At 44.6% G+C, this 144,179-nt stretch overlaps 5 protein-coding genes across 6 annotated transcripts; 2 read left to right on the top strand and 3 right to left on the bottom strand.

Annotated features, from left to right (window-relative positions):
- Window positions 1–23,091: 23,091 nt before the first annotated feature.
- On the bottom strand, window positions 23,092–26,034 carry LOC123184602 (increased DNA methylation 1). Its single transcript, XM_044596702.1, has 5 exons — window positions 24,413–26,034; window positions 24,004–24,316; window positions 23,786–23,872; window positions 23,592–23,691; window positions 23,092–23,494 (listed from the first exon to the last, which is right to left on the bottom strand). Exons 1-5 carry the CDS (start codon window positions 25,653–25,655, stop codon window positions 23,303–23,305), a joined length of 1,935 nt encoding a protein of 644 aa, XP_044452637.1. The 5' UTR covers window positions 25,656–26,034; the 3' UTR covers window positions 23,092–23,302.
- Window positions 26,035–50,426: 24,392 nt separating this feature from the next.
- LOC123187332 (uncharacterized) lies at window positions 50,427–60,722 on the top strand. Of its 2 annotated transcripts, none has more exons than XM_044599174.1 (24): window positions 50,427–50,604; window positions 50,759–50,919; window positions 51,258–51,342; window positions 51,801–51,854; window positions 52,750–52,841; window positions 52,948–53,051; window positions 53,515–53,590; window positions 53,932–54,385; window positions 54,991–55,326; window positions 55,411–55,614; window positions 55,694–55,792; window positions 55,894–55,966; window positions 56,714–56,841; window positions 56,947–57,238; window positions 57,321–57,541; window positions 57,619–57,746; window positions 58,292–58,406; window positions 58,947–59,002; window positions 59,126–59,219; window positions 59,295–59,484; window positions 59,562–59,645; window positions 59,728–59,825; window positions 59,908–59,970; window positions 60,120–60,722. In XM_044599174.1, the coding sequence occupies exons 1-24, from the start codon at window positions 50,566–50,568 to the stop codon at window positions 60,225–60,227; spliced, it is 3,354 nt and encodes a 1,117-aa protein (XP_044455109.1). In that variant the 5' UTR covers window positions 50,427–50,565; the 3' UTR covers window positions 60,228–60,722. The 2 variants fall into 2 exon arrangements, with proteins under 2 accessions (XP_044455109.1, XP_044455108.1); XM_044599173.1 differs by having other exon boundaries at window positions 59,725–59,825.
- A 9,512-nt stretch (window positions 60,723–70,234) lies between these two features.
- LOC123187331 (uncharacterized) lies at window positions 70,235–76,662 on the bottom strand. Its single transcript, XM_044599172.1, has 3 exons — window positions 76,490–76,662; window positions 70,529–74,250; window positions 70,235–70,447 (listed from the first exon to the last, which is right to left on the bottom strand). Exon 2 carries the CDS (start codon window positions 74,093–74,095, stop codon window positions 70,613–70,615), a length of 3,483 nt encoding a protein of 1,160 aa, XP_044455107.1. The 5' UTR covers window positions 74,096–74,250; window positions 76,490–76,662; the 3' UTR covers window positions 70,235–70,447; window positions 70,529–70,612.
- Window positions 76,663–123,433: 46,771 nt separating this feature from the next.
- On the top strand, window positions 123,434–126,628 carry LOC123187329 (omega-3 fatty acid desaturase, chloroplastic). The gene is made up of 8 exons (XM_044599171.1): window positions 123,434–123,965; window positions 124,075–124,164; window positions 124,292–124,358; window positions 124,473–124,565; window positions 124,693–124,878; window positions 125,027–125,107; window positions 125,886–126,023; window positions 126,122–126,628. The coding sequence occupies exons 1-8, from the start codon at window positions 123,475–123,477 to the stop codon at window positions 126,308–126,310; spliced, it is 1,335 nt and encodes a 444-aa protein (XP_044455106.1). The 5' UTR covers window positions 123,434–123,474; the 3' UTR covers window positions 126,311–126,628.
- Window positions 126,629–129,511: 2,883 nt separating this feature from the next.
- On the bottom strand, window positions 129,512–130,475 carry LOC123187328 (uncharacterized). Its single transcript, XM_044599170.1, has 2 exons — window positions 130,087–130,475; window positions 129,512–129,963 (listed from the first exon to the last, which is right to left on the bottom strand). The coding sequence occupies exons 1-2, from the start codon at window positions 130,373–130,375 to the stop codon at window positions 129,650–129,652; spliced, it is 603 nt and encodes a 200-aa protein (XP_044455105.1). The 5' UTR covers window positions 130,376–130,475; the 3' UTR covers window positions 129,512–129,649.
- Between the last annotated feature and the right edge of the window lie 13,704 nt (window positions 130,476–144,179).

Raw genomic sequence — 144,179 nt, 5'->3', positions numbered from 1 at the left:
TAGTCCACTAGTTACTAAGGATAACCTTGACCGTTGTCCTGTGATCCATTCCTAGATCACACTTGTACCCCTTGACTGACTCATGGCTTAGCACACTTCAGGTGCGGTACACAACTTTCCATACTTTAGAGCCTACGTCTAAAGCATAGGGGACGACCTTCGTCCTTTCTCTCTATTATGTCGTGGTCAGGTCTTGAGTTTTACTCAATACTCATACCTTATAACACAGCCAAGAACTCCTTCTTTGTTGATCTATTTTTGAACTCCTTCAAAATTTTGTCATGGTATGTGTTCGTTTGAAAGTACTATTAAGCAATTTTGATCTATCCTTATAGATCTTGATGCTCAATGTTTAAATAGCTTAATCCAGGTTTTCCATTGAAAAACACTTTTCAAACAACCCTGCATGCTTTCCAGAAATTCTACGTCATTTCTGATCAACAATATGTGAACAACATATACTCATCAAAAATTCTATAGTGCTCCCACTCACTTCTTTGGAATTACAATTTACAAGTTTCTCATAAACTTTGTATAAACCCAAAATCTTTGATCATCTCATCAAAGCGTACATTCCAACTCCGAGATGCTTACTCCAGTCCTTAGAAGGATTGCTGCAGCTTTCCATACTTGTTAGCATCTTTCAGGATTGACAAAACCTTCTGGTTGTATCACATACAACATTTCCTCAAGAAAAACGTCGAGGAAACAATGTTTTGACATCCTATCTGCAAGATTTCATAAATAATGCAGTAACTGCTAACATAATTCCAACAGACTCTTAGCATCGCTACGAGTGAGAAAGTCTCATCATAGTCAACTCCTTGAACTTGTCGGGAAACATCTTAATGACAAGTCGAGCTTTCTTAATGGTGACACTTACCATCATTGTCTGTCTTCCTTTTAAAATCCATCTGCACCCAACAGCCTTATGACCATCAAGTGGATCTTTCAAAGTCTGTACTTTATTTTATACATGGATCCTCTCTCGGATTTTATGGCCTCGAGCCATTCTTCGAAATCTGGGCCCACCATCGCTTCTCCATAGCTCGTAGGTTCATTGTTGTCTAGCAACATGACTTTCAAGACAGGATTGCGTACCTCTCTGAAGTAGTACGCATCTTTGTCGACCTATGAGGTTTGGTACTGACTTGATCCGAAGTTTCATGATCACTACCATAAGCTTCCACTTCAATTGGTGTAGGTGCCACGGGAACAACTTCCTGTGCCCTGCTACACACTAGCTGAAGTGATGGTTCAATAACCTCATCAAGTCTCCACCATCCTCCCAGTCAATTCTTTCAAGAGAAACTTTTCCTCGAGAAAGGACCCGTTTCTAGAAACAATCACTTTTGCTTCCGGATCTGAAATAGGAGGTATACCCAACTATTTTTGGGTATTCTATGAAGATGCATTTATCCGCTTTGGGTTCGAGCTTATCAGCCTGAAACTTTTTCACATAAGCGTCACAGCCCCAAACTTTTAAGAAATGACAGCTCAGGTTTCTCTAAACCATAGTTCATATGGTGTCGTCTCAACGGAATTGTGTGGTGCCCTATTTAAAGTGAATGCGGTTGTCTCTAATGCCTAACCCATAAACAATAGTGGTAATTCGATAAGAGACATTATGGTATGCACCATATCCAATAGGGTGCAGTTATGATGTTCGGACACACCATCACACTATGGTGTTCCAGGCGGTATTAGTTGTGAAAAATTTCCACAATGTCTTAATTGTGTGCCAAACTCGTAAATCAGATATTCATCTCTATGATCATATCATAGACATTTTATCATCTTGTCACGACGATCTTCAACTTCACTCTGAAATTACTTGAACCTTTCAATAATTCAGACTTGTGTTTCATCAAGTAAATATACTCAGCATCAACTCAAATCATCTGTGAAGTAAGAACATAACGATATCCACTGCGTGCGTCGGCACTCATTGGACTGCACACATCCAAATGTATTACTTCCAACAAGTTGCTTTCTTGTTCCATCTTACTGAAAACGAGGTCTTTCGGTCATCTTGCCCATGTGGTATGATTTGCATGTCTCAAGTGATTCAAAATCAAGTGAGTCCAAACGATCCATCTGTATGGAGTTTCTTCATGCATATCTACCAATAGACATGGTTCGCATGTCTCAATCTTTTCAAAAATGAGTGAGTCCAAAGATCTATCAACGTGGAGCTTCTTCATGCGTTTTACACCAACATGACTCAAATGGTAGTGCCACAAGTATGTGGTACTATCATTACTATCTTATATCTTTTGGCATGAACATGTGTATCACTACGATCGAGATTTAATGAACCATTCATTTTAGGTGCAAGACCATTTAAGGTATTATTCAAATAAACAGAGTAACCATTGTTCTCCTTAAGTGAATAATTGTATTGCGACAAACATAATCCAATCATGTCTATGCTCAACACAAACACCAAATAACAATTATTTAGGTTTAACACCAATCTTGATGGTAGAGGGAGCATGCGATGCTTGATCATATCAACCTTGGAAACACTTCCAACACATATCGCCATCTCACCTTCAGCTAGTCTCCGTTTATTCTGTAGCCTTTTATTTCGAGTTACTAACACTTAGCAACTGAACCGGTATTTTACTACCCTGGTGCTACTAGGAGTACTAGTAAAGTACACATTAATATAACGTATTTCCAAAATACTTCTGTCGACCTTGCCAGCCTTCTCATCTACCAAGTATCTAGGGTAGTTCTGCTTCAGTGACCGTTCCCTCATTACAGAAGCACTTAGTCTCGGGTTTGGTTCAACCTTGGGTTTCTTCACTAGAGCAGCAACTGATTTCCCGTCTCATGAAGTATCCATTCTTTCCCTTGCCCTTCTTGAAACTAGTGGTTTAACCATCAACAATTGATGCTCCTACTTGATTTCTACTTTCGCGGTGTCAAAACATCACGAGTTGCTCAAGGATCATCATGTCTATCCCTGATATGTTATAGTTCATCACGAAGCTCCAATAGCTTGGTGGCAGTGACTATGGAGAATCATCACTATTTCATCTGGAAGATTAACTCCCACTCGATTCAAGCGATTGTAGTACTCAGACAATCTGAGCACATGCTCAACGATTGAGCTTTTCTCCCTTAGTTCGCAGGCTTAAGAAACTTGTCAGAGGTCTCATACCTCTTGATGTGGGCACTAATCTGAAATCCCAATTTCAGTCTTTGGAACATCTCATATGTTCTGCGACGTTTCAAAAAATGTCTTTGGTGCCACAATTCTAAACCGTTAGTATTACGCATTGAACTATCACGTAGTCATCAAAACGTGTATGTCAGATGTTTCCCAACATCTACAGACGACGCTCGAGGTTCAACGCACTGAGCGGTGCATTAAGGACATAGCCCTTCTGTGCAGCAACGAGGACAATCCTCAGTTCATGGACCCAGTCCGCATAATTGCTATTGTAAACTCTCAACTAAATTTTCTCTAGGAACATATCTAAAACAGTAGAACCAAAACGTGAGCTATGACATAATTTGCAAAGACCTTTTGACTATGTTCATGATAATTAAGTTCATCTAATCAAATTATTCAATGAACTCCCACTTAGATAGACATCCCTCTAGTCATCTAAGTGATACATGATCCGAGTCAACTAGGCCGTGTCCGATCATCACGTGAGACAGACTAGTCATCATCGGTGAACATCTTCATGTTGATCGTATCCACTATACGACTCATGTTCGACCTTTCGGTATTCCGTGTTTCGAGGCCATGTCTGTACATGCTAGGCTCGTCAAGTCAACCTAAGTGTTTCACATGTGTAAATCTGGCTTACACCCGTTGTATGCGAACGTTAGAATCTATCACACCCGATCATCACGTGGTGCTTCGAAACAACGAACCTTCGCAACAATGCACATTTAGGGGGAACACTTTTCTTGAAATTTCAGCGAGGGGTCATCTTATTTATGCTACCGTCGTTCTAAGCAAATAAGATGTAAACATGACAAACATCACATGCAAATCATAAAGTGACATGATATGGCCAATATCATCTTGCGCCTTTTGATCTCCATCTTCGAGGCGCGGCAAGATCACCTTCGTCACCGGCATGACACCATGATCTCCATCATCATGATCTCCATCATCGTGTCTTCATGAAGTTGCCTTGCCAACTATTACTTCTACTACTATGGCTAACGGTTAGCAATAAAGTAAAGTAATTACATGGCATTTTCATTGACATGCAAGTCATAAATAAATTAAGACAACTCCTATGGCTCCTGCCGGTTGTCATAATCATCGACATGCAAGTCGTGATTCCTATTACAAGAACATGATCAATCTCATACATCACATATATCATTCATCATATCCTTTTGGCCATATCACATCACATAGCATACCCTACAAAAACAAGTTAGACGTCCTCTAATTGTTGCTGCATGTTTTACGTGGCTGCTATGGGTTTCTAGCAAGAACGTTTCTTATCTACGCAAAACCACAACGGTGATATGCCAATTGTTATTTACCCTTCATAAGGACCCTTTTCATCGAATCCGATCCAACTAAAGTGGGAGAGACAGACACCCGCCAGCCACCTTATGCATCAAGTGCATGTCAGTCGATGGAACCAGTCTCATGTAAGCGTACGTGTAAGGTCGGTCCGGGCCGCTTCATCCCACAATGCCGCTGGATCAAGATAAGACTAGTAACGGTAAGAAAATTGAACAAATCATCGCCCACAACTGCTTTGTGTTCTACTCGTGCATAGAATCTACGCATAGACCTAGCTCATGATGCCACTGTTGGGGATCGTAGCAGAAATTCAAAAAAAATCCTACATGTCACCAAGATCAATCTATGGAGAGACTAGCAACGAGAGAGAGGAGTGCATCTTCATACCCTTGAAGATTGCAATGCGGAAGCGTTACAAGAACGTGGTTGGTGGAGTCATACACGCAGCGATTCAGATCACGGTCGATTCTGATCTAAGCACCGAACAACGGCGCCTCCGCGTTCAACACACGTACAGCCCGGTGACGTCTCCCACGCCTTGATCCAGCAAGGAGAGAGGGAGAGGTTGGGGAAGACTCCGTCCAGCAGCAGCACAACGGCATGGTGATGATGGAGGAGCGCGGTACTCCAGCAGGGCTTCGCCAAGCACTACGAGAGACGAGGAGGGAGAGGGGTAGGGCTGCGCCAAGAGAGAGATCAAATCACATGTGTTGGGCAGCCCCATACCTCAAGTATATATAGGGGAAGGGGAGGGGCTGCGCCCCCTCTAGGGTTCCCTCCCCAAGGGGGGACGGCAGCCCTAGATCCCATCTAGGGTGGCGGGCAGAGGGGAGAGGGAGAGAGGGGGGCGCCCTAGGGTGGGCCTTAAGGCCCATCTGGACCTAGGGTTTGCCCCCTCCCACTCTCCCTGTGCCTTGGGCCTTGGTGGGGGACGCACCAGCCTACCTGGGGCTGGTCCCCTCCCACACTTGGCCCATGCAGCCTTCTGGGGCTGGTGGCCCCACCTGGTGGACCCCCGGGACCCTCCCGGTGGTCCTAGTACATTACCAACAGCACTCGAAACTTTTCCGGTGACCAAAATGGGACTTCCCATATATAAATCTTTACCTACGAACCATTCCGGAACTCCTCATGATGTCCGGATCTCATCCGGGACTCCGAACAACATTTGGTAACCACGTACATACTTTCCCTATAACCCTAGCATCATCGAACCTTAAGTGTGTAGACCCTACGGGTTCGGGAACCATGTAGACATGACCGAGACAACTCTCCGGCCAATAACCAACATTGGGATCTGGATACCCATGTTGGCTCCCACATGTTCCACGATGATCTCATCGGATGAACCACGATGTCAAGGATTCAATCAATCCCGTATACAATTCCCTTTGCCTATCGGTATGATACTTGCCCGAGATTCGATCGTCGGTATCCCGATACCTCGTTCAATCTCGTTACCTGCAAGTCTCTTTACTCATTCCGTAATACATCATCCCGTGATCAACTCCTTGGTCACATTGTGCACATTATGATGATGTCCTACCGAGTGGGCCCAGAGATACCTCTCCGTTACACGGAGTGACAAATCCCAGTCTCGATTTGTGCCAACCCAACAGACACTTTCGGAGATACCCGCAGTGCACCTTTATAGCCACCCAGTTACGTTGTGACGTTTGGTACACCCAAAGCATTCCTACGGTATCCGGGAGTTGCACAATCTCATGGTCTAAGGAAATGATACTTGACATTAGAAAAGCTTTAGCATACAAACTACACGATCTTTTGCTAGGCTTAGGATTGGGTCTTGTCCATCACATCATTCTCCTAATGATGTGATCCCGTCATCAACGACATCCAATGTCCATGGTCAGGAAACCGTAACCATCTATTAATCAACGAGCTAGCCAACTAGAGGCTTACTAGGGACATGGTGTTGTCTATGTATCCACACATGTATCTGAGTTTCCTATCAATACAATTCTAGCATGGATAATAAACGATTATCATGAACAAGGAAATATAATAATAACTAATTTATTATTGCCTCTAGGGCATATTTCCAACACTTACCCTGCCCCTCCATCTCACAAATTACAGGAAAAAATGTAAGCAACTCCATCGAAATTACGAGCAACTGCGTCTTGAGAAGCAAGCAACATAAAAAAACGAACCCTATGCGCCAGTCACTAGGGTTCAGTCACGTGTATCCCCTTACAGCGACTCAATCCCGCCTACCCCCAGCACAAAACCCACTCCCTCAAAATGCTAAATGAATGTGATGTCTACAGAAGAGTGAAAGCAGAACACCAACGACCAGCTGGTCTCCTCCAACCTCTTGCCATTCCAGAATGGAAGTTTGACCATATTGAGATGGACTTCGTGACTGGATTTCCAAAGTCCAAGTGTGGCAATGATGCTATCTTTGTTGTCATCGACAAGCTCACTAAAGTGGCTCATTTTCTTCCTATCAAAGAATCTATCACAATAGCTCAGTTGGCAGAGCTATATACCTCCAGGATTGTCTCTCTGCATGGCATTCCGCAGTTGATATCTTCAGATCGTGGTAGAATCTTCACCTCTAAGTTCTGGGATTCTTTTCAGAAGGCCATGGGCACCAACATCCGCTTCAGCACATCTTTTCATCCTCAAACTAGTGGCCAAGTCGAGCGAGTCAATCAAATTCTTGAAGATATGCTCAGGGCATGTGTCATCTCTTTCGGTATGAAGTGGGAAGATTGTCTTCCATATGCCGAGTTCTCCTACAACAACAGCTTCCAAGTGAGTTCGGGCAAGGCCCCATTTGAGATTCTCTATGGCAGGAAGTGTTGTACTCCTCTTAACTGGTCAGAGACTGGTGAACGCCAACTTCTTGGCAATGACTTGATCACAGAGGCTGAAGAAATGTGCAAAGTCATTCGTGAAAATCTCAAAGCCGCGCAATCGTGCCAGAAGAGTTACTATGATAGCAAGCATCGTGACTTGGCTTTCGAGATCGGAGACCATGTCTACCTCCGCGTCTCTCCAATGAAAGGTACTCGTCGCTTCGGTATCAAAGGGAAGCTTGCCCCTAGATACATGGGTCCTTTCAAGATCATCAACAAAAGAGGCGATCTCGCCTATCAACTTGAGCTTCCATCCAACTTTGCAAACGTGCATGACGTGTTTCACGTGTCTCAACTCCGCAAGTGTTTCAAGACTCCTGACCGCATCGTCAACTTCAAAGAGATTGATCTCCAGGAAGACCTGTCTTATCATGAGCACCCAGTTGCTATTCTTGAAGAAACTGAGCGCAAGACTCGCAACAAGTCTATCAAATTTCTGAAAGTCAAGTGGTCACATCATTCCGACCGTGAAGCCACCTGGGAACGCGAGGACCACCTCCGTTATGAGTACCCAGAGTTTTTCTAGTCCTAGATCTTGGGACGAGATCCTTTCGTAGTGGTGGAGTGTTGTAACACCCCATATGTAACTTGCCATATTTGTATTCCAACTCTTGCCATTTCCGGCACTAAGTTATGATATTTCCTCGTTGTCGGGTTTTTGTCTTTGTGTGCTTTTGTCTTTGTCATGCATCTCATATCATGTCATCATGTGCATTGTATTTGCATACGTGTTTGTCTCATGCATCCAAGCATTTTCCCCGTTGTCCGTGTTGCATTCCGGCGCTCCTACGTCCTCCGGTGTCCCTTTCTACCTATTTTTGTGTGCGGGTATTAAACATTCTCGGATTGGACTGAGACTTGCCAAGCGGCCTTGCTTTACTACCGGTAGACCGCCTGTCAAGTTTCGTGCCATTTGGACTTCGTTTGATACTCCAACGGTTAACCGAGGAACCGAAAAGGCCTCGTGTGTGTTGCAGCCCAACACCTCTCCAAAGTGGCCCAAAACCCACCTAAACCTCCTCCATCATCTAGATCGTTCGATCACAATCGCGTGGCCGAAAACCATGCTCAATTTGGAGCCTCCTAGCTCCCTCTACCTATAAATATAGCCTCCTCCCCGAAATCCCGGGTCATTTCGCACCCTAACCTAGCCCCCTTCCTCTCCGCGCGCCGGTCAGCGTCCGTCCGCGCGCCGGACAAAGCCGCCGCCCAGCCAACCAGGAGGCGCCATGTGCCCTCCCGGTGTCTCCCGCCGCCGCGGCCCGCCGCGGCCCGTGGCCTGCCCTCCCGGCCCGCGACCGCGCCCGAGCGCCCCGCGCCGCCCGTCCTTCCCCACCGCCGCACCAGGCTCCGCCTCCAGCACCGCACCGCCGCCGAAGTGCTCCGGCGCCGCCACCGACCTTCACCGCCTGGCGACTCCGCGCCGCTCCTCGGCTAGCGAGCCTACCTCGACGTCCGGCGTCCCCGACCACCACCGCTACTCCGGCGAGCTTTTCCCCCTCGAGTCCGGCAAGCCCCTCTCCGGCAAACAGTAACTCCGGCTAGTGCCTCAAAGTCCATGCCCGGATCCAGATCTGGAATTCGGAGGTTGACTTTTGCCCTAACCCTAGATATTCTTGGCATTCTTCTTCATGTCATAACTCTGCAACCGTGGCTCCATTTTGGGCATGTAGCATATCAAATTGTTTGTCTCGACGAGTACTTCATTTCATCTCATTGCATCATGTTCATTTGAGCTCATCTTGATGCCCTAAATGCTGTTGGAAGAGTGCTAGTTTCTGTTAGTTTCAGATTCATATCAGTAATTGGACATTTGTCATTTTTGCCATGATTAATGTGTGCCTCCTATGAACTTGAGCCCTACATGAGTTTTGAAGTATGCCATGCCATCTTTACAGGGGTGTATGCCATGTATTTTTGTGATCTTTGTGGTGACTAGCACAAGCATGCAAAGTAGCCCTCGTAATGTTGCTGATTTCAGAGACTTAGAAATATTCTAAGTCTTTGTCCTGTCAATATTTTTTATGCCATGTGTTCTTGTTGCTACAGAGTGATCCATGCCTCTTTTGAGCATGATCAGTAAGGATGTTTTGTAGATGTTGTTGTGCTCTATTCATCCATGTCTTTGTTTGCAATTATGGAGCACCCTAGCTTGAGTCAATCGAGCTCTACTTTTGCTACAAAATGTTCCTGGCAGAATGTTTAAATGTTAAGCATTTTTGCCGAGCTTGTTGTTGTTGTTCTTGCCATGTTTAGCTTCTATGCCATGTCTACTTGCTAGGTGTATGCTTAGTTTTTCATGCAATGCCTTGTGGTGAGTGTATCGAGCTCGTAAACATGCCTACTTGATATCTGTTTTGCCATGTGCCAGTTTTCTGCTAAGTCTGAATCTGTTAACGATAATCGCTATGTTCACATGGTTGCCATTGTATTTTCTGATCCCTTTTCGCTTATGGTCAGTAAGGGACTTTTGTTGTATGCTTTGAGTAGATTCATGCCATGCCTTGCTTTACCATGATATGTTCCTGTAGCATGTAGTTATTGAAGGAAATATGCCCTAGAGGCAATAATAAAGTTATTATTTATTTCCTTATAATCATGATAAATGTTTATTATTCATGCTAGAATTGTATTAACCGGAAACATAATACATGTGTGAATACATAGACAAACAAAGTGTCACTAGTATGCCTCTACTTGACTAGCTCGTTAATCAAAGATGGTTATGTTTCCTAACCATGAACAATGAGTTGTTATTTGATTAACGGGATCACATCATTGAGAGAATGATCTGATTGACATGACCCATTCCATTAGCTTAGCACCCGATCGTTTAGTATGTTGCTATTGCTTTCTTCATGACTTATACATGTTCCTATAACTATGAGATTATGCAACTCCCGTTTACCAGAGGAACACTTTGGGTACTACCAAACGTCACAACGTAACTAGGTGATTATAAAGGAGTACTACAGGTGTCTCCAAAGGTACATGTTGGGTTGGCGTATTTCGAGATTAGGTTTTGTCACTCCAATTGTCGGAGAGGTATCTCTGGGCCCTCTCAGTAATGCACATCACTTAAGCCTTGCAAGCATTGCAACTAAATAAGTTAGTTGCGGGATGATGTATTACAGAACGAGTAAAGAGACTTGCCGGTAACGAGATTGAACTAGGTATTGGAATACCGACGATCGAATCTCGGGCAAGTAACATACCGATGACAAAGGGAACGACGTATGTTGTTATGCGGTCTGACCGATAAAGATCTTCGCAGAATATGTAGGAGCCAATATGGGCATCCAGGTCCTGCTATTGGTTATTAATCGGAGACATGTCTCGGTCATGTCTGCATTGTTCTCGAACCCGTAGGGTCCGCATGCTTAAGGTTACGATGACAGTTATATTATGAGTTTATGCATTTTGATGTACCGAAGGTTGTTCGGAGTCCCGTATGTGATCACGGACATGACAAGGAGTCTCAAAATGGTCGAGACATAAAGATTGATATATTGGAAGCCTATGTTTGGATATCGGAAGTGTTTCGGGTGAAATCGGGATTTTACCGGAGTACCGGGAGGTTACCGGAACCCCCCGGGAGCTAAATGGGCCATGATGGGCCTTAGTGGAAAAGAGAAGAGGCAGCCCTACATGGGCCGCGCGCCCCTCCCCTCCCTTGGTCCGAATTGGACAAGGAGAGGGGGCCGGCCCCTCTCTCTCTTTTCCCCCCTCCACAAGTCCTATTCCAACTAGGATTGGGGGGGAATCCTACTCCCAGAGGGAGTAGGACTCTCCTGGCGCGCCCTATGTGGCCGGCCAGCCTCCCCCCCTTTTTTGGTCCTTTATATACTGAGGCAGAGGCACCCTAGAACACACAAGTTAATCCAGGTGATCTATTCCTTAGCCGTGTGCGGCGCCCCCAGCCACCATAGTCCTCGATAATATTGTAGCGGTGCTTAGGCGAAGCCCTGCAGCAGTAGTACGTCAAGATCGTCACCACACCGTCGTGCTGACGGAACTCTTCCCCGACACTTTGCTGGATCGGAGTCCGGGGATCGTCATCGAGCTGAACGTGTGCTAAAACTCGGAGGTGCCGTAGTTTCGGTGCTTGATCGGTCGGATCGCGAAGACATACGACTACATCAACCAAACGCTTCCGTTGTCGATCTACTAGGTATGTAGATCATACTCCCCCTCTCGTTGCTATGCATCACCATGATCTTGCGTGTGCGTAGGAAAATTTTTGAAATTACTACGAAACCCAACAGTTATCTTGCTCTAAACATTGCTTCCTGATGTTAAATTCCTGACATGTTGTTATTTTCTCTAAGCTGTAACCTGATATCTTTTGCACTTTTGCCATGCTTGTTTGAACCTGTTATTGAGTGAATTAGCCGTAGCTCAGTGTTCTTCTTTTGTCAAGCATCTTGAGTGGATCCTTTCCATGTATTTTGTTGCTATGTTAGAGTGCAGTAGCTTGTTGTTCTTGATGCATTTAGATGGCCTCGTGCTGTTAATCGCAGATCAGTGCCATATTTGTTTTGCTTGCCATTTGCAAACCGTGCATCCGATTCCGGTGATCTTTATATCGATTTCGACCGAAATCAACTCCCTTTTCCGGTGGCACTCTTGGATTTCCAAGTTGAGGCAGGTTCAATCCTTTCCTTTTCGAAGCATGCATATGCATCGCATATCGCATCCCGCATATCCTGCCATGATTTGCATCATGTTGCTTGTGCATTGCACGTGGTTGATTGTGTCTCCCTTTGCTTGTGTTGTTGCTTTGGGTAGAGCCGGGAGACGAGTACGTGATCGAGGAGCCCATTGAGTATGTTTATGAGGATCAAGCTAACGTCAACTCGGAGAACATTGCAGGCAAGATGACCATACCCTCGAAATCACTTCTGTCTTTGCTTGCTAGATGCTCGCTCTTTTGCTATGCCTATGCTACGATACCTACCACTTGCTTATCATGCCTCCCATATTGCCATGTCAAACCTCTAACCCACCTTGTCCTAGCAAACCGTTGTTTGGCTATGTTACCGCTTTGCTCAGCCCCTCTTATAGCGTTGCTAGTTGCAGGTGAAGATCGGAGTTTGTTCCTTGTTGGAACATGTTTATTGTTGGGATATCATTATTATATCTTGTCTATTTTAATGCACCTATATACTTGGTAAAGGGTGGAAGGATCGGCCGTACTGCCTGGTGTTTTGTTCCACTCTTGCCGCCCTAGTTTCCGTCATACTGGTGTTATGTTCCTTGATTTTGTGTTCGTTACACGGTTGGGTTATAATGGGAACCCCTTGACAGTTTGCCTTGAATAAAACTCTTCCAGCAATGCCCAACCTTGGTTTTACCATTCGCCACCTAGCCTTTTTCCCTTGGGTTTCGCGGACTCAAGGGTCATCTTTATTTTAACCCCCCCCCCCCCGGGGCCAGTGCTTCTCTAAGTGTTGGTCCAAACTGAGCGATGTCCAGGGCTACCAGGGGCAACTCTGGGCTGGCCTACCCGACGTTTGGCTCATCTGATGTGCCCGGAGAACGAGATATATGCAGCTCCTATCGGGATTTGTCTGCACATTCGGGCGGCTTTGCTGGTTTAGTTTTACCATTGTCGAGATGTCTTGTAACCGGGATTCCGAGTCTGATCGGATTGTCTTGGGAGAAGGAATATCCTTCGTTGACCTTGAGAGCTTGTGATGGGCTAAGTTGGGACACCCCTGCAGGGTTTTGAACTTTCGAAAGTCGTGCCCGCGGTTATGGGCAGATGGGAATTTGTTAATGTCCGGTTGTACATAACCTTAAACTTAACTTAATTAAAATGAATCAACAGAGTGTGTGCCCGTGATGGTCTCTTTTCGGCGGAGTCCGGGAAGAGAACACGGTCTCGTGTTATGCTTGAACGTAGGTTGTTCTAGGATCACTTCTGAAGGAAATATGCCCTAGAGGCAATAATAAAGTTATTATTTATTTCCTTATATCATGATAAATGTTTATTATTCATGCTATAATTGTATTAACCGGAAACATAATACATGTGTGAATACATAGACAAACAGAGTGTCACTAGTATGCCTCTACTTGACTAGCTCGTTGATCAAAGATGGTTATGTTTCCTAACCATAGACATGAGTTGTCATTTGATTAACGGGATCACATCATTAGGAGAATGATGTGATTGACTTGACCCATTCCGTTAGCATAGCACTTGATCGTTTAGTTTGTTGCTATTGCTTTCTTCATGACTTATACATGTTCCTATGACTATGAGATTATGCAACTCCCGTTTACCAGAGGAACACTTTGTGTGCTACCAAACGTCACAACGTAACTGGGTGATTATAAAGGTGCTCTACAGGTGTCTCCGAAGGTACTTGTTGGGTTGGCGTATTTCGAGATTAGGATTTGTCACTCCGATTGTCGGAGAGGTATCTCTGGGCCCTCTCGGTAATGCACATCACTTAAGCCTTGCAAGCATTGCAACTAATGAGTTAGTTGCGGGATGATGTATTACGGAACGAGTAAAGAGACTTGCCAGTAACGAGATTGAACTAGGTATTGAGATACCGACGATCGAATCTCGGGCAAGTAACATACCGATGACAAAGGGAACAACGTATGTTGTTATGCGGTCTGACCGATAAAGATCTTCGTAGAATATGTGGGAGCCAATATGAGCATCCAGGTTCCGCTATTGGTTATTGACCGGAGATGTGTCTCGGTCATATCTACATAGTTCTCGAACCTGTAGGGTCCGCACGCTTAAAGTTTCGGTGACGATTGTATTATGAGTTTATGTGATTTCATGTACCGAAGGTAGTTCGGAGTCCCGGATGAGATCGGGGACATGACGAGGAGTCTCGAAATGGTCGAGACGTAAAGATCGATATATTGGACGACTATATTCGGACATCGGAAAGGTTCCGAGTGATTCGGGTATTTTCGGGGGTACCGGGGAGTTACGGGAATACGAGGAAGAAGTAATGGGCCTCATGGGCCAAGTGGTGGAAGAGAGGAGGCAGGGCGCGCGGCCCCCCCTAGCCCAAACTGAATTGGACTAGGGGGCCGGCCCCCCTTTCCTCTTTTTCCTCCTTCTCCTTCCTTCTCCTTCTCCTCCTTCCTTTCCTCCTCCTAGTAGGAGTAGGAAAGGGGAGTCCTACTCCTACTAGGAGGAGGACTCCTCCTCCTGGCGCGCCCATAGAGGGCCGGCCGGCCTCCCCCCTTGCTCCTTTATATACATGGGCAGGGGGCACCTCTAAACACACAAGTTGATCAGTTAATCTCTCCCAGCCGTGTGCGGTGCCCCCCTCCACCATATTCCACCTCGGGCATATCGTAGCGGTGCTTAGGCGAAGCCCTGCGTCGGTAGCAACATCATCACCGTCACCACGCCGTCGTGCTGACGGAACTCTCCCGTGAAGCTCTGCTGGATCGGAGTTCATGGGACTTCATCGAGCTAAACGTGTGTTGAACTCGGAGGTGCCATGCGTTCGGTACTTGGATCGGTCGGATCGTGAAGACGTACGACTACATCAACCGCGTTGTGCTAACGCTTCCGCTTTCGGTCTATGAGGGTATGTGGACACACTCTCCCCTCTCGTTGCTATGCATCACCATGATCTTGCGTGTGCGTAGGAAATTTTTGAAATTACTACGTTCCCCGACAGTGGCATCCGAGCCAGGTTTTATGCGTTGATGTTATATGCACGAGTAGAACACAAGTGAGTTGTGGGCGATATAAGTCATACTGCTTACCAGCATGTCATACTTTGGTTCGGCGGTATTGTTGGATGAAGCGGCCCGGACCGACATTACGCGTACGCTTACGCGAGACTGGTTCTACCGACGTGCTTTGCACACAGGTGGCTGGCGGGTGTCAGTTTCTCCAACTTTAGTTGAATCGAGTGTGGCTACGCCCGGTCCTTGTGAAGGTTAAAACAGCACCAACTTGACAAACTATCGTTGTGGTTTTGATGCGTAGGTAAGAACGGTTCTTGCTCAGCCCGTAGCAGCCACGTAAAACCTGCAACAACAAAGTAGAGGACGTCTAACTTGTTTTTGCAGGGCATGTTGTGATGTGATATGGTCAAGGCATGATGCTATATTTTATTGTATGAGATGATTATGTTTTGTAACCGAGTTATCGGCAACTGGCAGGAGCCATATGGTTGTCGCTTTATTGTATGCAATGCAATCGCCCTGTAATGCTTTACTTTATCACTAAGCTATAGCAATAGTCGTAGAAGCATAAGTTGGCAAGACAACAACGATGCTACGATGGAGATCAAGGTGTCGCACCGGTGACAATGGTGATCATGACGGTGCTTCGGAGATGGAGATCACAAGCACAAGATGATGATGGCCATATCATATCACTTATATTGATTGCATGTGATGTTTATCTTTTATGCATCTTATCTTGCTTTGATTGACGGTAGCATTATAAGATGATCCTTCACTAAATTATCAAAGTATAAGTGTTCTCCCTGAGTATGCACCGTTGCGAAAGTTCTTCGTGCTGAGACACCACGTGATGATCGGGTGTGATAGGCTCTACGTTCAAATACAACGGGTGCAAAACAGTTGCACACGCGGAATACTCAGGTTAAACTTGATGAGCCTAGCATATGCAAATATGGCCTTGGAACACTGAGACCGAAAGGTCGGGCGTGAATCATATAGTAGATATGATCAACATATTGATGTTCACCATTGAAAGCTACTCCATTTCACGTGATGATCGATTATGGTTTAGTTGATTTGGATCACGTGATCACTTAGAAGATTAGAGGGATGTCTTTCTAAGTGGGAGTTCTTAAGTAATATGATTAATTGAACTTAAATTTATCATGAACTTAGTCCTGGTAGTATTAGCATATCTATGTTGTAGATCAATAGCTCACATTTAGCTCCCCTGTTTTATTTTTGATATGTTCCTAGAGAAAACTAAGTTGAAAGATGTTAGTAGCAATGATGCGGATTGGATCCGTGATATGAGGTTTATCCTCATTGCTGCACAGAAGAATTATGTCCTTAATGTACCGCGAGGTGATAGACCTATTGCAGGAGCAGATGCAGATGTCATGAGCGTTTGGCTAGCTCAATATGATGACTACTTGATAGTTTAGTGCACCATGCTTAACAGCTTAGAATCGGGACTCCAAAGACGTTTTGAACGTCATGGATCATATGGATGTTCCAGGAGTTGAAGTTAATATTTCAAGCAAATACCCGAGTTGAGAGATATGAAGTCTCCAACAAGTTCTATAGCTAAAAGATGGAGGAGAATAGCTCAAGCAGTGAGCATGTGTCCATATTGTCTGGGTACTACAATCACTTGAATCAAGTGGGAGTTAATCTTCCAGATAAAATAGTGATTGACAGAATTATCTAGTCACCATCACCAAGTTAGTAGAACTTAGTGATGAACTATAGTATGCAAGGGATGATGAAAACGATTCCCGAGCTTTTCATGATGATGAAATCGATGAAGGTAGAAATCAATAAAGAGCATCAAGTGTTGATGATTAACAAGACCACTAGTTTCAAGAAAAGGGCAAAGGGAAAGAAAGGGAACTTCAAGAAGAACGGCAAGCAAGTTGCTGCTCAAGTGAAGAAGCCCAAGTCTGGTCCTAAGCCTGAAACTAAGTGCTTCTACTGCAAAGGGACTGGTCACTGGAAGCGGAACTGCCCCAAGTATTTGGCAGATAAGAAGGATGGCAAAGTGAACAAAGGTATATTTGATATACAGATTATTGATGTGTATTTTACTAGTGTTCGTAGCAACCCCTCGGTATTTGATACTGGTTCAGTTGCTGAGAGTAGTAACTCAAAACGGGAGTTGCAGAATGAACAGAGACTAGTTAAGGGTGAAGTGACGATGTGTGTTGGAAGTGGTTCCAAGATTGATATGATCATCATCGCACACTCTCTATACTTTCGGGATTAGTGTTGAACCTAAATAAGTGTTATTTGGTGTTTGCGTTGAGCATGAATATGATTTGATCGTGTTTATTGCAATATGGTTATCATTTAAGTTAGAGAATAATTGTTGTTCTGTTTACATGAATAAAACCTTCTATGGTCATACACCCAATGAAAATGGTTTGTTGGATCTCGATTGTGGTGATACACATTCTCATAATATTGAAGCCAAAAGATGCAAAGTTAATAATGATAGTGCAACTTATTTGTGGCACTGCCGTTTAGGTCATATTGGTGTAAAGCGCATGAAGAAAATCCATGATGATGGGCTTTTGTAATCACTTGATTATGAATCAGTTGATGCTTGCGAACCGTGCCTCATGGGCAAGATGACTAAGACTCCGTTCTCCGGAACAATGGAGCAAGCAACTGACTTATTGGAAATAATACATACTGATGTATGCAGTCCAATGAATGTTGAGGCTCGCGGCGGGTATCGTTATTTTCTGACCTTCACAGATGATTTGAGCACATGTGGGTATATCTACTTGATGAAACATAAGTCTGAAACATTTGAAAAGTTCAAAAACTTCAGAGTGAAGTGGAAAATCATCGTGACAAGAAAATAAAGTTTCTAGATCTGATCACAGAGACAAATATTTGAGTTACGAGTTTGGTCTTCAATTAAAACAATGTGGAATAGTTTCACAAAATCGTGTCACCTGGAACACCACAGCATAATGGTGTGTCCGAACGTCATAACCGTACTATTATTGGATATAGTGCAATCTATGATGTTTCTTACTGATTAACCACTATAGTTTTGAGGTTATGCATTAGAGACAGCTACATTCACGTTAAATATGGCACCATCTAAATCCGTTGAGACGACACTGTATGAACTATGGTTTGGCAAGAAACCTAAGTTGTCGTTTCTTAAAGTTTGAGGTTGCAATGCTTATGTGAAAAAGTTTCAACCTGATAAGCTCAAACCCAAATCGGAGAAGTGCGTCTTCATAGGATACCCAAAAGAAAATGTTGGGTACACCTTCTATCACAGACCCAAAGGCAAGATATTCATTGCTGAGAATGGATCCTTTCTAGAGAAGGAGTTTCTCTCGAAAGAAGTGAGTGGGAGAAAAGTAGAACTTGATGAGGTAACTGTACCTGCTCCCTTATTGGAAAGTATTTCATCATAGAAATCTGTTCCTGTGACTACTACACCAATTAGTGAGGAAGCTAATGATGATGATCATGTAACTTCAGATCAAGTTACTACCGAACCTCGTAGGTAAACCAGAGTGAGATCCGCAACAGAGTGATACGGTAATCCTATTCTGGAGGTCATGTTAGTTGACCATGACGAACCTACGAACTATGAGGAAGCGATGATGAGCCCAGATTCGGCAAAATGACCTGAGGCCATGAAATCTGAGATGAGATCCATGTATAAGAACAAAGTATGGACTTTGATTGACTTGCCCAAAGATCGGCGAGCCATTGAAATTAAATGGATCTTCAAGAGGAAGACGGACGCTGATAGTAGTGTTACTATCTATAAAGCTAGAATTGTCGCAAAAAAGTTTTCGACAAGTTCAAGGTGTTGACCACGATGAGAATTTCTCACTCATATCTATGCTTAAGTCTGTCCGAATCATGTTAGCTATTGCCGCATTTTATGAAATCTGGCAAATGGATAAACAAAACTGCATTCCTTAATAGGATTTACTAAAGAAGAGTTGTATATGATGCAACCAGAAGGTTTTGTCGATCCTAAAGGTACTACCAAAATATGCAAGCTCCAGCGATCCATCTATGGACTGGTGCAATCATCTCGGAGTTGGAATATACGCTTTGATAAGTTGATCAAAGCATATAGTTTTATACAGACTTGCGGTGAAGCCTGTATTTATAAGAAAGTGAGTGGGAGCACTACAACATTTCTGATAAGTATATGTATGACATATTGTTGATCGAAGATGATGTGGAATTATTCTGCAAAAAGGAATGTTTGAAAGGAGTTTTTTCAAAGAAAGACCTCGGTGAAGCTGCTTACTTATTGAGCATCAAGATCTATAGAGATAGGTCAAGATGCTTGATAAGTTTTTTCAATGAGTACATACCTTGACAAGATTTGAAGTAGTTCAAAATGGAACAGTCAAAGAAGGAGTTATTGCCTGTGTTACAAGGTGTGAAGTTGAGTAAGACTCAAAACCCGACCACGGCGGAAGATAGAGAGAGAATGAAAGTCATTCCTTATGCCTCAGCCATAGGTTCTATAAAGTATGCCATGCTGTGTACCATACCTATTGTATACCCTGCCCTGAGTTTGGCAAAGGAGTACAATAGTGATCTAGGAGTAGATCATTGGACAGCGGTCAAAATTATCCTTAGTGGAATAAGGATATGTTTCTTGATTATGGACGTGACAAAAAGGTTCGTCGTAAAGGGTTACGTCGATGCAAATTTTGACACTGATCTAGATGACTCTAAGTCTCAATCTGGATACATATTGAAAGTGGGAGCAATTAGCTAGAGTATCTCCGTGCAGAACATTGTTGACATAGAAATTTGCAAAATACATACGGATCTGAATGTGGCAGACCCGTTGACTAAACTTCTCTCACAAGCAAAACATGATCACACCTTAGTACTCTTTGGGTGTTAATCACATAGCGATGTGAACTAGATTATTGACTCTAGTAAACCCTTTGGGTGTTGGTCACATGTCGATGTGAACTATGGGTATTAATCACATGGTGATGTGAACTATTGGTATTAAATCACATGGCGATGTGAACTAGATTATTGACTCTAGTGCAAGTGGGAGACTGAAGGAAATATGCCCTAGAGGCAATAATAAAGTTATTATTTATTTCCTTATATCATGATAAATGTTTATTATTCATGCTAGAATTGTATTAACCGGAAACATAATACATGCGTGAATACATAGACAAATAGAGTGTCACTAGTATGCCTCTACTTGACTAGCTCGTTGATCAAAGATGGTTATGTTTCCTAACCATAGACATGAGTTGTCATTTGATTAACGGGATCACATCATTAGGAGAATGATGTGATTGACTTGACCCATTCCGTTAGCATAGCACTTGATCGTTTAGTTTGTTGCTATTGCTTTCTTCATGACTTATACATGTTCCTATGACTATGAGATTATGCAACTCCCGTTTACCAGAGGAACACTTTGTGTGCTACCAAACGTCACAACGTAACTGGGTGATTATAAAGGTGCTCTACAGGTGTCTCCGAAGGTACTTGTTGGGTTGGCATATTTCGAGATTAGGATTTGTCACTCCGATTGTCGGAGAGGTATCTCTGGGCCCTCTCGGTAATGCACATCACTTAAGCCTTGCAAGCATTGCAACTAATGAGTTAGTTGCGGGATGATGTATTAAGGAACGAGTAAAGAGACTTGCCAGTAACGAGATTGAACTAGGTATTGAGATACCGATGATCGAATCTCGGGCAAGTAACATACCGATGACAAAGGGAACAACGTATGTTGTTATGCGGTCTGACCGATAAAAATCTTCATAGAACATGTGGGAGCCAATATGAGCATCCAGGTTCTGCTATTGGTTATTGACCGGAGACATGTCTCGGTCATGTCTACATAGTTCTCGAACCCGTAGGGTCCGCACGCTTAAAGTTTCGCTGACGATTGTATTATGAGTTTATGTGATTTGATGTACCGAAGGTAGTTCGGAGTCCCGTATGAGATCAGGGACACGACGAGGAGTCTCAAAATGGTTGAGACGTAAAGATCGATATATTGGACGACTATATTCGGACATCGGAAAGGTTCCGAGTGATTCGGGTATTTTCGGGGGTACCGGGGAGTTACGGGAATAGGAGGAAGAAGTAATGGGCCTCATGGGCCAAGTGGTGGAAGAGAGGAGGCAGGGCGCGCGGCCCCCCTAGCCCAAACCGAATTGGACTAGGGGGTCGGCCCCCCTTTCCTCTTTTTCCTCCTTCTCCTTCCTTCTCCTTCTCCTCCTTCCTTTCCTCCTCCTAGTAGGAGTAGGAAAGGGGAGTCCTACTCCTACTAGGAGGAGGACTCCTCCTCCTGGCGCGCCCATAGAGGGCCGGCCGGCCTCCCCCCTTGCTCCTTTATATACAGGGGCAGGGGGCACCTCTAAACACACAAGTTGATCAGTTGATCTCTCCCAGCCGTGTGCGGTGCCCCCCTTCACCATATTCCACCTCGGGCATATCGTAGCGGTGCTTAGGCGGAGCCCTGCGTCAGTAGCAATATCATCACCGTCACCACGCCGTCGTGCTGACAGAACTCTCCCGTGAAGCTCTGCTGGATCGGAGTTCGCAGGACGTCATCGAGCTGAACGTGTGCTGAACTCGGAGGTGCCGTGCGTTCGGTACTTGGATCGGTCGGGTCGTGAAGACGTACGACTACATCAACCGCGTTGTGCTAACGCTTCCGCTTTCGGTCTACGTGGGTACGTGGACACACTCTCCCCTCTCGTTGCTATGCATCACCATGATCTTGCGTGTGCGTAGGAAATTTTTGAAATTACTACGTCCCCCAACAACTTCTTGATCGTAGTTTTCTCGACCGTGCCTTTGTCTTCTCTTCTCGCTCTCTTTTGCGTATATTAGCCACCATATATGCTAGTCGCTTGCTGCAGCTCCACCTCATACCTTTCACCCTTCCTATAAGCTTAAATAGTCTTGATCGCGAGGGTGTGAGATTGCTGAGTCCCCGTGACTCACAGATTACTTCAAAACCAGATGCAGGGACCGATGATATCGCTCCAGGAGATTTGACTGGGCTCAAGTGGGAGTTCGATGAGGACTCAGGACGATACTACGTTTCCTTTCCAGACGATCAGTAGTGGTGCCCAGTTGGGGCGATCGGGGACTTTGTCGCATTTGGGGTTGTTCTTTATTTTGGTTCCGTAGTCGGACCTTGAGTGTATCTGGATGAATGTAATGATATTTATGCTATTGTGTGACATGGCGAGTGTAAGTCAACTATGTATCTCTTTTCCCTTATTCATTACATGGGTTGTTGTGAACATTACCTCATTTGTGACATTGCTTACAATGCGGTTATGCCTCTAAGTCGTGCTTCGACACGCCCTTCAAAGCATTCATGACGCGGAGCCCGAGGACGCCATGGACAACCTCGTGCCCGCCCCCTCACCGAAACCCTAACTCCATGGAGCGCAACAGGGGAGCAGAGCGAGAAAATAGGAGGGAATAGGGGTTTACCTGCAGCCGGCGACTCGCGGACGGCCTCCCGCACTGCCGACTCCATGCCGGATTCACCACTGCAGCACCCCCTCGTCGCGCTGTTGTTAGAGGAAAGGGAGAGGAAGAGGAGTTCGAATGAAAACTGCGGGGGAGGGGGGGTGCGGGCGGTCTCGAACAAGACGAGCGGGGGGGGGGGGTGGGGGCGGGGGAGGGGCGGTTTCGCCTGGAATAAAGGGGCCAGGCCCACCACGCACCGCACGCCTCGCGCAATCCGTAACGGGCACCTGGTCGGGACCCATCGCGCGCGGGCCACATCGCATCGGACGGCTGGAGTGCGTGCACTCGCGCGAGCAAACGAGCGCAGCTGCACGAGTCAGTATTTAGGGATAATAATAGGATCACCGCTAGTAATTTCCTTCATAAAAGTCCAAATTACTCCACCAGTCACATGACAGAAAAATGGACTTTTCCTTCTCACTTACATCCTACATCATACATGTGCAGCAGTAGTACCAAACTAATATACAACCAGTCTGTCAATGTATCGATCCTGCCCTGACAAATGAGTAGCTCAATCTTGCCATCCCACTCTGAACTCTTGATTTCTACATAGTAGCAGTAGTACCAAACTAATGTACAGCCAGTATGTCAGTGTATTGATCCTCTCCTGACAAATATGAGTAGCTCAATCTTGCCATCTCACTCTCAACTCTTGATTTCTACTCCTACATAGTAGCAGCATGTTTCATCTTCATGGAGTCGCCGTGCCGACGATGAACTTCTGGCACATCGTGGTTCCCTGAAAGCACATGACGGTGTGCTCTGCAATCTCCATCTTGTCGGAATGACTCATGGATTGGAAACCGAAGGATCCGGTCCATGTCGGTAGAAGCTCGGGCACCGCCGGCAGCACAAGCCTCTCCACCCCCAACTCGCCAAGCAACTGCAAGTTCAGTAAATATGAAATGCTTAGCTCTGACGACCATGGAAGACAATTCCTGGAGAAAGCAATACACTGATCGATCAAACTTTAGACGTACCTTTTCCAGTTGGTTTATGAGGAGGCGGCACATCCCTTGCCGGCGATGCACGAACCGGGTCCCGATGAGCGGCAGCTCCGCAACCTTCTTCCCATACACCCTGCACCAACAAGGAAGATTCATATTCAGCATTTCAAAGGCAAAATGTATTTCAGGCAGTACATGAGAAGAAGATGATCAATTGGTGGGGGTACCTGAGCGTGCCCACGGTTATGAGCTCGCCACCTTTCTCGAGACCTACCACGTAGAATCCCCGGAAATTGAGCCGCCTCAGCTCCGATCTGCACAATCATCCAAGAACTGTCAGCAAGACATTCAGGTTTACTTACTCTCTGTTGAAGACGATGCTGAAAAGACATTCAGATTACAGCAAATGAAATGAGATGTTGACAAGAAAATCAGATTTACTTACTCTCTGTTGAAGACGATGTCGTGGCTGAGGTCGGTCCGCGTCTGCGGCTCGATGAGGGTGATGAAGCACTCGTGGAGCACGTCGAACGCCGCGCACAGCTTCCCGTGCTCCTCGGCCGCCATGCCCTCCTCCTCGGGGAGGTTCGTCGATCTCAACACGGTGAAGGTTACGCCTTCCACTGAGGTTGGCATTGATCTTCCAACCAGCCCTTGCAGACGCTGGAAAATGTTCGAGCAGTCATGGCTGCACAGCCATGGCCCTTCCGGGCAGCACTCGAGCTGGTCGCCTCTGCCCCTGATGCAGCCGGCATGATCTGTAAAATTAACAGAGATGAATAAGTATCTACGTAGTTGATTCAATGTACATTGTAGATTCTCGGAGTAATTTGGGATGTATTGAATGTACTTACACTCTCGTTCGCATTGGTCGCAGTAGATCACCGTCTTGTCGGTGAACTCGCCGTCGTCGGGCTCGAACTCGCTGGAGCCGCAGACGGCGCACCGGCAGGAAGGGCAGAACCACTCCCCCTGCGGGGTGGCGTCGAGGCCGACGCAGCCGTGGTGGAACGTGGAGGGGCAGCAGTCGCAGAGCAGCATGTCGCCGAAGTCGGCGCAGACGGAGCACACCCAGTCGCCGTCCCCCAGCTCGGGCGGGCATCTGCGCTTCAGCCTCGCGCGCGGCGACGGCGAGCCTGTGGGCAGCATGTTGCCGCCGTGGGCGCGCATCAGCTGCACCAGGCACTGCGACAGCGACCTGCCGTCGTTGAGGTACACGCTCGCCGACGGCCGCTCGGCGCCGCACCCTCCCGCGTGCGCCGCGAACTCCGCCACGGTGAAGGCCTTGCCGCCGCAGCCGCACGCGCACCGTATGGTCCCTTGCACAGTGACCGTGCCCTGCTTGGCCGGAGGCCCGTCCCTGGTTCGCTTGTAGGACAGCTTTGCCGTCGGGGGAAGGATTTTCTTGTCCATGAGCACGGCGAGGATCGTCCTCGCGCGGGTCGGCTGGCACGCCGCCGCCGCCGCCGCCTGTGCCTTGTCGCCGTCTTTCGTCCTCGGCCGCAGCACGCGCGACGGCGACGCCGCGGTAGACGCAGGACTCTGGGGAGACGCCGGGGGAGACGCAGGACTCTGGGGAGACGCCGACGCTTTCTTCCTCTTCTTCTTGGCGGCGTACTTCTTGAGGGCGTCGTCGGCGTAGAGCGCGGACACCCTCCTCACCTTCCGGCGCCTCGCGGGGCACTCGCCGGCGAACGGATTGCCGACGGCCGGCCCACACACGTCCTCGCCGCCTCCAAAGCCCCGCTTACGGCCGCCATTTTCCGCACCGATCGGGCTTATCACACGAGCGATCTCCTTCCCCACCCCGGACGAACAATCCGGCGCCGCGCGCTTCTTGCTCGGCTTCCCACGAGCAGTCGTCCTCGGGGGCGCGGTGCTGAAGAGCTGGAACTTCTTGCAGGCGACGATGAGGGAGATGTAGGAGGCGCCGTGGGGCGCGCGGTAGCGGAGCTCCTGGCGGCCGTCGCACTTGGCGAACCTGTAGAAGGTCCACCCGGAGGCGAGCAGGTGGTCCTTGGCCCTCCGCCGCAGCTCCTCGCCCCGCGGGCCCCGGCCGCCGCCGGCCATGAACGCGACGTACTCCGCGATGTCCATGGTCGTCCGTCCTGCGCCGGCGCGAGACACAGATGCGATGCTTCCGGCCGGCGGACGCGGTGATGGGAGGATGAATTTACCAAACTCGAGTTTTTCCGGCGGATCGCGGGTGCTGGCGTCGGTTACGATCGAGCCGGTATATATATCGCGCGCACGAAGCACCTCGTGCGAGTCGGATACGTAAGCCTCGGGGATTCTGGTTTAAGGAAATCTTTTTTGTTAAGAAAAAAATCTCGCGAAAAAAGAGGGGGAAAGATGGCCGGAGTGGGATCGGAGACGGCGGCGACCTGCCGCGAGCTGGACTCGGAGACGTGCGGCTGACCATGGCGACGACGGCGACGACGGCCTGTGGTATGGCCATGATGGGTGCTGGGCCGAACATCGCCACAGTGCCAAATAGTGTCGAAAGTGCTACTAATTAATCCGAGGTACGCAGTCGATTTATCAAGGACCAGACAATCACATAGGCATGACACCGAGATCTAGTAACGAGGTTCATCGAGCTCGGCTATAGCCCGGTACTTGACTATGGACGCTCCAACACCGGCCATCGGGTGCCGGCACATGCCGTCAGCCCCCTTGCGTGTTTGGGTTATTATGACGACGTAGATTATATCGTGGGTCTACCTTTGCATTATATAAGAGGGATAGGATACTAAGTGTTCTATCAGAACACGACTCCACACCCTGTTTTCATACAATTCGAATCCAAGTCCAATTATAACCTACTCCCTTCGATCCTTTTTACTCTTCATATAAGAATTGTCTGAAATCAAAGTCCGAAAATACTTGTCATCAAAATGGACAAAAAGAGATGTATCTAGAACTAAAATACATCTGGATAATCCCCTTTTATTCATTTTGATGACAAGTATTTCCGGACGGAGGGAGTATAATATAAAAACTAAAGTCATCACGCATCTAATATATTGTTGATCTCACATTCTGAATGTTTGGTATTTTTTTAATAAACTTGGTCAAACTTTATGAGGTTTGACTTCCGACAAATCTTGTATGCAAACTAAAAAGGACCAGAGGGAGTACCTTGTCCAAATATTCAATACTGGTCTATCAATCACAACTCAGGGGACATGGGTCCTGTCTAGACCACTGACAACGACGAAGGCGAGGTGGAGACTGAGCATGATGCACCAAGATTGAGCCGACAAACAACATGGTCCACCGCGACGGGCGACAATGCAGGTTTGTCAAGGATGAGCCCTCATCGAAGCCAACGACAATCCCGCTCAACGGGGCGTCGACAAGAGACAAGGAAGAAACTTATATGAGGTATATGTGCGGTGAGGCTCGTGGATGTCAAAAAAGAGGGAATTTAAAGGAATGGCTAGGTTGACGAAAGTAGCAGGAGAGAGGCGCCAGGTGTTGGGGCTAATGCCGACAGGCAGATCGACGCGTGGGTGACGGTGAGAGGCTCGGCCCACGATGTTTTTCCTTTAGGCGTTGCCGTAGTACGGGTCGCTAAGGGGCTCATTCGGCTTGGAGGATTTCTACATGATTTTCATCAATGGAAGTTTATCTACATTTAGCATTCGCTTTTTTAGAAATAGAGGTACCATTAGATGAGACCACATGGCAAAGTTTCTAAGTATCAGAGTATGCAGGCTACCCTAATCCTCTACTTTTCATATTGATGGGATTTAAAAATCCTATAGACCTAATGAACCCCGAAAAGAAAAAAGAACCTGGGTGCGGCTATGTGCCACCTACTGCGAGGCGCATGGTTGCCTCGCCTACAGGGTGTTGGGGAACGTAATAATTTCAAAAAAATTCCTACGCACACGCAAGATCATGGAGATGCATGGCAACGAGAGGGGAGAGTGTTGTCAACGTACCCTCGTAGACCGAAAGCGGAAGCGTTAGCACAACGCGGTTGATGTAGTCGTACGTTTTCACGATCTGACTGATCAAGTACCGAACGCATGGCACCTCCGAGTTCAGCACACGTTCAGCCCGATGACGTCCCTTGAACTCCGATCCAACCGAGTGTTGAGGGAGAGTTTCGTCAGCATGACGGCGTGGTGATGATGATGATGTTCTACCGACGCAGGGCTTCGCCTAAGCACCGCTACAGTATTATCGAAGTGGACTATGGTGGAGGAGGGCACCGCACACGGCTAAAAGATCAAACGATCAATTATTGTGTCTCTAGGGATGCCCCCTGCCCCCGTATATAAAGGAGCAAGGGGGGAGGTGCGGCCGGCCAGGAGGAGTCCTACTCCTACCGGGAGTAGGACTCCCTCCCTTTTCCTTGTTGGATTAGGAGTGGAGGGGGAAAGAGGAGGGAGAGAGGAAGGAAAGGGGGGGCGCCCCCCTCTCCTTGGCCTATTCGGACTAGGGGGGAGGGGCGCGCGGCCCTGCCCTGGCCGCCTCTCCTCTTCTCCACAAAGGCCCACTATGGCCCATTAAGCCCCCGGGGGGTTCCGGTAACCCCTCGGTACTCCGGTAAAATCCAGATTTCATCCGGAACACTTCCGATATTCAAATATAGGCTTTCAATATATCAACCTTCATGTCTCGACCATTTTGAGACTCCTCGTCATGTCCGTGATCATATCCGGGACTCCGAACAACCTTCGGCACATCAAAACATATAAACTCATAATATAACTGTCATCGAAACGTTAAGCGTGCGGACCCTACGGGTTCAAGAACTATGTAGACATGACCGAGACACGTCTGCGGTCAATAACCAATAGCGGAACCTGGATGCTCATATTGGCTCCCACATATTCTATGGAAATCTTTATTGGTCACACCGCATAACAACATACGTTGTTCCATTTGTCATCGGTATGTTACTTGCCCGAGATTTGATCGTCGGTATCTCAATACCTAGTTTAATCTCATTACCGGCAAGTCTCTTTACTTGTTCTGTAATACATCATCCCGCAACTAACTCATTAGTTGCAATGCTTGCAAGGCTTAAGTGATGTGTATTACCGAGAGGGCCCAGAGATACCTCTCCGACAATTGGAGTGACAAATCCTAATCTCGAAATACGCCAACCCAACAAGTACCTTTGGAGACACCTGTAGAGCATCTTTATAATCGCCCAATTACGTTGTGACGTGTGGTAGCACACAAAGTGTTCCTCCGATAAACGAGAGTTGCATAATCTCATAGTCATAGGAACATGTATAAGTCATGAAGAAAGCAATAGCAACATACTAAACGATCAAGTGCTAAGCTAACGGAATGGGTCAAGTCAATCACATCATTCTCCTAATGATGTGATCCCGTTAATCAAATGACAACTCATGTCAAAGGCTAGGAAACATAACCATCTTTGATCAACGAGCTAGTCAAGTAGAGGCATACTAGTGACACTCTGTTTGTCTATGTATTCACACAAGTATTATGTTTCCGGTTAATACAATTCTAGCATGAATAATAAACATTTATCATGATATAAGGAAATAAATAATAACTTTATTATTGCCTCTAGGGCATATTTCCTTCATTCTCCCACTTGCACTAGAGTCAATAATCTAGATTACACAGTAATGATTCTAACACCCATGGAGCCTTGATGCTGATCATGTTTTGCTCGTGGAAGAGGCTTATTCAATGGGTCTGCAACATTCAGATCTGTATGTATCTTGCAAATTTCTATGTCTTCCACCTGGACTAGATCACGGATGGAATTGAAGCATCTCTTGATGTGCTTGGTTCTCTTGTGAAATCTGGATTCCTTCACCAAGGTAATTGCACCAGTATTGTCACAAAAGATTTTCATTGGATCCGATGCACTAGGTATGACACCTAGATCGGATATGAACTCCTTCATCCAGACTCCTTCATTTGTTGCTTCCAAAGCAGCTATGTACTCCGATTCACACGTAGATCCCGCCACGATGCTTTGTTTAGAACTGCACCAACTAACAGCTCCACCGTTCAATGTAAACACGTATCCGGTTTGCGAGTTAGAATCGTCCGGATCGGTGTCAAAGCTTGCATCGACGTAACCATTTACGACTAGCTCTTTGTCACCTCCATAAACGAGAAACATATCCTTAGTCCTTTTCGGGTATTTCAGGATGTTTTTGACCGCTGTCCAGTGATCCACTCCTGGATTATTTTGGTACCTCCCTGCTAGACTTATAGCAAGGCACACATCAGGTCTGGTACACAGCATTGCATACATGATAGAGCCTATGGCTGAAGCATAGGGAACATCTTTCATCTTCTCTCTATCTTCTGTAGTGGTCGGGCATTGAGTCTTACTCAATTTCACACCTTGTAACACAGGCAAGAACCCTTTCTTTGCTTGATCCATTTTGAACATCTTCAAAACTTTGTCAAGGTATGTGCTCTGTGAAAGTCCAATTAAGTGTCTTGATCTATCTCTATAGATCTTGATGCCCAATATATAAGCAGCTTCACCGAGGTCTTTCATTGAAAAACTTTTATTCAAGTATCCCTTTATGCTATCCAGAAATTCTATATTATTTTCAATCAACAATATGTCATCCACATATAATATCAGAAATGCTACAGAGCTCCCACTCACTTTCTTGTAAATACAGGCTTCTCCAAAAGTCTGTACAAAACCAAATGCTTTGATCACACTATCAAAGCGTTTATTCCAACTCCGAGATGCTTGCACCAGTCCATAAATGGATCGCTGGAGCTTGCACACTTTGTTAGCTCCCTTTGGATCGACAAAACCTTCCGGTTGCATCATATACAACTCTTCTTCCAGAAATTTATTCAAGAATGCAATTTTTACATCCATTTGCCAAATTTCGTAATCATAAAATGCGGCAATTGCAAACATGATTCGGACAGACTTAAGCATCGCTATGGGTGAGAAAGTCTCATCGTAGTCAATCCCTTGAACTTGTCAAAAACCTTTTGCAACAAGTCGATCTTTATAGACAGTAACATTACCGTCAGCGTCAGTCTTCTTCTTGAAGATCCATTTATTCTCAATGGCTTGCCGATCAACGGGAAAGTCAACCAAAGTCCACACTTTGTTCTCATGCATGGATCCCATCTCAGATTTCATGGCCTCAAGCCATTTTGCGCAATCTGGGCTCACCATCGCTTCTTCATAGTTCGTAGGTTCGTCATGGTCTAGTAACATAACCTTCAGAACAGGATTACCGTACCACTATGGTGCGGATCTTACTCTGGTTGACCTACGAGATTCAGTAACAACTTGATCTAAAGTTCCATGATCATCATCATTAACTTCCTCACTAATTGGTGTAGGCGTCACATGAACCGGTTTCTGTGATGAACTACTTTACAATAAGGGAGCAGGTACAGTTACCTCATCAAGTTCTACTTTCCTTCCACTCACTTCTTTCGAGAGAAACTCCTTCTCTAGAAAGGATCCATTCTTAGCAACGAATGTCTTGCCTTCGGATCTGTGATGGAAGGTGTACCCAATAGTCTCCTTTGGGTATCCTATGAAGACACATTTCTCTGATTTGGGTTCGAGCTTATTAGGTTGAAGCTTTTTCACATAAGCATCGCAGCCCCAAACTTTAAGAAACGACAACTTTGGTTTCTTGCCAAACCACAGTTCATAAGGCGTCGTCTCAACGGATTTCGATGGTGCCCTATTTAACGTGAATGCAGCCGTCTCTAAAGCATAACCCTAAAACGATAGCGGTAAATCAGTAAGAGACATCATAGATCGCACCATATCTAGTAAAGTACGATTATGACATTCGGACAAACCATTACGCTGTGGTGTTCCGGGTGGCGTGAGTTGCAAAACTATTCCGTATTGTTTCAAATGTAGACCAAACTCATAACTCAAATATTCTCCTCCACGATCAGATCGTAGAAACTTTATTTTCTTGTTACAATGATTTTCAACATCACTTCTGAAATTCTTTGAACTTTTCAAATGTTTCAGACTTATGTTTCATTAAGTAGATATACCCATATCTGCTCAAATCGTCTGTGAAGGTGAGAAAATAACGATATCCGCCGCGAGCCTCAACATTCATCGGACCACATACATCTGTATGTATGATTTCTAACAAATCTGTTGCTCTCTCCATAGTACCGGAGAATGGCGTTTTAGTCATCTTGCCCATGAGGCATGGTTCGCAAGTACCAAGTGATTCTTAATCAAGTGGTTCCAAAAGTCCATCGGTATGGAGTTTCTTCATGCGCTTTACACCGATATGACCAAAACGGCAGTGCCACAAATAAGTTGCACTATCATTATCAACTCTGCATCTTTGGGCTTCAACATTATGAATATGTGTATCACTATTATCGAGATTCATAAAAAATAGACCACTCTTCAAGGGTGCATGACCATAGAAGATATTACTCATATAAATAGAACAACCATTATTCTCTGATTTAAATGAATAACTGTCTTACATCAAACAAGATCCAGATATAATGTTCATGCTCAACGCTGGCACCAAATAACAATTATTTACGTCTAATACTAATCCCGAAGGTAGATGTAGAGGTAGTGTGCCGACGGCGATCACATCAACTTTGGAACCGTTTCCCACGCGCATCGTTACCACATCCTTGGCCAGTGTTCGCTTAATCCGTAGTTCCTGTTTTGAGTTACAAATATTAGCAACAGAACCAGTATCAAATACCCAGGTGCTACTCCGAGCTCTGGTATGGTACACATCAATAACATGTACATCGCATATACCTTTGTTCACCTTGCCATCCTTCTTATCCGCCAAATACTTGAGGCAGTTCCGCTTCCAGTGACCAGTCTGCTTGCAGTAGAAGCACTCGGTCTCAGGCTTAGGTCCATACTTGGGTTTCTTCTCTTGAGCAGCAACTTGCTTGTTGTTCTTCTTGAAGTTCCCCTTCTTCTTTTCTTTGCCCTTTTTCTTGAAACTGGCGGTCTTATTGACCATCAACACTTGATGCTCCTTCTTGATTTCTACCTCCGCAGTCTTTAACATTGCGAAGATCTCGGGAATCATCTTATCCATCCCTTGCATGTTATAGTTCATCACGAAGCTCTTGTAGCTTAGTGGCAGTGATTGAAGAATTCTATCAATGACGCTATCATCTGGAAGATTAACTCCCAGTTGAATCAAGTCTCGGTTCTAAGACGTAAAGCATGGCACACTGTAACACCCCGAGAATCATGCTACAGTAATCTCCCCTAATGGTGGCCATGTCATCATGATTACTATGCAGCTTGCCACTTGTCCAAAAATCAAAGCCTTTTTCAAATTTAAAATAAGACGAATAAATTATTTCTTCGAGCAGTAAAACTAAAATGTTTGAATAATTTCTAAAATCCCCTGATCATCTTCATGTTGAAACCAACTTCATTTGACTCACAAATAAATTTCTAGAAAAATAATAACTGGTCCAGCAGCAAATAGAATAGCATGTTTCAAAATAAACAAATATTAATACAATTCCATTTGACCTCAAACTTTGTGGGGCTCTTCAATATATTGCCTAATATCTATGTGCTAATTTTCTCTTTTAACTAAAGTCACTTAGTGGCAAAACTAAATGCAAAATAGTGGTCGAAAAAGAGAAACAGAAATAAAAGAAAGAAAAGGAAAAGGGCTCGCTGTTGGACTGGGCTCTACATGCTCAATGCACAGCCCAGCCCAACTCCCCCTTCATCTCCTTTCTCTGTTCATGGAGATGGTGTGGCGCCCATCCATGCCTCTGGTGGCGCCGTGTCGGACATCCGCTCCTCCTGGAGATGGATAAGATCCACCCCGAGCGCCGAGACAACCCTAATCCCCATTCCCCATCCTCCTCGCTCGCTGCTCTATTGCTGCTTGCTGCTAGCGCTGCCGCTGCTTGCTCATAGCCACAACCGCTGCTCCCTTTGCTTTTGCCATTGCTGGCCGCTCATGCACTGGCCTCGGTTTTGGCCGTAGCCATGACCGAGTGCCCTGTGCGGTGCCTATGTGTGCACATGCGTGAGGCTTGCTATGCCTCTGGCCGGCCCTGTTAGATTAGGATTAGGATTAGTTCTTATTTAGTTTAATATGTTTATTATGACATTTGGGTCCCACCTTTTCAACTTAAATAAAATCAGTTTAGAAATTATTAGGAAACTGACATGCGGGCCATGCATGCACTATTCACCCTATGGACCAGTCTTTGTTGACTGGGTCAACTGAGCCATCTGACCCACCTATCAGCCTCGGTGGTGCGATGTGGGTGCACTGCACCGGGTGCAACTAGTGTTTCTATTGTGATTTTTGAATTTAAGATAATTCCAGTAATTTTAGAAAATCATTTAAAACTTCAATAAATTAATATAAAATAATTCGTAACTCGGATGAAAATACTTTGTACATGAAAGATGCTCAGAACGACGAGACGAATCCGGTTACGCAGCCCGTTCGTCCGCCACGCATCCCTAGCATAGCGAACATGCAGCTTTCCTACTCCGATTCATCTGTCCGAAAACGCGAAACACTGGGGATATTTTCCCGGATGTTTCCCCCCCTTCGCCAGTATCGCCTAGTACTGCGTTAGGTCACCCCTGGCACCGCGTTTTGCCTTGTTATTTTTTTTGTGATGCTTGTTTGCCCCATATTTACTGTTTCTCCCCTCCCTCTTCTTCTCCGATAGACCCCGAGACCGACGTTGATGCGACTGAGTATGACTACATCCCCGACGACCGCTCCTTGCCAGAGCAACCAGGCAAGCAAACCCCCCTTGAGCATTCCGATATCGCCCATTTCTTTCCCTCTTATGCTTGCATTAGAAACTTTTACTGCTTTATGTATGATCATATTCTGATGCATAGCCTGTTTTTGTTACCTGCTTTCATACGTTACCTGCTTATCCTAAACTGCTTAGGATAGGTTGGTTAGAGATCCATCAGAGACCCCCACCTTGTTCCAGTTGCCCCGCTTTATATTCGATGACTCGATCAACGTGATCGACGTCCAGGCCCCGACACCGCACATCACTTTTCCCTTTTGTTGCTCGACTCTGCAGAGTTACCATCGAGTGCCGAGGGTGGAACCTCATACATCACTCCTGATGAGATCTCTGTAGTGAAGCTATCTGGTCGTGGTCATCGAGGGTGATTTCCTCCTTAACCACTTCCATTACGGCTCTGTCGTGCAACCCATCAAGCGTGAACCTCGAGGGTGGATTCTCTTACGTTCACCTTGATGATAATATCGACTGGAATTTACCAGGGGTGATTCCTCGGGTTTTCCCTTTGGTGTTAGACACATAGTTACTATGGTTACTATGACTTTATACTGAACCATGTTACTAAAGACCGGTCGACCCTGAGGGATACCCGCGCGAGCTTAATTAGCGAGTGATGTGGAGTCGGGTTGACCTGGAAGGTGCCCGCGAGATACTTACGAGGCGTGGCCGGGCATTCTTAGCCCTTGCCGCAAGTACTCGAGACGGGGCGACGGGATCACATCGATCGTGAGTCTCTGCTCGTTACCGCGCGTTCCTAATCCACTACGATTTGGATATTTGATCTGAGGGGCCTCTGGCCTGATAGCACTAACCATCATGTGGGCATAGTATGGGTGTTCTGCATCGTATACATCAGCCAAAGCTTAATAGACGTCAGCGACTGAGCGGCGCGCGCCGGGTTGGACTGGAAAGCACCTACCTTGTTGAAGGAGGTAGCTAGGTCTGCTCACCGGCCGCGTACGCAACGTGTAGGAGTTCCCGGGGAGATGGCCCATGACCCCTGGGGGCATTGGTTTAGTCCGGCGTGTTGGCCTCTCTATTAAGCCTAGGTCGGGTTGTAGCGTATTGTTTGGCCGAGGCCGGGCATGACCCAGGAAAGTGTGTCCGGCCGGAGTTAATCGAGCATGGTGGGTAAGTTGGTGCACCCCTGCAGGGAAGAAAACATCTATCGATAACCTGTCCTACGGTAACGGACACTTGGAGTTGTATCCCGATCGATACAACTAGAACTGGATACTTGTGATGAGAAATGAATTGAGATGAGAAATGGATTGTGATGAGACTTGGATATGAGATGATAACTGGATAGTATGGCTCTGGGATTGCTTTCTCGCAGGGAGTCGAGAAAGGATCTCTGGCCGAGGTTGATAACACTTCTACTACTTCACTTTATGCTACTCTACTCCCTCATGTTGCTGCAAGATGGTGGTTTCCAAAAGATGCTAGTCTTCAATAGGCTAGGCTTTCCCCTTCCTTTCTGGCATTCTGCAGTTTAGTCCACAGATACCACCCATTCCTTTGATACAAATGTATACTTAGTTTAGATCTGATGTAAGTCTTGCGAGTACTTTGGATGAGTACTCATGGTTGCTTTGCTACTTCTTTTCCCCCATACCCGATTGTTGAGACCAGATGACGGATCCCAGGAGCCAGACGTCGCCACTGATGACTACTACTACCTGGAGGATGCCTACTACTACGGGACGACCGCTGACGACTTGGAGTAGTTAGGAGGCTCCCAAGCAGGAGGCCTTGCCTTTTCGATCGATGTTGCTTTTGTGCTAGCCTTCTTAAGGCAAACTTGTCTAACTCGTGTCTGTACTGAGATATTGTTGTTTCCGCTAACTCTTGTGTTTTCAAGCTTATGTATTCGAGCCCTCGAGGCCCCTGGCTTGTAATATAAAGCTTGTATTATTTTAATTTGTGTCTAGAGTTGTGTTGTGATATCTTCTCGTGAGTCCTTGATCTTGATCATACACATTTGCGTGTATGATTAGTGTACGATTGAATCGAGGGCGTCACACACACTGAACTATCAAGTAGTCATCAGCTTTGCTTTGCCAGACGTTCTTAACGTCGTCAGTTGCATCTGCAGCAGGCCTGGCACCCAGCGGTGCTTCCAGGACGTAATTCTTCTGTGCAGCAATGAGGATAATCCTCAAGTTACGGACCCAGTCCGCGTAATTGCTACCATCATCTTTCAACTTTGCTTTCTCAAGGAACGCATTAAAATTCAATGGAACAACAGCACGGGCCATCTATCTACAATCAACATAGACAAGCAAGATACTATCAGGTACTAAGTTCATGATAAATTTAAGTTCAATTAATCATATTACTTAATAACTCCCACTTAGATAGACATCCCTCTAATCCTCTAAGTGATCACGTGATCCAAATCAACTAAACCATAACCGATCATCACGTGAAATGGAGTAGCTTTCAATAGTGAACATCACTATGTTGATCATATCTACTATATGATTCACGCTCGACCTTTCGGTCTCAGTGTTCCAATGCCATATCTGCATATGCTAGGCTCGTCAAGTTTAACTTGAGTATTCTGCGTGTGCAAAACTGGCTTGCACCCGTTGTAGATGGATGTAGAGCTTATCACACCCGATCATCACATGGTGTCTGGCACGATGAACTTTGGCAATGGTGCGTACTCAGGGAGAACACTTTTATCTTGAAATTTAGTGAGAGATCATCTTATAATGCTACCGTCAATCAAAGCAAGATAAGATGCATAAAAGATAAACATCACATGCAATCAATATAAGTGATATGATATGGTCATCATCATCTTGTGCTTGTGATCTCCATCTCCGAAGCACTGTCATGATCACCATCGTCACCGGCGCGACACCTTGATCTCCATCGTAGCATCGTTGTCGTCTCACCAATCTTATGCTTCTACGACTATCGCTACCGCTTAGTGATAAAGTAAAGCATTAGAGTGTGATTGCATTGCATACAATAAAGCGACAACCATATGGCTCCTGCCAGTTGCCGATAACTCGGTTACAAAACATGATTATCTCATACAATAAAATTTAGCATCATGTCTTGACCATATCACATCACAACATGCCCTACAAAAACAAGTTAGACGTCCTCTACTTTGTTGTTGCAAGTTTTACGTGGCTGCTATTGGGCTTAGCAAGAACCGTTCTTACCTACGCATCAAAACCACAACGATAGTTTGTCAAGTTGGTGATGTTTTAACCTTCGCAAGGGTCGGGCGTAGCCACACTCGGTTCAACTAAAGTTGGAGAAACTGACACCCGCCAGCCACCTGTGTGCAAAGCACGTCGGTAGAACCAGTCTCGCGTAAGCGTACGCGTAATGTCGGTCCGGGCCGCTTCATCCAACAATACCGCCGAACCAAAGTATGACATGCTGGTAAGCAGTATGACTTATATCGCCCACAACTCACTTGTGTTCTACTTGTGCATATGACATCTACACATAAAACCTGGCTCTGATGCCACTGTTGGGGAACGTAGTAATTTCAAAAAAATTCCTACGCACACGCAAGATCATGGAGATGCAAAGCAACGAGAGGGGAGAGTGTTGTCCACGTACCCTCGTAGACCGAAAGCCGAAGCGTTAGCACAACACGGTTGATGTAGTCGTACGTTTTCATGATCGGCCGATCAAGTACCGAACGCACGGTACCTCCGAGTTCAGCACACGTTCAGCCCGATGACGTCCCTCGAACTCCGATCCAGCCGAGTGTTAAGGGAGAGTTTCGTCAGCACGATGGCGTGGTGACGATGATGATGTTCTACCGACGCAGGGCTTTGTTGGGTAACGTAGCAGAAATTCAAAATTTTCTTACGTGTCACCAAGATCTATCTATGGAGAGACCAGCAACGAGTAGAAAGAGAGTGCATCTACATACCCTTGTAGATCGCTAAGCGGAAGCGTTCAAGTGAACGGGGTTGATGGAGTCGTACTCGTCGTGATTCAAATCACCGATGATCCTAGTGCCGAACGGACGACACCTCCGCGTTCAACACACGTACAGCCCGGTGACGTCTCCCACGCCTTGATCCAGCAAGGAGAGAGGGAGAGGTTGAGGAAGACTCCATCCAACAGCAGCACAACGGCGTGGTGGTGGTGGAGGAGCGTGGCAATCCAGCAGGGCTTCGCCAAGCACCATGGGAGAGGAGGAGTAGGAAGAGAGGTAGGGCTGTGCCAGAACTTTGTGTATAGCTCCCATGCGCCTCCCCACTATATATAGGGGTGGAGGGGCTGGTTTCTTGCCCTCCAAGTCCATTGGGGCGTTGGCCAAGGTGGGAGGAAAGAAATCTCATTATTTCCTTCCCCACCGATTGTTATACCCCCTTTTTAGGGATCTTGATCTTATCCCTTCGGGATATGATCTTATTCCTTCTAAGGGGGGATCTTGGTGCGCCTTGACCAGGGGTGTGGGGCCTTGCCCCCACTACCCACGTCCATGTGGGTCCCCCCATGCAGGTGGGCCCCACTCCGGAACCTTCTAGAACCTTCCCGGTACAATACCAAAAAATCCCAAACATTTTCCGGTGGCCAAAATAGGACTTCCCATATATAAATCTTTACCTCCGGACCATTCCGGAACTCCTCGTGACGTCCGGGATCTCATCCGGGACTCCGAACAACATTCGGTAACCACATACAAACTTCCTTTATAACCCTAGCGTCATCGAACCTTAAGTGTGTAGACCCTACGGGTTCGGGAGACATGTAGACATAACCGAGACGTTCTCCGGTCAATAACCAACAGCGGGATCTGGATACCCATGATGGCTCCCACATGTTCCACGATGATCTCATCGGATGAACCACGATGTCAAGGACTTAATCAATCCCGTATTCAATTCCCTTTGTCTATCGGTATGTTACTTGCCCGAGATTCGATCGTCGGTATCCAATACCTTGTTCAATCTCGTTACCGGCAAGTCACTTTACTCGTTCCGTAACACATCATCCCGTGATCAACTCCTTGGTCACATTGCGCATATGATGATGTCCTACCGAGTGGGCCCAGAGATACCTCTCCGTTTACACGGAGTGACAAATCCCAGTCTCGATCCGCATAAAACAATAGATACTTTCGGAGATACATGTAGTGCACCTTTATAGTCACCCAGTTACGTTATGACGTTTGATACACCCAAAGCACTCCTACGGTATCCAGGAGTTACACGCTCTCATGGTCGAAGGAAGAGATACTTGACATTGGCAAAGCTCTAGCAAATGAACTACACGATCTTTTGTGCTAGTCTTAGGATTGGGTCTTGTCCATCACATCATTCTCCTAATGATGTGATCGCGTTATCAACGACATCCAATGTTCATAGCCAGGAAACCATGACTATCTGTTGATCACAACGAGCTAGTCAACTAGAGGCTCACTAGGGACATATTGTGGTCTATGTATTCACACGTGTATTACGATTTCCGGATAATACAGTTATAGCATGAATAAAAGACAATTATCATGAACAAGGAAATATAATAATAATACTTTTATTATTGCCTCTAGGGCATATTTCCAACAGTCTCCCACTTGCACTAGAGTCAATAATCTAGTTCACATCGCCATGTGATTAACACTCACAGGTCACATCGCCATGTGACTAATACCCAAGAGTTTACTAGAGTCAGTAGTCTAGTTCACATCACTATGTGATTAACACTCAATGAGTTTTATGTTTGATCATGTTGCTTGTGAGAGAGGTTTTAGTCAACGGGTCTGAACCTTTCAGATCCGTGTGTGCTTTACAAATCTCTATGTCATCTCCTAGATGCAGCTACCACGCTCTATTTGGAGCTATTCCAAACAACTGTTCTACTTGGAGCTATTCTAAATTATTGCTCCATTATATGTATCCGGTCTCTCTACTCAGAGCTATCCGGATAGGTGTCAAGCTTGCATCGTCGTAACCTTTACGATGAACTCTTTTACCACCTCCATAATCGAGAAAATTCCTTAGTCCAATAGTTACTAAGGATAACTTTGACCGCTGTCCTGTGAGCCATTCTTGGATCACTCTTGTACCCCTTGACTGACTCATGGCAAGGCACACTTCAGGTGCGGTACACAGCATAGCATACTGAAGAGCCTACGTCTTAAGCATAGGGGACGACCTTCGTCCTTTCTCTCTATTCTGCCGTGGTCGAGCTTTAAGTCTTAACTTCGTACCTTACAACTCAGGTAAGAACTCCTTCTTTGACTGGTCCATCTTGAACACCTTCAAGATCATGTCAAGGTATGTGCTCATTTGAAAGTATTATTAAGCATTTTGATCTATCCTTATAGATCTTGATGCTCAATGTTCAAGTAGCTTAATCCAGGCTTTCCATTGAAAAACACTTTCAAAATAACCCTATATGCTTTCCAGAAATTCTACGTCATTTCTGATCAACAATATGTCAACAACATATACTCATCAGAAATTCTATAGTGCTCCCACTCACTTCTTTGGAAATACAAGTTTCTCATAAACTTTGTACAAACCCAAAATTTTTGATCATCATCAAAGCATACATTCCAACTCCGAGATGCTCACTCCAGTCCTTAGAAGGATTGCTGGAGCTTTGCATACTTATTAGCATCTTTCGGGATTGACAAAACCTTCCGGTTGTATCACATACAACCTTTCCTCATTAAAATCGTCGAGGAAACAATGTTTTGACATCCTATCTGCAAGATTTCATAAATAATGCAGTAATCGCTAATATAATTCCAACAGACTCTTAGCATCGCTACGAGTGAGAAAATCTCATCGTAGTCAACTCCTTGAACTTGTCGGAAAACATCTTAACGACAAGTCGAGCTTTCTTAATGGTGACATTTACCATCATTGTCCGTCTTCCTTTTGAAATCCATCTGTACTCATTAGCCTTACGACCATCGAGCCGTTCTGCCAAAGTCTACACTTTGTTTTCATACATGGATCCTCTCTCGGATTTTATGGCCTCAAGCCATTTATCGGAATCCGGGCCCACCATCGCTTCTCCATAGCTCGTAGGTTCATTGTTGTCTAGCAACATGACCTTCAAGACAGGATTACGTACCACTCTGAAGTAGTACGCATCCTTGTCATCCTACGAGGTTGGGAGTGACTTGATCCGAAGTTTCATGATCAATATCATAAGCTTCCACTTCAATTGGTGTAGGTGCCACAGGAACAACTCCCTGTGCCCTGTCACACACTAGTTGAAGAGACGGTTCAATAACCTCATCAAGTCTCCACCATCCTCCCACTCAATTCTTTCGAGAGAAACTTTTCCTCGAGAAAGGACCCGATTCTAGAAACAATCCATATTGCTTTCGGATCTGAATTAGGAGGTATACCCAACTGTTTTGGGTTTCCTATGAAGATGCATTTTATCCTCTTTGGGTTCGAGCTTATCAACCTGAAACTTTTTCATATAAGCGTCGCAGCCCCAAACTTTTAAGAAACGACAACTTAGGTTTCTCTAAACCATAATTCATACGGTGTCATCTCATCGGAATTACGTGGTGCCCTATTTAAAGTGAATGTGGTTGTCTCTAATGCCTAACCCATGAACGATAGTGGTAATTCGATAAGAGACATCATGGTACACACCATATCCAATAGGGTGCAACTATGATGTTCGGACACACCATCACATTACGGTGTTCCAGGCGGTATTAATTGCGAAACAATTTCCACAATCTCTTAATTGTGTGCCAAAACTCGTAACTCAGATATTCATCTCTATGATCATATCATAGACATTTTATCCTCTTGTCACAATGATCTGCTACTTCACTCTGAAATTACTTGAACCATTCAATAATTCAGACTTGTGTTTCATCAAGTAAATATACTCAACATTTACTCGAATCATCTGTGAAGTAAGAACATAATGATATTCACTGCATGCCTCAGCACTCATTCGACTGCACACATCAAAATGTGTTACTTCCAACAAGTTGCTATCTTGTTCCATCTTACTGAAAATGAGGCTTTTCAGTCATCTTGCCCATGTGGTATGATTTGCATATCTCAAGTGATTCAAAATCAAGTGAGTCCGAACGATCCATTTGCATGGAGTTTCTTCATGCATATACACCAATAGACATGGTTCGCATGTCTCAAACTTTTCAAAAACGAGTGAGTCCAAAGATCCATCAACATGGAGCTTCTTCATGCGTTTTATACCATTATGACTTACATGGCAGTGCCACAAGTAAGTGGTACTATCATTACTATCTTATATCTTTTGGCATGAAAATGTGTATCACTACGACCGAGATTCAATAAACCATTCCTTTAGGTGCAAGACCATTGAAGGTATTATTCAAAAATAGAGTAACCATTATTCTCCTTAAATGAATAACCGTATTGCGATAGACATAATCCAATCATGTCTATGCTCAACGCAAACACCAATCTCGGTGGTAGAGGGAGCGTGCGATGCTTGATCATATCAACCTTGGAAACACTTCCAACATATATCGTCAGCTCACCTTTAGCTAGTCTCCGTTTATTCCGTAGCTTTTATTTCGAGTTACTAACACTTAGCAACCGAACCGGTATCCAATACCCTGGTGCTACTAGGAGTACTAGTAAAGTACACATTAACATAATGTATATCCAATATACTTCTATCGACCTTGCCAGCCTTCTCATCTACCAAGTATCTAGGGTAATTCTGCTCCAGTGGTTGTTCCCCTTATTACAGAAGCACTTAGTCTCAGGTTTGGGTTCAACCTTGGGTTTCTTCACTAGAGCAGCAGCTGAATTGCCGTTTCATGAAGTATCCCTTTGTTCCCTTGCCCTTCTTGAAACTAGTGGTTTCACCAACCATCAACAATTGATGCTCCTTCTTGATTTCTACTTTCGCGGTGTCAAACATCATGAATATTTCAAGGATCATCATATCTATCCCTGATATGTTATAGTTAATCACGAAGCTCTAGCAGCTTGGTGGCAATGACTTTGGGGAAACATCACTATCTCATCTGGAGGATCAACTCCCACTCGATTCAAGTGATTGTTGTGCTCAGACAATCTGAGCACAAGCTCAACGATTGAGCTTTTCTCCCTTAGTTTGCAGGCTAAGAAAATCGTCGGAGGTCTTATACCTCTTGACGTGGGCACGAGCCTGAAATCCCAATTTCAGCCCTCGAAACATCTCATATGTTCCGCGACGTTTCGAAAACGTCTTTGGTGCCTCTACTTAAACCATTTAATTGAACTATCACGTAGTTATCAAAACGTGTATGTCCGATGTTCGCAACATCGACAAACGACGTTGGGGTTCAGCACACTGAGCGGTGCATTAAGGACATAAGCTTTCTACTGATCGCATAATCGCTACTATCAACTTTCAACTATATTTTCTCTAGGAACATATCTAAACAGTGGAACTAAAGCGCGAGCTTACGACATAATTTGCAAAAGGTCTTTTGACTATGTTCAGGATAATTAAGTTCATCTTATGAACTCCCACTTAGATAGACATCCCTCTGGTCATCTAAGTGATCACATGATCCGAGTCAACTAGGCCGTGTCCGATCATCACGTGAGACGGACTAGTCATCATCGGTGAACATCTTCATGTTGATCGTATCTACCATACGACTCATGCTCGACCTTTCGGTCTCCGTGTTCCGAGGCCATGTCTGCACATGCTAGGCTCGTCAAGTTAACCCTAAGTGTTTTCGCTGTGTAAAACTGTCTTACACCCGTTGTATGTGAACGTAAGAATCCATCACACCCGATCATCACGTGGTGCTTAGAAGCGACGAACTGTAGCAACGGTGCACAGTTAGGGGAGAACACTTCTTGAAATTTTGTAAGGGATCATCTTATTTACTACCGTCGTCCTAAGCAAACAAGATGCATAAACATGATAAACATCACATGCAATCAAATAGTGACATGATATGGCCAATATCATTTTGCTCCTTTTGATCTTCATCTTCGGGGCTCCATGATCATCATCGTCACCGGCACGACACCATGATCTCCATCATCATGATCTCCATCATCGTGTCTTCATGAAGTTGTCACGCCAACGACTACTTCTACTTCTATGACTAACGCGTTTAGCAATAAAGTAAAGTAGTTTACATGGCGTTCTTCAATGACACGCAGGTCATACAATAAATAAAGACAACTCCTATGGCTCCTGCCGGTTGTCATACTCATCGACATGCAAGTCGTGAATCCTATTACAAGAACATGATCAATCTCATACATCACATATCATTCATCACATTCTTCTTGGCCATATCACATCACATAGCATACCCTGCAAAAACAAGTTAGACGTCCTCTAATTGTTGTTGCATGTTTTACGTGGCTGCTATGGGTTTCTAGCAAGAACGTTTCTTACCTACGCAAGACCACAACGTGATATGCCAATTGCTATTTACCCTTCATAAGGACCCTTTTCATCGAATCCGTTCCGACTAAAGTGGGAGAGACTGGCACCCGCTAGCCACCTTATGCACCAAGTGCATGTCAATCGGTGGAACCTGTCTCACGTAAGAGTACGTGTAAGGTCGGTCCGGGCCGCTTCATCCCACAATACCGTCGAAACAAGATTGGACTAGTAACGGTAAGCATATTGAACAACATCAACGCCCACAACTACTTTGTGTTCTACTCGTGCAAAGAATCTACGCAATAGACCTAGCTCATGATGCCACTGTTGGGAACGTAGCAGAAATTCAAAATTTTCCTACGTGTCACCAAGATCTATCTATGGAGAGACCAGCAACGAGTAGAAAGAGAGTGCATCTACATACCCTTGTAGATCGCTAAGCGGAAGCGTTCAAGTGAACGGGGTTGATGGAGTCGTACTCGTCGTGATTCAAATCACCGATGATCCTAGTGCCGAACGGACGGCACCTCCGCGTTCAACACACGTACAGCCCGGTGACGTCTCCCACGCCTTGATCCAGCAAGGAGAGAGGGAGAGGTTGAGGAAGACTCCATCCAACAGCAGCACAACGGCGTGGTGGTGGTGGAGGAGCGTGGCAATCCAGCAGGGCTTCGCCAAGCACCATGGGAGAGGAGGAGTAGGAAGAGAGGTAGGGCTGTGCCAGAACTTCGTGTATAGCTCCCATGCGCCTCCCCACTATATATAGGGGTGGAGGGGCTGGTTTCTTGCCCTCCAAGTCCATTGGGGCGTTGGCCAAGGTGGGAGGAAAGAAATCTCATTATTTCCTTCCCCACCGATTGTTATCCCCCCTTTTTAGGGATCTTGATCTTATCCCTTCGGGATATGATCTTATTCCTTCTAAGGGGGGATCTTGGTGCGCCTTGACCAGGGGTGTGGGGCCTTGCCCCCACTACCCACGTCCATGTGGGTCCCCCCATGCAGGTGGGCCCCACTCCGGAACCTTCTAGAACCTTCCCGGTACAATACCGAAAAATCCCGAACATTTTCCGGTGGCCAAAATAGGACTTCCCATATATAAATCTTTACCTCCGGACCATTCCGGAACTCCTCGTGACGTCCGGGATCTCATCCGGGACTCCGAACAACATTCGGTAACCACATACAAACTTCCTTTATAACCCTAGCGTCATCGAACCTTAAGTGTGTAGACCCTACGGGTTCGGGAGACATGTAGACATGACCGAGACGTTCTCCGGTCAATAACCAACAGCGGGATCTGGATACCCATGATGGCTCCCACATGTTCCACGATGATCTCATCGGATGAACCACGATGTCAAGGACTTAATCAATCCCGTATTCAATTCCCTTTGTCTATCGGTATGTTACTTGCCCGAGATTCGATCGTCGGTATCCAATACCTTGTTCAATCTCGTTACCGGCAAGTCACTTTACTCGTTCCGTAACACATCATCCCGTGATCAACTCCTTGGTCACATTGCGCATATGATGATGTCCTACCGAGTGGGCCCAGAGATACCTCTCCGTTTACACGGAGTGACAAATCCCAGTCTCGATCCGCATAAAACAATAGATACTTTCGGAGATACCTGTAGTGCACCTTTATAGTCACCCAGTTACGTTGTGACGTTTGATACACCCAAAGCACTCCTACGGTATCCAGGAGTTACACGCTCTCATGGTCGAAGGAAGAGATACTTGACATTGGCAAAGCTCTAGCAAATGAACTACACGATCTTTTGTGCTAGTCTTAGGATTGGGTCTTGTCCATCACATCATTCTCCTAATGATGTGATCCCGTTATCAACGACATCCAATGTCCATAGCCAGGAAACCATGACTATCTGTTGATCACAACGAGCTAGTCAACTAGAGGCTCACTAGGGACATATTGTGGTCTATGTATTCACACGTGTATTACGATTTCCGGATAATACAGTTATAGCATGAATAAAAGACAATTATCATGAACAAGGAAATATAATAATAATACTTTTATTATTGCCTCTAGGGCATATTTCCAACAGGCTTCGCCTAAGCACCGCTACAGTATTATCGAGGTGGACTATGGTGGAGGGGGCACCGCACACGGCTAAAAGATCAAACGATCAATTGTTGTGTCTCTAGGGTGCCCCTGCCCCATATATAAAGGAGCAAGGGGAGAGGTGCGGCCGGCCAGGAGGGGGCGCGCCAGGAGGAGTCCTACTCCTACCGGGAGTAGGACTCCCTCCCTTTTCCTTGTTGGATTAGGAGTGGAGGGGGAAAGGAAGGAAAGGGGGGCGCCGCCCCCCTCCTTGTCCTATTCGGACTAGGGGGCAGGGGCACGCGACCCTGCCCTGGCCGCCTCTCCTCTTCTCCACAAAGGCCCACTATGGCCCATTAAGCCCCCGGGGGGTTCCGGTAACCCCTCGGTACTCCGGTAAAATTCGGATTTCACCCGGAACACTTCCGATATCCAAATATAGGCTTCCAATATATCAATCTTCATGTCTCGACCATTTTGAGACTCCTCGTCATGTCCGTGATCATATCCGGGACTCCGAACAACCTTCAGTACATCAAAACATATAAAGTCATAATATAACTGTCATCGAAACGTTAAGCGTGCGGACCCTATGGGTTCGAGAACTATGTAGACATGACCGACACATGTCTCCGGTCAATAACCAATAGCGGAACATGGATGCTCATATTGGCTCCCACATATTCTACGAAGATTTTTATCGGTCAAACCGCATAACAACATACGTTGTTCCCTTTGTCATCGGTATGTTACTTGCCCAAGATTCGATCGCCGGTATCTCTATACCTAGTTCAATCTCGTTACCGGCAAGTATCTTTACTCGTTCTGTAATACATCATCTCACAACTAACTCATTAGTTGCAATGCTTGCAAGGCTTAAGTGATGTGTATTACCGAGAGGGCCTAGAGATACCTCTCCGACAATCGGAGTGACAAATCCTAATCTCGAAATACGCCAACCCAACAAGTATCTTCGGAGACACCTGTAGAGCACCTTTATAATCACTCAGTTACGTTGTGACATTTGGTAGCACACAAAGTATTCCTCCGTTAAACGGGAGTTGCATAATCTCATAGTTATAGGAACATGTATAAGTCATGAAGAAAGCAATAGCAACATACTAAACGATCAAGTGCTAAGCTAACGGAATGGGTCAAGTCAATCACATCATTTTCCTAATAATGTGATCCCGTTAATTAAATGACAACTCATGTCAATGACTAAGAAACATAACCATCTTTGATCAACGAGCTAGTCAAGTAGAGGCATACTAGTGACACTCTGTTTGTCTATGTATTCACACAAGTATTATGTTTCCGGTTAATATAATTCTAGCATGAATAATAGACGTTTATCATGATATAAAAAAATAAATAATAACTTTATTATTGTCTCTAGGGCATATTTTCTTCACAGGGTGCCTGTGGTGGGCCACACCCGTAGAATGTGTTTCGTCCTTCTAATGTCACTCGAGTTTTTTTCTTCTTTTATTTTAAATTAATTGCATATTTTTAAAAACTTAAATTTACTTACGAAATTTGGAAAGATGAAATTTTAAAAATATTGACATAGTATAAAAAAATGTTAGTACAGTTTTAAAATATGTGGATAACTTTCAAAATAAATGTTCGTGTCAATGAAAAAATGTTCCGATGTCCAAATAATTTTTCTGGTTTTTGTTTTAAAATATTTGTATACATTTTTTTATAAATGTTTGGGTAATGTTGACACAAAAAAATAACACCTGTTGCAAATGTTGCAAAGAAAAAAACGTAACATAACCCCTGTTGCAAATGTCTTTCGCAACAAGACCCACTGTTCAAGAATTCACCCGATTAATCAGTTAATAGGCCAGTTAATCGCTACTTATAGCATGGCCGAATCGAATAAGACCTATTCGTTGCGTTAACTTGTCAGGCTGATTAATTAGCCAGTTAGACCGATTAATCAGTTGTCATGCCGATTAATCCCTGCTGGCCCATTAACGGGTGAGCAAACAAAGGCCAAATTTTTGGCCCATAACCCCTTCTGGCACCATGCCGCTCCTTAATAGATAGGATTAATAATTTTACCTCCTCTCTATGCTTTTCATATGTGTATAGCTGCATATTTTGGTATACTACATAGCTGGGAGCATGAGAGTATGGTATAATACATTAAAAAATCTAGACATATGTTGGCAAGTTTCTATTCAATCTATCGATCAATGATCGACCGATTAATCTAGTTAATAGGCCGATTCACCGATTAATCGCTACTCCTAAACCGACCGAGCAACTATCAGTTAACGATTTCTTGAACATTGACAAGACCTTTGCTGCAAAGTAAAGAAAGACGTTTAGCTGATTGATTGTATCAAATCTAATTGCTCGCAATACTGTTGTGGCTCACACTAGGGAGGGCGATTTTTTTTTTTTGCAACACGACTCATGTTGCAAAAAAAAAAACCCACAATACAACCTATGTTGTAAAGAAAAAAACACAACATAACCCCTGTTGAAAATGTTTCCGCAACAAGTCCTTTATTGAAAAACAGAGAAAGACATTTGGCTGATTGATTGTATCAAATCCAATGGCTCTCGAGCCGGTGGATCTTTTTAAAAAATCCGCCGGCGGACGCGTAGCAGTCCCCAAAAGAGAAACAGAGAAACCCAAAATTGGTAAACGAGAGAAGGAAAACGAAAAAGGCACCTACGATGCCTTCGGGGTTGACGAAACATGGGTCACCGCAGGCCCAACTCAGTACATGGTCGGGCCTCTGGCTGGTTTCGGTGTGCCCCACCACCGGCGCGTATCCGTTGCCGTGCCCGCTTACCATAGTTGCTTTCCTTCCATTAACAAAATGTACGTCACATTTGACGGAAATATTCCCAGGATTCAAAAAATGTCCTTTACATTATAAAATATGATATATACAAATGTAAAAAATGTTCGCATAGGTTAAAAAAAGTATTTATTTTCATTATAAAATGTGTCGTAACATTTCAAGAAATATTCATGCGTTTATAGGGAATGTCTGTGAAAATTTCAAAATGTTTATACGATGTAGAAAAATGTTCACTTAGTTTTAGAAAAAAAATTATTGCCATTTAAAAAATGCACCCCGTGTATTTGGAAAATTGTTACCATGGATTCCAAAAAGTGTTGAAAACATCTATTTACAAAAAATGTCCATTATGTATTTTTGAAAATTGTCCAACGTGTATCAGAAAAATATTTAACACGTGCTCTAAAAACGTACATTCTGTTCCGAGAAAAAGTAGACATGTGTTGAAAGAAAACATACCGATAAAATTCAACAAAGAAACAAAAATTAATCAAGGAAAACCAAAAAAGCAACAAGAAAACCAAATGTAGAAAAGCAAGAGAAAGAAAACGAAGAAAACCAATGAGACCAGAATAAAAAAGCCCAAAGAAAACCCTTGAAAAATCTAGGAGAAAAGAAAATGAAAGAAACGAAGAGCACCGGTCGAGCCTTGAACCTACGGCGATTCCTGTTGTATTGGGAAAAAAAGTGCCTCTTTTTTTTTAGACAAAAATCGGAAAGAGTCGAATATGATGCCTTTGGTTTTTTTTAGGAGTACGACGCCTTTGGTTTGGTGGGTTGACCAACCATGGGCTGCCGCGGGCCCAACTCGGCACGTGGTTGGGCGTTGAGCCCGACCCGGCACGTCTCCGTTGCCGTACCCGCTTACCATAGTCGCTCTCGCCCCCTTTCGTCTTCTCCTCACCCGCCCTGCTGCGAACCAGTCACCAGTCCTCGCCGCCGTCGCCGCCGCCGCCGCCGCCGCCGGCATCGAACCGCCCCGTCCCCGATGTTCGCGAAGCGCTTCCTGCAGAAGAAGCTGCACCAGGTCTCGCCCCGTCCCCCTCTCTCGCTCCATCCCGTCAGATTTGGGGGAACCTCTACCAGATCATCTTCGCCGGGGCTGGCCGGCGGAGTTTTCTTTTCTTCTGCCGCTGCCCGTGGCCGTGTTGGTGATTCCGTGTGCTTGGCTGTTGCTGCAGGGAGGAGGGGGAGAAAAAGGAGGAGGCGGTGGAGGAGGAGGAGGGGCGGCCGGCGATGTGGCCCAGCTGGACGCGCAGATCGCGCTCCACTACGGCGTCCCCTACGCCGCCTCCGTCATGGCGTTCGACCCCGTGCAGCGGCTCCTCGCCGTCGGGACGCTGTGAGCCCCCAACCTCCACTCGTCCTAACTTTGCCTACACTGCAAAATAAGTAAAACCGAAGCTGATATCTCTGTCAAGTTGCGTTACCACCCTCTGAGCCCGAGCAACAAACCATTTCTTGTCATGTAACAAGACATCCAAACAAGCATGTAAAGCAGGTCATACATTTGTAGTGTGCCGTCCTGTGTTCAACTCTTAAGCTTGAAGCCTTGTTGCGGTTCGGATCATTGCTCGAGTCGAGCTAATACAAATACGAACAAGCCGTTGAGCACATTTTCTGTGTCCATGTTGTGTTCGCTTCCTGTTGAATTGACGGTGACTGCGTTTCAAACTGCAGGGATGGGAGGATAAAAATCTTTGGAGGTGATAATATCGAAGGCATCCTCATATCGCCAAAGAGTATGCCATACAAGTATCTTCAGGTTTGGCACTTCATCCAATGACTGAATCTTTTCTCCTACCAAGATAGATTTATGTGATTGGCCTGACCATGCCAATTGTTCTCTACTCTCACCATGCACATGTACAACATAAACTCTATGGCAAAAATGTTCAGTTTTTTTTTCCAGTTTCGGTTGGTTTGAAGTGGAGAGTGTTCCTTTTCCAGTGAAGTCGTTTTTATCTTAGATTGAAACTCTTAGCAATACAATCCTTGGAGTCCCTTTAATATAGTTACTTGCCCCAGTAAATTCTAAGTACACTTTCACCGCCTGCCTTAATTATATAGTTCTCTGAAGCAACTGTGTACCACCAGAAGCTACTTTTGCATGTTGCACTAGTGACTAGCTACTTTTTACTTGCTTACCTTTTTCGTAACCTCTAAAACCCTAGATCTGATTGCCAGTTGTAAAAGTGAGTAATGGATTGTTATGTATTGCAGTTTATACAAAACCAGGGGCTACTAATTGCAGTTTCTAATGAGAATGAAATCCAGGTATGGCATTGAGAGATAGCTCTTTCTTGTATTCAATTTTCTTTTCTTTTTCATCCTTCTGCTTTTTTGAGAAAGTTTTTCCCTTTTACTTTGGAGGCTATCACTACTCTTATATGTACCATAAGATGCGCAATGCATTCATGCTCATGGATTGGTCGACACACCAACTTTCCACATTATATGCTGTTTAAATACAACATGTGAAGATTCTAAGCTCACTTCAGCATGTCAGAATGCAGTCTGCTTATTGATGTGGGGCAATTTTTCTCTGTCCACACAAGGTCCTTGCCATCTTTTTATAGTGCCTAAAGTTCAGTTAGATACCGACAGTAATTCTTGTTAGAATGTTAACTCACCAAAAATATAGATAATCGCCAATCTGAATTGTGCAATATTGGGAAAGAGACTCAGAAGGAAATACCTATTTATATGGTGCTGAAGAAGCGCATCCGATACAAAAAATTTGCCAAGTGCTCAGCCTACGCGACTTTGCAAAAATGAAATAAAAAATGCATGCTTTCATATTCCTATCTCACATCTGAAACACAGACATCGTTTAATCCTTGGGTTTCATTCGAAGAAGAGTGTCAACTGTCGCCTAGCACCTGATGCTTACTGTTACAGGCATGCCAAGCCATCTCTTCTTCCTTCGGGCGTGCTTAGTTGACAAATCTACCTTTCTTTTTTGTGTATATTTGATTATTCTTAAGAAGAATATGTCGAGGGTAGTTACTATCATTGCTGGCAACCACTTGCAAATTTTGCCTGTACCTTTGAGGCTTTGACTAAATAGCATGTTCATAACGTTAAAATATTATGATGTTCATACAGTGGTTTACTCCATCTTGTTTTAGAAGTTTGCATGTAATATGCGTGTGTCCTTTTTCTCTTGTAGGTGTGGAATCTTGAATTCAGGCAGCTATTTCATTCTTCCCAGTGGGACACCAATATAACTGCTTTTTCAGTCATAGAGGGGACCTTTCTGATGTGAGCTATGGACAGGAAAATCATTCTTTCACATTCTTAATTTAGTAGCTGTATGGACCACTTTCTAACTTTTTATCTGTATCTCAAATTTGTTCATCACATTCAGGTACCTTGGAGATGAGAATGGTCTGCTTTCTGTATTAAAGTATGATGTATATGATGGGAAGCTTCAAAAGATGCCTTACAATGTTTCTATACATTCCTTAGCTGGTATACTGCTGTTTCATGTGTCTCTATCAACAGATATTAATTAACAAATTTTAATTTTCTTCTGTCTATGTATCCAAGTTCATGTTAATATTATAGCAGTATGAAGTTAAAATTGTAATCCGATACTCTGAAGTTTCAATCTTCCACTGAAATATTGGATATTTTGCACAACTACAGAAGTAAATGGCTTGAGTTAATCTGAAGTCTGAACTTTTTTTACTGGACTTGAGCAATGTTATTTCTATTTAAGGGTATTTCCGGTTCATACTACTCTTTTATTTGGAGCACTGGCAGTTGATATCTTACACACTCCAATTGAGTTCATCTTATCCAATTATCAGTTCCTATGACCTTTTACATCTGAACTTGCAAGTGTTTCAATGAATCAACACATCTTATTTTTTGCTTATCTTATACTGCTTTGAGGCTTAAACATGATATTATTGGTCCAATTTCTTCACAGAAGCAGCTGGTGTTCCGTTGCTTGATACTCAACCTATCGTTGGAATACTGCCTCAACCTAACACCTTGGGCACCAGGTAAGATCATCATGAAATGGAGCTCCTGAATTTTTTGTTATAACCGTTGACTATATAAGTTTTTTTCATTAGTAAATAGTATGCTGGCTGATATTACATCATATTAGGATGGTCAAACATATGAAAAAACACAAAATGATACAAGGAGGCTATAATACTATACTCAGCTACCTTTGTTAACATGGAAACGATTCGTGAATAATCAATGTTTCAAGCAGAAATTTAGAAAGATGAACTGTGCCGTTGTTTTCATCAGATTCCTCTAATATGTGTCACACTTTATCACAATTCAGTTTGCCAATCTGAAACACATGAATGAGCTGCTTTTTTATATGCTTCAGGGTGCTAATTGCATACGAGAAAGGATTCTTAGTTCTTTGGGATGTGTCAGAGGACCATGCAGTTGCTGTTCGCGGCTACGGGGATTTGCATATGAAGGGTCAAATCACTGGCGCTCAAACACATGCCAGTGAAGATCAAATAGATAATGTTGACGAGAATGAGGAAGAGAGAGAAATTTGCTCTCTTTGTTGGGCATCGAGAGGGGGTTCAACTGTTGCTGTTGGCTATATAACTGGAGACATACTTCTATGGGATATGACTGCAGTATCCTCTAGACAAGGCAAACAAACTGATGTTTCGTCTAACGTTGTTAAGCTGCAGCTGGCTTCTGGGAGTCGCAGGCTTCCTGTTATTGTCTTGCACTGGTCTGCTGGGTCAGCAAAAGACACCACTAAAGGTGGGAAACTTTTTGTATACGGTGGCGATGATATGGGGTCTGAAGAAGTTCTGACGGTTTGTGTCTTGTTTCATTCTCATCTATCTTTTCTATTTCATGTAATCTTCTAGGCATGCATGCAACTGATGCATCGCAAAGTGTACTCAAGTATAGCTGTTTGCTCCTTTACCAACTTGCAAAAAACTACTCCCTCCGTTGCAAAAATGTCTTACATTATGGTTTGTTAGCTTGCAAAAACGTCTTACATTATGGGACGGAGGGAGTATTTCTAGCTCATCTGAACTCAATTAGAACACCCACATTTGGCTCATCTGGCTGTTGATATGTTAATGTAGAACCAGTGAACTAATTTGCATTGCTACATGGCGTACACAGGTTAGGGCAAATGTTTCTTATCCAAGATAATTTCCAGCGATAGCAAATATGGACATGAGTGTATGCCTTAGAGGCAACCAATTCGGAGGTCGAAACAACTTGGTAGTTATGTTTTGTTCAGATGCGAGCAATTATGTATCTAGATTTTGCTGTACAAATATATGTGTATCATATATCTAGCGAAGTTACTTTTCTGAGCACAAACAATATGTATGGCGTATTGTTTTTCAGCGGTGGAGTTTGGAAAACTTTACCTTGTTCAATGAAAAATTGTATTCTCTTGTAGGTTCTTAGTCTGGAATCATCTAATGGATTAGAGTCAGTAAGATGTGCGTCGCGGGTGGACCTCAAACTTGATGGATCCTTTGCTGATATGATTCTTATTCCAGATACTGGGGTTCCAGATAAAACACAAACTTCTGCACTTTTTATATTGACAAATCCTGGACAGTTAAATTTCTATGATGGTGGTGCTCTATTTTCTGCACGGAAATCAGAAGAGGAATATGCTCAGCCTGAGGCACAGAAATTTCCAGTCGTAGTTCCAACAATTGATCCCAGCATAACAGTTACGAATATGTATTCACTAACTGGGAGAGAGCATCCAAGTATTTCACTGAAGGTACAGTTTTGTGTGGATTCTTGACATTTCACTCTACTTAACTGCAACCTTTTTACCAGATCATATATTCATGTTTTTTGGTAGAAATTTTGTGCTAGGCAAATTGTCGCACCTCCAATATCAGGGAATATGAAATGGCCTTTGACTGGTGGGGTTCCTAGTGAAATGTCACTGAAGGAAGATCATGCAGTTGAAAGAATATATGTTGCAGGCTATCAAGATGGTTCTGTGAGAATATGGGATGCAACTTTTCCTATTCTGATGCCAATGTTTGTCTTGGATGCAAAGGTCACTTCTACCGTGTTCTTAGTTGTTGACTGATGACTACTAGATCAATGCAAGAATACTAAAACTATTATTACTTCAGGTGCCTGATGTTATTTTGGATGGAGCAAATGCCTCTGTATCATCGCTGGCTTTTTGTTCATTAAACATGACTTTTGCTGTTGGCACAACAAGTGGTCTGGTTAGTCTACTATTAAAATTTATGGGTCAGTCCAAGTTATTGGTTGTCAGCAGCATATTCAATACTGTCTAAGTATCTTGTATATTTTTGTAACGTTGTAGGTCCGCATGTATAAACTTCAAGAGAACAGTGGGGATTCCAGCTTTCACTTTGTGAGTGGATCTAAGCAGGAAGGTAAATACTGCACATGAAGGCATAAGTGCAAATTAAATTATATTTGCACTTCCTCTTTCTTTGTTTGTTTCCTCTCCATCATCCCGTATGTATTAAAAAAATTAGGTCAGTCAATACGAGACAACAGCAAAGTTGCCCTCATGATGTTGCCTTCTGGGCTTCCAGTTTGCTTTGATTGTCACACACTCTTTCTTGATGGTCAGTCTGAGAGATGGCAATATATTTGTAGAGGCAGTGAGGCAGTGAGGCAGGAAACGATCTCAACTGCACCATACTCCCTGTCAAGCTATATGCAGAGAAAAGAAATCTTTTGAGTGCTTAATCATTGTAATGATAATATAGGCCATTATATCCTAGTAATTTTTCTGGTATTCTGGTAAAAAATGTGTTTGGTGCTGCCTGTTTTACTATTCAACATCTGGTTCAGTAGTAATCCATGTATATGTAAAACCCTGATTACAAGATAATGCGTAAGTGCCATCTCGTAAAAGGACATATTTCCAAGTGTTCTTTTTTGTTCAAGATATATTTTCCATGTGCCTTTTTTTTACTGCCAGCTCCTTATGAAAACAAGTCCATGTCAAATTTGCTTTCTTTTGTTATCGTATAGGAGGCATCCGGTCCTGCTCATTTTCGTGTTCACTTTTTTCCGTGCTAGAGAATCTCATCAGGGCATTTATAAAAACCACTTTTGGTGGGTATGTGGTTCATTTCGTTTTTCTTAACCTTCTGGTGTTTTTCTTTCAGTTCATGCTGTTCATCATGGGAGAGGATTCCATTGCCATGTTGCCTTTATGGCATCAAATTCCCCCGTGCGTTCTCTCAGATTTACATCTTCAGGAGAGGCCCTTGCAGTAGGGTATCAAAATGGCCAGGTATATTTCCCTTAAGGTCTCTGAACTTTCACTATTTATTTGAAGGTTGTACGTACCATTTGCAATTAACTAATTTTTATTATGCCTTGGTTTGTCTTCTCAAAGGTGGCAATGTTTGATGCGAGTCAACTGTCCGTGATATTCTCTGTGGATTGTACATCAGGAACAAATTCTCCTGTGGTTTCAGTAAGCATCTACAGTGTAGGTGCATCTGCTGCAAAAGCAGGCCCGTCCCAGAAAGAGATTGCTACAAATGCAAAATTTCCAACAGATGTTGTACTTTCCTTAAGTAAGGATGCACGTCTTACTGTAGTTGACAGCACAAGTGGTCTGATCATAAATTCACTTCTGCTAGATGAGAAGCAATGTTCTGCACTTTTGATGTATGTCCTCATAGGTAAGTGATTTCTATTCACTATGCTAACTTCTACCCCCATCCCCCTGGATCAACTCATAATTTCTGTAAGTTCTGGGTTTAGATGGTGCTTCAGATGAAGAGCAAGCCCAATTACCAGAAGACAAGCTCCCATGTCAAAGTCAGACAGGGAAAGAACATGTTCTCGACCAAAAGCAAGTACAAGGAGCTGAAACTAACAAGAAAAGTGCTTCTCTACATCCACAGAGTGGCGGTTCAGATTCACTTCTTTTGGTCTGCTTCGAGGATGTGGTGCTTTTATTTTCTCTGGCATCATTGATTCAGGTGCATACTTGGCATATGCGAACTACTTTGAAATTTCAAACTTCTAAAGCTTATTGGTTATGTTCTTTTCTCATCAGGGAAGCAACAAGCATCTACATAAAACCAAGCTCACAAAAAAATGCTGCTGGTCAGCAATTTTTAAGAATAAGGATGATAAAGCTTGTGGGTTGATATTATTTTATCAGACAGGCATCATAGAATTGAGGTAGTTACGATTTTGTCATGCTATTTGCTTCATTGCTTGGTATGCTAGAAATTTTAATATGAAGGTGTCTCCCGTGTTGTCCTTACGATTTCATATTGTAATCATGTGGATTAACTAATATGACACTTATTGTCAAAGTATGATGGTGTAGAACGGATTCCCTTTATACATTTATTTGCTCTTACTGCAAGTTTACATGGACTTTTCTTTTCACATGCTTGTCGAAATTTAGATTGCTATAGTTAATAAATCTACAAAGTACAACCTGGTAATACTACCATCATCTTATTTGTTGTTCCCTATGTCTCATGTACATCACCATGAATAATTTTTTGGGAATATGAGTTTGTTATAGATAAAAGATAGTCTTTGATTGTAAATCTTCACAGTATTCTTTCTTTTAGAATATCTTGTGTATATTTTCAAGATTTCAAAAGGGAGACTTTTCAGGTGTCATCATCTGTTTACCTGTAGGTGTGTACATCCATGCAAGGGCCTGGTGAAGTTTTGCCCATACCTTAACTGTTTTTCACTTGTCATGACAGATCTTTGCCAAGCCTAGATATTCTCGCTGAGAGCTCCTTGATGGAATTACTAAGATGGAGTTACAAGACTGGCATGGATAAAACCATGAGCTCCTCAAATGGACAAATTGCTCTGGTAAATTGTTCTGCTTGCCTTTGTGACTTGGTGTTCAACTTTTGACTGTTTGCTAAATTGCCACCGCATTGTATCAAAGTATTATTTTGATTATGCTTTATACTAGTGTTGGCTTTCCACATCACTATCTGGGTAACCTTAGCTTAGTTCTAACCCAGAATAACGGTGCCTAAAATGAGTGAGGGTGCGTTTGGATCCCTTGCTAGTTTACCTCACTAGGCAAAGCTAGCCTTGCCGACGGAGGCTAGCTGATTTGGCTCGCTCGCCCGATAGAAGAAAAAGCTGGAAACCGCTGGTAACAAGGCAATCTAGCTCAGGAACCAAATCCATCGCTCCCTTGCTTGGCCAGGCTAAGCAAGCGCTTGCCGGATAACCAAACGCTCCATGACATGTTTTCTTTGTGGCAAGCAAAGTTGAGGGTGCCCAACTTTGTTTCATCTCTATTAGTTAATCCAGATTCGTTCTTCAGTTATGTTAGCTTCAATATTGACTGTGCTGTAAAATACCCCCCTCAGTTTTCTAGTATGTCTCCCGCCACAGGTTAATGGATCTGAATTTGCAATCATCTCTCTTATAGCCTCAGAGAATGACTTCAGGTACTTAAATTTTTCTTTCTTGATTCCCACATGTCTGGTCCTGTTTCAGTTTGAGTCTATTTAGCTTGATACTTCTTAGACCCGACCCAGTGGTATTTAACTAATGTTTCGTAATCATTTTAGGATTCCAGAATCATTGCCATGCCTTCATGATAAGGTACTTGCAGCAGCAGCTGAAGCAGCTATGAGCATCTCGACAGACCAGAAAGGAAAGCAGGTAGGCAATTGTCTAATCCCCTCAACCTATATGATACCCTGTACAGTTTGACTTAACATGAAACTTCTGGTGCAGAATCCAGCGGCAGGAGTTATTGGTGGCATTATAAAAGGATTAAAAGGCAAAGCGGATGAAAATGCAAACCTGAGAAAAAGTTTCAATTCCCAAACCCCCAGTGAACTATTGGAGTCGATTTTCTTGAAAGGACCATATGTTGAACCATCACTAGCTTATCCTGATGATCCAATAGAAGAACTGTCAATTGGTCTCGCCCCCTCTCCTTGTTTTTGTAAAGCGTTTGCCTGTAGTGCTGCCTATTTATCCAAAAGCGCTTCAATGCAGATGACATAGAAATTGATGATGAAGTGCCCCTATCTCCTCCGCCAGCATCATCCTCTGCTTCCCACATGAATAAGAAAGCAACAGGTTGGGCGTATGTCTTGGTTTTTGGAAACACGCCTTTTGAACTGTTCATGTTTATCAGTTTATGCCTACACTTGTGCAGTAGAGGACGAGAGAGCGAAACTGTTTGAAGGATCAAGTGATGCTGACAAACCAAGAATGAGAAGTACCCAAGAAATTCTCACCAAATATAAGTTTGGCGGGGTAATTCCATCAACATTGCGATTCGTCGTGATCTCTGTCTCCCTCTCTCTCTAAGCTGACTCTTTAAGGTTTCCTTTTGCAGGATGCAACAGCAGCAGCTGCCCATGCGAAGGATAAGCTCATGCAGCGGCAGGAGAAACTCGAGGTAAAATAACGAATTCCGTAACACACTATGCACACCAGGCTGGTACCCCCAGACTGTATATGTTTCTGATTTTCGTTGGTCAACTCGTCTTCTCTTGTAACCATTTCTTGAACAAGAAAAGCCTCATTAGCTAATCGCCTTTGTACCAGAGAATAAGCCAGCGGACCGCAGAGCTTCAAGACGGGGCGGAAAATTTCGCTTCACTTGCCCAGGAGCTCGCGAAAACAATGGAGAACAAGAAGTGGTGGAAACTGTAAACTATTCGGGGTTTTCACATCACTGCATCCTATCCTACGCAAAGTACATCCAGCTCTTGGTACTTGGGAATGCCTTATTTGCGGGTTGTTGTTATTTGTCGTGGCATAGTTCCGCCCATTCGGCCCCGTCTTTGTGCTGTGTATATTTATGTTCATGGACAACAGCAGCTTGTCAAGGTGATTGTCTACCTTGCCACTAGGTTGGCAGACAGACAGCATGGCTTGTTTGGATGCATTAGCTTAGGTTTATGTTGTATATCACCATGTAATCATATGCACCATGAGTGGAAAGCGTGGGGCGGAGCCTACTTACTACATGATTTCTTTTGTGGAATCATTCAGTCGTTGGTTCTGTCTGTAAAGGTAAAAGGAGACAATAAACTGAACGGCTTACATTGAGAAACTTCAAAGAGCCCGTGTGGCATTGTTAGTTGGTGGTATCTGATGTGACACCTTCTGTTGACTAATACTTGAACTGTGGTTGTCAAGTTGCAATGTGTATGTGGTTTTTTTTTTTTTTTGATTCATCGATCGTCACGTGTTGGTGCAGTGCCATATACTCCCTTCGTAAGAAATGTAAGAGCATTTAGATTACTAGAGTAGTGATATAAACACTCTTATATGTCCTTACAGAGGGAGTATATATAAAGAGCTGCATGAACCTAAGGAGGTGGTTGGTTCGTACATTTTCAGTTGTCATTTGATTACAGCGCAACCTTGTACCATTTAACTTTTGTTGGATTCACTTTGAGCGGAAACAAATCCCCTTCAATCGAGTTCCATGGTAAGTCAGTTTCGATACTGGTCGATCCCCTCAGGAAACAGATCACGGTAAGTCAGTTTCGATACCGGTTGATCCCCTCAAGAAACTGATCACATTTCTGCCCGTAAAACAGACTTTATAAATGGTAATTATGTATTTTAAACCATGCTGCTCCATAATTCCGTTATATATTTCAAATAATTCTTCAAAAATCCACACTTCATTTTAAGCTCTGGAAAATTGCTATCTCTTCAGTTGTTATTTTAGGCTCAGAATTTCAACTGTCGGTAATCTCCCTCTCTTTTGTATAACTTGCATTTTAAGAGAGAGATTGCATTAGAATTGCACTATAATATGAAATATAACATTGAAATAAGACAAATTACAGTAGAAATAATGAAGCAAAATGGACGCATAAGCTCCTCCAAGCCTAGACTCCGATTGTCATGAAATTCTTCAGTAGGTTTGCTTCACTACCCCCCCCCCCCACAACTTCTGTATCTTAAAGGGGGAGGTGGAATCCTGCCACGCGCTGCCGAAATCCAGCCAGTCCACGCGTGCGTCGCGATGGCTAATTAATATAGCCCATTCGCAAATACCTGCCTGATTAATTACCGGCTCGGCAAATACGTCGTGTTATACTTATACACAAAGGCAGTGGCCCGGGGCGTCATTTACTATGGTATGAATACGCGACGCACACGGCGACCCGGGCGATGGAATAACTGCTCTCGGGGCTGGGTGGATGTGATTGAGCACGTGCCCCATATTGTTCCTGGTCAGCAATTTCAAACCTTGATATTGTTCCTGGCACTGCAGATTTCTCCCAAGCCATCGACTGCGGAAGAAAATAGTTAGTTTCAAACCTTGATATTGTTCCTGGCACTGCAGATTTCTCCCAAGCCATCGACTGCGGAAGAAAAGAGTTAGTTTCAAACCTTGATGTTGTTCCTGGCACTGCAGATTTCTCCCAAGCCATCGACTGCGGAAGAAAAGAGTTAGTTTCAAACCTTGATATTGTTCCTGGCACTGCAGATTTCTCCCAAGCCATCGACTGCGGAAGAAAAGAGTTAGTTTCAAACCTTGATATTGTTCCTGGCACTGCAGATTTCTCACAAGCCATCGACTGCGGAAGAAAAGAGTTAGTTTCAAACCTTGATATTGTTCCTGGCACTGCAGATTTCTCCCAAGCCATCGACTGCGGAAGAAAAGAGTTAGTTTCAAACCTTGATATTGTTCCTGGCACTGCAGATTTCTCCCAAGCCATCGACCGCGGAAGAAAAGAGTTAGTTTCAAACCTTGATATTGTTCCTGGCACTGCAGATTTCTCCCAAGCCATCGACCGCGGAAGAAAAGAGTTAGTTTCAAACCTTGATATTGTTCCTGGCACTGCAGATTCCTCCCAAGCCATCGACCGCGGAAGAAAAGAGTTAGTTTCAAACCTTGATATTGTTCCTGGCACTGCAGATTCCTCCCAAGCCATCGACCGCGGAAGAAAAGAGTTAGTTTCAAACCTTGATATTGTTCCTGGCACTGCAGATTCCTCCCAAGCCATCGACCGCGGAAGAAAAGAGTTAGTTTCAAACCTTGATATTGTTCCTGGCACTGCAGATTCCTCCCAAGCCATCGACCGCGGAAGAAAAGAGTTAGTTTCAAACCTTGATATTGTTCCTGGCACTGCAGATTTCTCCCAAGCCATCGACCGCGGAAGAAAAGAGTTAGTTTCAAACCTTGATATTGTTCCTGGCACTGCAGATTCCTCCCAAGCCATCGACCGCGGAAGAAAAGAGTTAGTTTCAAACCTTGATATTGTTCCTGGCACTGCAGATTCCTCCCAAGCCATCGACTGCGGAAGAAAAGAGTTAGTTTCAAACCTTGATATTGTTCCTGGCACTGCAGATTCCTCCCAAGCCATCGACTGCGGAAGAAAAGAGTTAGTTTCAAACCTTGATATTGTTCCTGGCACTGCAGATTTCTCCCAAGCCATCGACTGCGGAAGAAAAGAGTTAGTTTCAAACCTTGATATTGTTTCTGGCACTGCAGATTTCTCCCAAGCCATCGACTGCGGAAGAAAAGAGTTAGTTTCAAACCTTGATATTGTTCCTGGCATTGCAGATTTCTCCCAAGCCATCGACTGCGGAAGAAAAGAGTTAGTTCCAAACCTTGATATTGTTCCTGGCACTGCAGATTTCTCCCAAGCCATCGACTGCGGAAGAAAAGAGTTAGTTCCAAACCTTGATATTGTTCCTGGCACTGCAGATTTCTCCCAAGCCATCGACTGCGGAAGAAAAGAGTTAGTTCCAAACCTTGATATTGTTCCTGGCACTGCAGATTTCTCCCAAGCCATCGACTGCGGAAGAAAAGAGTCAGTTCCAAACCTTGATATTGTTCCTGGCACTGCAGATTTCTCCCAAGCCATCGACTGCGGAAGAAAAGAGTTAGTTCCAAACCTTGATATTGTTCCTGGCACTGCAGATTTCTCCCAAGCCATCGACTGCGGAAGAAAAGAGTTAGTTCCAAACCTTGATATTATTCCTGGCACTTCAGATTTCTCCCAAGCCATCGACTGCGGAAGAAAAGAGTTAGTTCCAAACCTTGATATTGTTCCTGGCACTGCAGATTTCTCCCAAGCCATCGACTGCGGAAGAAAAGAGTTAGTTCCAAACCTTGATATTGTTCCTGGCACTGCAGATTTCTCCCAAGCCATCGACTGCGGAAGAAAAGAGTTAGTTTCAAACCTTGATATTGTTCCTGGCACTGCAGATTTCTCCCAAGCCATCGACTGCGGAAGAAAAGAGTTAGTTTCAAACCTTGATATTGTTCCTGGCACTGCAGATTTCTCCCAAGCCATCGACTGCGGAAGAAAAGAGTTAGTTTCAAACCTTGATATTGTTCCTGGCACTGCAGATTTCTCCCAAGCCATCGACTGCGGAAGAAAAGAGTTAGTTTCAAACCTTGATATTGTTCCTGGCACTGCAGATTTCTCCCAAGCCATCGACTGCGGAAGAAAAGAGTTAGTTTCAAACCTTGATATTGTTCCTGGCACTGCAGATTTCTCCCAAGCCATCGACTGCGGAAGAAAAGAGTTAGTTTCAAACCTTGATATTGTTCCTGGCACTGCAGATTTCTCCCAAGCCATCGACTGCGGAAGAAAAGAGTTAGTTTCAAACCTTGATATTGTTCCTGGCACTGCAGATTTCTCACAAGCCATCGACTGCGGAAGAAAAGAGTTAGTTTCAAACCTTGATATTGTTCCTGGCACTGCAGATTTCTCCCAAGCCATCGACTGCGGAAGAAAAGAGTTAGTTTCAAACCTTGATATTGTTCCTGGCACTGCAGATTTCTCCCAAGCCATCGACTGCGGAAGAAAAGAGTTAGTTTCAAACCTTGATATTGTTCCTGGCACTGCAGATTTCTCCCAAGCCATCGACTGCGGAAGAAAAGAGTTAGTTTCAAACCTTGATATTGTTCCTGGCACTGCAGATTTCTCACAAGCCATCGACTGCGGAAGAAAAGAGTTAGTTTCAAACCTTGATATTGTTCCTGGCACTGCAGATTTCTCCCAAGCCATCGACTGCGGAAGAAAAGAGTTAGTTTCAAACCTTGATATTGTTCCTGGCACTGCAGATTTCTCCCAAGCCATCGACCGCGGAAGAAAAGAGTTAGTTTCAAACCTTGATATTGTTCCTGGCACTGCAGATTTCTCCCAAGCCATCGACCGCGGAAGAAAAGAGTTAGTTTCAAACCTTGATATTGTTCCTGGCACTGCAGATTCCTCCCAAGCCATCGACCGCGGAAGAAAAGAGTTAGTTTCAAACCTTGATATTGTTCCTGGCACTGCAGATTCCTCCCAAGCCATCGACCGCGGAAGAAAAGAGTTAGTTTCAAACCTTGATATTGTTCCTGGCACTGCAGATTCCTCCCAAGCCATCGACCGCGGAAGAAAAGAGTTAGTTTCAAACCTTGATATTGTTCCTGGCACTGCAGATTCCTCCCAAGCCATCGACCGCGGAAGAAAAGAGTTAGTTTCAAACCTTGATATTGTTCCTGGCACTGCAGATTTCTCCCAAGCCATCGACCGCGGAAGAAAAGAGTTAGTTTCAAACCTTGATATTGTTCCTGGCACTGCAGATTCCTCCCAAGCCATCGACCGCGGAAGAAAAGAGTTAGTTTCAAACCTTGATATTGTTCCTGGCACTGCAGATTCCTCCCAAGCCATCGACTGCGGAAGAAAAGAGTTAGTTTCAAACCTTGATATTGTTCCTGGCACTGCAGATTCCTCCCAAGCCATCGACTGCGGAAGAAAAGAGTTAGTTTCAAACCTTGATATTGTTCCTGGCACTGCAGATTTCTCCCAAGCCATCGACTGCGGAAGAAAAGAGTTAGTTTCAAACCTTGATATTGTTTCTGGCACTGCAGATTTCTCCCAAGCCATCGACTGCGGAAGAAAAGAGTTAGTTTCAAACCTTGATATTGTTCCTGGCATTGCAGATTTCTCCCAAGCCATCGACTGCGGAAGAAAAGAGTTAGTTCCAAACCTTGATATTGTTCCTGGCACTGCAGATTTCTCCCAAGCCATCGACTGCGGAAGAAAAGAGTTAGTTCCAAACCTTGATATTGTTCCTGGCACTGCAGATTTCTCCCAAGCCATCGACTGCGGAAGAAAAGAGTTAGTTCCAAACCTTGATATTGTTCCTGGCACTGCAGATTTCTCCCAAGCCATCGACTGCGGAAGAAAAGAGTTAGTTCCAAACCTTGATATTGTTCCTGGCACTGCAGATTTCTCCCAAGCCATCGACTGCGGAAGAAAAGAGTTAGTTCCAAACCTTGATATTATTCCTGGCACTTCAGATTTCTCCCAAGCCATCGACTGCGGAAGAAAAGAGTTAGTTCCAAACCTTGATATTGTTCCTGGCACTTCAGATTTCTCCCAAGCCATCGACTGCGGAAGAAAAGAGTTAGTTCCAAACCTTGATATTGTTCCTGGCACTGCAGATTTCTCCCAAGCCATCGACTGCGGAAGAAAAGAGTCAGTTCCAAACCTTGATATTGTTCCTGGCACTGCAGATTTCTCCCAAGCCATCGACTGCGGAAGAAAAGAGTCAGTTCCAAACCTTGATATTGTTCCTGGCACTGCAGATTTCTCCCAAGCCATCGACTGCGGAAGAAAAGAGTCAGTTCCAAACCTTGATATTGTTCCTGGCACTGCAGATTTCTCCCAAGCCATCGACTGCGGAAGAAAAGAGTCAGTTCCAAACCTTGATATTGTTCCTGGCACTGCAGATTTCTCCCAAGCCATCGACTGCGGAAGAAAAGAGTCAGTTCCAAACCTTGATATTGTTCCTGGCACTGCAGATTTCTCCCAAGCCATCGACTGCGGAAGAAAAGAGTCAGTTCCAAACCTTGATATTGTTCCTGGCACTGCAGATTTCTCCCAAGCCATCGACTGCGGAAGAAAAGAGTCAGTTCCAAACCTTGATATTGTTCCTGGCACTGCAGATTTCTCCCAAGCCATCGACTGCGGAAGAAAAGAGTCAGTTCCAAACCATGATATTGTTCCTGGCACTGCAGATTTCTCCCAAGCCATTGACTGCGGAAGAAAAGAGTTAGTTCCAAACCTTGATATTGTTCCTGGCACTGCAGATTTCTCCCAAGCCATCGACTGCGGAAGAAAAGAGTTAGTTCCAAACCTTCATATTGTTCCTGGCACTGCAGATTTCTCCCAAGCCATTGACTGCGGAAGAAAAGAGTTAGTTCCAAACCTTGATATTGTTCCTGGCACTGCAGATTTCTCCCAAGCCATCGACTGCGGAAGAAAAGAGTTAGTTTCAAACCTTGATATTGTTCCTGGCACTGCAGATTTCTCCCAAGCCATCGACTGCGGAAGAAAAGAGTTAGTTTCAAACCTTGATATTGTTCCTGGCACTGCAGATTTCTCCCAAGCCATCGACTGCGGAAGAAAAGAGTTAGTTCCAAACCTTGATATTGTTCCTGGCACTGCAGATTTCTCCCAAGCCATCGACTGCGGAAGAAAAGAGTTAGTTTCAAACCTTGATATTGTTCCTGGCACTGCAGATTCCTCCCAAGCCATCGACTGCGGAAGAAAAGAGTTAGTTTCAAACCTTGATATTGTTCCTGGCACTGCAGATTTCTCCCAAGCCATCGACTGCGGAAGAAAAGAGTTAGTTTCAAACCTTGATATTGTTCCTGGCACTGCAGATTTCTCCCAAGCCATCGACTGTGGAAGAAAAGAGTTAGTTTCAAACCTTGATATTGTTCCTGGCACTGCAGATTTCTCCCAAGCCATCGACTGCGGAAGAAAAGAGTTAGTTTTAAACCTTGATATTGTTCCTGGCACTGCAGATTCCTCCCAAGCCATCGACTATGGAAGAAAAGAGTTAGTTTCAAACCTTGATATTGTTCCTGGCACTGCAGATTTCTCCCAAGCCATCGACCGCGGAAGAAAAGAGTTAGTTTCAAACCTTGATATTGTTCCTGGCACTGCAGATTCCTCCCAAGCCATCGACCGCGGAAGAAAAGAGTTAGTTTCAAACCTTGATATTGTTCCTGGCACTGCAGATTCCTCCCAAGCCATCGACCGCGGAAGAAAAGAGTTAGTTTCAAACCTTGATATTGTTCCTGGCACTGCAGATTCCTCCCAAGCCATCGACCGCGGAAGAAAAGAGTTAGTTCCAAACCTTGATATTGTTCCTGGCACTGCAGATTCCTCCCAAGCCATCGACCGCGGAAGAAAAGAGTTAGTTTCAAACCTTGATATTGTTCCTGGCACTGCAGATTCCTCCCAAGCCATCGACCGCGGAAGAAAAGAGTTAGTTTCAAACCTTGATATTGTTCCTGGCACTGCAGATTCCTCCCAAGCCATCGACCGCGGAAGAAAAGAGTTAGTTTCAAACCTTGATATTGTTCCTGGCACTGCAGATTCCTCCCAAGCCATCGACCGCGGAAGAAAAGAGTTAGTTTCAAACCTTGATATTGTTCCTGGCACTGCAGATTCCTCCCAAGCCATCGACTGCGGAAGAAAAGAGTTAGTTTCAAACCTTGATATTGTTCCTGGCACTGCAGATTCCTCCCAAGCCATCGACTGCGGAAGAAAAGAGTTAGTTTCAAACCTTGATATTGTTCCTGGCACTGCAGATTCCTCCCAAGCCATCGACTGCGGAAGAAAAGAGTTAGTTTCAAACCTTGATATTGTTCCTGGCACTGCAGATTTCTCCCAAGCCATCGACTGCGGAAGAAAAGAGTTAGTTTCAAACCTTGATATTGTTTCTGGCACTGCAGATTTCTCCCAAGCCATCGACTGCGGAAGAAAAGAGTTAGTTTCAAACCTTGATATTGTTCCTGGCATTGCAGATTTCTCCCAAGCCATCGACTGCGGAAGAAAAGAGTTAGGAGTGGAGATGGGTTCTTCACAGAGTGAGATGAGGTTAGTCCGTCAAAACCATTTGCCTGATGCATTGCTTTGTTCTGCCCACGAGGGTACGCGAACACCTGTTTTAATCTCTTGTTTGTCTGGATCCCCAAGCATTACGACATTATTTATTTGCCTTAATGCATGTCGGCTGACCGAGAGATGAATTATTGCCGTTGGGGTGGATGTGGTGCACACGTCGTGCGTGGCCAATGTCATCCCTGTTTCTTGTCATGGTTAAAACAATTTTCCACTGACTCGCGCGACTAATAACGTATCCATCCGTCACTACGTATCGTCTTAATGACCCTTTCATCACAAACTTGTGCATGCAGATCATGGCCATGAGCAGCAGGTTCACGACGCCCAGGATGAAAAGGTTCTTCTGCCATGCTTGATTCTGTTCAAGCAGTGTTACATGCCAACGTACCGACGCATGCGAAATCAGATGACCCCAACGTGCCGATACACCGATGCAGGAGCTAACCTGGGACTTTGATGAACACATGGTGTGTGGCTTCGGCGAGATGAGAGAAATGAAGATAGATAGAATGGTTGGTCGGCATGAGAATTTATAAGCAAGCCAGTTGTTTAAAAAACTCAGCAGGGAGCGTCTCGCAGCTAGCCGTTGGGGCTGGGATGGTAGAGCCCAACTGCTCGGTTCAATGCCAAGCCCTGCCATGTGCTGCGCATGTCAGGTGAGTGATACGCGTCAATACCGCACGTTATACGGCTAGCGCGTATTGGAGTTGCACGAATCACGCGGGGGGCGAGCGGCATGGATACCAACCGCGCGTAGCCGCATGTCCACTCACCATTATTCGTCCAACGACGCAGCTACTCCAGATGAAGAAAAAAACCAACAATGATGCTGCTACTCCCTCCGTAAACTAATATAAGAGCATTTAGATCACTATTTTATTTATCTAAACACTCTTATATTAGTTTACAGAGGGAGTATATGCTAATTATATCAAAATACACCCAACCATGCCATGCCTAATAGCTAACTAGTGGTTGGGGTCCACCATTGCAGGCCGTTTGCGAGCAAGTTATGCGCACCTTACCATCATATCAAAAAAAATTAAAAATATTCTCACATTACGTAGACATCGCATCCATCTTAAAAGGAAAAAAGAAAAAGCCTAGAAAAACTTTTCTCAAAAAAAAGTCTTCCTACCATTTAATAAAGAACTCTCACCGTGACCAACCAGCATGCGCCACATGGGTAGCTGGTTAGCTAGTTGGCCACCATTCTAGCGCCTCTTTAACACCTCACCATCATGTAAAAAATATTCTCGCACTATGTAGACATCACATCCATCTTAAAAAGAAAAAGAAAAAGCTAGAAAAACTTTTCTCAAAAAAGAGTCTTCCTACCATTCAAAAAACTCTAAAACAACTTTCTCACCGTGACCAATCAGCATGCGCCACATGGCGTAGCTAGTTGGCCACCATTCTAACGCCTCTTAATGGGTTTAATATAATAAGATAGCCTTATTAGCAACAGATCTACCAAAAAATAGTTGTTCGTTTCAGGGACCAACGAAGGGGAAGCAACTAATCTGCAGATGCAGTGAAAAGTGTTTCAAATCCAGCATCTTATGATGTTGCTTCCTGTTCTGCATATATGTACTAACTGTATATTGCTGGGTACTAAGAATGCAACAGATGAATGAGCTATAGCCATTCCCCATATGCCAAAACTAGGGCACAAACCAATCCCAGTAAAGAACAACTCGAGTAGAACAGATGTGCTAAACTTTGCGCTAAAATGAACAGTTTTGATCAAGAACTTTCACACCGCCAACTCTATCCCGAGCAAACTATTTAAATTTTCTTCCATAGATGAAACCGACAAAGACTGTCTCAGGCTTACTGACGGGTGCGGCGGCACGCGCCTCCGCCCGCTAGTAGGCATTAGTTTACCTGATACTTCACCACCACCAGTAAGACAGGGCACTGCAAGTCTGCAATAGAATGCTAACATGGTTTCAAATAGACTAAAGCTGACCGGCATATATATGTACTCCCTCTGTAAAGAAATATTAGAGTGTTTAGATCACTTAAGTAGTGATCTAAACGCTCTTATATTTCTTTACGGAGGGAGTACTGTAGAAAAAATTGACAGCGGAATAAGACACGATTCTAGTCAGAATATATTGGCAGGGTTTGAGCTTTTCCATCGGCATGTCATTGGGCATCCTTGTAAAGGAAGACATCTGGAACAGAGGCTGAATCCAGCTCATAGAAGCCGCCGAGCTTGCCGCCATTTTCTTCCGTCAGACAGAACGAGGGCACCCGGTGAGAGAACTTCAGATTGTGCCCTGTAGGTATCTCCACAACTCTCTTTCGCTTGCCAGGCTTGAACACCGCTGTGTAACCATTGACCTGAGTAAGAAGAGAAACTTTTGTGCTAGCTTCAGTGCGCTCAATGATCTCACCGATCTCAAATCCGCAAGCATGAGGGCTCGAGGGAGTCCAGTCAGGTGTCCAGTTCATGTAGATGACCCAAATCTCACCTACTTGCGGAACAATTTCAATCTGCTGGTTTGGATCATGTCCCGTGCATACTAAATGAGAGAAAGTATCGTTTGTTTCGTACATGGTTTTCCAGCTTCGAATTTTAAATTTACCACAGCTGACTGGTATATCCTGCTCCAACCACTGTTTCTCCTGCTCCACTTGGGGACAAGCTTCAAGCCAGGTCAAATACACTTTGAAAGGTTCTAGCTCGACTTTGCTTACCCAGCCATAGAACTTAGGAAAGTTGTCAACATCACTGTATAAAGCCCATATTTGTCCACGTTCAAACTTCTCACATGAGCGGCATTCTTCGAAGTTATAGAATTCAGAATCAGGATATGTATAAACTAAGGAGGGACTATTTTGCTCAGAGAAGTCACCTAAAGCATTAGGACCATTGGGATTTCTCTGCAAGGATGTGTTTGGCTCAGAAGAAACATATTCATGTTTTCCTCTACTGCTTGCACTGTCAGTGCTCAAATCAATGGATGTGCTGCCCTCTTTCTTGCCAGGGGACATGCAGGAGTGAAGAGAAACACAAGGAAACGCTGCATCCAGGTCAATGGGGAGACATGCAGTGTCAAGTTCCAGAAAACCTCCAGGGACACCAACTTTCTCATTCCCATTTGTCCTATAAAACGGAACACTGTGAGAAAAACGAAGTAGCTCACTTGGTGCTACCACAATTTCAGATTTCTCCTTAACTGTCGCAAATAAGCTCACAAAGCCTTCAATCCTGACCAATGGGACAACAGTAACGCCAGCACTAACTGAGAAATCTGACATGACTTCCACGACTTCATATTCATAGGATCTATGATTATCTGCATCTGATCCCCACTGCATGTTCCATCCCTTATAAAGAGCCCATACCTCACCCTTACTGGGATGTACTTCATATTTCCTTCGTTTGCCTTTTGTCCATGAAACAATATGCGAAAACATGAGTCTGTCTTGTGATATCTCTGTTGTTCCTAAGCTAAAGCTTCCACAAGCAACGGGCAGTTCTTCATCAGACCATTTCTCCTCTGCTTCATTCATTGCAATGCGCTCCAGCCAAGTGAGATGAACTTTAAAGTTGGAGGCATCCAAACTTTTTATTCTAGCATAATATCTTGGCATGCCATCAAGGTTATCATAAAGGGCCCAGATCTGACCAGTTGCAAACAGACTAGCATCCCTCAACTTCTCAAAATCGAAAAATTCTGCGTCAGGGAAAGAAAGCTTCACAGAATAGCAAGGTTGATTCTGACCAACAGTATCTGTAACTTCTGCCCTGATATTGTCCTGATCACCTATATCTGGAGTTTTAGCTTCCTCTTGGGTGTCTACTTTGCCAGACACATCAGATGGAACCGATTGCCTGTCAACGTTAGTGACATTATCATCAAATATTTGCTTCCCATTCAAATCAGCATTAGATGGACAATTATTCTTTCTTCGCTTCTTTTTGCTATTACAGTTGAGGCTACTACTGCCATCAGCATCTTGTGTCCTCCTAGCTGATCTCCGGAGAACGGGGGATCCCGCAGCATTTAACACTGTAGATACATCCTCTACACAGTTCTTTCTGTCAAAAACACCTGTGTTCATGTTTACAGTTTGGACACAAGATTTACTTTGAGTCTTTGCTGGAATTTCAACTTTCCCCTTTGTAATATATGACTCGTTAGCTTCCTTCTCGCCACTAGGATTGTCATGCCCTTTTATATCGCATTCTGCCACATTTATCCTTATTTTGGCATATGTGTTAACACCTGTAGATGAAAGCTTTGCAGGACCAGGGACATTCATAGCATTTGAAGCTGCAGATGCATCTGCTCTACCTGACTTTGGTCTGCCAATGATGCTTGGATCAGGAGGATCTGGTATTGACCATCCACCCATATGTCCATTTGCAGTCGGTACAGCAGGTTTTTCTTGATTCATTGCTGAAAATTGACTTTGCCCGCTTGTCGTTCTTGACTGACTAGGGACATTCATAGCATTTGAAGCTGCAGATGCATCTGCTCTACCTGACTTTGGTCTGCCAATGATGCTTGGATCAGGAGGATCTGGTATTGACCATCCACCCATATGTCCATTTGCAGTCGGTACAGCAGGTTTTTCTTGATTCATTGCTGAAAATTGACTTTGCCCGCTTGTCGTTCTTGACTGACTAGGGACATTCATAGCATTTGAAGCTGCAGATGCATCTGCTCTACCTGACTTTGGTCTGCCAATGATGCTTGGATCAGGAGGATCTGGTATTGACCATCCACCCATATGTTCATTTGCAGTCGGTACAGCAGGTTTTTCCTGATTCATTGCTGAAAATTGACTTTGCCCGCTTGTCGTTCTTGACTGACTAGCTTTCTCGCCCATGGTTGGCCTGCTATACCCTTTCATGTAACCGTCACCTTGGGCCACATTCATCCTTGGATTCGCACCTGTGGTTTCCTGTGCAGAAGAAAGCTTCACACGGCGGCCTTGTTGACTTGGAAACGTCTTCGTTGGAACTTGAGAATTAGTGGGTACACTCGATGAAGTCGGCGCATACTGTTCTTGTAAGTTGTACTTGTATGCAAAGAAATTATTTTGGCAGTTCAGACAGCGGATCAGAGTGTTTAGGACATGGTTGTGATACTGATATCGCATCTGACAATGAGCACATATGGTCCAAAAAGTCAGTACATGCCCAGGTACATCGCATTTGCGTGTGCCACTCTTCTTTTGTTGCTGTGTAGCTTGCTTCGGCACTTTTCTGGAAGCATACTGCCTTCTGATATCATAATGAGATCGCTTTGTTTGATCACACAATATTGTATGAGCTTCAGCAACCAACTTGAAAGCAGCTTCAGCACCAGGAAAACAGTTTTTATCGGGATGGAGTGAAAAGGCAAGCCTGAGGTATTGCTTTCTTATGTTAGCATGATCTGTTGTTGCCTCCACTTGAAGGATTGCATACCAGTCCGGCTCTCCATTCACCCTTGCCTCTGCTGCACAGTGTACAGTGCAAACACTTAACAGCTGAGATATATTTTCAAGCTCTGGAAATAGCATCTGAGCTTTAAGTGCAATCTTTCGGGCACCAGCGAAGTCTTTATCTTCCAACTTCTTTACAGCAATTTCCCTGGCCATGGAAGCCTCTTCTCTGTTGCACTCCATCATAATCACTGCCAAAAAAATACCACGAAGCTCTCACGTGAAGTGATATCAGCTGGAAATGAGTATCCTCTGACTCAAGCTTCACAGCGGATAACAGATGCGCACATCTCGACAATTTCTCAAACAACAATATGACTGAAAATTTACTGCATCAGGACCTACAAATTTAAGAAGGAAAGAATAATTCTTAGTAACTGAAAATTTAACACCTAAAAACACACGCATTTGTGGATTCCATAACAATAAGTCAAGATTGCTTGAGTGCAAAACCTAGTATACGAGACCACATATGATATATTCCCTCCGTTCGTAAATAGATAGTTTCCTAGAAAGCGTGCAGTCAAATTTGTTTAACTTTGACTAGCAGTAGATAAAATAATAGTTAGATTGGTAAGATGAAAGTAGAAATATTAGAATTTTCATGAAATATATTTCCATCATATTAAACTACAAGTTTCTACTAACATATACGCATGGTCAAGAATACATATTTGAGAACGAGTCAATGCTAAAACATCATCTATTTTGTGACACATCGAAAGGCAATACCAGCAAAAAAAGACATGTGAACAAGATTGACAAAAGATATATTTCACATCAACCTTATGCACCACTGATTAGAGTAAGGAAGAGCGAATTGTTATTTATAATCAGCTACGTGGCCAGCGTTCTTCGTAAGTTGTTTATGCAGTACCGTAGTTTGCTATCACCAGAAAATGTTTGTAGCAAGCTATTATCAGCTCGTCGATGTACAACACCATAGTATAGTTTGTATTGCATGTGATTTAGTGACAAAAGAATGACCGGAAAGTGGCATAACCCACTAGAAACAAATAGAGAAGTAATGGATTATCTTGTCAAGTAAATACAGTGCCATTCTCGACAACTCTAGATGAAAAGAAAAAACTTGCCATGTTCCCATGTGCAGAAAGGAGTTTGATGAGCCCAAAGTAAGACGTGTGAAAACATGGGTTGTTCAAGGAAAATTTGGGGCATCTTGGCAGCGACTCAGATGGGCTGTCTCAGGTGTAAGAAGAGATGAGAACGACTAGAGAGCGTACTGGATTTGTAATACAAGAAAGTATCCAGGGAATTTCTAGATCCGGCAGATACTACATGCTTCAGGTTCAATCCTACATCCAGATTCCACCTTGGAGCCAGCCAAATAGACGACTTGCTTCAGGAGTCCGGTCCCATCTGGATCCATTTCCGGATCATGTAAGGTCATTTCATGGAGATGTTAAATTATGGTTAACTGCATTTGCATGGGTAGAGTACCTAAAAGGACAAAGCACTGGGCCATCTGTGTCAGTGCTATATAGATATACTTATCTATAAGAAAAACTCGAAGACATACTCACTGAGGTGAGAACTTCCAATATGACGAAAATACAGGCGCATACCACAGGAAGCAGATGAAACTAGATATCTGCAGGCAAATTAAATTGCCACTCCATCATCATTACCATATCTCTCGGCAAAAACCTACTAAACCAATGCGTTCATTCATCATCACTAAGCACACCAATTTCCTATGGCATCCTCTCAGAACAAGCATTGTACAGCTACTGCAAAGATTGTGGTAAGAAAAATATTTGCAATCATATTCCTTCTTTCATTCCTTTCATTTACTTTGGCATAAAATTTAAATGCATGTATATGTGTAATTTCTAAACTATGAGATAGGCACACCTCAGTACCAACAGGATGTAAAGGGATTACGAGACTACAAGAGCACTCAAACAACCAGTGAAACATACAACCAACACTAACCGCAGCAACATTCAAACAATCAAAGCCAACAGAATGCAAAACTATGACAGTTGCATTGCGACAACCAGCACCATGTAGTCATGGATGACGGGTAACATCATAAATCTCGCCAATGCTGCTGTGTGCAGCTGCCCCCACAGCCCAAATAAACACTACATGTATCAATTTCGGAAATTACAGGGCACAAACTCACCGAGCACATTCCCGGAAAAAAGTGGGGAAAAAAACTCGCTGTTCACATAAACGAGATTAGAGGGACAAATATTGCAGGGCTAGATACAGTAAAGTAGGGTTTGGGGCCGCGTGGTTCGGGAGAGGCGGCGGCCTGAGAGGAGGAAAGGGTTTGTGGGAGGAACCCGGGAGGGGCTGCCGGAGGGGACGCAATGGATGCTACATCTTCTGCTCCTACCACGCCATTGGAACACTCGCCCATGCATAGGATTGGAATTCGATCAGCACAGGAAGAAGAAACTAATCTCAAATCTAGTTGCATCCATTCATCCATCCATCCATCCATCCATCTAGGAGACAGAGCAGAGAGGAAACATGCATCCAGTTCGTCCATTCATACATCCATCCATCTAGGAGACAGAGTAGAGCGGCGACAGAGAGGAGAGAGCTCACCTGAGGCGACGTCGGGCGCCGAGGCCAGTGGACGGGGGCGGAGTCGGGCGAGGCGTGCGTCGAGGCCAGCGGCCGGGGCGGGCTGTCGGGCGACGCGGCGGCGCGAGCCCTAGTGTGGGGGAGTTGGGGGATCGAGCAACAGAGAGGACGACTCGTCTGGTGCGGGCGGCCACTAGTGGCAGTTTCTTGGTAATTTGCCCCTCAAATTGGGGTACTACCATAGCTGGCCAAACGGGCCGGCCCGGCCTGGCCCGGCGAGGCCCATCCTAATCGTGCCTGGCACGGCCCGGCCCGCCGAGACATGATTATTATACGGGCCGTGCCAGCCCGCGTGCTGCAGCCTCCAGCCTAAGCACGACCCATATGCTAATTGGGCCGGCCCACCAGCACGCTAGGCCCGCTAATCTGACTCCTTTTTTGCGCACTGTACTTTTTTAAGCCTAGTTTTACTTGTTGGGCCACATTAGGATACATAAAAAATAAAAAATAAAAGATAATCGGGTCGTGTCGTGTCGGCCCGCGTGCTCGGCCTTCATGCCCAGGCACGTCCCTGGCGTGCCGCATGCCGGGCCTGGCCCGTTTAGCACGTGTTGTGTCATGCCAGGCCCGTGCCGTGTCGGCCGTGCTACCGGGCCGGCCCAATTATCCCGGCTCGTTTGGCCACCTATAGGTACTACCTTAAATCGAAGGGCACTATTAGGCGTCGGCGCGCCGGGCGAAAGTTTCGGCCGGTCGCCCCCCTCCTCCTCCCCCGTCGTTGATATCTCGAATCATTTACCTACCTCTCTTAACGCTTGGTCAACGGCTGGATAAAACACCATGACTCGCTCGCCTCTGCCAAGATAGCCGCGAGTGCGTCCAATGTGAGCGAGGCGCGGTAGCAGCCTTGCGTCGTCGTCTCACTGCAGCATCGTCGTTCAAGGGAAGCATGCCGGCACGATAGTTGCAGCTGGGTGCAGAGCATGCCGGTTCCAGCTCGCCCCCCGCACATGTCGTAATACCCCCCCTCCCCTCGCCGGCTGCAGCTCCACCATGGGCGATTGCAGCTCGCAGCCAAGTCGGTTCCAGCATTTCGCCCAGCCGGTCGTAGCACGATGTAGTCATTCCAGCACCTTCCTCCTGCCGGTTGCAGCTCCTCTACGAAACACCACAAAAAAATCAGCAAGAAAAACCATGTTCATGGGTGGTAGCAAAAAACAGAAGTTGTCCCACCAAAAACACAACACCAGTTTTAGCAAAATGCATCGCTGCCGACCATCACAACAACAAAAAAACTCACCGGATCTAGCAAGATGTTTGGCCGGTTGTAGCAAAACAAAAGGCCGATGCAGCAAAACGGCTCGAATCGTCGTCCGGTTGTAGCACTGGTCATCTATGGATGCAGCTTTTCGCAGACTAGTTCCAACAAAAAAAATTGCTGGTTGCAGCTTTCCGCCCGGTCGGTTCCAGCAAAAAAAACTAGTCGTTTGTAGCACAAGGGGTCGTCATCTCCATCACAAGCTACCGCTGGTTGCAACGCCGTTGCAACTGCTACCTCGCTGCACTGCCTGTCACAAAACAAACCGTGGCTGCGGCCGCCCTTGAGTTGCAGCACCGCCCACCACACTACCCCCCGTATTCGTGGGAGAGGAAGGAGACGCACGAGCGTTGCAGCCATCGAGAGGTAGGAGCCGCATGAGCACCATGGCAGGAAGCGCTCGCCAAGGAAGATTGTTGTGTCATGGCCCATGGCTGACGAGATAGATATTGAAGGGAGAGAGACGTGAGGGAAATTAATGGTTGTATTGCGTCGTGAAGAGATAAGATGAAGAGATAAGCGGTGGGTGGACCTAATGCTAACGTGGAGAGAAAACTGAAGCGAGCGACGTGGTGCGACCGACCAAAGATTCGGCCGGCATGTAGGCACGAAGGTTTTTCCTAAATCGAAACGTTTTGTTTTATTTTCATTTGTTTTGTGGGAGCATCCGAAATCACCGGAAGCTTCCTAGACGATTTTCGATTGCACTACCGATTCTAGCGGTTTTCGATTGAAGTACCGATTCTAGTGATTTTCAGATGATTCTGGATAATCAGATCGAGTTCTTTTGAGCTTTTGATTTTTCAGACCAAGATTGTCCATAACCGAGCCGAAAGAATTGGGCCTAAGTCATAGGGCACTATCCACGTGGAATTACAAATGTACCCCTCATTGTCAGATGACCAAATTACCCTTGAGGAGGGAGGCAAACAGGCCCATCAGGAGGGCCTAGCTACACAAATCGGGCCGAAAGAAGCACGGCTGGGGTCGTGCCTGTGCAGCGATGCGAGCCCTATGTGTCGGAATGTCCTGCTTATTTTATTTTTGTTTTTTGTTTTCAGTTTTGTTGCATAGCCAAAAATAGAGGTAATTGCACGATGGTACCATAATCGGGGTAGTCTCAACGAAATGGTACCACTTCTTTAAAAAAATTGCATGCGGGTACCAAGTGGCGGGCATGCGGTCACAAATTGATTTAAACTGCGTATAAACACGTATTTTGATGGTTAAACTGTTGGGGAACGCAGTATTTCAAAATTTTCCTACGATCACATAAGATCTATCTAGAATATGTATAGCAACGAGAGGGAAAAGTGTGTCTACGTACCCTCGTAGACCGAAAGCGGAAGCGTTTAGTAACGCTGAAAGTGCAACTATCCCTAGGTGGTTTTGGTAGTTCATAACAACATATAGCTCATTGAGCTAATGCTATTCCAAGATGATTATTTTAGGAAAGCTCAATGATTGGCATGGCATGGATGTGAAAGTGGAACCCTCAAAATGCCAAGGACAAAGGATTGGCTCAAGCTCAAAAGCTCAAGACTCTTCATTTTATATTTTAGTGATCCAAGATCACATTGAGTCTTTAGGAAAAGCCAATACTATTAAGGAGGGATGAGGTGTTGCTTAATGAGCCTCTTGCTTCATGTGCTTAGTGATATGCTCCAAAACCCTCAACTACTTTCCCATATCCACATTTGACCTAAACCCTAAGCCAAACTCGGTCCTACCGATTCTTCCTATCCGGCGCCATCGAGTTTCACTTGTCATTAGCCACTGCCAAACCCTAGCAATTCGGTCCTACCGATAGGGATCTCGGTCTCACCGAGATGGGGTTGTAAACTCTCTGTTTCCCTTTCGTAACTTTTCGGTCCCACCGAAAGAGCGAATCGGTCCCACCGAGATTGCAATGTAAACTCAGTGTTTCCCCTTTGTAACTTTTCGGTCTCACCGAGTTCCACTCGGTCTCACCGAAAGAGCAAATCGGTCCCACCGAGTTTGCCTGACCAACTCTCTGGTTAGCTAATTACCAAATTCGGTCTCACCGAGTTTGTGTAATCGGTCTCACCGAGATTACGTTATGCCCAAACCCTAACCATATCGGTCCTACCGAGTTGCACGTCAGTCCCACCGAAAATCACTAACGGTCACTAGGTTTACATTTTCGGTCCGACCGAGTTTATTGATTCGGTCCCACCGAGATTGGAAAACTATGTAACGGTTGGATTTTATGTGGAGGCTATATATACCCCTCCACCTTCTTCTCATTCAGTGAGAGAGCCATCAGAACACACACACCATTCCAACTCATATGTTCTGAGAGAGAACCACCTACTCATGTGTTGAGATCAAGACACTCCATTCCTACCATATGAATCTTGATCTCTAGCCTTCCCAAGTTGCTTTCCACTCAAACCCTCTTTCCACCAAATCCAAATCCTATGAGAGAGAGTTGAGTGTTGGGAGACTATCATTTGAAGCACAAGAGCAAGGAGTTCATTACCTACACACCATTTGTTACTTCTTGGAGAGTGGTGTCTCCTAGATTGGCTAGGTGTCACTTGGGAGCCTTCGGCAAGATTGTGGAGTTGAACCAAGGAGTTTGTAAGGGCAAGGAGATCGCCTACTTCGTGAAGATCTACCGCTAGTGAGGCAAGTCCTGTGTGGGCGATGGCCATGGTGGGATAGACAAGGTTGCTTCTTCGTGGACCCTTCGTGGGTGGAGCCCTATGTGGACTCGCGCAACCGTTGCCCTTGGGTGGAGCCCTGTGTGGACTCGTGCAACCGTTACCCTTCGTGGGTTGAAGTCTCCATCAATGTGGATGTAGGATAGCACTACCTATCCGAACCACGGGAAAAACATCCGTGTCTTCAATAGCGTTTGAATTCTCCAAACCCTTCCCTTTACATTCTCGCAAGTTGCATGCTTTACTTTCCGCTGCCTATATACTCTTTGCATGCTTGCTTGAATTATGTGATGATTGCTTGACTTATCCTAAATTAGCTAAAATCTGCCAAGAACTAAAATTGGGAAAAGGTTAAGTTTTATTTGGTCAAGTAGTCTAATCACCCCCCTCTAGGCATACTTTCGATCCTACAAGTGGTATCAGAGCTTTGGTCTCCATTTGCTTGATCTCCATAGCTTTTGGTGGTCATAGCCTTGGTTTCACAACCTAGGAGAGTATGGCGTCTAGCGAGGGAAATTATCACCGTAGAGGTCCTTACTTTGATGGTACTAATTTTGCTAGTTGGAAGCATAAAATGAAAATGCATATTCTTGGACATAACCCCGCCGTTTGGGCTATTGTGTGTGTTGGTTTGCAAGGTGACTTCTTTGATGGGACAGAACCGAACCGTGAAGCTACCGCGGATGAGTTGAAGATGTTGCAATACAATGCTCAAGCTTGTGATATTCTCTTCAACGGATTGTGCCCCGAAGAATTCAACAAAATCAGCCGCCTTGAGAATGCAAAGGAAATTTGGGACACTTTGATTGATATGCACGAAGGTACCGACTCTGTCAAGGAATCCAAGTTGGATGTGCTTCAAAGCCAACTTGACAAGTTCAAGATGAAGGATGGTGAAGGTGTCGCTGAAATGTACTCTAGGCTTGCTCTCATCACAAATGAGATTGCCGGCTTAGGAAGTGAAGAGATGACCGATAGATTCATCATCAAGAAGATTCCTAAGAGCCTTGGATGGAAAATATGATACCGTGTGCACATTGATCCAAATGATGCCCAATTACAAAGATCTCAAGCCAACGGAGGTGATTGGAAGAATTGTTGCTCATGAGATGTCACTTAAGGATAAAGAGGAACTTCACAACAAATCAAGTGGTGCCTATAAAGCCTCATGTGAAGCCCCTACATCATCAAGTGAGAAACAAGACTTCAATGAAGAATTGAGCTTAATGGTGAAGAACTTCAACAAGTTCTACAAGAGTAGAAGCAAAGATAGAAGCTCCAAGTCAAGGTCCTACAATGACAAAAGATCTTCTAGTCGAGAGCGAAACTGCTACAATTGTGGAAGACCCGGACACTATTCCAATGAGTGTACGGCTCCCTACAAGAGAAGAGAAGATTCTCCAAAAGGAAGAAGCAAAGGATCACCACCAAGAGAGAGAAGGAGTAGAGATGATCGTTATGAACGAAGATACTCACGGAGAAGCAAGGATTCGGAAAGGAAGGAAAAATCATCAAGGAGCTACACAAGACGAAGACATCAAGCTCATGTTGGTGAATGGGTATCCGGCTCCGACTCCGACAGCCACTCCGAGAGAAGTTATTACTCCGGCTCCGAAGATACTCAAGATGAAGGTGTTGCCGGTCTAGCACTTGTGTCAACCAACTCCTACGACATATTTGACTCACCAAATGAAGGAATTGGAAGATGATTCATGGCCAAAGGTCCTAAGGTAACACACCCCGAGTATGTTGATTTCAATAGTGATGATGATGACTTGTTAGGTGATGATTTGCTTGGTGACAACTCTAGTGATGAATACTATGATGAAATGTCAATTAAACATGCTAATCAAGATAAAACGAATGACAATGATAAGGAGAAGATTGAGGCCCTAACTAAAGAACTAAACACTCTTAAGTTAGCTCATGAAACCATCTTCGAAGATCATCGAGAACTTTTAAGAGCTCATGAGAAATTACGCTTTGAGAAGCTCAATCTTGAGCAAGAGCATGAGTTCTTAAAAGCAATCAATGATGATCTCCGCAAGAAAAGTTCTTCTTACATTGCCAAGCGTTTACTCTTATCTACTTACATGCCTCAAGTCAAGTCTATAACAAGAAAGATTCTTCCTCTAGCAGTAACAATGATCATGTTAAATCCAATATTGTTGCTTCTAGTAGTTATCTTGATTCCACTAATGATTCTCTTAGCCAAGTTACACTTGAGCAAGAAAATAGCTTATTGAAGGGAATTATAGAGAAAGGAGTGTACAAAAGCCTTGCCGGAAGTAAGCAATTCGAAGAAATTGTGCGCAAGCAAGGAATGCACCGGAAGAATCAAGGTGTTGGTTTTGAACGAAAGTTCAATGCCAATGGAGTTGAGTGGGAAGAAGATCAATACCCCAAGACAAAGTTTGTCCCTCAACAAGAGAAGTATGCTTCTTTCAAGGGGACACAAGCTCAAGATGATCTTCCACCACAAGACTACGAGCAAAAAGGCAAGGACAAGCTTCAAGAGGAAATTAATGCATTTGAAGAAGCTCCTAAGACCTTAGTCAAGTGGATTCCAAAGACTACTTCAAGTTCCACTTCATCAAGTACGACTACAACTCCAAGGATTCCCATCAAGATGATGTGGATCCAAAAGAAGAAGAACTAGAGAGTTCTTGAGGGTGACTCCGCCAACATACTTCACTCTTATCATTTTGGCAAGAACAAGTGCAATCAACTTCCACATCTTGCACTAGTTCAAGGAGTCACAAACCCTCTTGTTGGTAAGACAAGGGACAAGGTAACCTAAAAGTTTTCATGGACATCATCTTTTGTGTGCATCACTCTATGTCTATGGATATCCTTGTTTGTTCCTTGTGGGACTAACCCATGTAGGTATTGAAAGTGCAATTCACTCAAATGGACAGCTCCAAGTGATCTACATCAACAATGAGCATCCACATCTTCAACATCTACATGAAGTCATCATTGACAAAACCCAAGGTTAGTTCATCCCTCTTAGGGGGGATATCACATCTAGGGGGAGCTTTACTCTAAGACTTGAGCTAAAGCAACTCTAAAGATGTGAACACAACAATGCTTTATGTAAAAGTGGTAACCCCACTTGGGCTTAAAGATGAGTATGACCTATGATCAAGTGTTCTCACTTGACTCCTAAGTCAATATACTCATATATAGATGACCTAGTCATCGCAAATTGCTTGATAGATGCTAGTATTGGTTGTGCATGTCTTGTCACATATTTCATTTGCCATCTTATTGTGTGAGCATGCTGGATTGCATATTTTACTCATTCGAGGGCATCCACTTGTTGTTTTGATTGTTTGGCTTTATCTTCTTTTGCCAAGTGGATGGACAAGAATGCCTAAGAACCTCCTCTAGCTATCTATGCTTTTCTCGTCTCAAACTCTATTCATGCTGCATCACAAAATTTGATCAAGTCAGATTCGAACCACTCTGTGTGAGGAGCGCTCGGAGTCCCCGATTCGTCATAGACTTAAACTTCCAAAACCTCTTTATGATTCTCGGTCTGACCGATACTCCACTTTCGGTCCTACCGAGATCATTAAGTTGATCTAGGTTTTCGATCTCGGTGCAACCGATTTGAACTTTTCGGTCACACCGAGTTTCAGTAACTGCACGCAGTTATGAATCTCGGTGCCACCGAGTCGTTCCACTCGGTCACACCGACAGGGTCGGGCTATATATAGTCACGGGCAAAATTTGGAAATTTCTCCGAACCCCTTCGCCCGCGCGATAGCCTGCTCTGCCCTCGTGGTCTCCGGATCGTCTTCTCGCCGCCAGCAGCCTCCAGTCGCTGGTCTCCGTCGCTGTCAACGGGAATTCTGCCCCGCCGTTGCCGTCGTAGCAAGTCCCCGCCAAACTAGGGTATGGACTTGATCTTTGTGCTATTCCTCAATCTGATTCCTAGCACATTGTGATCATATTGATTCTTGCCACGTTTGAGAAACTTCTATCCAGTCAAAACGCCCGTAGATTAGGTTTGATTCGAAAATTCTAGGTTTAGGTTTCCGCCGAAACCATCTCGGACCCACCGAGTTGAAAAACTCGGTCCCACCGATTTGGCTTATGCCATTGCACAAGTGAGACTCGGTCTGACCGAGAATTACTTATCGGTGTGCCCGATTTTTGAACTCAGTGAAACCCTAGCAGTCTCGGTGCCACCGAACTGTGACTCGGTCCTACCGAGTTCACTAGTTTAGGTTCCAAAACTGCTTCGGTATCACCGAGTTTGAAAATCGGTAGATCCGAGATGATTTCAGTGGGAAACTAAAACTAAGTTTTTGGATCATTCTTTTGCAAAAATCTCTGCATTTTGTGATGCTCATCCACTCTATCTCTTCTATAATCTATTCACAGGGTCAGCAGTCAGTTTGCAGCATGTCTGATCAAAGTGATAGCCAAAACATGTCAGAGCAGCAAGTAGTGATGAGTGAGGGCACTAGTCCCTCAAGTTCTTCTGATGAAGGCAGCAGGAGCACTCCTAGCAACTTGCCAAAGGCTGCCACGAGACAAAGGAAGAAGAGGACTTCAGATTCCGAAGATGAGGACTATGTAGCAGAGGAAGAGGCCACTTCCAAGAGAATTGAGCCAGCTCAAGGCACTAAGCCAGGTCTGAAAATCAAAAGGCCAGCAGGCAGGCAGCCCATGTCAAAGGCTAGAGCCTCAACTGAGAAGCCCACTCCCCAAGAGCCAGTTGCAGCTGAGGGCAAGAAAAGGAAGGAGAGGGTGAAGAAGACTGTGGCTAGAGTGCTTGGCAAAGCTTCCATCATGGAAGAGGAAGAGGAAGAAGAGGCAGCTGCACCAGCGCCCAAGGCACCCAAGCTAATGGGTGATGCCATAAGGTCAGGGGCTACTGCATCTAAGCCCAAAGCTGCCTCCAAGCCAAAACCAAAGAGGAATACAAGGAGCATTCCTGCAGCTGAAAAGAACAAGGCCCCAGTGCCTGAGACTGTTGCTGAAGAAGAGGAAGAAAATGTCCTAAGGAAGCTAAAGCCCAAGATCCCAGACCACAACGATGCTCATCCTGTGGCTGAGGACATGAAGCTCAGGAGAGATTCAGGGCTAAGGAAATGGAGAGAAGCAGACCCATATGCTTCAAGAAGAAGGACTGCCGTGGACTACAGGTTTCACACCAAGGAGCAGCAGGATTTCTATGAGACTGTTTTGCTAGATAAGAAGCCAATTGTCTGTGACATGAGATGGGTTGACTGGACCTACATGAGGGAGAAGGAGGAGCACTACCCAGGAGTATTTGACAGCTTTAATGCTTGTGGAGTAGCTGACTTTGTTGGGCAGAAGCTCACAAAGTGGAACGAGGAACTGATCATGCAATTCTACTCCACGGCACACTTTTATCCAGATGGGAGGATCACATGGATGTCTGAGGGTACAAGGTACCAATCTACAGTGGCTGAGTGGGCACAGATCATAAATGCCCCAGAGGAGCAAGATGATGACTTGGATATCTATGCCAAGAAGAAGATGGACCATAACTCCATGTCCAATATGTACAAGGAAATTCCCAATGAAGCACTTGATACCTTCAAGTTTGGCTCAGTACATTACCTTCTGTCAGGGCTCCCGACGATCAATTGGATACTAAGGCACACCTTACTGCCCAAGTCTGGAGATCACAAGATGATCAGAGGCCATGCTATCAACTTGCTACATGTGTTTGATGTGCCTCAGAAGTTCAAGGTGATGAGCCTCATAGTGGAAACAATTAAGAGGACTGCAGCAGATCAAAAGAGGAGCTGCGGATATGCCCCTCAAATTCAGGAGCTCATCAACTCCAAGATGGGCACGGGCATATATCTGTTGGACAAGGAACACCTGCCCATCCGTCCAGATTTCGAGGACAATGAAGTTGTCATGACTGAGAACGAGCCATCATCTGCCCAAGCATTTGCAAAGAAGGAGAAGGCGAGGAAGGAGAAAGCTGCCAAGATGCCTACCCAAGAGGAGGCATCTGAATACTTCTTGAAGACCAAACAAGAGCAGCTTGGTTACTTGATTGCATCCACGCTGAGGATTGAGCAAAGTCTGGCCACCCTCACTCAGAATCAGCAGAGCCTAGAGAGAATCATGGAACAGAAGTTCTATGACCTGGATGTCAAGGTAACGGAAGTTCAGTCTACAATGGAGCAGCTCCAGGAGGACATGCAGGAGAGGAGAGGCAGGACTACCACTCATACCTTTGCCAGAGTGCCACGAGGCCCGAGGTCATCTGCCGTGCCAGTTGCTGACACCAGAGCCACCACTTCAGCACCAGCTACAGCCTCAGTTCCACCAGCTCCAGCATCTACTTCAGCTCCAACTCCAGCGACTACTTCAGCATCTACCGAAGCCTTCGTCCTTGGAGTGATCCGGACTCCACCACCACCTGAAGATCAAGCCTGAGCGTCGATTTAGCACTATGCATCTTCTAGGAATTTTTTGGTAACTTGTTGCCAAAGGGGGAGAAGATGTATAGATCATAGGCTTTGAGAGAGAGAGAGAGTGTTGCTTTTCTCTCTTGCTTTGTTTGGTGGTTTTTAGAACTTGTTTACTTTTGAGTGCTTGAGATGCTACGTTATTATTCGTGAGACATTGATGATCATGTGTTTGATCATAAGCTACACTTAATGCTTGCTTAATGCTATTATCTTATCTATCTTGTGATCATTCATTATTCTTGGTGATGAGTGCATGTATTTCATTCTTATCATTTTGAGCGCTCCACCAAGATGTATGTGACATGGAAGAGTAACCCATGACTCTAACTCTTTGTGCATTTGCAGTCCAAAGCAAATTTTAAATATGCACAAATTTAGGGGGAGCTCTTACTTATCACATACTTCTCAAAGCGACGATATATTTCATGCTCATTATCTTTTGTCGAAGCTTTGATCTATATGTTGTCATCAATTACCAAAAAGGGGGAGATTGAAAGTGCAACTATCCCTAGGTGGTTTTGGTAATTCATAACAACATATAGCTCATTGAGCTAATGCTATTCCAAGATGATTATTTCAGGAAAGCTCAATGATTGGCATGGCATGGATGTGAAAGTGGAACCCTCAAAATGCTAAGGACAAAGGATTGGCTCAAGCTCAAAAGCTCAAGACTCTTCATTTTATATTTTAGTGATCCAAGATCACATTGAGTCTTTAGGAAAAGCCAATACTATTAAGGAGGGATGAGGTGTTGCTTAATGAGCCTCTTGCTTCATGTGCTTAGTGATATGCTCCAAAACCCTCAACTACTTTCCCATATCCACATTTGACCTAAACCCTAAGCCAAACTCGGTCCTACCGATTCTTCCTATCCGGCGCCACCGAGTTTCACTTGTCATTAGCCACTGCCAAACCCTAGCAATTCGGTCCTACCGATAGGGATCTCGGTCTCACCGAGATGGGGTTGCAAACTCTCTGTTTCCCTTTCGTAACTTTTCGGTCCCACCGAAAGAGCGAATCGGTCCCACCGAGATTGCAATGTAAACTCAGTGTTTCCCCTTTGTAACTTTTCGGTCTCACCGAGTTCCACTCGGTCTCACCGAAAGAGCAAATCGGTCCCACCGAGTTTGCCTGACCAACTCTCTGGTTAGCTAATTACCAAATTCGGTCTCACCGAGTTTGTGTAATCGGTCTCACCGAGATTACGTTATGCCCAAACCCTAACCATATCGGTCCTACCGAGTTGCATGTCAGTCCCACCGAAAATCACTAACGGTCACTAGGTTTACATTTTCGGTCCGACCGAGTTTATTGATTCGGTCCCACCGAGATTGGAAAACTGTGTAACGGTTGGATTTTGTGTGGAGGCTATATATACCCCTCCACCTTCTTCTCATTCAGTGAGAGAGCCATCAGAACACACACACCATTCCAACTCATATGTTCTGAGAGAGAACCACCTACTCATGTGTTGAGATCAAGACATTCCATTCCTACCATATGAATCTTGATCTCTAGCCTTCCCAAGTTGCTTTCCACTCAAACCCTCTTTCCACCAAATCCAAATCCTATGAGAGAGAGTTGAGTGTTGGGGAGACTATCATTTGAAGCACAAGAGCAAGGAGTTCATTACCTACACACCATTTGTTACTTCTTGGAGAGTGGTGTCTCCTAGATTGGCTAGGTGTCACTTGGGAGCCTCCGACAAGATTGTGGAGTTGAACCAAGGAGTTTGTAAGGGCAAGGAGATCGCCTACTTCGTGAAGATCTACCGCTAGTGAGGCAAGTCCTGTGTGGGCGATGGCCATGGTGGGATAGACAAGGTTGCTTCTTCGTGGACCCTTTGTGGGTGGTTGCTTCTTCGTGGACCCTTCGTGGGTGGAGCCCTATGTGGACTCGCGTAACCGTTGCCCTTGGGTGGAGCCCTGTGTGGACTCGCGCAACCGTTACCCTTCGTGGGTTGAAGTCTCCATCAACGTGGATGTAGGATAGCACCACCTATCCGAACCACGGGAAAAACATCCGTGTCTCCAATAGCGTTTGAATTCTCCAAACCCTTCCCTTTACATTCTCTCAAGTTGCATGCTTTACTTTCCGCTGCCTATATACTCTTTGCATGCTTGCTTGAATTATGTGATGATTGCTTGACTTGTCCTAAATTAGCTAAAATCTGCCAAGAACTAAAATTGGGAAAAGGTTAAGTTTTATTTGGTCAAATAGTCTAATCACCCCCCTCTAGACATACTTTCGATCCTACAAACGCGGTTGATGTAGTCGAACGTCTTCGCGATCCAACCGATCCAAGTACCGAACGCACGGCACCTATGCGATCTGCACACGTTCAGCTCGGTGATGTCCCTCGAACTCTTGATCCAGTTGAGGCCGAGGGAGAGTTTCGTCAGCATGACGGCGTGGTGACGGTGATGATAATGTTACCGGCGCAGGGCTTCGCCTAAGCACTACGACGAGATGGCCGAGGTGTTAATTGTGGAAGGGGGCGCCGCACACGGCTAGAAACAATTAATGTGTGTTCTAGGGGTGCCCTCCCCACATATATAAAGGACAAAGAGGGAGGGAGGCCGCCTAGGGCGCGCCCAAGTAGGAGGAATCCTACTTGGCCCCCTAGTCCAATTCGGCCCCCCTGACCATATTTGGAAAATAGGGAAAGGAAGGAGGGGGAGGGGAAGGAAGTAGGAGTCCTACTTCATACTTTCCTTTTCCTCCTCTCCTTTTCCTTTCTCCCCACGTGGTTGGCCCTACTTTATTCTTTTCTTGTGGGCTGGTGTGTTCCCTTATTTGGTCCATTAAGCCCATATCTTTGTCGGGGTTTGCCCGGAACCCCTTCCGGTGACCCAGTATCATCCGGAACACTTCCGATGTCCAAATATAGCCTTCCAATATATGAATCTTTACCTCTCGACCATTTCAAGACTCCTCGTCATGTCTGTGATCTCATCTGGGACTCCAAACAAACTTCGGTACATCAAATCATATAACTCATAATATAAATCGACATCGAACGTTAAGCATGCGGATCCTACGGGTTCAAGAACTATGTAGACATGACCGAGACACATCTCCGGTCAATAAAAAATAGCGGAACCTGGATGCTCATATTGGCTCCTACATATTCTACGAAGATCTTTATCGGTCAAACCGCATAACAACATACGTTATTCCCTTTGTCATCGGTATGTTACTTGCTCGAGATTCGATCGTCGGTATCATCATACCTAGTTCAATCTCGTTACCGGCAAATCTCTTTACTCGTTCCAAAATGCATCATCCCGCAACTAACTCATTAGTCACATTGCTTGCAAGGCTTATAGTGATGAGCATTAGAGGGCCCAAAGATACCTCTTCGATACACGGAGTGGCAAATCCTAATCTCGATCTATGCTAACTCAACAAACACCATCGGAGACACATGTAGAGCATCTTTATAATTACCCAGTTATGTTGTGATGTTTGATATCACACAAGGTGTTCCTCCAGTATTCGGGAGTTGCATAATCTCATAGTCAGAGGAACATGTATAAGTCATGATGAAAGCAATAGCAATAAAACTAAACGATCATTTATGCTAAGCTAACGGATGGGTCATGTCCATCACATCATTCTCTAATGATGTGATCCCATTCATCAAATTACAACACATGTCTATGGTTAGGAAACTTAACCATATTTGATTAACGAGCTAGTTAAGTAGAGGCATACTAGGGACACTCTGTTTGTCTATGTATTCACACATGTACTAAGTTTCCGTTAATATAATTCTAGCATGAATAATAAACATTTATCATGATATAAGGAAATATAAATAACAACTCTATTATTGCCTCTAGGGCATATTTCCTTCAGTCTCCCACTTGCACTAGAGTCAATAACCTAGTTCACATCGCCATGTGATTTAACACCAATAGCTCACATCGTCATGTGATTTAACACTCTATAGTTCACATCACTATGTGACCAATACCCAAAGGGTTTACTAGAGTCAATAATCTAGTTCACATCGCCATGTGATTAACACCCAAAGAGTACTAAGGTATGATCATGTTTTGCTTGTGAGAGAAGTTTAGTCAACGGGTCTGCCACATTCAGATCCGTATGTATTTTGCAAATTTCTATGTCTACAATGCTCTGCATGGAGCTACTCTAGCTAATTGCTCCCACTTTCATATGTATCTAGATCGAGACTTAGAGTCATCTAGATCGGTTTCAAAGCTTGCATCAACGTAACTCTTTATGGCGAACTCTTTGTCACCTCCATAAATGAGAAACATTTCCTTATTCCACTAAGGATAATTTTGACCGCTGTCTAGTGATCCTCTACTGGATCACTTTGTACTCTCTTGCCAAACTCATGGTGAGGTACATAATAGGTCTGGTACACAGCATAACATACTTTATAGAACCTATGACTGAGGCATAGGGAATGACTTTTCATTGTCTTTCTATTTTCTGCTGTGGCTGGGTTTTGAGTCTTTACTCAACTTCATACCTTGCAACACAGGCAAGAAACTCATTCTTTGACTGTTTCATTTTGAACTACATCAAACACTTGTCAAGGTATGTACTCATTGAAAAAAAATATGAAGCGTCATGATCTATCTCTATAGATCTTGATGCTCAATATGTAAGCAGCTTCACCGAGGTCTTTCTTTCAAAAACTCCTTTATGCTTTCCAGAAAATTCTACATTTTTTCAGATCAACAATATGTCATTCACATATACTTATCAGAAAGGTTGTAGTGCCCCCACTCACTTTCTTGTAAATACATGCGTCACTGGAAGTCTGTACAAAACTATATGCTTTGATCAACTTATCAAAGCGTAAATTCCAACTCCAAGATGCTTGCATCAGTCCATAGATGGATCGCTGGAGCTTGCACATTTTGTTAGCACCTTTAGGATTGACAAAACCTTCTGGTTGCATCATATACAATTCTTCTTTAAGATATCCATTAAGGAATGCAATTTTGATATCCATTTGCCAAATTTCATAAAATGTGGCAATTGCTAACATGATTCAGACATACTTTAAGCATCGATACGAGTGAGAAAATCTCATCGTAGTCAACATCTTGAACTTGTAAAAACCCTTTTAGACAAGTCGATCTTTGTAGATAGTAACACTACTATCAGCGTCCATCTTCCTCTTGAAGATCCATTTATTGTCAATTGCTCGCCGATCATCGGGCAAGTCAATCAAAGTCCATACTTTGTTCTCATACATGGATCCCATCTCAGATTTCATGGCCTCAAGCCATTTCGCGGAATTTGGGCTCATCATCGCTTCCTCATAGTTTGTAGGTTCATCATGGTCCAATAACATGACTTCCAAAACAGGATTTCCGTACCACTCTGGTGCGGATCTTACTCTGGTTGACCTACGAGGTTCGATAGTAACTTGATCAGAAGTTTCATGATCATCATCATTAGCTTCCTCACTAATTGGTGTAGGAATCACTGTAACTGATTTCTGTGATGAACTACTTTCCAATAAGGGAGCAGGTATAATTACCTCATCAAGTTCTACTTTCCTCCCACTCACTTTTTTCGAGAGAAACTCCTTCTCTAGAAAGGATCCATTCTTAGCCACGAATATCTTGCCTTCGGATCTATGATAGAAGGTGTACCCAACAGTCTCCTTTGGGTATCCTATGAAGACACATTTCTCCGATTTGGGTTTGAGCTTATCAGGCTGAAACTTTCTCACATCAGCATCGCAACCCCAAACTTTAAGAAACGACATCTTAGGTTTCTAGCTAAACCATAGTTCATGCGGTGTCATCCCAACGGATTTTTAGACGGTGCCCTATTTAATGTGAATGCAGTTGTCTCTAATGCATAACCCCAAAACGATAGTGGTAAACCGGTAAGAGACATCATAGATCGCACCATATCTAATAAAGTACGGTTACGATGTTTGGACACACCATTACGCTGTGGTGTTCCAGGTGGCGTGAGTTGCGAAACTATTCCACATTGTTTCAAATGAAGACCAAACTCATAACTCAAATATTCATCTCCATGTTCAGATCGTATAAACTTTATTTTCTTGTTACGATGATTTTCCACTTCACTCTGAAATTCTTTGAACTTTTTGAATGTTTCGGACTTATGTTTCATCAAGTAGATATATCAATATCTGCTCAAATCATCTATGAAGGTCAGAAAATAACGATACCCGCCGCGAGCCTCAACACTCATTGGACTGCATTGATACGTCTCCAACGTATCTATAATTTTTGATTGCTCCATGCTATATTATCTACTATTTTGGACATTATTGGGCTTTATTATCCACTTTTATATTATTTTTGGGACTAACCTATTAACCGGAGGCCCAGCCCAGAATTGCTATTTTTTTGCCTGTTTAGGGTTTCAAAGAAAAGGAATATCAAACGGAGTCCAAACGGAATGAAACCTTGATACGTCTCCAACGTATCTATAATTTTTGATTGCTCCATGCTATATTATCTATTGTTTTGGACTACATTGGGCTTTATTTTCCACTTTTATATTATTTTTGGGACTAACCTATTAACCGGAGGCCCAGCCCAGAATTGATGTTTTTTGCCTATTTCAGTATTTCGGAGAAACAAAATATCAAACGGAGTCCAAACGGAATAAAACCTTCGGGAACGTTATTTTCTCACCGAACGTGATCCAGGAGACTTGGACCCTACTCCAAGGAGTCAAAGAGGCGGTCATGAGGGTGGGGGCGCGCCCACCCCCTAGGGCACGCCCCCCTGCCTCGTGGGCCCCTCGGTGCTCCACCAACGTACTCCTTCCTCCTATATATACCTACGTACCCCCAAATGATCAGACGAGGAGCCAAAAACCTAATTCCATCGCCACAACTTTCTGTATCCACGAGATCCCATCTTGGGGCCTGTTCCGGAGCTCCGCTGGAGAGGGCCGTCATCACGGAGGGCTTCTACATCATCATAGCCCCTCCGATGAAGTGTGAGTAGTTTACCTCAGACCTTCGGGTCCATAGTTAGTAGCTTGATGGCTTCTTCTCTCTTTTTGGATCTCAATACAATGTTCTCCCCCTCTCTTGTGGAGATCTATTCGATGTAATCTTCTTCTTTTTGCGGTGTGTTTGTTGAGACCGATGAATTGTGGGTTTATGATCAAGTCTATCTATGAATAATATTTGAATCTTCTCTGAATTCTTTTATGTATGATTGGTTATCTTTGCAAGTCTCTTCAAATTATCCGTTTAGTTTGGCCAACTAGATTGGTAGTTCTTGCCATGGGAGAAGTGCTTAGCTTTGGGTTCGATCTTGCGGTGTCCTTTCCCAGTGGCAGAAGGGGCAGCAAGACACGTATTGCATCATTGCCATCGAGGATAACAAGATGGGGTTTATTTCATATTGCATGAATTTATCTCTCTACGTCATGTCATCTTGCTTAAAGCGTTACTCTGTTTTTAACTTAATACTCTAGATGCATGCTGGATAGCGGTCGATGAGTGGAGTAACAGTAGTAGATGCAGAATCGTTTTGGTCTACTTGTCACGGACGTGATGCCTATATACACGATCATGCCTAGATATTCTCATAACTATGCTCAATTCTGTCAATTGCTCAATAGTAATTTATTCACCCACCGTAGAATACTTATACTCTCGAGAGAAGCCACTAGTGAAACCTATGGCCCCCAGGTCTATTCTCATCATATCAATCTTCATCACTTTAATCTTGCTTTGCTTTTTTACTTTGCCTTTTACTTTTCACTTTGCATCTCTATACCAAAAATACCAAAAATATTACACTACTAGGAAAAGGCCTACTAATGGCGCACTAGTTTTGCCTACTAATGGCGCACTACTGGTGCGCCATTAGTATCACGTCACTAGTATTTTTTATTAATGGCGCACCAGTAGTGCGCCATTAGTGTGCCTAGAGGTGCGCCATTACTATCTGACTTAGTAATGACGCACCACATAGAAGTGCGCCATTAGTAATAAAATTTTTTCAATTTTTTTTAAAAAAATTCAAATTTTTGGGACTACTAGAAAAAGGCCTACTAATGGCGCACTAGTTTTGCCTACTAATGGCGCACTACTGGTGCGCCATTAGTATCACGCCACTAGTATTTTTTACTAATGGCGCACCAGTAGTGCGCCATTAGTATGCCTAGAGGTGCGCCATTACTATCTGACTTAGTAATGGTGCACCACATAGAAGTGCGCCATTAGTAATAATTTTTTTTCAAATTTTTTTAAAAAAAATTGTAATTTTTTTAATTTTTTTCTTAATTCGGGTCACTATGGCTTAATCTTGAGTCAATATGACTAATCTCAAGTCAAATCGCACTTTGTGGTCAAACTTCCCAAAAGGTCACCCATCCTCACACTACTCCAGCCTAAGCACGCTTAACTTCATAGTTCTATCCAACCCCAACACCACCTCACTTCACAGGCACTTGTTGATATATCTATCATATCAATCCTATTAAACCTTGCTGATGTCTAGGACTTTGTTCATGTTCATGAGTATGATGAAATTTTGAAAAAATATTTCAAACTTCCCGATCATATTACGTATCATATTTTGAAAAATAATTCAATTTTTTTTTTCAAAACCAATTTTTTTTCTGTTACTAGTGGCGCACCTAGCATACGGTGCGCCACTAGTAAGTTTGAATTTTTTTGAATTTTTTTGCCTCCGGATCTTAGAAGCCCCGTAACTTTTTTCTGTTAGGTTTTTGGGGATTTTGAAAATGTTTAATGGGGTTCCCCCAGTTAAATTCGAATGTAACTTTTCGAGTAGATGATTTTTTATATAAAAAACTTTTTAATCCGAGTTCGTACGCAAAAGTTATGCCCATTGTACAAATTCTCGAGAGATTTCGCAAATAAAGTCAAAATTCATATTTGTAAATTTTCACAACAACTAGACCACATATCACATGGTAAACTTATTTTCTTTTATTTTTTTGACATTTCCATTATTTTTTTTATTTTTTAAAACTGAAAAGGCGGTCCACGGGGGGGGGGGGTGCATTCGATGGAAGTACTGGCCAAGTTACTAATAGCGCACCCTGGGAGTGGTGCGCCATTACTAGTTCAACTAGTAATGGTGCACCACTCCCACGGTGCGCCATTAGTAAAAATTTAGTAATTTTTTTTTCAAAACTACTAATGGCGCACTGTGGGAGTGGTGCGCCATTACTAGTTGAACTAGTAATGGGGCACGGTGCGCCATTAGTAGTTTTGAAAAAAAAATTATTTTTTTTACTAATGGCGCACCGTGGGAGCGGTGCGCCATTACTAGTTCAACTAGTAATGGCGCACCACTCCCACGGTGCGCCATTAGTAGTTTTGAATTTTTTTTAAAAAAAATTGTTACTAATGGCGCACCGTGGATGTGGTGCGCCATTAGTATTTGGACACTAATGGCGCACCTACACATGGTGCGCCATTAGTATATACTAATGGCGCATCACATGTCTGATGCGCCATTAGTGTCATTTCCATCTATAGCCCTTTTCCTAGTAGTGTTATATCTATCAGATCTCACTCTCGTAAGTGACCGTGAAGGGATTGACAACCCCTAATCGTGTTGGTTGCGAGTAGCTATCGTTTTGTGCAGGTACGAGGGACTTGAGCGTGGCTTCCTACTGGATTGATATCTTGATTCTCAAAAACTGAGGGAAATACTTACGCTACTCTGCTGCATCATCCCTTCCTCTTCGGGGAAATCCAATGCAAGCTCAAGAGGTAGCAAGAAAAATTTCTGGCGCCGTTGCCGGGGAGTCTACGCAAAAATTCAACATACCAAGTACCCATCACAATCCCTATCTCCCGCATTACATTATTTGCCATTTGCCTCTCGTTTTCCTCTCCCCCACTTCACCCTTGCCATTTTATTCGCCCTCTCTCTCTATCCTCCCTCTCTTTCTCTATTTGCCTCTTTTTGCCTGCTTGCTTCTTGTTTGCTTGTATGGTTAGAATAGTTGTTTATTTATTACTAAATAGAGAACCTAAGATCTATGGATCCTCATCCACTTGCTATTCTTTTTAAGAGGTCCAATTATGATAAACCAATTTCTAGTGAGTTTTGTGCACTAGATTATCTTTATGAAGTTTTGCTTGAAATTCGTGAATCTGAAAAGTGTGATGAATTACCTCATGAAGCGATTCACGATAAATCTTTGAATAGAAAGCATGATTGCAATGATTCTATTATAAATTCTATTAATGTCAATTGTGCTAATAATATGCAAAACCCTAAGCTTGGGGATGCTAGTTTTGCTATGTCCTCTACTTGTTGCAATGATCATGATTGGGGTGATTCTTCTTTTGATCTTGAAAATTTATTTAAACCCCATGAGGAATATGAGATTGATTATAATGTTTGCAATAATATTGAAAGTGGGTTTGGAAGAATGTCAACTTTATATCCCACATATTTGGGGAATGTTCAATCTTATGAAGTTTTTGATAAAAGTGGGTTTGGAAAGGTCATGACTTTAGTTAATGTTAATCCCACTATTTTGGAAGAGTGTCAACTTTGCATGCATGTGGATCATGTTGAAAATATTTTATGTGATAGCTATTTTGTTGAATTTTCTTATGATCCTACATATAATTATTATGAGAGAGGAAAATATGGTGGTAGAAATTTTCATGTTACTAAATTACCTCTTGTTATGTTGAGATTGCTATTGTTTCTTTCCGCTTCCTTGCATATGCTAGTTTTTGCTTGCCTTGATAATATGTTTGCCTATAAGATGCCTATGCATAGGAAGTATGTTAGACTTAAATGTGGTTTTCACGTGTTTTATTATGCTCTCTTTGTTGCTTCAATTCTTGTCTTTCTTGTGAGCATCATTGTAATATTATGCCTAGCTATAAGGCTTTAAAGAAGAGCGTTTATTGGGAGTCAACCCAATATTTATCCTTGCTGTTATTTAATAAATAAATTATTTAGCCTCTGTTTTGGTTGTGTTTTTTGTGTTTAATTAGTGCTTGTGCCAAGTAGAACCGTTGGGAAGACTTGGGGAAAGTCTTGTTGAACTTGCTGTAAAAAACAGAAACTTTAGCACTCACGAGAACTGCTGTCATTTTTATTTGGAGATTTCTATTTAGTTAATTCTTTTTGCATATGATTAATAGATAAATTCCTTACGTCCAGAAATTTATTTTAGAATTTTTGGGGTTCCAGATATTGCTCTAGCTACAGATTACTACAGACTGTTCTGTTTTTGACAGATTCTGTTTTTGTGTGTTGTTTGCTTATTTTGATGAATCTATGGTTAGTAAAATAGTTTATAATCCATAGAGAAGTTGGAATACAGTAGGTTTAACACCAATATAAATAAAGAATGAGTTCATTACAGTACCTTGAAGTGGTTTTTTGTTTTCTTTCGCTAACGAATCTCACGAGTTTTCTAGTTTAAGTTTTGTGTTGTGAAGTTTTCAAGTTTTGGGTGAATTCTTGTGATGGATTATGGAACAAGGAGTGGCAAGAGCCTAAGATTGGGGATGCCCATGGCACCCCCAAGATAATCCAAGGACACCAAAAAGTCAAAGCTTGGGGATGCCCCAGAAGGCATCCCCTCTTTCGTCCACTTTCATCTGTAATTTACTTGGAGCTATATTTTTATTCACCAACATGATATGCGTTTTTCTTGGAGCGTCTTGTATTATTTGTGTCTTTGGTTGTTAGTGTGACACAATCATCCTTGTTGTACACACCTTTTGAGAGAGCCATACATGAATTAGAATTTGATAGAATACTCTATGTGCTTCACTTATATCTTTTGAGCTAAGTAGTTTTACTCTATGTGCTTCACTTATATCTTTTGAGCTAAGTAGTTTTGCTCTATGTGCTTCACTTATATCTTTTGAGCTATATAGTTTTCCTCTATGTGCTTCACTTATATCTTTTGAGCGTTATAATTTTGCTCTATGTGCTTCACTTAGATTTTTTAGAGCATGGTGGTGGATTTGTTTTAAAGAAACTATTGATCTCTCATGCTTTACTTAAATTATTTTGAGATCTTAATAGCATGGTAATTTGCTTAATAATAACATGCTTGGTATTCAAGATTTGTGAAACTTTCTTTTGAGTGTCTTGAATACTAAGAAAAGTTGGATGCTTAATAATTGTTTTGAGATATGGAGGCAGTATTATCAAAGTCATGCTAGTAGAGTAATTGTGAATTTGAGAAGTGCTTGAGTTAAAGTTTGCAAGTCCCGTAGCATGCACGTATGGTAAACGTTATGCAACAAAATTGAAACATGAGGTGTTATTTGATTGTCCTCCTTATGAGTGGCGGTCGGGGACGAGCGATGGTCTTTTCCTACCAATCTATCCCCCTAGGAGCATGCGCGTAATACTTTGGTTTTTGATGGCTTGTAGATTTTTGCGATAAGTATATGAGTTCTTTATGACTAATGTTGAGTCCATGGATTATACGCACTCTCACCCTTCCATCATTGCTAGCCTCTACGGTACCGTGCATTGCCCTTTCTCACATCGAGAGTTGGTGCAAACTTCGTCGGTGCATCCAAACCCCGTGATATGATACGCTCTTTCACACATAAACCTCCTTATATCTTCCTCAAAACAGCCACCATACCTACCTATTATGGCATTTCCATAGCCATTGCGAGATATATTGCCATGCAACTTTCCACCATCCAGTTTATCATGACACATTCATCATTGTCATATTGCTTAGCATGATCATGTAGTTGACATAGTATTTGTGGCAAAGCCACCGTTCATAATTTTTTCATACTTGTCACTCTTGATTCATTGCATATCCCGGTACACCGTCGGAGGCATCCATATAGAGTCATACTTTGTTCTAGTATCGAGTTGTAATCATTGAGTTGTAAATAAATAGAAGTGTGATGATCATCATTCAATAGAGCATTGTCCCAAAAAAAGAGAAAGGCCAAAAAAAAGAGAAGGCCCAAAAAAAAGATAAATAAAGAGGGGCAATGCTACTATTCCTTCTTTCCACACTTGTGCTTCAAAGTAGCACCATGTTCTTCATATAGAGTCTCTCTTGAGTTATCACTTTCATATACTAGTGGGAATTTTCATTATAGAACTTGGCTTGTATATTCCAACAATGGGCCTCCTCAAGTGCCCTAGGTCTTCGTGAGCAAGCAAGTTGGATGCACACCCACTTAGTTTCTTTTGTTGAGCTTTCATACATTCATAGCTCTAGTGCATCCGTTGCATGGCAATCCCTACTCCTTGCATTAACATCAATCGATGGGCATCTCCATAGCCCATTGATTAGCCCCGTTGATGTGAGACTTTCTCCTTTTTGTCTTCTCCACATAACCCCCATCATTATATTCTATTCCACCCATAGTGCTATATCCAAGGCTCACGCTCATGTATTGCGTGAAAGTTTATGAGTTTGAAATTATGAAGGTATGAAACAATTGCTTGGCTTGTCATCAGGGTTGTGCATGCTGAGAAGCATTCTTGTGTGACGAAAATGGAGCATGACTAAACTATATGATTTTGTAGGGATGAACTTTCTTTGGCCATGGTACTTTAAGAAAACATAATTGCTTTGTTGGTTTGCTTGAAGTATTATTATTCTCTATGTCAATATGAACTTTTGTCTTGAATCTTCCTAATCTGAATATTCATACCACAATTAAGAAGATTTGCATTGAAATTATGCCAAGTAGCACTCCGCATCAAAAATTCTCTTTTTATCATTTACCTACTCGAGGACGAGCAGGAATTAAGCTTGGGGATGCCTGATACGTCTCCAACGTATCTATAATTTTTGATTGCTCCATGCTATATTATCTACTATTTTGGACTATATTGGGCTTTATTTTCCACTTTTATATTATTTTTGGGACTAACCTATTAACCGGAGGCCCAGCCCAGAATTGCTGTTTTTTTTTGCCTATTTCAGTATTTCGGAGAAACAGAATATCAAACGGAGTCCAAACGGAATAAAACCTTCGGTAACGTGATTTTCTCACCGAACGTGATCCAGGAGACTTGGACCCTACTCCAAGGAGTCAAAGAGGCGGTCACGAGGGTGGGGGGCGCGCCCACCCCCCTAGGGCGCTCCCCCCTACCTTGTGGGCCCCTCGGTGCTCCACCGACGTACTCCTTCCTCCTATATATACCTACGTACCCCCAAACGATCAGACGAGGAGCCAAAAACCTAATTCCACCGCCGCAACTTTCTGTATCCACGAGATCCCATCTTGGGGCCTGTTTCGGAGCTCCGCCGGAGAGGGCCGTCATCACGGAGGGCTTCTACATCATCATAGCCCCTCCGATGAAGTGTGAGTAGTTTACCTCAGACCTTCGAGTCCATAGTTAGTAGCTAGATGGCTTCTTCTTTCTTTTTGGATCTCAATACAAAGTTCCCCCCTCTCTTGTGGAGATCTATTCGATGTAATCTTCTTCCTTTTGCGGTGTGTTTGTTGAGACCGATGAATTGTGGATTTATGATCAAGTGTATCTATGAATAATATTTGAATCTTCTCTGAATTCTTTTATGTATGATTGGTTATCTTTGCAAGTCTCTTCGAATTATCCATTTGGTTTGGCCAACTAGATTGGTAGTTCTTGCCATGGGAGAAGTGCTTAGTTTTGGGTTCGATCTTGCGGTGTCCTTTCCCAGTGATAGAAGGGGCAACAAGGCACGTATTGCATCGTTGCCATCGAGGATAACAAGATGGGGTTTATTTCATATTGCATGAATTTATCTCTCTACATCATGTCATCTTGCTTAAAGCATTACTCTGTTTTTAACTTAATACTCTAGATGCATGCTAGATAGCGGTCGATGAGTGGAGTAATAGTAGTAGATGCAGAATTGTTTCGATCTACTTGTCACGGACGTGATGCCTATATACATGATCATGCCTAGATATTATCATAACTATGCTCAATTCTGTCAATTGCTCAACAGTAATTTGTTCACCCACCGTAGAATACTTATGCTCTTGAGAGAAGCCACTAGTGAAACCTATGGCCCCTGGGTTTATTCTCATCATATCAATCTCCATCACTTTAATCTTGCTTTGCTTTTTTACTTTGCCTTTTACTTTTCACTTTGCATCTCTATACCAAAAATACCAAAAATATTATATCTATCATATCTCACTCTCGTAAGTGACCGTGAAGGGATTGACAACCCCTAATCGCGTTGGTTGCGAGTAGCTATCGTTTTGTGCAGGTACGAGGGACTTGAGTGTGGCCTCCTACTGGATTGATACCTTGGTTCTCAAAAACTGAGGGAAATACTTACTCTACTCTGCTGCATCATCCCTTCCTCTTCGAGGAAATCCAACGCAAGCTCAAGAGGTAGCAAACCTTCGGGAACGTGATTTTCTCAACGAACAAGACTCGGGAGACTTGGACACTACGTCAAGAAAGAAAAGAGGAGGCCACGAGGTAGGGGGGCGCGCCCACCCCCACCAGGCGTGCCCTCCACCCTCGTGGGCCCCCTGTTGCTCCACCGACGTACTCCTTCCTCCTATATATACCTACGTACCCCCAAACGATCAGATACGGAGCCAAAACCCTAATTCCACCGTCGTAACTTTCTGTATCCACGAGATCCCTTCTTGGGGCCTGTTCCGGAGCTCCGCCGGAGGGGGCATCGATCACGGAGGGCTTCTACATCAACACCATAGCCTCTCCGATGAAGTGTGAGTAGTTTATCTCAGACCTTCGGGTCCATAGTTAGTAGCTAGATGGCTTCTTCTCTCTTTTTGGATCTCAATACAACGTTCTCCCCCTCTCTTGTGGAGAACTATTCGATGTAATCTTCTTTTTGCGGTGTGTTTGTTGAGACCAATGAATTGTGGGTTTATGATCAAGTCTATCTATGAATAATATTTGAATCTTCTCTAAATTCTTTTATGTATGATTGGTTATCTTTGCAAGTCTCTTCGAATTATCAGTTTGGTTTGGCCTACTAGATTGATCTTTCTTACAATGGGAGAAGTGCTTAGCTTTGGGTTCAATCTTGCGGTGTCCTTTCCCAGTGACAGTAGGGGCAGCAAGGCACGTATTGTATTGTTGCCATCGAGGATAACAAGATGGGGTTTTCTTCATATTGCATGAGTCTATCCCTCTACATCATGTCATCTTGCTTAAGACGTTACTCTGTTTTTAACTTAATACTCTAGATGCATGCTGGATAGCGGTCGATGAGTGGAGTAATAGTAGTAGATGCAGGCAGGAGTCGGTCTACTTGTTTCGGACGTGATGCCTATATACATGATCATACCTAGATATTCTCATAACTATGCTCAATTCTGTCAATTGCTCAACAGTAATTTGTTCACCCACTGTAGAATACTTATGCTCTCGAGAGAAGCCACTAGTGAAACCTATGGCTCCCGGGTCTATATTTATCATATTGATCTCCTACTACTTAGTTATTTCCTTTGCTATTTACTTTGCCTTTATTTTACTTTGCATCTTTATCATAAAAATACCAAAAATATTATCTTATCATATCTATCAGATCTCACTCTTGTAAGTGGCCTTATAGGGATTGACAACCCCTATTTGCGTTGGTTGTGAGGATTTATTTGTTTTGTGCAGGTGCGAGGGACTCACGCGTAGCCTCCTACTGGATTGATACCTTGGTTCTAAAAAACTAAGGGAAATACTTACGCTACTTTGCTGCATCATCCCTTCCTCTCCAGGGAAAACCAACGCAATGCTCAAGAGGTAGCACGCATACATCAGTATGTATTATTTCCAATAAGTCAGTTGCTCGCTCCATTGTTCCGGAGAACAGAGTCTTAATCATCTTGGACACGAGGCATGGTTCGCAAGCATCATGTGATTCATAATCAAGTGATTCCTAAAGTCCATCAGCATGGAGTTTCTTCATGCGCTTTACACCAATATGACCTAAATGGCAGTGCCACATATAAGTTGCATTATCATCATTAACTTTGCATCTTTTGGCTTCAATATTATGAATATGTGTATCACTACGATCGAGATTCAGTAAACCATTTATATTGAGTGTATGACCATTGAAGGTTTTATTCATGTAAATAGAACAACAACTATTCTTTGACTTAAATGAATAACCATGTTGCAATAAACCTTGATCCAATCATATTCATGCTCAACACAAACACCAAATAACATTTATTTTAGGTTCAACACTGACCCCGAATGTAAAGGGAGTGTGCGATGGTGATCTTATCAACCATGGAATCACTTCCAACTCACATCATCACCTCGTCCTTAACTAGTCTCTGTTTATTTTGCAACTCCCGTTTCGAGTTACCACTCTTAGCAACTGAACCAATATTAAATACTGAGGGGTTACTATAATCACTAGTAAAGTACACATCAATAACATGTATATCAAATATACATTTGTTCACTTTGCCATCCTTCTTATCCGCCAAGTATCTAGGGCAGTTTCACTTCTAGTGACCATTTCCTTTGTAGTAGAAGCACTTAGTTTTAGGCTTGGGTCTAGCTTTGGGCTTCTTCATGGGAGTGGAAACTTACTTGCCATTCTTCTTGAAGTTCCCTTTCTTTCCCTTGCCCTTTTACTTGAAACTAGTGGTCTTGTCAACCATCAACACTTGATACTTTTTCTTGATTTCTACCTTCGTTGATTTCAGCATCGCGAATAGCTCGGGAATTGTTTGTTCATCCCTTGCATATTATAGTTCATCACGAAGTTTTAGTAACTTGGTGATAGTGACTAGAGAACTTTGTCAATCACTGTCTTATCTGGAAGATTAACCCCCACTTGATTCAAGCGATTGTGGTACTCAGACATTCTGAGCAAATGATCACTGGTTGAGCTATTCTCCTCCATCTTGTAGGCAAAATACTTGTCATAGGTCTCATACCTCTCGACTCGGGCATGAGTCTGAAATAAAAATTTCAGCTCTTGGAACATCTTATATGCTCCATGTCGTTCAAAACATTTTTGAAGTCCCGGTTCTAAGCCGTAAAGCATGTTGAACTAAACTATCAAGTAGTCATCATACCGAGCTTGCCAAACATTCATAACGTTCGCATCTGCTCCTGCAATAGGTTCGTCACCTAGCGGTGCATCAAGGACATAATACTTCTGTGCAGCAATGAGGATAATTCTCAGATCATGGAGCTAGTCCACATCATTTCTACTAACATCTTTCAACTTATTTTTCCATTGCTACTAACATCTTTCAACTTATTTTTCTCTAGAAACATATCAAAAATAAAATAGGGGAGCTATACATGAGCTATTGATCTATAACAACATAGATATGCAAAATACTATCAGGTGCTAAGTTCATGATAAATTAAAATTCAATTAATCATATTACTTAAGAACTCCCACTTAGATAGACATCCCTCTAATCATCTAAGTGATCACATGATCCATATCAACTAAACCATGTCCGATCATCACGTGAGATGGAGAAGTTTTCAATGGTGAACATCACTATGTTGATCATATCTACTATATGATTCACGCTCGACCTTTCGGTCTTAGTATTCCGGGGCCATATCTGCATATGCTAGGCTCGTCAAGTTTAACCCGAGTATTCTGCGTGTGCAAAACTGGCTTGCACCCGTTGTATGTGAATGTAGAGCTTATCACACCCGATCATCACGTGGTGTCTCGGCACGACGAACTGTAGCAACAGTGCATACTCAGGGAGAACACTTGTACCTTGAAATTTAGTGAGAGGTCATCTTATAGTGCTACCGCCGTACTAAGAAAAATAAGATGCATAAAGGATAAACATCACATGCAATCAAATAAGTGATATGATATGGCCATCATCATCTTGTGCCTTTGATCTCCATCTCCAAAGCACCATCATGATCACCATCGTCACCGGCTTGACACCTTGATCTCCATCGAAGCATCATTATCGTCTCGCCAACTATTGCTTCTACGACTATCGCTACCGCTTAGTGATAAAGTAAAGCAATTACATGGCAATTGCATTTCATACAATAAAGCGACAACCATATGGCTCCTGCCAGTTGCCGATAACTGTTATAAAACATGATCATCTCATACAACAATTTATATATCATCACGTCTTGACCATATCACATCACAACAAGCCCTGCAAAAACAAGTTAGACGTCCTCTACTTTGTTGTTGCAAGTTTTACGTGGCTGCTACGGGCTTCTGCAAGAACCGTTCTTATCTACGCATCAAAACCATAATGATTTTTCGTCAAGTGTGTTGTTTTAACTTTCAACAAGGACCGAGCGTAGTCAAACTCGATTCAACTAACGTTGGAGAAACAGACACCCACTAGCCACCTGTGTGCGAAGCACGGCGATAGAACCAGTCTCATGAACATGGTCATGTAATGTCGGTCTGGGCCGCTTCATCCAACAATACCGCCGAATCAAAACCCGGAGAAAGAACCGATCTTAGATCGGAAAACCAAAAAAGTAAACACAGATCAAGATGATCGGCGGGAGAGAGAAAACCCCGGAGCAAGAAAACCTCAACATGACCGGCGGATGAACCCTAGGTACGGACAGCGCGGCCCCCTGACGGCGGTATGGAGGCTGACCGTCCCGGGGCGGAAGCGGCGGGTGACAGCTAGGGTTTGAATCAATTAGGGTGATACCATGTTAGAAGGGAGAGAGGGATCTGATGGAATCATTGATTGTATTGCTTGAGCCTAGTGGGCATATATATAAGAGTACAATGACCAACTTAGAGTACAAGACAAAGCAGAACCAAATCCTAGTCTATCCTATACTTTCTAATAATCATTATATACTCAACACAAACCAACCTACAGGAGAATAACCCGCCCTAATGGATTTCTTAATACATCGGCGGGAGAAAACTCAAGGTAAAAGAACGAATTTCATAACGCACTCTTACGCACAACAATGTCTTCCTTTCTTGCTCAACGCTCATCTTCTTCCGCAACCGTTTCTTGACCGGTCTCATTAGCTAATCGCCTTTGCACCATAGGAAAAGCTGACCGACCTACGACCTACTTACCGTAGATTGGGTTTTTCTCTTCCGTGGTCATTCCTTTTGGCTTTCCTGTAAGAAATGATAAAAAGGAGAAAAGAAATTGAATTGCTCGCATTGTGCAAAAGCATCGTTGCACAGTGCAGGGTTAATCAAATTGCTCAGGAGCATGAGCAAAGTAGGTGACATGCATTGGTATAGATGGTTGTGTCTGATGTTGACCCAAGGGTGAAAACACAGGACGCAACCAACTTACTGCAGATTGTTTTTTTTCCCTGTGTGTTCATTTTTTTGCTGTAAACATAAACAGAGACAATAAATTGAACTGATTTACATGGGTTACAGTGAAGAGCAGTGTAACATTGTTAGTTTTTCTTTTTGTGAGCATTCATCCGTCCTCTATTGATCAATTATTAGGACAAGAATCCCTACGCCTTGGGTGGATTTACAAGTCAAGTATGTTTCCCTACTATAAGAGAAGTACTCCCTCTGTAAAGAAAGATAAGAGCGTTTAGATCGCTACTCTTATTACAAGCCAACTATATCTCCCTACTAAGAAAAGTACTCATTCCGTAAAGAAATATAAGAGCGTTTAGATCACTACTCTTACAAAGGAAGTAATAAGGAACCTCTAGCTAGAATGTGAGCATCTTGATTCGACCTTTTACTCTCATGAGTCATGACTGAAGCTAATATCATCGGAACTCGAGCCCACGCTTTGATCTCATCAGTAATTGATGCACATAACAGCAGCAGATTATTGTTGATTGTCCTGAGTACTAGCATTGCATTATGGGTCCCCAAGTCCCGCATCGAGAGCCAGTCCTTCCAAAGTCTCCAATTCAAAACTACCAACAAAAGTAATTGATCTTTGGACAATGTTTCTGCTAATACATGTGTCCACGTTGATTTTAATCCTGCCTGGGTGGGGTGGGTTCAACATGAGGCGATCCTTTTTCTCCTCACAGCAACGGTTAGTTGCACTAGTCCATTGGACACTGCCCCTTTGTCTCCCAATTGTGGGCCTTTGCTAATCGAGTCGAAACGTTGCATAATTATCAAGCTGCCTAATTGCTATTACAGCAAAATCACTAATTAAGAGGTATTTCTTGCAAAGGTCACCCCATCTTTTTAGGCTGGTTGTAATGGGAGTATCATAGGTAGTATCATGCACGCCAACTAAGCAATTTTGATGAGGTGGCATAGAATTAAATGAAGAAAGAGAGGCTTAAGTACCATATCATGATACCGTATTATATTAAATGATGTGCTACTTTGTGTCATGCATGGCAATAAATGTAGTCATATATGATACCAACATATGATACCATGCATTACGGATGTAGTAGCATACACTAGTATCATATGCATGATACTAGTATATGATACTCCCCATTACAACCAGCCTTAGACAATGGCAAGTGGTGCACTGCATATGTGCCACTTGTCGCAACCTGGATGTTTTTCTTTTTTTGTATATTCGTCCATTGAAAACATTTTTATCTCTTGAAATATGGGTCCAAATTCTGAACTATTTATAATTTACATTACGCCGTGTACACTATTTTCTTCCATATAATCAAGTGCGGATACTTATTTTCCCGTTGCAACACACGGGTAAGTTTGTTAGTTTTGGCTAAATCGGGAAGTGTAATTTTGGGCAGGCCGTGATCCTGGAAGAAACAACGTTCACGTCAAGGTATCCTCATGGGCGAACGATCCAAGATCCTCATGAAGTCACGAGTGAACGATCCAGGTTGGAACGTTCGCTCAAGGCATCCTCCAAATCTGATCGTTCGGTAGCTATGCACGTCCTATTCTTTTTGTTTTGGAAGTAGAGAACGGTTCAAATATCTTATCTGGTCCGGTTTGGGGCATATCAGACACTTTTCCTTCCACAAGTAAAGTAATTCTTACAAAAAACAAAAAGTCAAGGCGACTTCATCTAGATCCTCAGCATCACCGCCACTGCCGCGATCTCTGGTCACCATCTGTGGCGGTATAATTGACTTCCACCTATCTTGGTTCTCTTTCTTTCATTGTGATTGATGTGCTTTTCCTTCACACTATCAAATTAGCACTAAGTGGCGCAATCTTGACGATTATTTCTCCTCCGCTGACACCTCTGAAGGAAATATGCCCTAGAGGCAATAATAAAGTTATTATTTATTTCCTTATTTCATGATAAATGTTTATTATTCATGCTAGAATTGTATTAACCGGAAACATAATACATGTGTGAATACATAGACAAACAGAGTGTCACTAGTATGCCTCTACTTGACTAGCTCGTTAATCAAAGATGGTTATGTTTCCTAACCATAGACAAAGAAGTTGTTATTTGATTAACGAGGTCACATCATTAGTTGAATGATCTGATTGACATGACCCATTCCATTAGCTTAGCACCTGATCGTTTAGTATGTTGCTATTGCTTTCTTCATGACTTATACATGTTCCTATGACTATGAGATTATGCAACTCCCGTTTACCGGAGGAACACTTTGGGTGCTACCAAACGTCACAACGTAAATGGGTGATTATAAAGGAGTACTACAGGTGTCTCCAATGGTCGATGTTGGGTTGGCGTATTTCGAGATTAGGATTTGTCACTCCGATTGTCGGAGAGGTATCTCTGGGCCCTCTCGGTAATACACATCACATAAGCCTTGCAAGCATTACAACTAATATGTTAGTTGTGAGATGATGTATTACGGAACGAGTAAAGAGACTTGCTGGTAACGAGATTGAACTAGGTATTGGATACCGACGATCGAATCTCGGGCAAGTAACATACCGATGACAAAGGGAACAACGTATGTTGTTATGCGGTCTGACCGATAAAGATCTTCGTAGAATATGTAGGAGCCAATATGGGCATCCAGGTCCCGCTATTGGTTATTGACCGGAGACGTGTCTCGGTCATGTCTACATTGTTCTCGAACCCGTAGGGTCCGCACGCTTAAGGTTTCGATGACAGTTATATTATGAGTTTATGAGTTTTGATGTACCGAAGGAGTTCGGAGTCCCGGATGAGATCGGGGACATGACGAGGAGTCTCGAAATGGTCGAGACGTAAAGATCGATATATTGGACGACTATATTCGGATATCGGAAAGGTTCCGAATGATTCGGGTATTTTTCGGAGTACCGGGTAGTTACGGGAGAAGTAATGGGCCTTGATGGGCTTTAGTGGGAAGAGGAAATAGGCTGCTGCGCCCCCCCCTCCCCTTTGGTCCGAATTGGACTAGGGAAAAGGGGGCCGGCCACCTCTCCTTCTCCTCCTATTCCTTCTCCCTTCCTCCCCTCTTGGTGGACTCCTACTAGGACTTGGAGTCCTAGTAGGACTCCCTATCCTGGCCGCACCTTTGCCTTGGCCGGCCTCCTCCTCCTCCATCCTTTATATACGGAGGCAGGGGCACCTCTAAACACACAAGTTGACACAAGTTGATCCACGTGATCGATTCCTTAGCCGTGTGCGGTGCCCCCTGCCACCATATTCCTCGATAATACTGTAGCGGAGTTTAGGCGAAGCCCTGCTGCTGTAGTTCATCAAGATCGTCACCACGCCGTCGTGCTGACGAAACTCTTCCCCGACACTTTGCTGGATCGGAGTCCGGGGATCGTCATCGAGCTGAACGTGTGCTCGAACTCGGAGGTGCCGTAGTTTCGGTGCTTGATCGGTTGGATCGTGAAGACGTACGACTACTTCCTCTACGTCGTGTCATCGCTTCCGCAGTCGGTCTGCGTTGGGTACGTAGACAACACTCTCCTCTCGTTGCTATGCATCACATGATCCTGTGTGCGCGTAGGAAATTTTTTGAAATTACTACGAAACCCAACAGTGGTATCAGAGCCTAGGTTATTTATGTTGATGTTATATGCACGAGTAGAACACAAGTGAGTTGTGGACGATACAAGTCATACTGCCTACCAGCATGTCATACTTTGGTTCGGCGGTATTGTTGGACGAGACGACCCGGACCAACCTTACGCGTACGCTTACGCGAGACCGGTTCCCTCGACGTGCTTTGCACAGAGATGGCTTGCGGGCGACTGCCTCTCCAACTTTAGTTGAACCAAGTATGGCTACGCCCGGTCCTTGCGAAGGTTAAAACGGAGTCTATTTGACAAACTATCGTTGTGGTTTTGATGCGTAGGTGAGATTGGTTCTTACTTAAGCCCGTAGCAGCCACGTAAAACATGCAACAACAAAGTAGAGGACGTCTAACTTGTTTTTGCAGGGCATGTTGTGATGTGATATGGTCAAGGCATGATGCTGAATTTTATTGTATGAGATGATCATGTTTTGTAACCAAGTTATCGGCAACTGGCAGGAGCCATATGGTTGTCGCTTTATTGTATGCAATGCAATCGCGATGTAATGCTTTACTTTATTACTAAACGGTAGTGATAGTCGTGAAAGCATAAGATTGGCGAGACGACAACGATGCTACGATGGAGATCAAGGTGTCGCGCCGGTGACGATGGTGATCATGACGGTGCTTCGGAGATGGAGATCACAAGCACAAGATGATGATGGCCATATCATATCACTTATATTGATTGCATGTGATGTTTATCTTTTTATGCATCTTATCTTGCTTTGATTGACGGTAGCATTATAAGAAGATCTCTCACTAAATTATCAAGAAGTGTTCTCCCTGAGTATGCACCGTTGCGAAAGTTCTTCGTGCTGAGACACCACGTGATGATCGGGTGTGATAGGCTCTACGTTCAAATACAACAGGTGCAAAACAGTTGCGCACGCAGAATACTCAGGTTAAACTTGACGAGCCTAGCATATGCAGATATGGCCTCGGAACACGGAGACCGAAAGGTCGAGCGTGAATCATATAGTAGATATGATCAACATAACGATGTTCACCATTGAAAACTACTCCATCTCACGTGATGATCGGTTATGGTTTAGTTGATTTGGATCACGTGATCACTTAGAAGATTAGAGGGATATCTATCTAAGTGGGAGTTCTTAAGTAATATGATTAATTGAACTTAAATTTATCATGAACTTAGTCCTGGTAGTATTTTGCAAATTATGTTGTAGATCGATAGCTCGCGTTGTTGCTTCCCTGTGTTTATTTTGATATGTTCCTAGAGAAAATTGTGTTGAAAAATGTTAGTAGCAATGATGCGGATTTGATCCGCGATCTGAGGTTTATCCTCATTGCTGCACAGAAGAATTATGTCCTTGATGCACCGCTAGGTGACAGACCTATTGCAGGAGCAGATGCAGACGTTATGAACGTTTGGCTAGCTCAATATGATGACTACTTGATAGTTTAAGTGCACCATGCTTAACGGCTTAGAATCGGGACTTCAAAGATGTTTTGAACATCATGGACCATATGAGATGTTCCAGTAATTGAAGTTAATATTTCAAGCAAATACCCGAGTTGAGAGATATGAAATCTCCAACAAGTTCTATAGCTAAAAGATGGAGGAGAATCGCTCAACTAGTGAGCATGTGCTCAGATTGTCTGGGTACTACAATCGCTTGAATCAAGTGGGAGTTAATCTTCCAGATAAGATAGTGATTGACAGAATTCTCTAGTCACCATCACTAAGTTACTGAACTTCATGATGAACTATAGTATGCAAGGGATGACGAAAACGATTCCCGAGCTCTTCGTGATATTGAAATCGACGAAGGTAGAAATCAAGAAAGAGCATCAAGTGTTGATGATTGACAAGACCACTAGTTTCAAGAAAAGGGCAAAGGGAAGAAGGGGAACTTCAAGAAGAACAGCAAGCAAGTTGCTGCTCAAGTAAAGAAGCCCAAGTCTGGTCCTAAGCCTGAGACTAAGTGCTTCTACTGCAAAGGGACTGGTCACTGGAAGCGGATCTACCCCAAGTGATTGGCGGAAAAGAAGGATGGCAAAGTGAACATAAGTATATTTGATATACATGTTATTGATGTGTACTTTACTAGTGTTTATAGCAACCCCTTAGTATTTGATACTAGTTCAGTTGCTAAGATTAGTAACTCAAAACGGGAGTTGCAGAATAAACAGAGACTAGTTAAGGGTGAAGTGACGATGTATGTTGGAAGTGGTTCCAAGATTGATATGATCATCGTCACACACTCCCTATACTTTCGGGATTAGTGTTGAACCTGAATAAGTGTTATTTGGTGTTGGCGTTGAGCATGAATATGATTTGATCATGTTTATTGTAATACGGTTATTCATTTAAGTAAGAGAATAAATTGTTGTTCTGTTTACATGAATGAAACCTTATATGGTTACACACCCAATGAAAATAGTTCGTTGGATCTCGATCATAGTGATACACATAATCATAATATTGAAACCAAAAGATGCAAAGTTAATAATGATAAGTGCAACTTGTTTGTAGCACTGCCGTTTAGGTCATATTGGTGTAAAGCGCATGAAGAAACTCCATACTGATGGGCTTTTTGAATCACTTGATTATGAATCAGTTGATGCTTGCGAACCATGCCTCATGGGCAAGATGACTAAGACTCTGTTCTTCGGAACAATGGAGCGAGCAATAGATTTGTTGAAAAACATACATACTGATGTATGTGGTCCGATGAATATTGAGGCTCGCGACAGGTATCATTATTTTCTGATCTTCACAGATGATTTGAGCAGATATGAGTATATCTACTTGATGAAACATAAGTCTGAAACATTTGAAAAGTTCAAAGAATTTCAGAGTGAAGTGAAAAATCATCGTAACAAGAAAATAAAGTTTCTACGATCTGATCGTAGAGAAGAGTATTTGAGTTACGAGTTTGGCCTTCAGTTAAAAACAATGTGAAATAGTTTCACTACTCATGCCACCTAGAACACCACATCATTATGGTGTGTCCGAACGTCGTAACCGCACTTTATTTGATATGGTGCGATCTATGATATCTCTTTACCACTATCGTTTTGGGGTTATGCATTAGAGACAGCTGCATTCACGTTAAATAGGGCACCATCTAAATCCGTTGAGACGACACCGTGTGAACTATGGTTTGGCAAGAAACCTAAGCTGTCGTTTCTTAAATTTGGGGTTGCGATGCTTATATGAAAAAGTTTCATCCTGATAAGCTCAAACTCAAATCGGAGAAGTGCGTCTTCATAGGATATCCAAAGGAAACTATTGGATACACCTTCTATCACAGATCCGAAGGCAAAACATTCGTTGCTGAGAATGGATCATTTCTAGAGAAGGAGTTTCTCTCGAAAGAAGTGAGTGGGAGGAAAGTAGAACTTGACGAGGTAACTGTACCTGCTCCCTTACTGGAAAGTAGTTCATCACAGAAAACTGTTTCAGTGACACCTACACCAGTTAGTGAGGAAGCCAATGATAATGATCATGAAACTTCAGATCAAGATACTACTGAACCGCGTAGATCAACCAGAGTAAGATCCGCACCAGAGTGGTACGGTAATCCTGTTCTGGAGGTCATGCTACTAGATCATGATGAACCTACGAACTATGAAGAAGCGATGGTGAGCCCAGATTCCGCAAAGTGGCTAGAAGCCATGAAATCTGAGATGGGATCCATGTATGAGAACAAAGTATGGACTTTGGTTGACTTGCCCGATGATCGGCAAGCAATTGAGAATAAATGGATCTTTAAGAAGAAGACTGACGCTGATGGTAATGTTACTATCTACAAAGCTAGACTTGTCGAAAAAGGTTTTTGACAAAGTTCAAGGTGTTGAATACAATGAGATTTTCTCACTCGTATCTATGCTTGAGTCTGTCTGAATCATGTTAGTAATTGCCGCATTTTATGAAATCTGGCAAATGGATGTCAAAACTGCATTCCTTAATGGATTTATTAAAGAAGAGTTGTATATGATGCAACCAGAAGGTTTTGTCAATCCTAAAGGTGCTAACAAAATGTGCAAGCTCCAGCAATCCATCTATGGACTGGTGCAAGCATCTCAGAGTTGGAATATACGCTTTGATAAGTTGATCAAAGCATATAGTTTTTGTACAGACTTACGGTGAAGCCTGTATTTACAAAGAAAGTGAGTGGGAGTACTACAACATTTCTGATAAGTATATGTGAATGACATATTGTTGATCGGAAATAATGTAGAATTATTCTGCAAAGCATGAAAGGATACTTGAATAAAAGTTTTTCAAAGAAAGACCTCGGTGAAGCTGCTTGCACATTGAGCATCAAGATCTATATAGATAGATGAAGACGCTTGATAAGATTTTCAATGAATACATACCTTGATAAATTTTTGAAATAGTTCAAAATGGAACAGTCAAAGAAAGAGTTCTTGCCTGTGTTGCAAAGGTATGAAATTTAGTAAGACTCAAATCCCGACCACAGCAGAAAATCCCGACCAGTGCGGATACTTATTTTCCCGTTGCAACACACGGGTAAGTTTGTTAGTTTTGGCTAAATCGGGAAGTGTAATTTTGGGCAGGCCGTGATCCTGGAAGAAACAACGTTCACGTCAAGGTATCCTCATGGGCGAACGATCCAAGATCCTCATGAAGTCACGAGTGAACGATCCAGGTTGGAACGTTCGCTCAAGGCATCCTCCAAATCTGATCGTTCGGTAGCTATGCACGTCCTATTCTTTTTGTTTTGGAAGTAGAGAACGGTTCAAATATCTTATCTGGTCCGGTTTGGGGCATATCAGACACTTTTCCTTCCACAAGTAAAGTAATTCTTACAAAAAACAAAAAGTCAAGGCGACTTCATCTAGATCCTCAGCATCACCGCCACTGCCGCGATCTCTGGTCACCATCTGTGGCGGTATAATTGACTTCCACCTATCTTGGTTCTCTTTCTTTCATTGTGATTGATGTGCTTTTCCTTCACACTATCAAATTAGCACTAAGTGGCGCAATCTTGACGATTATTTCTCCTCCGCTGACACCTCTGAAGGAAATATGCCCTAGAGGCAATAATAAAGTTATTATTTATTTCCTTATTTCATGATAAATGTTTATTATTCATGCTAGAATTGTATTAACCGGAAACATAATACATGTGTGAATACATAGACAAACAGAGTGTCACTAGTATGCCTCTACTTGACTAGCTCGTTAATCAAAGATGGTTATGTTTCCTAACCATAGACAAAGAAGTTGTTATTTGATTAACGAGGTCACATCATTAGTTGAATGATCTGATTGACATGACCCATTCCATTAGCTTAGCACCTGATCGTTTAGTATGTTGCTATTGCTTTCTTCATGACTTATACATGTTCCTATGACTATGAGATTATGCAACTCCCGTTTACCGGAGGAACACTTTGGGTGCTACCAAACGTCACAACGTAAATGGGTGATTATAAAGGAGTACTACAGGTGTCTCCAATGGTCGATGTTGGGTTGGCGTATTTCGAGATTAGGATTTGTCACTCCGATTGTCGGAGAGGTATCTCTGGGCCCTCTCGGTAATACACATCACATAAGCCTTGCAAGCATTACAACTAATATGTTAGTTGTGAGATGATGTATTACGGAACGAGTAAAGAGACTTGCTGGTAACGAGATTGAACTAGGTATTGGATACCGACGATCGAATCTCGGGCAAGTAACATACCGATGACAAAGGGAACAACGTATGTTGTTATGCGGTCTGACCGATAAAGATCTTCGTAGAATATGTAGGAGCCAATATGGGCATCCAGGTCCCGCTATTGGTTATTGACCGGAGACGTGTCTCGGTCATGTCTACATTGTTCTCGAACCCGTAGGGTCCGCACGCTTAAGGTTTCGATGACAGTTATATTATGAGTTTATGAGTTTTGATGTACCGAAGGAGTTCGGAGTCCCGGATGAGATCGGGGACATGACGAGGAGTCTCGAAATGGTCGAGACGTAAAGATCGATATATTGGACGACTATATTCGGATATCGGAAAGGTTCCGAATGATTCGGGTATTTTTCGGAGTACCGGGTAGTTACGGGAGAAGTAATGGGCCTTGATGGGCTTTAGTGGGAAGAGGAAATAGGCTGCTGCGCCCCCCCCTCCCCTTTGGTCCGAATTGGACTAGGGAAAAGGGGGCCGGCCACCTCTCCTTCTCCTCCTATTCCTTCTCCCTTCCTCCCCTCTTGGTGGACTCCTACTAGGACTTGGAGTCCTAGTAGGACTCCCTATCCTGGCCGCACCTTTGCCTTGGCCGGCCTCCTCCTCCTCCATCCTTTATATACGGAGGCAGGGGCACCTCTAAACACACAAGTTGACACAAGTTGATCCACGTGATCGATTCCTTAGCCGTGTGCGGTGCCCCCTGCCACCATATTCCTCGATAATACTGTAGCGGAGTTTAGGCGAAGCCCTGCTGCTGTAGTTCATCAAGATCGTCACCACGCCGTCGTGCTGACGAAACTCTTCCCCGACACTTTGCTGGATCGGAGTCCGGGGATCGTCATCGAGCTGAACGTGTGCTCGAACTCGGAGGTGCCGTAGTTTCGGTGCTTGATCGGTTGGATCGTGAAGACGTACGACTACTTCCTCTACGTCGTGTCATCGCTTCCGCAGTCGGTCTGCGTTGGGTACGTAGACAACACTCTCCTCTTGTTGCTATGCATCACATGATCCTGTGTGCGCGTAGGAAAATTTTTGAAATTACTACGAAACCCAACAACCTCCTGGTCACCAGATGAAGACATGTAATATGGTGTTTATGTGCACCCCACTGAAGGAGGCTGAAGACACACATGTGTTAAATATCTTGGGTTGCAGCAACCACAAGGGATGGGCTAGAAGAATGACAGCTACATACGGTCCGGGATTTTCATGATCGGCCACCACAACTAGTCCATAAGCTTCTTCCCTGATGGGTTCAAATGAGAAGGCTAAGATTACATCTCAGTTTATCTCGAGTTTTTGTGCAACATTGAACTCCTGGCATCATGCGACATGAGGCTAGTGGACTAGTGCATTGGAATCTCGTAGTCAATGCATAAAACATGACTTCAGATTTTCTAAAATAAATAGTATTTATACTAAAATTTTATATTTCCATACAATTTATTATCAGCCTATGATCTTACTAGTATATTTTTTCATTCTTAGTTGGCATATTTATTCACGTAACAATAATACTAAATACTCTATCCATTCCTAAATATAAGTCTTTTTAAAGATTCCACTATAGAGACTACATTCAGATGTATATAGACGTATTTTAGAGTATAAATTGACTTATTTTGCTCCGTATGTAGTCTATAGTGGAATCTCTTAAAAGACTTATATTTAGGAATGGAGGGAGTATTAGGATACAATTATCTATATGGTATCATTTGATGTGTTATTATCAACACAAATTTAAAATATACGTGTGCTAAAACTATATTTTATAGCAAACCTTATGTAAGTTCTTTTCTTTTCCTTTTTGAGATCTTCTAACTTATTAAAATATATTTAGACCAAACGAATCCCTTTTAATGTGAGTAAAATCAACATGAGCATGCATTTTGTGGATTAATTTGTGACATTTCCATGAATAATGATGTGTGTGTATTTGTTTGTTTGTTTTGATATCCTTAAATATCTCGGCTACAATCTTCCAGGCATTATCTAGCAAAATATCTTGATATAAGTTTTTGTGTGTCATATCTAGCAAAACTCAAATACAAACAATTTTCTTGACAATGCAATAGTTAATAGTACAACAAAGTGTAGAAGTATGTTTCATTGCAACAAACTACCTGGACCAAATAAAAATACAATAAAGTTACGAAGCATGGATATCAAGAAGCATCGATTTGTTGTTATCTAAACATAATTCAACCTAGTGGAAGCTCAAAATTTTATAACTAGAAACTAGCAAACGGATGTTGCGAACATGTGTGTGTATATCGATCATTTTCTGATATATAAACAAATTTCATCCATCGAGGAAAACAAATTGGGATGCCGAAGCACATATCTGATGCTTACGAAGCATGGCTATTGGAGACATCATATTGAGTGTAAATATGTGCATGATGACCCATTATCATGACAATGGTTGGTGCATGCAGTGTAATAAACTTAGAAGAAGGGAAAAGGATCGAAGGTCACTGCTGGTTCTCCGGCCGACGGTAGGTACTCCAGCATCCAGTTCAAACCTCCAGGGTCCAGGCACCTCGTGATGCAACAAACGCAATGGAGATGGCAGACACGACAACCTAATGTCAGGACGGCGCACCACCAAGGTCAGGGCCGCATTGAGAAGTAGGTCGGTATAGAGGATCGGATCGGGGGACGTGGTGGATTCCATCATCGGGGGTGGATTGCGTCTTCGGTAGTGAGGTGTGAACGAAACATGGTGTGAACGAGATGGATCTAGGCCACGTAATCAGAGAGGATGTGGGCGGCATTGTTGACGGCGAGCTCCGTTCGAAGGAGGCATGGGAGAGGACGAGGTTTGGGAGAGATGGAACGGGAGGGGATCACGGGCTAGCGTCAAATATGGGTGGATAGCACGACTGAGCCTCGACTGTGGGATTAATTAGAAATTAAGGGATCACATATGGTATGATGATTTCTTCCTATTAGACTACTGATAGGAAATGTTTCCCGTTATTATATGAGATTTGTTCATGTGTAACTCCCCCCCTTAAAAAGTGTATAGGTCTTAAAACATACTTAATAAATGATAATGATTTATCTTAGATTCTTAATCCACGCTGACTTAAAATTCAGAGTAGGCCACCTGCCACGAATAGCGGTAAGGTCGAAGTGTCAAAAGTCTTGTAGGGCACCAAACTAAAGGGTCATGACCCATCGAGCTATTGCTAGAGAATCTTTTAACATGATTGAAGCAACAATCCTATCTATTCTCAATTGTGGAAACATTTTCCTTTTCTAATAAAATAGCATGTTCCTCTAGCAGTGGCATTAGGAACTACAGAAGACATGGATAATGGATGCCCACACAAATTAGAAATGGCAAAAGCTATTCTCCAGTCGACTAGACGTTAGCGACAGGCGCGAACAACCTGGCCATAGCATGCTACCAGCTGAGCTAACTCTCTCTTCTGGGTTTTTTATGCAGATTACATGTATTCTATACCTTATTAAATGAGTGGAAAAGAAAAACAACTCGATCCGCTTCTCTCACGCGACAAAACCGAAAACTTGTGTGTAAATAGCATGGTATTTGACGCATGCGGACCTAGTAAATTATTATGCAAAGACCGTGATAACTTATGAGTAAATAGCACGATTATGCATCGTAGATCTGATAACTTACATACAAATATCATGGTAATTTTGACCCGAAAAAAATATTGAAACATATCCCGATAACTTCTCTCTAAACAACAGGATAATATACACATCAACTTTTGTGTAAATAACACAATAATTTATGCACGACCTGATAATATAACAAACACTCGTGGTCACACAATAGAGCCGGTAACTTTTGACTGGGGGAAAATTTAGTGGAAAAACAAACCCCGGTAACTTCTATGTAAATATGATGGTAATATACGCACAATAGAGCCGATGACTCACATACAAACACTACGGTAATTCTTTTAACCCCAGAATGAAAGTTGTTGAAAACAATTCCCCCGGTAAGTTTTGTGCAAATATCATGGTAATATAAGCAAAACAAAGATGATAACTCGCGTACAAGCACCATGGTAACCTTTCTACCCAAAAAATATTAAATAATCTAGTCCGGTAACTTGTATATAAATAACATGATAATATAGACACAACAAAGTTGATAACTCACCTAGAAACACTATGGTAACCATTTGACCCGAGGAAAAATATTGAAAAGCAACTCCTGATAAATTCTGTGTAAATAGGACGGTAGTATACACACAACAAAGCTGATAACCCACATACGAACATCGTGGTAACTCCTTTGACCCCAGGATAAAAGTTGTTGAAAATCATACCCCGGTAATTTCTGTGCAAATAACATGATAATACACACACAATATAGCTGATAACTTTGACTTTGAAATTTTCTCTTTGGAAAACATAACTCCGATAACTGTTGTGTAAATGACTTGATAATTTATGCACTGCAGCTCTGATAATTTAGATACAAATATGACGGTAACTTTTTCAACACGAGGGGTGCTTGAAACGTACCCTGATAATTACTATGTAAATAGTATGATAATTTATGTACCGCTGCCATGATAACTTATGTACAAACACCACGACAACCTTGACCTAGGAAAAAGTTATTAAAAACATCTCTTGATAACTTTTGTGTAAATATCATGATTTTTACAGACTGCAAAGCATAATAATTTTGTACAACACCCAGCCGTAACTTTGACCCAAAAAAAGTTTAAAATATTCCCCAGTAACTTATGTATAAAAAGCATGATAAGTTACGTACCAGAGGGTTGATAACTTTTGTACCCTCGAAAAAAAACTTGTGTACCCTGGCATGCTATTTACAACGAAGATACCGGGATATGTCAACAATTTTTACTACGTTGAAGTTAGCATGATGTTGTAAATATTAACAGAGCAGCCGGGCCATCTATATAGGATAAAAAATATAAAAGGAAAGAAAGAAAAATGGTTCGTTTTTAGGTTGCACTAAGTAGCAGTACAAATACTATCTAACCGCAGTCTAATCACTGGCTCAATCTAGACTGGGTGGTTGCGAACTACTATTGCGCTAGAAGAAAAAAAAGGAAGATGCGGTGGGTCGATTCCCACATCGAGAGAAGTGGATTGTACGTGGGTGGAGTCGTCCGGATCTATCGCTAATGTCCAGTCGACTGGAAGTTAGCACAGTCCATTAAAAATTAGTAAACAAGGAATCCAAGATTAAGAACCATTCTCAATATTAAGAGAGGGGGCTAGAATCAGTTGATTTGTGTGAGCAACATTGGTGGTGGAAGGATTCATGGTGATTTGGCGCTGTTCTGCTGAAGGAGAAGGAGAAAACAAGAGACTAGGAGAGAGAAAAGGGAGAGATAAACAGACTGGTTAAGCAAAAGGACTATACTACCCTTATGTCGAGCATTGACCGATATGCAACACCCTAAAGCTTTTAGGGGGTTAGGGGTAGTGAGGCAAACCTACGGGAGAATAAGCCACTCTTATGGATTTCTTAATATATCGGCAGGAGAACTCGAGGTAAAAGAACGAATTTCATAATGCATTCTTATGCACAACAATTTCTTATTATTTTTTGTCAACTCTCATCTTCTTTCGCAACCGTTTCTTTACCACGAGCAGTCTCGTCAGCTAATCGCATTTGTACCAGAGAGAGAATAAGCCAATGGACCATAGGTGAACCTGCTCTTTTTTTGTTGACAAACGTAGGTGAACCTGCTCACTATAAAATGGGCTTTCTCTTCCGCTGTTCATTCTTCTTTGCTTTAAAGATAAAAGAAGAATTCCTTTTTGAACTGCTTACACCGGGAAACAACATAATAACTTCTAAATAATTCCTTTTTGGGCTCTAGGTTAATAGGTTAGTCCCAAAAATAATATAAAAGTGCATAATAAAGCCCGTAAACATCCAAAACAGATAATATAATAGCATGGAACAATCAAAAATTACAGATACGTTGGAGATGTATCACCCACACAAATTAGGAATTAGTAAACAAGGAATCCAAGATTAAGAACCATTCTCAATATTAAGAGAGGGGCTAGAATTAGTTGATTTGTGTGAGCAACATTACTGGAGGAAGAATCTGTGGTGATTTGCCGCAGTTGTGCCGAAGGAGAAGGAGAAAACATGTAGGGGAGAGAAAGGGAGAGATAAATGGACTGGTTAAACTAAATGACTATACTACCCTTATGCCGACCACTAACCGATATGTAATACTGTAAAGTTTTTAGGGGGTAGGGGTAGTGAGGCAAACCTACGGGAGAATAAGCCACACTTATGGATTTCTTAATATGTCGGCAGGAGAAACTCGAGGTAAAAGAATGAATTTCCAAATGCATTCTTATGCACACCAATTTATTATCTTTCTTTCGTCAACTTTCATCTTCTTTCGCAGCCGTTTCTTTATCATGAGCAGTTTCACCCTGATCCGCAGCTTGCTCATTGTAGGCGGGCTTTGTCTTCTGTTTTTCATTCTATTTTGTTGTAAAGATAAAAAGAGAAAATAAATCGAACTGCTTACATGGGGAAACAACAAAGAGTAGCGCGCCATTGTTATGGTTGGTGTGTCTGATGTTGACACCTTCTCTATAACATGTTGAACGGTGGATCTCAAGTTGTGATGCGCATGTCGTCGTTTCCCCCCGAATTCGTCGATCTTCACATGTGAGCACAGCTGCATTCAATTTCGTCAACAAGAACACAATTTTTGTTAAATGCCGTGGTTTCCATTCCAAGCAGTTGTGTTTGGTCCATTCCATTTACTATGACTGGCCCTGCCACTGGCTTTGATATTTGGATTCAATGCGCTCCTCCGGTGTGAGCCACAGAGCGGGGAGGCCCTCGTTTTTTTTTTTTGAGGGAAAGCGGGGAGGCCCTCGTGTCCGGCTCGTGGTCGCGGGATGGCGAGGCCCACGCAGCCCGGCCCACCGCGCCGTGGCCACCCACTATTATATGCTCGGATACGGCCGCCTCACCCCACCCGCCGGCGCAGCAGCAAGCAGCGGCAGCAGCAGCAATGGCGCGCCTGCTCCTCCCCCAATGCTGCTGCGGCCTCACGCCCCTGCACCTCCCGCGCCGCGCCGTCGCGCTCCCTCCCCCGCCGTCCCTCCTCCCCTCCTCCGGCGTCGCCGCGTCCCGCCGCGCGCTCTCCCTCCGCGTGGCCGTCGCCGCGCCCGCCCGCCTCGTCACCGCCGAGGACGACGGCTCCGGCTCCGGCTCCTCCTCCCGGGCCTCCGCGGGCCAGGACGGCGGCGAGGGCCCCTCCGCGGACGGGTTCGACCCTGGCGCGCCGCCGCCGTTCGGGCTGGCGGACATCCGGGCCGCCATCCCCAAGCACTGCTGGGTCAAGGACCCCTGGCGCTCCATGGGGTACGTGGTGCGCGACGTCGTCGTCGTGCTCGCGCTCGCCGCCGCCGCGGCCCGCCTCGACAGCTGGCTCGCCTGGCCCGTCTACTGGGCCGCCCAGGGCACCATGTTCTGGGCGCTCTTCGTCCTCGGGCACGACTGGTGCGTCGCCTCTCCGGCCTCAGTTTCTCCGTCCTTGAAATTAATTTTTGCTGTCCAGAGGAGCTCACCGTCTCTCTCTTCGTGGGTGGTTGCTGCTGCCGTTCTGCAGCGGCCATGGGAGCTTCTCCAACAACGCCAAGCTCAACAGCGTGGTCGGCCACATCCTCCACTCCTCCATCCTCGTGCCTTACAATGGCTGGTACGCGCGCATCAACACCTTCTCACACCTCGATCCTCTTCTTGCTTATAATGTTGTTACAGTAACTATGAGTGGTGAGTTTATTGCGGCGTCAGTAAAAACTTCTCCTTTCCAATCAAACCTGCAGGAGGATTAGCCACAGGACGCACCACCAGAACCACGGCCACGTCGAGAACGACGAGTCCTGGCATCCGGTACGTGGGCTACATAGATTCCAAGTTGTTGCTGCTTACTTTGCTCATGTTCTTGAGGAATTTGATTGATCCTGTGTGACGGTGTCTTGAGCCAATTGTTGCTGCAAATTGCAGCTCCCAGAGAAGCTGTACAGGAGCCTGGACAGTGCCACTCGGAAGCTTCGGTTCGCGCTGCCGTTCCCGATGCTCGCGTACCCATTCTATTTGGTGAGACCAAACAATCCCGAATGACCTTTGATCCTACTTAATTTTGCTGATTAAATTGCTCACAAAGAAGCATATATGTGGTAAATTTTGATTGCTGACTGTATTTGTTTGTGTTCAACCTGTCCAGTGGTCGAGGAGTCCAGGGAAATCAGGCTCGCATTTCCACCCGAGCAGCGATTTGTTCCAGCCGAATGAGAAGAAGGACATTCTGACGTCGACGACATGCTGGCTTGCCATGGCTGGCCTGCTCGCTGGGCTCACCGTCGTGATGGGGCCTCTTCAGATACTCAAGCTGTACGCTGTACCCTACTGGGTATGTGTGTGTGGTGCCTGCCCTTGTTGCATTTGTAGCCTTAGGTCCTGCGAGAAGTTCTGATTCTTGTGGATAGGTGGATTGGGTTGTGCCCTGTTGTGGGGGTGGCCAGCAGCTTACCAAGTTTCCTTGCTGAATTTTCCTGCAGATTTTTGTTATGTGGCTGGACTTTGTCACCTACCTGCACCACCACGGCCACAACGACAAGCTTCCCTGGTACCGCGGAAAGGTAAAAATATAATCAACGGAGCTACAATCTGTGTAATTGCGAGTTACATCGCGTAACATTGTGCCAAACTAATGCGTTGATTATTATTTCGTCCGCTTAGTGTCTGTTGTTCAGCAGTATAGCTCGGCCCAGTATCTAAAAGCCCTGCTAACAAACGTATACAGTGTAGCTGTGCTGATTGGGTCATAGTGTGAAGTATAATTGCTAATTGAACTAACTCTTTAAGCTGACAGAGTTGACCACAGACCGTATCTGATAAAACTTAGAATTGAACAGTCTGAGTAAACAATAAAGTTGACCTCCTTTACTTGATAAATGAGTTATGTTTGGCAAGCATAAAAGAGGTGAAGTTACTGTATCTTAGTTCTAGTCAAAATAGCAAAGTTACAGAAGTCTGGAAGGATATCAGAAGCCACCTTTTCAGCCTTTCATCATGACAACTGGAAGATAACGTAAGGCATATATCTAGCCACAGAAATCACCAACTGTAGTCCATACGTTTGGCTGCATCTTTCACTGTTCATCTTCTGTATATATCTGTGATGTGTATATGTGTGGTAGTTATTGAAAGTAATACACTTTTTGTGTGGAAAAGACATACTTTACCGCCTTCTGTCACAGGGAAACTGTGAGCATTTCCATTTTCTCCCAAAAAGGGATGCCAGCTTCAGACTGAAAAAAAAAACCAGATTCATGTTTGTCATTGCTCAAATCCTTCAACCATTACTGCTCCTGTATGTGATCACTGAGATATTGTCTGTGTTGCTATGTGAACCAGGCATGGAGCTATCTTCGCGGGGGCCTGACGACGCTTGACAGGGACTACGGGTGGCTCAACAACATCCACCACGACATTGGGACTCACGTGATCCACCATCTTTTCCCGCAGATCCCACATTACCATCTAGTGGAGGCGGTAAGAATCGAATCCCTTGACGTTCCCTGCCTGCCTCGTTATCTTATCATGAGCCTTGCCTAAACAAATCCATGGTCTTGAATGTGCTTGTCTTGCAGACTGAGGCGGCGAAGCCGGTGCTGGGGAAGTACTACAGGGAGCCAGACAAGTCCGGCCCGTTCCCGTTCCACCTGTTTGGCGCGCTGGCACGGAGCATGAAGAGCGACCACTACGTCAGCGACACCGGAGACATAATCTACTACCAAACTGACCCGAAACTCGCCGGCGGTGCACAAGCATCCGATTAACAACATCAAGCATACTCTTTGTGGGGGGTGCTGCTCTCTGCTATCACCTGACCGATTAGCCCTCTGCCGCCTCACCTTGCCAAGTTCCTCAGCATCCGGCAATTCAAGCAGGTGGACGGCGCCGGCATACTGGATTTTTGGTTGTACAATAGGCTTGAAGCCATGGTAGAATAGATTATGTGCTTGTACGAAACAAGTGATTCTTTGGACCAGAGCCACGGCAGCTCTAAAAAGATTGGAAAAACTTGCCTGATCAAGGGGCATTCATTGCTTGATACTACAGCACTGTTATACAATTATAGAGCAGTATTTATGTCAGCCGGTCCATATGCATATACTACTGCTGTGAAGATCTCTGCTTAACTCCAGATATTTGCACTAACATGTGAAACCGAATTTACGCGTGTTGTCGTTGTCGTGAATTTTGTTGCATCTGTCCTAGTGGTTGGTCAGTTGTCCTCTTCAGAATGCAATGTTGGTTCATTGCTGACCACAGGCTGTGGCTGTCTGCCTGCAGATGGGGTCATATGGGATCTGTGATCCTTGAGCTTAGTTCTTGACTTTCTGTGGTCCTCCTTTTCTTCTTCTTAGAATGATCATCAGATTTATGTTGAAAACGCACCATGCTACAGTTGAAAATTCTAGATGAGCTCTGTGTTACCATTGAAGCCGAATTATTGTCGGAAACTCCAGATCTTGTAATGGCGGAGGTGGTGTCACGCCGAATAAAAGTCTCATGTGGTTTTTTCGGCCTCGTCGGTTGTAGATTTTGCGGGTTGTCGTCGGGTGCTTAGGCTTTCTTTGGTGGCGGCAGTTGTGGTGCCGAGTTTGGTTTGGTTGTATGGAATCCTTCTATACTGCTGAATATCATGCATTAAGCAAGCAAAATGAAGATGGAAATCAATGACATTAGTTTTTGCACAGTGTCCTGCAAATTAAGCAATCTAACTCGCACTTCCCAAGACCAACAGGTCGGATGGCTCATACATCTTTTAAAAAAATGTTGATGTTAGTTTCTTCAACGGATGTTTGGACAAGCAACAAGATGCAGAAGTTGGGCCCAGAGGCGAGGCCTACAAATGACGTAATCTCGGATTTTATCAACGACCTTTGTTATCCTTGTGTGTTTTAGTTTCTTATTAACTCCAATATACTTCACTTAATAATAAATAAACAAAATCAGACCATTTTTGAATGCAAAATACAGTGAATACAACCTTCTGTACTATTATCCTTGTATGGTAATGTGATCTTCCTACCAACTAACAAGTAGGGCCGGAATTCCAGAACTAGAAGACATAGAAAAACCATGCACATGTGTTACAAGATCACATATCACAAACAAATTCCGCTGTCAACAATAACACCACGAGTGAGAAGAAAATATTAACAACACTACACATTTATATAAGGTAAATGAGCTAATCCGACCAACTGATCCGTGTGTTGATTCGGCGGGGCACATGAGACCTCGAGCATTGCAATCTCCTTCACATCACAACTGCATTCCTCTCTTGCGCATCGAGAGTCGGCACTCGACACCATCCATGTGACACACCACATCGGCGCTGACATGTGGGACCGCCTTGGCGGATAGGCTACAGAATTTAAAAAGGCAAAACATGGCCCAGGTCTGACAGGAGAGTCTTAGTTAAGCAAGGTAATCCTTGTAAAGTTGCAAAAACAAGAATGGGGGTAAAAACAGAATTAACTCGCAAACAAGTTTAAACGTACTCTCATGTAGGTGTAGTCAATTAAAATATTTTTTTCTATTTCATATGTAAATTTGAAGGGTATATGAAGAATTTTATCAAACATGTTGGTGTATGTATGGTCGGGGGGTGGGGATCCCTCCCGCTCCTTCACTACATTGGCCTAAATCAAATCAAGTCACAGAGAGGTCGAACCTGGCCTTATTTACTATCACGTTCAAGGACATGGGATGGGCGCGGGGAGAGTGCACCCGATGACCGATGTTCTTCTGAACCGAGCGTCGCCAGAAGAACAGGTACACCGCCGATGTTCCTCTTCCTGTTTTGAATTTTATTTTCTTTCCATCTCTGATTCTTTCCACCGGTTTATCCTCGAAACCAACTGAATTGTCCCAAAATATTACCCAAATGATAAGTGCCACACGTGTGCACGAAGGAGTTTGACCCACACATTTTTCCTGCCGCACGTGTGGCATGAAGCAGGCTGTCCCACAGATTGTCTGTCACACATTTTTCCTGCCACACATTTTTCGCGGATTGTCGTCATGTTTTAAATTTTGTAGCCTTTCTGTCAAGGTGACCCATCAGGTTCAGCTCATGTCAACGTACTCATCATCATATACTCGTGCTTAAAAAATGGGGTAGGTAGTCAAAGCATGGGGTTGCGTCTTGCCAAAAGAAATGGAGGGAATAATCAAATCGCTGGCGGCGTGCCCATCAGCTTGCAATTGTTGAATGGAGACCCGATTGCTAGTAGTAATATTCAACATGCTGGAGCTAGTAGTAGTACTCGAGCACAAGTTTGATAAGTACAATTTCTGTGATAAATTTGCTGGGGAAAGCGAATTCCGAGGCTTGGCGCTTTAAAATCAACAAAATCACTGTGTTTTTCAATCCCATTGACCAGGCGGTCTCTCTGACCGTTCATCCTAGAGAGGAACGTGCGTGCCTACCACTTTTTGAAATCGTCTGAACTGAAAACTGAAACTTAAGTTGAACAGTTTTGCTAGAACTCATCTAGATGAGATTTAATTTGGTCTCACTCACCTTTTATAGCCATTGGATGTGGTGCTACAAGATGCGTGTGTGCTGACGTGGGTTGTATCCGTTCTTGTTTTCCAGGTGAATGAGACCAAATTACGTCTCATCTAGATGAGTTCTAGGTACTCCCTAAGTTGAATGGTGGTGTACCGCGGGGTTCGGTGTCGGACCTGCTCCTGCATCAATGCAATGACATTTCTGCATCAATGTGGACTGCCATCCTTGAAACTGAAATCTTGTAATCTCGCAGTAAGGTAACACAATGAGCACACACTCGGCATCTGCGTGACCAGGAATAGCGCGTGGTGCCGGATGGTGCGCGACCTGGATAAACCGTTGGATCTCAACAGCAACTAGCCAGCACGCTTGGCGATTCGACGGCGGCACGAGCAACGCATGGTGCCGCATCACCAGAAAAAACGGATTCAGACGGCGGGACAGAGGCCGGTGGACGTATTTTCAGTTTTTCACGCACGTTCAGGGCAGTGTTCCATGGCTACAACGAAAGGGCAACTCTCTGGCGACGACGCCTTGCCGCTCCTCTCGCGAAATGTACACGTTCCTAGCTCCTCCTACCATTTCCGGTTCATTTAGATGGTACATCCTCGCACTCGGCGTGCCCGCTCGACGACGACTCTGTGATGCTCTGCAGCGCCGGGCGCCAGTGCCGGCTTCTGCCTCCCCCGCGGGCGGCCGCCATGCTCCGGTGGTGCCGGTCCTTCTCCGGCTGCTTCCGTTGCTGATGGTCGGCGGGCTGCCTCTGTTCTGTAGTGGCCGCGTTGTCGCCTCTCGGCCTCGGCGGCTGCCGGCGCCGGTGCAGCCGCGGCCGCTTCTGCTCGATCGCCTCGTCGCAACCGCGCGTCCTCTCCTGCCTCCTCGTCTGCACGGCCTTGGTCACCTCTGCACGCACGCGCCACGGTCGATCGATTGGTTAATCTCCATCTCCATGTAAGAAAGAGAGGGAACCGGACAGGACGCAAAAGAATCCAATCCAAGAACCGTTGGCGGATGCAGGGCACGAACCTTGGGAGGTGATTAGGCGGTAGACCTGGCCGAGGTGGAGCGTGTCCCTCGGCTTGAGGAGCTTCACCTTGGTTATCCTGGCATCTCCTCCTTCTCCGGCGACTGCTGGGTCTGGGTCAACGCCGCCGCCGGCAGAGACGTGATGGAGGAGGACGAGCGCGACGTAGTGGCCGGGGTTCCTGCGCATGACGTCCGCCGCGGTGGCCGGCCAGTGGAGGCGCTCCACCTTGCCGTCGCCCGGGTGCTGGATCACCACGGCCGCCGCGTCCGCCGCCTGGCAGTTCCCCATGTCCGTCGGTGTGAGTTCTCGCGTGCGGACTCTGGATTCTGATGAGACGAGAAGGACGGGGCGTGGTTGGGATTATATGGGGGAGCCGAGACGAGAGGGAGAGGAGTGTGATTAGCGAGGTGGTAAAGGAAGCCATTTTTAATCTGCTTGTGGACGTGCGATGTTGGCTGTTGCGAGGTGATAAAACGAAGGAGTCAACCAACGCTGGTTGATTAGTTAATTAGGGTTCGTAGAAAATTGGCCGGCCGGATGGATGGAACAGAGCATATGTAACCTCTTGTTGGGCAGGCATGTCGTGGGCGCGCCATATGCATGGTGACAATGCTCTGCAGGCCGCGGGCAGTTCTACCAACTGGACTGGACTATGAAAGAGTCGTCACATGTAAACTTATGAACCTTTTATAATAGATTTGTTCTACTAGTTCTTATGAACCTTTTATGATATATTTGTTCCCTTTTTTTTGCAAACCTTTTTTTTTTGCAAAAGAAGGAGATTCCCCGAATAACTCTTGTGTTTATAAATGCTCCACAACTGGCGAGAATTACTACTCCTCTATTCTATCTATAAATATATTGTATATTAGTTTTGTCCCGGTTCAAATTTTGTAACGTCTGACCAAGTTTACCAAAGAAAAAGAAAAACAACAACCAATAGCAAATCACTATTGTTAGATGCATCGTGGAATATATCTTTAGCACCTTATCTATTCCGTATTTTGGGTGTCAATATTCTTTAGCCGAACCTGGTTGGAGTAAACAAAATTTTGATTTCTGACAAAAAGGATGTGTTTTGAATGGCGAGAGTATTCACAAATGATCTCATGCACCATGCTCTCCTCACCATGTGGCGCCATGGCAGGCGAAGACACGGGGTACACGTGTGTGCCACCGCAACGTCAGGGCCGGAGTTGGGCCGTGGGCACCCAGGGCCCAGGCTCGAGGTGTGGGGATTTTTATTTACTCTTACCTATAAAGAGTGTGTATTTTCCTTACAATGGGTAGTATCGTAGACCGGTATTATGCGTCATATACTAGTTTACGATATTACCTCCCGAATGCATTATATTATAGCATAATATCATACTTCACCTCATTTGGTTTCTTGTACAATCCAAATACAAAGACGTGTCTCGGATCTATTTCTTATCAACATTTATCATTTAAATGTTGTAATATTATATCACATTACGATACTAGAATCTTTTCTCACATCCTTAGTTGCACGGATATATTATCCCTATTTTGCTTACGGGGGTAGTACATGATACTTTTATGATATTTGCACAACGGGAGACATAATACTTATGCTACCAAAGATTCTTCACATGTATTATATTTACTTTACCAAAAAGAACTTTTCATCCCGTTTGTAGGTTATTCGTGTTTGTACACACGAGCTAAGTACATGCTCGGTTTTGTAGAGACCACATAACATGGAGCTGTTTATAGCGGCATCGACCAAGCCAGAGAGGTCTTACCTATGGATTGCGGTTTAGTTTGCACCCTGGGCTTTTAGTATCCGCTTATGTCAAACCATGTCACACTTCATGTGTATGTTTTTGGATGTATTGGGTTGTGTGTATCTGGTTATGCAGAGGATACGTTTGCACTTAGTGTGGTTGTATCATCTTGAAGCCACTATTGAATGAAATTCGTTGTATTGACAAAAAATCTGACCAGTCAACTACCCTAAAAGAGGCTCTGGTACACATACTTGCTCCTACCATCTATTTTGCACCATACAACTTCATTTGGGATTGTTTGCTATCATTATTTAAAATGACTGGTAGCATGTTGTTGGTAGCTAGTCTGCTGCACATTTATGTTTGGGTGGCTTATTAACACAAGTTGTTTGTTATTGCCATCACCTCCTTTCTTTCTTTTGTTTCCTTTTCTCTTTCTTCTCCTTTTGTCTTTGTCTAGCTGTCTGACTTGAAAGGGATGTAAATCAAAATGAAATAAGGATTTCGAGTCTCGGCCATAAATTCCACGGGCCTATCAATGTCTACTCATGACTATGTGCGTACTTGATAGATGTCTTGCAAGAATATGTCGTTCTAGTTGATGGCCCCAATTGGAGGACTTGCATTCCAATTATTTGGTTTATGAGTTTAATGGTGGATTGGCTGGAGACAGTAACGTGTTGTAGTGACATGGCCTAACAACAACAAACACATACTAACACAGCGAAAATCCTAGGCTTACGGGATGGTTTCACGGAAGTGGGCTACGGGGTGTACGTGTCCCACCCTCATTAATTCACTCCCCCGTGAAATTCACGATGTGGGCCTTTCTTTCCCTCCTATTTGCAATGGCAAGTTGACAACTCAGCCTGTAAGCTTGCTTCAGTATAAATCTGCCCGTAGCTCTAGCAAAACTCACTAACACAGTGGCATGAGGAAAGAGAAATCAAGTTTATATGTGTCTAATGATGAAGCGAGTGACACCCAGCAAAACTATTAGTTAGCTGATGGACACATTTTGTGTCATGGAAATATTTTGGATACAGTAGAAATAAAAACTAATTCCACGTCAATATATTTATAACAGTATATACGTTGGATGTGGTCCCAACTTTACGATAATTTTCCATAAGAAAAAGGGGGAAAAGGAACAACCGAAGGATCCTTGGCCACCACATTATTTTTAGAGTATGGAATGCATGGCTGAATCGGCAGGAAAGATCGCTATGCTTCACCGACGCATCAGATGATCAAAAGGCAAGGCAATCACTGCACCTTCCTGCAGGCATTCACAATTTCACATGCGCACCACTAGGACCAGATACACCAGATCGAAGAAACACAGATACGCGAGTTGCAGGCCATGCAGGGTTCACACCACACTGACTCCTCCCACTCCAACCACAACCAGTTAGTAGTAACACTTAACTAGTACTCACCCCGTCCCGAAATAAATGTCTCAACTCTAATATAACTTTGTACTAAAATTAGCACAAAATTGCGACACTTATTTTGAAACGGAGGGAGTAATACATGCACCTCCTCATTTAGCATGTTGCTGAGGAGGACAAGAAGCACAGTTAGACACAGGAATCTTCCCGTGCATGGCTGGCCCTTGTCCCATTAGAGGACACGGATCGCAAGTCGCCTCGCGGACTGCCCTCCCCGGAGGGACAACACTGGTTTGAGCCTCAAGGAATGGTTGGGGAGCATGAAAATGTATGTTTTGGTAAAGCAAAGAAAGGAAGCAACACATGGGTCATCGATGGACCTGGTCGATCTGATTATTAGTTAAATGTGTACTGAAAGCTGATGATAATGAGAGCTTTTAATTAACTTCTGCATGCACATGGCGACTAGGCGAGAAACACTAGATCGTTTGTTTTGTCTGATGAGCTGGAAAATACATCTGTCGGAGTGATGTGGTACAAACGAAGCGATCGTACGCTTTGGAATTGTAAAATGGGATCCGCATCGACGACAGGCAGACTCCTGTCAGGGCGCACACACTTGCTGGCTGTTTTCCTGTCTTGCATCTTCAGGTTCAGACCGAGGGCACCTTCCTTCCTCCTGTCTTCTTGCGTCCGTCGATCTCCAGGTGCATGCCAAGAAGTCCCGACCAGCGTCGTCGTGCCTGCCTGCTCCCGGATCCTCAAGGATTCGACTAACTTACCGTTTCTAAGTTTAGAAGGAAAAATAGATTTGCTCTCACGTGAGCTAATTAACCCTCCAAATGCCACAAGCTATATATGGTGTCCCAACGATCAAGTAACCGTAACCTCCCGTGTGCTGGTGACCAAAGAATCGACGACCTTTTGTTGTCCTACTGGCATGTTTTACCCCTTGCTTCTTATCCTGCTCGTGCCGGCAGGTAGGATCACACCTAGGACGCCTTTGGTGCGGAGATCAACGCGATGGCAGCAGCGGTAACGACGGGAGCTGATATTGGGGCTACCAGGGTTGTCTTTGAGACAGACTCACAACTGCTCGTTGATGCGTTGGACATCTCGAAGGCAGATTCCTCACCGTATGCTGCAGTAATTGAGGATATAAAATTCCAGCTTAAGATGTGCTTCTCCCAATTTACTATACGTGCTTGTCGCCATGGTGCGAACTCTGTTGCACACGAATTAGCTCAAATAGGCCGCATGTGTTTAGTGTATGGAGTGGAACACCATTGTACCGTCCACTGTGGCTGCTGTAGACAGATAATTTGCAATACGATATGTTGATTGGGGTGCTGGTGCACGCATATATAATACAAGGGAAGGCCTCTACCTCAACTATACAAGACTGGGAGGTGGGTCACAACTCCAATACACGTGCAATACAGAATATAGACTCGACCCCCCCCCCCCCCCCCCCGCAGTCGAAGCGTCGCTGGAGACACAGAGACTGGACCGAAACTCCTCGAAGATGGGAGTAGGCAATCCCTTAGTCATCACATCAGCAAACTGTTGCGTCGTCGGCACGTGGAGAACCCGAACACGGCCAAGGTCAACCTGCTCGTGCACGAAATGAATATCAAGCTCAATATGCTTCGTCTGTCGATGGTGCACTGGGTTGGCGGAGAGGTAGACCGCGCTGACGTTGTCGCAGTAGACAAGAGTGACCTTGTGAACATCACAAAGCAACTCCTGGAGCAGCTGACGTATCCAAGAGCACTCGGCCACAGCATTAGCCACGACGCGATACTCTACCTCAGCGCTGGAGTGGGAGACCGTGGGCTGCCGCTTCGATGACCAAGAGATCAACGAGGGCCCAAGATAGACGCAGTAGCCTGACGTAGAGCGTCGCGTGTCGGGGCAGCCAGCCCAGTCAGCATCCGAGTAGGCCACGAGGTCGGTGGAGGCGGAGGCCGTCAGGGTGAGTCCCAAGGACATGGTGCCGCGTATGTAATGGAGAATACGCTTCACCAAAGTCCAGTGAGAGTCACGCGGGGCGTGCATATGGAGGCACACCTGCTGAACAGCATACTGCAGGTCGGGGCGAGTTAGCGTCAAGTACTGTAAAGCACCGACGATAGAGCGATAAAACGCTCCATCGAACGCGAGAGTCCCCTCCAGAGCAGAGACCTTCGCCTTCGTGTCGACGGGGGTGGGCGCCGGCTTGCAATTAAGCATACCGACACGCTCAAGGAGCTCGTGGGCGTACTTCTGCTGATGCAGAAAGAAACTGTCAGCCCGGCGGATCACCTCGATGCCGAGAAAGTAGTGCAGGGGCCCCAAGTCCTTGAGGGCGAACTCATCATGAAGACGAGCAGTCAGCCGCTGAAGGAGATCGGGGGCGGACGCCGTGAGGATGATGCCGTCGACGTAGAGCAGCAGATATCCAGTGTCAACTCCCTGATGATACACAAAGAGTGAGGCATCGGAGCGAGTGGACCGAAAGCCCAGAGACTGCCGGAAGGCTGCGATACGCTGGTACCAAGCCCTAGGCACCTGCTTCAACCCATAAAGAGAGCGGGAGAGCAAGCACATGAAGTCGGGGTGCTCGGCGTCGACGAAACCAATAGGCTGCTCACAGAACACCTGCTCGGCGAGATGACCGTGCAAGAAGGCGTTGGAAACGTCCAATTGATGCACAGGCCAGGCGTGCGAGACGGCCAGCTGAAGGACGACGCGGATCGTGCCCAGTTTCACAATCGGGGCGAAGGTGTCGGTGAAGTCCACGCCCGCGCGTTGCCGAAAGCCATGAACCACCCATCGAGCCTTGTAGCGCTCGAGAGAACCGTCCGGGCGAGTCTTGTGGCGAAACACCCACTTGCCAGAGATGATGTTGGCACGAGGGGGTCGCGGAACAAGCTGCCACATGCGGTTGCGCTGCAGGGCGTCAAACTCCTCATGCATCGCAGCCAGCCAATGGGGATCCCGAAGGACGGCACGAGCGAAGGTGGGGATGGGTGATGGCGTCGATGTCGAGGCAGCGCACGCATACTCGTCGGAGGAGTAGCGCGTGCTCAGCCGATGCACTCCTGCACGGGCACGGGTGACCGGGCCGGCGAGGGTGGCGGGTGCCGCGGCAGCGGGGGCCACGGGCACAACAGGGGCGCCCGTGGCGGTGGGGGCCGCGGCCATAACAGGGGCGCCCGCGGCGTCAGAGGCAGGGGCCGCGGCGTCAGGAGCCGCGACGATGCCAGCCAAGCCTGCCGCGGAGGAGGCGACGGGCGAGGTTGAGGTCGAGCCCGTCGCAGGAGTAGCGGCGCCAACCGGGGTGGCGGGTGGGGTGCCCGCGGGCTCGACCTCGGGCGAGGGAGCCGGGGCCCCGGGGGCCTGGTAGGACTCAACCTCGGGTGAGGGAGTCGAGAACCCGGGAGGGGGCGGTAGAAGGCGTCGGGCCGGGAGGGCCGCCGGGGGGTGCCGCCGCGCATCGTGCCAGGTAGGGGGCGCGGGGTCCGGAGCCGAAGGAGCCGCGGCCGGAGGAACCTGAAAAAAGGAAACACCGTCTCGACGAAGTACACGTGCCTCGAGGTGTACACACGATGAGTGACAGGATCATAGCATCGGTAACCTTTGGTGTTGGGAGGGTAGCCAAGGAAGATGCATGGGACGGAGCGAGGTGCAAGCTTGTGTGGCATGGTGGATGCGGTGCTGGGATAACAGAGACACCCAAATATGCAAAGACCATCATAGGACGGTGGTGTACCGAAAAGAAGGTGGTGAGGGGCGTAGTTCCACCGGGGACGACATGGACGAATGTTGACTAAGAGAGAGGCGGTGGCGAGGGCATCGGGCCAGAACCGAGCGGGCACGTTAGCGTGAAAGAGCAACGTGCGAACGCAGTCATTAAGAGTGCGGAGAATGCGCTCGGCGCGGCCGTTCTGCTGTGAAGTGTAGGGGCAAGTGAGACGGAAGGTGGTGCCGTGAGAGGCGAGAAGTGAGCGAAGAGCGACGTTATCAAACTCTTTTCCATTATCAGTTTGGAGTGCAAGTATGGGGCGACCGAACTGAGTGGTGACGTAGTAATAAAAGGTGGTGAGTGTGGCTAAAGCATCGGATTTACGACGAAGAGGAAAAGTCCACACATAATGAGAGTAATCATCTAAAATCACCAAATAGTATAGATAGCCCGTGTTACTCGCAATGGGAGATGTCCAAACATCACTATGAATCAACTGAAACGGAGAAGTGGAAACTGAAGTAGACGTACTAAAGGAAAGGCGCACGTGCTTGACCAAACGACAAGCCTCACAAGTATGCTCGTCGAGCTTATTACACGAGAAAGAAAAACTTCTAAGAATCTGACGCAAAACGGCGGGGTTAGGGTGGCCCAAGCGAGCATGCCAAAGGTTGACGCCAGCGGAGAGAGCGACGGGTGTGGAAGTGGAGGCGCTGGCGTGCACGGGATAAAGCTCGTCAGGGCTATCACATCGGTGAAGCACCATCCGGGTACGGGCGTCCTTCACAGAAAAACCAACACCGTCAAATTCAATAGTAAGAGGATTCTCACGAGTAAGACGACGAACAGAGACTAAGCTAGTGACTAAGTCAGGTGAAACAAGAACGTTAGACATAGTGATAGGTTTGGAACTAGAAGGAAAACTAGTGCTACCGACATGGGTGATGGGTAAAGAGGAACCATTGCCTACGGTGATGCGAGTGGGAGTGTGAACGGGAGTGGAGGAGGAAAGGTTACCGAGATGAGCTGTCATGTGCGCTGTCGGTGTCAAAACCGACGGATCTCGGGTAGGGGGTCCCAAACTATGCGTCTAAGGCGGATGGTAACAGGAGGCAGGGGACATGATGTTTTACCCAGGTTCGAGCCATCTTGATGGAGGTAAAACCCTACGTCCTGCTTGATTAATATTGATGATATGGGTAGTACAAGAGTAGATCTACCATGAGATCAGAGAGGCTAAACCCTAGAAGCTAGCCTATGGTATGATTGTATGTTGTCCTACGGACTAAAACCCTCCGGTTTATATAGACACCGGAAAGGGTTAGGGTTACACAAGGTCGGTTAGAAAGGAGGAGATATACGTATCCGTATTGCCTAGCTTGCCTTCCACGCCAAGTAGAGTCCAATCCGGACACGAGACGAAGTCTTCAATCTTGTATCTTCATAGTCCAACAGTCCGGTCAAAGGATATAGTCCGGCTGTCCGGAGACCCCCTAATCTAGGACTCCCTCAGTAGCCCCTGAACCAGGCTTCAATGACGATGAGTCCGGCGCGCAATGTTGTCTTCGGCATTGCAAGGCGGGTTCCTTCTCCGAACACATCACAGAAGAATTTGAATACAAGGATAGTGTCCGACCCTACAAAATAAGTTCCACATACCACCGTAGAGAGAATAATATTTCCACAAATCTCAATCTGCTGACACGTTTTGGCAACATGACATCATGCCATGGCTCGGTGATTATTCGAACCGTTTTTCTTTAACCAGCTCCACACATAACGCGAGGCGGTTTCTTGACACGTCTTGTCAAAGCAGAGATCGTGTTTCCCTAATTACGGGATTCTCATCAATACGGTCGTGGGTAACCCAACCGTGTCTAGGACTCCTAGATTATAGGCAAGTCCCAAACGGCTACGGAGAGGACGCTTGATATTCACCCTCTTTATAAAGGGACAAGGCTTTTACTTTTTCCCTCCCGTGCTCAATTGAATCCTTCCCCCGCCTCGAGTTCTAACACCCAAAGCCTAGGTCAGGTGCTTCGGACCTTCAATCATGTCCGGATCTAGCCTTCAAAGGCCGGTGGATGCCCTCCTCCGTTATGGAAGAGGATATCAAGAAGTTGAGGGAGGCCAGATACCTGACCGCCGAAATTTCGCATAGGCTGCCCACCCGAGGGCAGGTCATCCCTACTCCCGAACCCGACGATAGCGTCGTGTTCATCTCCCACTTCCTCCGAGGTCTAGGCCTCACTCTGGATCCCTTCGTTAGGGGTTTGATGTTCTATTACGGGCTAGATTTCCACGATCTAGCCCCGACTCCTTTCTCCACATCTCGGCATTTATTGTCGTATGTGAGGCCTTCCTCCGCATTACCCCTCACTTCGGTCTGTGGCTCAAGACCTTCGACGTGAAGCCGAAGATGGTCGAGGGGCAGTACACAGCGTGCGGAGGCGCATTAATAAGCAAGATCGCTGGAGCTCCATGGCCAAAGGGTTCCTTTCCAGAGGTGTCCGGATTATGGCAACGGGAGTGGTTTTACATCACAGCTCCCAGAAGTGCCAATTGGGTGGCTGCCCCTGCTTTCCGCTTGGGCCCTCCACCACAACTGATGTCATGGATTAGCAGAGGGCTGAACTGGGGTCCAGCCAAGGACGTGCCTATACTGCAGAGCCGCATTCAAGATCTCTTCGAAGGAGATTTTAGTCTAGTTACGGTGGTGCAAGTCATGCTGGTTTGTCGAGTCCAGCCTTGCAAACGCCGGGCCCTCCGCATGTGGGAGTTCAACCCAGAAGGGCCGCGCACTATTCAGAATTTCCTCGGCCTGACACACGAGGAGATGTACAAATCATTCTTCGGACCCCAAATAGAGTGTCCGGATACTACCGAGGACGTGGGCCTGAGCAGCAACCGTACCGCCGACCAAGTAAGTAATCCTCTAGCCGAACACACCATCTTTCATTTACCATGATGTCATTCTGAGAAATCGCTCTTTGACCAGGACTGGCTAACAAGGGCAAAGATGATTCGGTGTTCGGCCCCCTTCCTGAGGGTTTGGAGAATCCGGTACTGGAAAAGATGCTCGAGCTAGCACCTTGCCCAGAGCCCTCAAAGGAAGATAAAGGGGGGAATAATGAGGTCGAAAGCGGGCCCCCATCGCTACCAATTCCAACCGAGGGGATGAGCGCCTCCGTGAAGGAGGATAACCAAGGGGAAGAATCTGACGTTCTCTCGCTTCGGGGAAGGAAGAGGACTGCCTCTGAAGATCCGGAAACCAAGGCTTCCAAACGGGAGAAGAAGTCTCCACCAGAGGGTCCTGCCTCGGAGGGTGCTTTTGCCGCACAAAGTCCACACGAGGATCAGTCCTCCAACGAGCTGTAAGTAATCAAAAAGTACTTTAATAGTGGAGATATACTACCTTACCTCTGAGGAAAATAACCGAAGCGATTATCTTGGAGTTCGGATCTTAGCCCTTCTCAGCAGAGCTCGTCTTCGGGGGACCTTCTTCCGGAGATGATGGAGAGCGAAACGCCTCCCCCGGACTCCCCCGCTCAAGAAGCGGGCGACCTTGAAGTGTCGTCACGGAGGGCCTCTCTGGATCCGGTGAGGCCAGAAGATAATCCTATAGTCACCCGAAGTCCCCAACGTCCGACTCTTGAAGAGAGCAAACAAAAGAGTCCGACACCGTCTGGTATGCGGTCGGACGTGCTAAGGGAGCTGTTGGAGCGAGCGGCCATCTCAGAAGAACACCGTACGTTGATGGGTATGGTGATGGAAAGAATTTCGTCCGCCGAAAACGGATTGCATGAAGCTTTTATGAGTCTACTGACGGGCTTTGAGGTACGTGAAATGATATACTTTTTGATAGTACCACACATTTTTAGGTGTGTCCTGTGTAGATAGTAGCCCCTGAGACTCTGGTTGTCATCGAGAACGGCGGCGAACAGAGGATCATAGTCCCAGGTAATAACCAAACCGCCTTTATGTGCAGGTGATGGAAGCTCCGGTGGTTAGTTGGACTAATGAGTTTGCCGAACTAAAGCGGCAACTGGATGCAGCAGATGCCGACATCGAGCTTGTTAACAAGCGGCTTGACGAGGCACAGGGTAAGTAATGTTTTCTGGTGAATGTCATATAGTAAGAGCAACATGATGCTAGTATCTTTAATATGTTGTGACTGCAGATGGAGCTGCCACCGTGGAGACCCTTCGGGCGGAACTTGCCCGAGCCAAGGAACAAGCAAGAATTAGTAATGCAGCCGCTTTAAAGGCGGCCGAAGAGTTAAGAGCCGAAAAGGCTGCACATTGCGAGAGCAAAGATAAAATGGCCAAGATGGCTGTAAAGTTAAGAGACACTGCCGACCGCTGCCAGTTCCTTGAAGAAGAGAACCGAGCGAAGGCGACGGACCTCGAAAAGGACACGATGACGGCCAAAGACACCCGCTCTGCCATGAGGGCAAAGAAGGAAGAGCTGCGTGAAGCTGGTGATATTGTGGCTGGGAAGCCCTTTTTGCTGCGGAGGAAGTTCGGAGATCCGCGGTATGCCCCTCTGGATCGGCTGTGGAGTTCGGCAGACGCATATCTGGATTTGACGGCGAGTGCTGTCGATGCGGCCGAATACTTCCGAGATCAAACAGATCGTGAAGTGGACAAGCTATTCTGGTCGCAGTTTAACATTCCAGAGCGTCCGCTTCCGCTAACTGATCGGCTTGCCGAATGGGCCGAACTCAATAGATTGTCCGGACTTGCCATGAGGTCCGTCGTAGATCATCTGTGACCGGAAAAGCTGAAGCCGAACAACTATTCAGCTTAGTGCAGCAGTTCCTTGGTGCGGTGCCGCGCATCAATGCGATGAAGAGGTCGGCGTGCATAGAAGGCTCGTGGATGGCCCTTGCCCGTGTCAAAGCGTACTGGGCGGAGATGGATGCTACCACTGTTGAGGCGCAGGGTTCGGCCATAGGCCGAGTGGCTGCCGAGCACTATTTTGAAGAAGTTCTTGAGGGTGCTCGTTTGATAGAGGCCCAGTGCTCGAAGAATATTATGTTTGAGTGACATGTATTCCCATTGTAAAAACAATGTTTTTATGAAATTTATCAAGGCTGTATTTATACTTTTGCCCGAAAGTAATATGATGCCTCCTGTACGGCCGTTTATGTATACATGTATATAACCTGAAAGATTGCAGTCATCGGCTTCAGCCCCCACGCATATAATGCCGCTGTGTTCGCAGAAGACACGTATTCACACTTAATCCAACGTCTTGGTCCTAATAAGGAGGTGATGGCGCAGTGAACTAGGTAACCGGACTATAATGCTTTAACACTTTCACTTAGCCATAGGAGTTTGACAGTGGGGCTACTATATAGCCCCTGGTGGCTCCGCACTCATCCGAATTCGGGGTGCATACATGCCTGGCCAGGAAACAACCTTTCGTTAAGGCGGAGGAATTCTAACATTTCGATAGGTCATCGAGTGGTTGACCAGTCTCACGCTATATCATGACAGTCAGTTTTCGGCTTTCTCTACTGAGGTGCTCGTCCGGATGAACCAGGGCACAATCGCAGTAGTTCTCCTGGTGCCGCCTTAGCCGATAGAGCGGAACGTAAGGCAGCAAAACACAGGAGCCGGGCAAACCCAACATTTGACAAAAGACATGATTCGGAGCGGATGCATATAAGGCCAAACTCGCGACGCCGAACACTCCCTAAGGTATTCGGTCTTTATGGTATAAACCGGGCCTAAACAGTGCCCTTTGTAAGAAGCCCCTGGTGTCCAGGTACGTGCATTATTCTGACGTGGCCACATGCCAAGACGCCAGCATCCTTCTCAATAGTACTGAGAATCCGAGGGATGTGTATCAACAAGAGACAGTAAGAAAGGTTTACGCAGGGTCTTAATCTAAAAAGAATCCTTGGAACGGGTCCCTGCTGCACGTCTGCGCCTGTGTCTCCGTTGTGCCGTATCCTGGACGGGTGTAGCACGATAGTCATATGTAAAAGAGAGGAACTTAGGTGAAAAGTTGTCGTGCAAAAAGGTAGGTTTAAAGAAACCATGTATAATTCAAGATGAGTAAAATTTGCCACTGGTCTGCGCGCGTTGAGCCCCTTGTATTTGTAATAGGGTGTGGCCATCAAACCTGTATGAATTACATATAGCTGCTTCGGACTCGTCTAACCGTGTCCGTAGTCTTGACGACCTGTCGAATGCTTTAGTTGGTGAGGCCGTTTTAGTGTGCGGCCGCACTCTCTTCGGCGCGCAGGGATCGCTCAATATTTCCATTTACTGTAATGATGCCATGTGGACCAGGCACCTTAAGCGTGAGGGAAGCGTAATGCGGTATTGCATTAAAGCGAGCGAAAGCTTCGCGTCCAAGTAGTGCTTGATAGCCACTTTGAAACGGAGCAATGTGGAAGGTTAAATTTTCGCTATGGAGGTTATCAGGGAAGCCGAATATAACCTCTAGTAGCAGGGAGCCCGTGCAATGAGCCCCTGGGCCTGGTGTTACTCTTTTAAAGGTAGTATTGTTGTGGCAAATTTTCGTTGGGTCTATCCCCATTTTGCGGATTGTGTCCTGATATATCAGGTTTAGACTGCTGCCACCATCCATCAGGACTCGTGTGAAGTGGTATCCGTTAATTATTGGGTCTAATACCAAGGCAGCCCATCCTGCACACCGGATACTTGCTGAGTAATCCCGATGGTCGAAAGTGATCGGTTGAGACGACCAGTGGCAGGACTCCGCGGTGATAGGCCCTTGGGCATATTTCTCTGGGAGTGCCGCTTTGTTTCCCCCCTTGATCACGTGTAACACGTCTACTGTTTTGACTTCTGGTGGAAATTTCTTTTGTTCCCCAGTGTCTTGCTTGAGAGGCTCATCCTCGTCTTCGCTTGGTGTATCCTCCCCCTTGTGCACGGCGTTGAGCTTGCCGGACTGCTTGAAGACCCAACAATCTCTGTGGGTATGATTAGCGGGTTTACCAGAGGTGCTATGGATCTGACATATTTGGTCCAGAATTTTGTTTAGGCTGGACAGTTCATCTCTGGCGCCTTTAGAGGGTGGCTTTTGCTGACCTGGCCGAGAGCTTCTGAATCCGACGTTTACTGCCGTGCTCTTCGGGCTGTCTTCTTTATTCCGGCGCTTATTATTTTTGCTGCACCATGATTTCCCATTTCCATCTCTAACTTCGGATGTACTAGGGTCGTTGGTGCTGCATATGGCTAGCCAGC

This window comes from Triticum aestivum, chromosome 2A, assembly GCF_018294505.1.
Source record: "Triticum aestivum cultivar Chinese Spring chromosome 2A, IWGSC CS RefSeq v2.1, whole genome shotgun sequence".
Taxonomy (NCBI): domain Eukaryota; kingdom Viridiplantae; phylum Streptophyta; class Magnoliopsida; order Poales; family Poaceae; genus Triticum; species Triticum aestivum.
The sequence above is the reverse complement of the archived record's forward strand: the minus strand, read 5'-3'. Positions and strand labels throughout refer to the sequence as shown.

Excerpts from the sequence above, each read along its gene's own strand:
- LOC123184602 (XM_044596702.1), bottom strand. The coding sequence starts at position 25,655 with ATGGACATCGCGGAGTACGTCGCGTTCATGGCCGGCGGCGGCCGGGGC. Across the intron at positions 23,873-24,003 it reads GACATCGTCTTCAACAGAGA|ATCGGAGCTGAGGCGGCTCA; the intron begins GTAAGTAAATCT and ends ATGATTGTGCAG. Across the intron at positions 23,495-23,591 it reads TCATAAACCAACTGGAAAAG|TTGCTTGGCGAGTTGGGGGT; the intron begins GTACGTCTAAAG and ends CTGAACTTGCAG.
- LOC123187332 (XM_044599173.1), top strand. The coding sequence starts at position 50,566 with ATGTTCGCGAAGCGCTTCCTGCAGAAGAAGCTGCACCAG. Across the intron at positions 55,327-55,410 it reads ATCCAAGTATTTCACTGAAG|AAATTTTGTGCTAGGCAAAT; the intron begins GTACAGTTTTGT and ends GTTTTTTGGTAG. Across the intron at positions 59,826-59,907 it reads CCAAATATAAGTTTGGCGGG|GATGCAACAGCAGCAGCTGC; the intron begins GTAATTCCATCA and ends TTCCTTTTGCAG.
- LOC123187331 (XM_044599172.1), bottom strand. The coding sequence starts at position 74,095 with ATGATGGAGTGCAACAGAGAAGAGGCTTCCATGGCCAGGGAAATTGCT.
- LOC123187329 (XM_044599171.1), top strand. The coding sequence starts at position 123,475 with ATGGCGCGCCTGCTCCTCCCCCAATGCTGCTGCGGCCTCACGCCCCTG. Across the intron at positions 124,165-124,291 it reads CTCGTGCCTTACAATGGCTG|GAGGATTAGCCACAGGACGC; the intron begins GTACGCGCGCAT and ends TCAAACCTGCAG. Across the intron at positions 124,566-124,692 it reads TCGCGTACCCATTCTATTTG|TGGTCGAGGAGTCCAGGGAA; the intron begins GTGAGACCAAAC and ends CAACCTGTCCAG.
- LOC123187328 (XM_044599170.1), bottom strand. The coding sequence starts at position 130,375 with ATGGGGAACTGCCAGGCGGCGGACGCGGCGGCCGTGGTGATCCAGCAC. Across the intron at positions 129,964-130,086 it reads CCGCCTAATCACCTCCCAAG|AGGTGACCAAGGCCGTGCAG; the intron begins GTTCGTGCCCTG and ends GCGTGCGTGCAG.